Genomic DNA, 112,650 nt, shown 5'->3' on the forward strand with positions numbered 1-112,650 from the left:
AATTTTGCTAATCTTGTGAGAAATGCACAATTTCACTCTTGTTAAGCGTTTCTACATTATTTGTGAGGATTTGAGATGATTATCTCAAAACTGAAGGAAGTTAGTTAATGGATATTTCTGTTTTCTGATTTATGAATCATAATTATGGAAGAATTGAAGATTCCTTGTGAATTATGTGAGGAATGTGTGTTATATTTATGAGTTTCTACAATTAATGAAATGAATTCGAGACGAGTAACTGAAATTGAAAAAGAATTTGGGAAATTTTGTTTTATTGATTTGTGTTATACGGTGAATGATTTTGCTAATCTTGTGAGAAATGCACAATTTCACTCTTGTAAGCGTTTCTACATTATTTGTGAGGATTTGAGTTTAATGGATTTTCTGTTTTCTGATTTATGAATTATGGGAAGAATTGGAGAATTCCTGTGAATTTATGTGAGGAATGTGTGTTTATTTATGAGTTTCTACAATAAATGAAATGAATTCGAGACGAGTAACTGAGAATTGAAAAAGAATTTGGGAAATTTTGTTTTATTTGGGTTAGTGATATTCGGTGAATGATTTGTTAATCTTGTGAGAAATGCACAATTTCACTCTTGTTAAGCGTTTCTACATTATTTGTGAGGATTTGGAGTTAATGGATATTTCTATTTTCTGATTTATGAATTATGGGAAGAATTGAAGAATTCCTGTGAATTATGTGAGGAATGTGTGTTAATTTATGAGTTTCTACAATTAATGAAATGAATTCGAGACGAGTAACTGAGAATTGAAAAAGAATTTGGGAAATTTTGTTTTATTGAGTTTGTGTTATACGGTGAATGAATTTTGCTAATCTTGTGAGAAATGCACAATTTCACTCTTGTTAAGCGTTTCTACATTATTTGTGAGGATTTGAGATGATTATCTCAAACTGAAGGAAGTTAGTAATGGATATTTTCTTTTTTCTGATTTATGAATTATTGGAAGAATTGAAGAATTCCTGTGAATTATGTGAGGAATGTGTGTTATATTTATGAGTTTCTACAATTAATGAAATGAATTCGAGACGAGTAACTGAGAATTGAAAAAGAATTTGGGAAATTTTGTTTTATGAGTGTTGTTATACGGTGAATGATTTCGCTAATCTTGTGAGAAATGCACAATTTCACTCTTGTTAAGCGTTTCTACATTATTTGTGAGGATTTGAGATGATTATCTCAAAACTGAAGAGTTAGTTAATGATATTTCTGTTTTCTGATTTATGAATTATGGGAAGAATTGAAGAATTCCTGTGAATTATGTGAGGAATGTGTGTTATATTTATGAGTTTCTACAATAATGAAATGAATTCGAGACGAGTAACTGAGAATTGAAAAAGAATTGGGAAATTTTGTTTTATTGAGTTTGTGTTATACGGTGAATGATTTTGTTAATCTTGTGAGAAATGCACAATTTCACTCTTGTTAAGCGTTTCTACATTATTTGTGAGGATTTGAGATGATTATCTCAAAACTGAAGGAAGTTAGTTAATGGATATTTCTGTTTTCTGATTTATGAATTATGGGAAGAATTGAAGAATTCCTGTGAATTATGTGAGGAATGTGTGTTATATTTATGAGTTTCTACAATAATGAAATGAATTCGAGACGAGTAACTGAGAATTGAAAAAGAATTTGGGAAATTTTTGTTTTATTTGGGTTAGTGATATTCGGTGAATGGATTTGTTAATCTTGTGAGAAATGCACAATTTCACTCTTGTTAAGCGTTTCTACATTATTTGTGAGGATTTGAGATGATTATCTCAAACTGAAGGAAGTTAGTTATGGATATTTCTGTTTTCTCTGATTTATGAATTATGGGAAGAATTGAAGAATTCCTGTGAATTATGTGAGGAATGTGTGTTATATTTATGAGTTTCTACAATTAATGAAATGAATTCGAGACGAGTAACTGAGAATTGAAAAAGAATTTGGGAAATTTTGTTTTATTTGGGTTAGTGATATTCGGTGAATAATTTTGCTAATCTTGTGAGAAATGCACAATTTCACTCTTGTTAAGCGTTTCTACATTATTTGTGAGGATTTGAGATGATTATCTCAAAACAGAAGGAAGTTAGTTAATGGATATTTCTGTTTTCTGATTTATGAATTATGGGAAGAATTGAAGAATCCTGTGAATTATGTGAGGAATGTGTGTTATATTTATGAGTTTCTACAATTAATGAAATGAATTCGAGACGAGTAACTGAGAATTGAAAAAGAATTTTGGGAAATTTTGTTTTATTGAGTTTGTGTTATACGGTGAATGATTTTGCTAATCTTGTGAGAAATGCACAATTTCACTCTTGTTAAGCGTTTCTACATTATTTGTGAGGATTTGAGATTAATGATATTTTATGTTTTCTGATTTATGAATTATGGGAGAATTGAAGAATTCCTGTGAATTATGTGAGGAATGTGTGTTATATTTATGAGTTTCTACAATAAATGAAATGAATTCGAGACGAGTAACTGAGAATTGAAAAAGAATTTGGAAATTTTGTTTTATTTGGGTTAGTGATATTCGGTGAATGGAATTTGTTAATCTTGTGAGAAATGCACAATTTCACTCTTGTTAAGCGTTTCTACATTATTTGTGAGATTTGAGTTAATGGATTTTCTATTTTCTGATTTATGAATTATGGGAAGAATTGAAGAATCCTGTGAATTATGTGAGGAATGTGTGTTATATTTATGAGTTTCTACAATTAATGAAATGAATTCGAGACGAGTAACTGAGAATTGAAAAAGAATTTGGGAAATTTTGTTTTATTGAGTTTGTGTTATACGGTGAATGATTTTGCTAATCTTGTGAGAAATGCACAATTTCACTCTTGTTAAGCGTTTCTACATTATTTGTGAGGATTTGAGATGATTATCTCAAACTGAAGGAAGTTAGTTAATGGATATTTCTGTTTTCTGATTTATGAATTATGGGAAGAATTGAAGAATTCCTGTGAATTATGTGAGGAATGTGTGTTATATTTATGAGTTTCTACAATTAATGAAATGAATTCGAGACGAGTAACTGAGAATTGAAAAAATTTGGGAAATTTTTGTTTATTTTGGGTTAGTGATATTCGGTGAATGAATTTTGTTAATCTTGTGAGAAATGCACAATTTCACTCTTGTTAAGCGTTTCTACATTTTTGTGAGGATTTGAGATGATTATCTCAAAACAGAAGGAAGTTAGTTAATGGATATTTCTGTTTTCTGATTTATGAATTATGGGAAGAATTGAAGAATCCCTGTGAATTATGTGAGGAATGTGTGTTATATTTTATGAGTTTCTACAATTAATGAAATGAATTCGAGACGAGTAACTGAGAATTGAAAAAGAATTTGGGAAATTTTGTTTTATTGAGTTTGTGTTATACGGTGAATGATTTTGCTAATCTTGTGAGAAATGCACAATTTCACTCTTGTTAAGCGTTTCTACATTATTTGTGAGGATTTGAGATGATTATCTCAAACTGAAGGAAGTTAGTTAATGGATATTTCTGTTTTCTGATTTATGAATTATGAGAAGAATTGAAAAATTCCTGTGAATTATTTGAGGAATGTGTGTTATATTTATGAGTTTCTACAATTAATGAAATGAATTCGAGACGAGTAACTGAGAATTGAAAAAAATTTGGGAAATTTTGTTTTATTTTTGGGTTAGTGATATTCGGTGAATGAATTTGTTAATCTTGTGAGAAATGCACAATTTCACTCTTGTTAAGCGTTTCTACATTATTTGTGAGGATTTGAGATGATTATCTCAAACTGAAGGAAGTTAGTTAATGGATATTTCTGTTTTCTGATTTATGAATTATGTGAAGAATTGAAGAATTCCTGTGAATTATGTGAGGAATGTGTGTTATATTATGAGTTTCTACAATTAATGAAATGAATTCGAGACGAGTAACTGAGAATTGAAAAAGAATTTGGGAATTTTGTTTTATTGAGTTTGTGTTATACGGTGAATGATTTTGCTAATCTTGTGAGAAATGCACAATTTCACTCTTGTTAAGCGTTTCTACATTATTTGTGAGGATTTGAGATGATTATCTCAAAACTGAAGGAAGTTAGTTAATGGATATTTCTGTTTTCTGATTTATGAATTATGGGAAGAATTGAAGAATTCCTGTGAATTATGTGAGGAATGTGTGTTATATTTATGAGTTTCTACAATTAATGAAATGAATTCGAGACGAGTAACTGAGAATTGAAAAAGATTTGGGAAATTTTGTTTTATTTGGTTAGTGATATTCGGTGAATGAATTTGTTAATCTTGTGAGAAATGCACAATTTCACTTTTGTTAAGCGTTTCTACATTATATGTGAGGATTTGAGATGATTATCTCAAAACTGAAGGAAGTTAGTTAATGGATATTTCTGTTTTCTGATTTATGAATTATGGGAAGAATTGAAGAATTCCTGTGAATTATGTGAGGAATGTGTGTTATATTTATGAGTTTCTACAATTAATGAAATGAATTCGAGACGAGTAACTGAGAATTGAAAAAGAATTTGGGAAATTTTGTTTTATTTGGGTTAGTGATATTCGGTGAATGAATTGGTTAATCTTGTGAGAAATGCACAATTTCACTCTTTTGTTAAACGTTTCTACATTATTTGTGAGGATTTGAGTTAATGGATATTTCTGTTCTGATTTATGAATTATGGGAAGAATTGAAGAATTCCTGTGAATTATGTGAGGAATGTGTGTTATATTTATGATTTTCTACAATTAATGAAATGAATTCGAGACGAGTAACTGAGAATTGAAAAAGAATTTGGGAAATTTTGTTTTATTGAGTTTGTGTTATACGGTGAATGATTTGCTTATCTTGTGAGAAATGCACAATTTCACTCTTGTTAAGCGTTTCTACATTATTTGTGAGGATTTGAGATGATTATCTCAAAACTGAAGGAAGTTAGTTAATGGATATTTCTGTTTTCTGATTTATGAATTATGGGAAGAATTGAAGAATTCCTGTGAATTATGTGAGGAATGTGTGTTATATTTATGAGTTTCTACAATTAATGAAATGAATTCGAGACGAGTAACTGAGAATTGAAAAAGAATTTGGGAAATTTTGTTTTATTTGGGTTAGTGATATTCGGTGAATGAATTTTTAATCTTGTGAGAAATGCACAATTTCACTCTTGTTAAAGCGTTTCTACATTATTATGTGAAGATTTGAGATGATTATCTCAAAACTGAAGGAAGTTAATGGATATTTCTGTTTCTGATTTATGAATTATGGGAAGAATTGAAGAATTCCTGTGAATTATGTGAGGAATGTGTGTTATATTTATGAGTTTCTACAATTAATGAAATGAATTCGAGACGAGTAACTGAGAATTGAAAAAGAATTTGGGAAATTTTGTTTTATTTGGGTTAGTGATATTCGGTGAATGATTTGTTAATCTTGTGAGAAATGCACAATTTCACTCTTGTTAAGCGTTTCTACATTATTTGTGAGATTTGAGATGATTATCTCAAAACTGAAGGAAGTTAGTTAATGGATATTTCTGTTTTCTGATTTATGAATTATGGGAAGAATTGAAGAATTCCTGTGAATTATGTGAGGAATGTGTGTTATATTTATGAGTTTCTACAATTAATGAAATGAATTCGAGACGAGTAACTGAGAATTGAAAAAGAATTTGGGAAATTTGTTTTATTTGGGTTAGTGATATTCGGTGAATGAATTTGTTAATCTTGTGAGAAATGCACAATTTCACTCTTGTTAAGCGTTTCTACATTATTTGTGAGGATTTGAGATGATTATCTCAAAACTGAAGGAAGTTAGTTAATGAATATTTCTGTTTTCTGATTTATGAATTATGGAAAGAATTGAAGAATTCCTGTGAATTATGTGAGGAATGTGTGTTATATTTATGAGTTTCTACAATTAATGAAATGAATTCGAGACGAGTAACTGAGAATTGAAAAGAATTTGGGAAATTTTGTTTTATTTGGGTTAGTGATATTCGGTGAATGAATTAGTTAATCTTGTGAGAAATGCACAATTTCACTCTTGTTAAGCGTTTCTATATTATTTGTGAGGATTTGAGATGATTATCTCAAAACTGAAGGAGTTAGTTAATGGATATTTCTGTTTTCTGATTTATGATTATGGAAGAATTGAAGAATTCCTGTGAATTATGTGAGGAATGTGTGTTATATTTATGGGTTTCTACAATTAATGGAATGAATTCGAGACGAGTAACTGAGATTTGAAAAAATTTTGGGAAATTTTGTTTTATTTGGGTTAGTGATATTCGGTGAATGAATTCGTTAATCTTGTGAAATGCACAATTCCACTCTTGTTAAGCGTTTCTACATTATTTGTGAGGATTTGAGATGATTATCTCAAACTGAAGGAAGTTAGTTAATGGATATTTCTGTTTTCTGATTTATGAATTATGGGAAGAATTGAAGAATCCTGTGAATTATGTGAGGAATGTGTGTTATATTTATGAGTTTCTACAATTAATGAAATGAATTCGAGACGAGTAACTGAGAATTGAAAAAGAATTTGGGAAATTTTGTTTTATTGAGTTTGTGTTATACGGTGAATGATTTTGCTAATCTTGTGAGAAATGCACAATTTCACTTTTGTTAAGCGTTTCTACATTATTTGTGAGGATTTGAGTTAATGGATATTTCTGTTTTATAAATTATGGGAAGAATTGAAGAATTCCTGTGAATTATGTGAGGAATGTGTGTTATATTTATGAGTTTCTACAATTAATGAAATGAATTCGAGACGAGTAACTGAGAATTGAAAAAGAATTTGGGAAATTTTGTTTTATTGAGTTTGTGTTATACGGTGAATGATTTGCTAATCTTGTGAGAAATGCACAATTTCACTCTTGTAAGCGTTTCTACATCATTTGTGAGGATTTGAGATGATTATCTCAAAACTGAAGGAAGTTAGTTAATGGATATTTCTGTTTTCTGATTTATGAATTATGGGAAGAATTGAAGAATTCCTGTGAATTATGTGAGGAATGTGTGTTATATTCATGAGTTTCTACAATTAATGAAATGAATTCGAGACGAGTAACTGAGAATTGAAAAAGAATTTGGGAAATTTTGTTTTATTGGGTTAGTGATATTCGGTGAATGAATAGTTAATCTTGTGAGAAATGCACAATTTCACTCTTGTTAAGCGTTTCTACATTATTTGTGAGGAATTGAGATGATTATCTCAAAACTGAAGGAAGTTAGTTAATGGATATTTCTGTTTTCTGATTTATGAATTATGGGAAGAATTGAAGAATTCCTGTGAATTATGTGAGGAATGTGTGTTATATTTATGGTTTCTACAATTAATGAAATGAATTCGAGACGAGTAACAGAGATTTGAAAAAATTTTGGGAAATTTTGTTTTATTTGGGTTAGTGATATTCGGTGAATGAATTCGTTATTCTTGTGAGAAATGCACAATTTCACTCTTGTTGAACGTTTCTACATCATTTGTAACATTTTGTGATGATTATCTCAAAACTGAAGGAAGTTAGTTAATGGATATTTCTGTTTTCTGATTTATGAATTATGGGAAGAATTGAAGAATCCCTGTGAATTATGTGAGGAGTGTGTGTTATATTTATGAGTTTCTACAATTAATGAAATGAATTCGAGACGAGTAACTGAGAATTGAAAAAGAATTTGGGAAATTTTGTTTTATTGAGTTTGTGTTATACGGTGAATGATTTTGCTAATCTTGTGAGAAATGCACAATTTCACTTTGTTAAGCGTTTCTACATTATTTGTGAGGATTTGAGTTAATGGATATTTCTGTTTTATAATTATGGGAAGAATTGAAGAATTCCTGTGAATTATGTGAGGAATGTGTGTTATATTTATGAGTTTCTACAATTAATGAAATGAATTCGAGACGAGTAACTGAGAATTGAAAAAGAATTTGGGAAATTTGTTTTATTGAGTGTGTGTTATACGGTGAATGATTTCGCTAATCTTGTGAGAAATGCACAATTTCACTCTTGTTAAGCGTTTTTACATTATTTGTGAGGATTTGGGATAATTATCTCAAACTGAAGGAAGTTAGTTAATGGATATTTCTGTTTTCTGATTTATGAATTATGTGAAGAATTGAAGAATTCCTGTGAATTATGTGAGGAATGTGTGTTATATTCATGAGTTTCTACAATTAATGAAATGAATTCGAGACGAGTAACTGAGAATTGAAAAAGAATTTGGGAAATTTTGTTTTATTTGGGTTAGTGATATTCGGTGAATGAATTAGTTAATCTTGTGGGAAATGCACAATTTCACTCTTGTTAAGCGTTTCTACATTAGTTTGTGAGGATTTTAGATGATTATCTCAAAACTGAAGGAAGTTAATGGATATTTCTGTTTTCTGATTAATGAATTATGGGAAGAATTGAAGAATCCCTGTGAATTATGTGAGGAATGTGTGTTATATCTATGAGTTTCTACAATTAATGAAATGAATTCGAGACGAGTAACTGGGAATTGAAAAAGAATTTGGGAATTTTGTTTTATTGAGTTTGTGTTATACGGTGAATGATTTGCTAATCTTGTGAGAAATGCACAATTTCACTCTTGTAAGCGTTTCTACATTATTTGTGAGGATTTGAGATAATTATCTCAAAACTGAAGGAAGTTAGTTAATGGATATTTCTGTTTTCTGATTTATGAATTATGGGAAGAATTGAAGAATTCCTGTGAATTATGTGAGGAATGTGTGTTAATTTATGAGTTTCTACAATTAATGAAATAAATTCGAGACGAGTAACTGAGAATTGAAAAAGAATTTGGGAAATTTGGTTTTATTTGGGTTAGTGATATTCGGTGAATGAATTTGTTAATCTTGTGAGAAATGCACAATTTCACTCTTGTTAAGCGTTTCTACATTATTTGTGAGGATTTGAGATGATTATCTCAAAACTGAAGGAAGTTAGTTAATGGATATTTCTGTTTTCTGATTTATGAATTATGGGAAGAATTGAAAAATTCCTGTGAATTATGTGAGGAATATGTGTTATATTTATGAGTTTCTACAATTAATGAAATGAATTCGAGACGAGTAACTGAGAATTGAAAAAGAATTTGGGAAATTTTGTTTTATTTGGGTTAGTGATATTCGGTGAATGAATTTGTTAATCTTGTGAGAAATGCACAATTTCACTCTTGTTAAGCGTTTCTACATTATTTGTGAGGATTTGAGGTTATTATCTCAAAACTGAAGGAAGTTAATGGATATTTCTTAGATTTGTGATACGTGAATATAAGAAGAATTATTGTGAATTATGTGAGAAATATGTGTTAATTTATGAGTTTCTACAATTGTAGAATTGAATTCGTGAGGAGTAACAGAGAATTGGAGAATATTTGGGAAATTTTGTTTTATTTGAGTTTGTGTTATTCGTTGAATGTATTGTTAATCTTGTGAGAAATGCACAATTTTACTCTTGTTAAACGTTTCTACATTATTTGTAACAATTTGAGATGTTTATCTCGAAACTGAAGGAAGTTAATGGATATTTCTTAATTTTGTGATACGTGAATTATAAGAAGAATTATTGTGAATTATCTGAGAAATATGTGTTATAATTATGAGTTTCCACAATTGTTGAAATGAATTCAAGACGAGTAAATGAGAATTGAAAAAAATTTGGGAAATTCTGTTTCATTTGAGTTTGTGTTCTTCGGTGAATGATTTCGTTATTCAATTCATTTTCTGTTGAGAATTGAAAAATATTTGGGAAATTTTGATTTATTGAGTTTGTGTTTATTCGGTGAATGATTTCGTTGAACTTGTGAGAAATGCACAATTCCACTCTTGTTTAACGTTTCTACATCATTTATTACTATTTGAGATAATTATCTCGAAACTGAAGGAAGTTAATGGATTTTCTTACATTTGTGATTCATGAGTTATAAGAAGAATTATTGTGAATTATGTTCACTCTTGTTAAACGTTCCTACATCATTTGTGACAATTTGAGATGATTATCTCAAAACTAAAGGAAGTTTGATTGATATTTTTCAGTTATGTTAAACATGAATTATGAAGAGAATTGAAAAATTCCTGTGGATTATTTGAGGAATGTGTGTTATATTATGAGTTTCTACTATTTTAGAAATGAATTCGAGACTAGTATCAGAGAATTGAAAAAAATTTGCAAAATTTTGTTTTATTGAGTTTGTGTTATTCCGTGAATGATTTCGTTAATCTTGTGAGAAATGCACAATTTCACTCTAGTTGATCGTTTCTACATTATTTGTAACAATTTGGGATGATTATCACAAAACTGAAGGAAGTAATGGATATTTCTTAGATTTGTGATACGTGAATTATAAGAAGAATTATTGTGAATTATGTGAGAAATATGTGTTAATAACAGAGAATTGAAAAATATTTGGGAAATTTTGTTTTATTGAGTTTGTGTTATTCGGTGAATGATTTTGTTAATCTTGTGAGAAATGCACAATTCTGCTCTTACTAAATATTTCTACATCATTTCTAACAATTTGAGATAATTATCTCATGACTGAAAGAAGTTGGTGGATATTTCTTTTCTGATTCATGAATCATGGGAAGAATTGAAGAATTCCTGTGAATTATGTGAAAAATGTGTGTTATATTAATGAGTTTCTACAATTGTTGAAATGAATTCGAGACGAGTAACAGAGAGTTGAAAAAAAATTGGAAAATTTTGTTTTATTTGAAATTGTCTTATTCGGTGAATGATTTCTTTAAACTTGTCAGAAATGCACAATTCCACTCTCGTTGAACGATTCTACATAATTTGTGACATTTTGAGATGATTATCCCTAACTGAAGGAAGTTAATGGATATTTCTTAGATTTGTGATACGTGAATTATAAGATTTATTGTGAATTATCTGAGAAATATGTGTTATAATTATGAGTTTCTACAATTGTTGAAATGAATTCGAGACGAGTAAATGAGAATTGAAAAAAATTTGGGAAATTTTGTTTTATATGAGTTTGTGTTATTCGGAGAATGATTTCGTTAATCTTGTGAGAAATGCACAATTTCACTCTTGTTAAACGTTTTTACATTATTTGTGAGGATTTGACATGATTATCTCAAAACTGAAGGAAGTTGATGGATATTTCTTAGATTTGTGATACGTGAATTATAAGAAGAATTATTGTGAATTATGTGAGAAATATGTGTTAATTTATGAGTTTCTACAATTGTTGAAATGAATTCGTGACGAGTAACAGAGAATTGAAAAATATTTGAGAGATTTTGTTTTATTGAGTTTGTGTTATTCGGTAAATAATTTTGTTAATCTTGTGAGAAATGCACAATTATGCTCTTACTAAATATTTCTACATTATTTCTAACAATTTGAGATGATTATCTCATGACTGAAAGAAGTTGGTGGATATTTCTTTTCTGATTCATGAATCATGGGAAGAATTGAAGAATTCCTGTGAATTATGTGAAAAATGTGTGTTATATTAATGAGTTCCTACAATTGTTGAAATGAATTCGAGACGAGTAACAGAGAATTGAAAGAATTTTGAAAAATTTTGTTTAATTTGAAATTGTCTTATTCGGTGAATGATTTCGTTAAACTTGTCAGAAATGCACAATTTCCCTCTCGTTGAACGATTCTACATAATTTGTAACAATTTGAGATTATTATTTCAAAACTGAAGAAAGTTAATGGATATTTCTTAGATTTGTGATACGTGAATTATAAGAAAAATTATTGTGAATTATGTGAGAAATATGTGTTAAATTCATGAGTTTCTACAATTGTTGAAATGAATTCGTGACGAGTAACAGAGAATTGAAAAATATTTGGGAAAATTTGTTTAATTGAGTTTGTGTTTTCGGGTGAATGATTTTGTTAATCTTGTGAGAAGTGCACAATTTCACTCTTGTTGAACGTTTCTACATCATTTGTAACAATTTGTGATGAGCATCTCAAAACTGAAGGAAGTTGATGGAAATTCTTTAATTTTGAAGCGTGAATTATGGAAATAATTGTGGAGGTCGTGTAAATTATGTGAGAAATGTGTGTTATATATATATGAGTTTCTACAATTGTTGAAATGAATTCGCGACAAGTAACAGAGAATTGAAAAATATTTGGGAAATTTTGTTTTATTTTGTTTGTGTTATTCGGTGAATGATTTTGTTAATCTTGTGAGAAATGCACAATTTCACTCTTGTGAACGTTTCTACATCATTTGTAACAATTTGTGATGAGCCTCTCAAAACTGAAGGAAGTTGGTGGAAATTCTCTAATTTTTGATTCGAAGCGTCAATTACTGGAAGAATTGAGGAAGTCGTGTGAAACATGTGAGGTATGCGTGTTATATTCATGAGTTTCTACAGTTAATGAAATGAATTCGAGACGAGTACCTGAGAATTGAAAAAAGTTTGGGAAATTTTGTTTTATTTGAGTTTGTGTTATTCGGTGAATGTATTGTTAATCTTGTGAGAAGTGCTCAATTTTACCCTTGTTAAACGTTTCTACATCATTTGTAACAATTTGAGATGTTCATCTCAAAACTGAAGGAAGTTGATGGATATTTCTTAGATTTGTGATATGTGAATTATAAGAAGAAATATTGTGATTTTTTTTTCAATTCTCAGTAACTTTAATTAATAATTATATATAAAATTATTACAATATGTTCAAACAACGATAAAAATAAAATAAATTCAACAATAAAAATTAATTGGCGCTCCGAGCGACTCATTGATTCCAGTGGCGCATTTGCTTTTTCAGCTGCAGGAAAACCCGGAAAAACTTGCAGCACCACATCATCTGAAGATCTTGATCTAACAATGTCCTCTCTCTCATAAAACAAAATGTAGGGTGTCTCCAGAGGCTCCAATAAATTCAATGCATCGCCAGAACACTTCGTGACACGACTATCGTCAATCTTAAACTAGTCCGTTTCTTCTTCGACCAAGGAGTAATAATGACCACATTCAACGCCAGAACCACAGTGAACAATGACTGCATGAATATTATAACAGTGGTCTGCTAGGTTGAAATGTTCATCTATTTCGAACCTTCCAAAGAGTTTCTTGCTTCCGTTAGAGGTTGAGTCTTGTTTGAAAATCATCAGTGTTATTATTAGATTGACTGGTGCTTCAGCTATACTTGTTTCCTTATAACAGTCAGTTAATTTGGCGCATGTTTGACAATACAGCTGATCATCACCTGTTAAAAATTCCATTTTCAGATGATTTAACAATAAGCTTTGCACGGACTGGTAATTAGTCGTATTAGGAAAAGCTAGATGAAGTTCCAGAAATTCACATAAGTACTTCAGTACTTCTTGAACATTTACCACAAAGTAAACAAGTGAGGATTTTTCCAGCAAAAGATTTACAAACACAAGACGAGATGGGTTGTACGGAATCATTCAGTCCAGAGCGGCTGGGAGTATTGATTTTGCTATTGTTTTGCTCACGAAGAGTATTCAACAAGAACCCCAAGAATTCGGAACAATCCTCTTGTTGTCCTAACGAGTATCTAGTGGACTTCAAAGACTCCAGGAATTCGGTTGGAGGGAAAGATGATACCTTCTTACGAAACTGCAGCTGCATGAACAGTTGTTTGAGTTTGATGAATAAGCAGGAAACATTCTCGTTCATCAATAAAACTTTGTTCTTGAAATTCTTCGTCATGAACAACACTTGTTTCACAGAATCTCCATAAGAACCATTTCTCAAGCTGCGATCGATCCTTCCAAGTAAAAAAGGGTTTCGTAGAGGGATCGATTCGGCTCTTGCTTCAAGAAGCGCTTCCACTTAAATGGTACCAATTCTACGAGGAGTGCAACTCATTTTTTCGGGCCAAGAATGACCTGAGTCCACTGACCGCACTGAAAAAGAAGAAGGTGGATCAATCACTTGTGAATTAACCTTAATAGGAGACTGATAGATATCCACATATTTTGGCTTGTTTCGAAGAGGTTTCAGTTCCGTACTGAAATTAGTGCAATGCATGATCTCATCAAAATTATGTGAAGGAGGAATAGTTCCAAGTACTGAAGCAACATTGCCACGTTGAATAGCAATACTAATTCTTTCTAACAAAAAAGAGGTAGAACGGTGATCTTTCGTTGCTTGGCCCATTCTCCTTCCGTGTTCATGAACGAATAACAGAGACTCCGGGCCATAAACACCAAAAGTTTCAAACGCTACTGGATGGAACAGATAGTTGTTTCCAAGATTATGGTATTTTTTCCTTTTCAATTTCTCTCCAGATAATGCTGCAGTTCCAGCAGACTTGGAACTTTCGGCTAGATGGGAAGCCGCGACCGTGTCAACGCAAGTAAAGTCCCATACCACAGGTATACCGTATTTCCATGGTATGAAAGACATGCCATCTGGTTGTTTACCATCATCTCGACTGGTACCTGGTTCCAGAATTGCAGGAACATCCGCTGACAACATAGCTCTTTTCAGTATGTCGTTCACTTGGTGATGTCGAGATATACGCCCTGCACTTCTCCTGCAACTCAAACCATGTGTACCTTTCTCATCAACTATACTACCGCAAACACAAGTATGAGAAACACAAATAGATGAACCCATCCTAAGTCCTACTGCTATTCTGAAAGATTCATCGTCTAATAGTGTTCCAAGAGATGCAACAGGTAAAGCATTCAGCCAGGCACCCGATTCCTTGATCATTGCTGCTTTCAGACGAGCCTTATCGTATACACTTGTAGATTTCAGAAGTTTATCAGTTATAATGTTCAGGAGAGGTCGGTCCCATACACTTTGTATTTTCTTTTTATCTGTAGGAGGAGCAATATTAGTTGCAGCATGCCAAAGTGATTCACCTTTAGAATAAAAAACGTCTTTGATATTGATAAATATGGAAGGGAGGATGGAATCGATAAGATCGGAAACACTATTGACTGATGACAGAAACGCTGGTAAAGCTAAGGAAGAAGCCGAACGTAGCCCTAATCCGCCAAGGTTTACAGGAAGAGTTGCTTGGAGCCATGAATCATTATTGAAATGATTGTTTGTAACAAATTCGTCGTGTGGCGGAGTAAATTATCAAATTCGTCAAGTTCTAACTGACTTGACCAAGTGGGGGAACATCTGAGGGCGTACATGAGTTTTGGAATCGCCAAACAATTTTTCAAAAAAAAAAATGCAACGTGTTTTGGAAGTTCATTCAATCTGGTGGTCAGCAATTTGAGTGATTCCCGTTTTTCTCGAAGATGTTCTGAAAGTGAATCTTTAGAGAGAGGAGCACCCAGAAGACTCCATTTAGACTTTTCCAAAATTCTTATGCCAGGAGCCAATTTCAAAATGGATTCGGAAATATTATTCGGAGTTGAAAGATTATCAACTCGCATTTTTCAAAATTTAGTTCAAGTCCAAGATGTTTTGATTAATAATCAATGATTTTTTCCAAATCCTTTGAAACACTATTTTCATCGCCAGCGATTGAGCCATCATCCAAATACCAACAATTAAATTTGGATGATAAGCTTCTAGTAAGTTCGTTGATGGTCAGACAAAAAAGAGCAGGTCCTAAAGGATCACCTTGTTGAACACCTCTCTCAGACAGAATCAGATGTTCACCAAAACTCAAATAGGAGGCTGATTTGTAACACTGACTTAAGAAGGGATATAATCCTGGAAACGAATCTTTAACCTTACGAAGCATGATGTTTCTATCAATCATATTGAAGGCATTTTTGAAGTCTATTTTCAGGAAAATTTTTGAATCAGGATTTGGATGAAGATTAATATATCTACGAGCAGCATGAGCAACATCTTCACATCCACCTGCAGTACCGAAACCAAACTGTAGTGGACGTAACATCGATCCTAGTTCGTCTTTAATCCTCATACAACCAAGTTTAGCTACCAATCGACGATAAAAGGTACCGACGGCAATCGGTCTTTCTCCTCCATCTTTTTTCCGAAGAGCACACAGTGAAGCGCCAAAAAGTATAGGACAAATTTCTGGAGAAACCCTACCAGTAAAAATGAAGTTACATAATTTTGTAACAGAAGAAAGAAGTTTCTGTCCTGAATTTCCAGAGCTGTGACTAGGGCGGAAAGGATCCAAACCACCAGCAGAACCAGAACGAAAAGATTTAATTGCCTCCGATACTTCATGTTCTGAAAATTGGAACACCGGAAACTCTGAAAAATCGTGTGGTAGTTGCGAGTAGTGTAACAACAGGCAATCTAAGTTGTTGCGAATTTTGCTAAGTCCGAAGTTATTGTGAATTAATCGAGATTGACGGTTGAATACGTCATTTGAAGAACAGGACAGTTCAACGAGGCTCAATCGTTTTGACGTGTGATTCTTCAGTAGGTACAGGATGTCTCATTCAAGAAAAAGCATGACAATTTAACAAGGCTCTATCGTTTCAGTATGCGACTCTTCAATGTGTATAGAATGTCCCCAAAATACGTCATTTGAAGAACACGACAGTTTAACGGCGCTCTATCGTTTTGACTTGCGATTCTTCAATATGTACAGGATGTCTCATTCAAGAAAAAACAAGACAGTTTGAGGGGGTCTATCGTTTTAGCATGCGATTCTTCAATGTGTACCAGATGCCCCAAAATGTGTCATTTAAGGAACAGGATAGTTCGACGGGGCTTTTGTTTTACCGTGTGATTCTTCAGTGTGTACAGGGTGTCTCAAATACGTCATTTAAGAAAACATGACAGTTCAACAGGATGTCTCAAAATACGTCATTTGATAATAAACTTCGTTTCTGGCTCAAAATCCAATGGTTTTTCTTATGGAGCTTAAATTTAGTAATTTTCAGACCTCGTAGCGAAACCTTGTGGAATACCCAACTCGAGGTAGATGTGACGTGTGTGAGAGTTATACGATGCAATATATATGAGGAAGAAGTGTATATGAAGTCAGCGTGGAGTAGAGAAAAAACAAAGATTGCAGTCAAAAGGGCACTAAACCACATTTTCGTTAATAATAGTAGCACCGTCATGTACAGCGCGTCAAATGGAAGGAGAAGAAATGCAGAATACATCGACAGAGGAAAAACGAAGATTCAGGAGGAATTAACCAGATAAAGGTAAACATAACAGAAAAATGTATATAGGATGTCGTTTGAGAAAGGAATGTGGTAACGAGGATCTAGGAGGATATAATGCGATGAAACGTTCAGTTTTGTCTCGAAAACGCATTAAAAATTTCGCAAAATTTCGATGTGATAAATGAGACAGTTTTGTCATTTGAATCGCATCGAAAAAAATGCATTTTCAAAACCCTCATATCTTCTAAAAACCCATATGATTTGCATTGTATCGCGTCACGAAAAATAATGCAAAAATGACATGAGAATCGCTTAAAAAAATGTCAAAAACTTAGCGTGATAAAACGTTCTTTCATGCCGCGATTATCGCATGAAATATTTCGCAATATTTCAATGCGTTGAAACAATCAGTTCAGGCACTCTAATCGCTTCGAAAAAACGTTATTTCTGCCACACATTTTTCAAGCAAAAAAATTGTAAACGCATATACACAGTAACTTAATGCTTCAAAATAAGTATCAAACAAATAACGCATGATGGAAAGATACAAAATCGTTTATGATATGAACTAGAACCGAATACGTTCATTTATGCCGCAATTATCGCATGAAAAATTTCACATTTCAATGCGTTCAGGCACTCCAATCGCTTTGAAAAAACGCTATATTTGCTACATATTTTCCGAACAAAAAAAATATATGAACGCGTTTACAGAAAGACTTAGTGCTTCAAAATACGTCTCGAACAAATAACGCATGACAGAAAGATCAAAAATCGTTTATGATATGAACTAGAACCGATTTTTCTGATAGAATAAGTATAGAATGTAACTGAGAACAATGGAATAACGAATGCGCTGGTACGTCAGTCATATAAGAATCAATTGCAATTCCGTCATCGCTAATTGAATTGGTTTTTGTTGATACCAAGGAAACATAATGGAAGATTTTTCACCGCTATGTCTCAATCTAAGCAAAATTTCGAAATTCGAATTTGAAATTGGAAACTTTCGAAGCAGTTGCATAATTTACATATTCAAGACAGAGTGCTCGATCGAAAAGTGCCTCAAACGAGATATCCGCTGCGAAGAATTCGACCTCACAGCGTAGATTATGTCGCTGCCAATGCTGATAATAAATTTTATGCTTTTAACTGAAATAATAAATAACGTTTTGTATGTGAACGTACCAAAGGGCGCAAAATTCATGGCAATATGTGTGAAGCCCAATAATTTCGATCATGGATGCAATAGAACACAATGAAAATTAATAAGTTCAACATTCGTCAATGACGAACAGTGGGCAGTTGTTGCAATCAAAATTTCAAAGAATACTGCCTTCAAATATAAACTGAGGCTGATTTTCCAAGATCTTCGAGAAACAAAAAGTGTGAATATGTTCCAGAACTCGCAAGGATAACGAAAAAGAAGTCACAAATGGAATTTGGCCTTTATAGAATTTTCATTATAGTATCTAGAATATAAGCATGCATTTGAGTAGCACTGTATAATTATGAAATTTAATTAAAAATAGTTGAATATTTACGATGTGTTAACGAGGCTCTAGCGTTTCAACGTGCGATCCCCTTCGTTTACAGTGCTACTTATATGAAGCGTACAATCATTTTGTCATTAATGGTGTATCGATAATCGAGGTGGCTTTGATCATCGGTTCAACTTGAGAAAATACAAGGACAGCCTGTCGTTTATCATTTATGATGTCTTGACGCGTGTTTGAAAGTCACATTAATAAATTTCACAAAAATTGAATGCGTTGAACCGGTTATTTTCATTATTACATTTTGGACGCGAGACAGAAACATAGTAAACCGTTTAAGATAGTCGGTTGATCGTAGGGATTTGTGATTTCATTCCCATGTAAAATATAGTAACCCAGAATCGAATTTTTTTCAAACAATAAGACATTGGTAATGTTTTTGTGTTCTTTGAAATGTTTTTTTTATTCAATCGAAATTTATCAACTGTGGGACATCGTAGTTTACGCATATGCTTCTTTTCATCTTGCAAAGAATTCAAAAATCTCGTTCTCCAGTATATCCATTATGTTTGGATATTTGATAAGCTCAAAATAGCGCCTTTGGTCAGTTAGCAATCTCAGGAGATGCGTAATATCAAAAAATTTCGAATGTGTGTAAACATAACAGAGAAAATATACAGGATGAACAACCGTTTCAACGTGCGATTTCAATCAGGAATGTATACCAGGTGTGTGCTATCCCAATGAGAAACGTATACACGATGCCTCAAAATACATCGTTCACGAAAAACATTAGGGGCGTCATTGGACTGAGGAAACTAACTTTGTTATTTTTTAGAGATACAGAGATGTGTGGGGTACTGTCACCTCACAATTTCACTGGAGAACATGAAAATATATTCAACGAATTTAGAGAAGTCAACATTATTTCGATAATGAATGATTCAATATGAAATGTATTTTATTTGATAATATAATGAACATCAATATTTTCCCATATGTGCCAAATTATCACATTAATCACTCAAAAAATATATAAAAATATAACTCGATGAGAAGTACATTTTTCTACGTAATTAAAAAACAAAAATAATACTTGGCGGAAAAGCAATAAGCCGTTAATGATAATCGGTTGATCGTAGGGAAATTGTGATGTCATTCGACGTCAGCGAGTGATAGAGAGAAACAAACATAGCGGCTTCGTTAATAATTGTTGAATTGTGAGAGATGCTCAATTTATTGGGAAAGAAATCAAAACCAAGATTATGATGTGCCGAGATAGCATCTTCAATAATAATTCATTGGAATTATCATACAGCGCGTACTGAGACGAAGGAATTTTGAAATCATTTCAGCAATATGATGCCACACAAAGTTCGGCAAATTTCTCGCGTTAACGTTATGTGAAAATTTGTTTTCGTTCTGATCGATTTTCATTGATTTTCAGTTTTCTTTTTTATTCTAATGAATTTTTCAACATTATATAATCAAATTTACGTCATGTGAATGATTTGAAATGAAACATGGTCCCTTTTCTGATTGCATAATGATATAATTTTTTGTGTTGTTACATAAGTATTCATTGATTACATTATGTACAATATGCGAAATAGTAATTTATTCATAAATAGATGTATTTTTAATCAGGAGTTCTTCGAGCTGGTGCAAAAGTCCAGGGCTGGAATACCAAACAAATTCCAATTGAATTGTCCAGCTTCAACTATTTTTCGAGTGAACTAAGTCATTGTATTTATAGTAGGAGTATTTTCTTGACAAAAAATATATGAACTGAAGGCTTTTTCAGCATAAAGCACCATTTTGGCAGATGCTTACGGAAAAGACCATTTATATTTTTTTTGTTCCATTTATCCTGAATCGTGAAAGCATTTTCAGCGATTACACATCTAGGTCTTTGAATCAAACTCAGAGTATCTGAATTCAGTGTACCATCCACGGAAATATTATATTTCTCTTGAAAACTATACATAATCGATTCAAAATCTACAAGAGAATTATTGTTATGGATGTGCCCATATCGAAATATATACTACATTGTTTCTTCTTTGGTCACATTTTCACAAGTAGTGAGGTAAGAAAAAATATGAGTACCCACCACAACATTTTGAAAAAATACTGAATTCACACGTCATTCTTCATTTTCATATATATGATCCTTGTGAGTATGTCGGTATTAGGTAGCCGGGCGGTTCAACGTGGGTGCTTTGTTCACTTAGTCAATCGGCCGATGTGTGAGTCGTTGGTTCAAGCCGCAGGCTGAACGCTCGATTTTCACTTGCTATCGTCCAACCCGTGTTAGGAATCACACGTTAAAAGGTAAGTCCTCGTTAATCCCTAGCTCGCACAACTTCTGAGGGGTGTCGTTCGTAGGATGCGATAGCTGGTTAACGGAAAAAAGGAAATTTCAAACATTTTGAAACATGTGTGGGCAAGATGGTAATGACGCCAGCATGGGGTTAAGGAAAAAAAATTACGACCTTAACCGCAACTTAGTTAATAATGATCTGCAAACGGGATAATATTGAAAGAATAATGACTAGTGGTCAAAAAATCATTTACACCAAACTGTACTGTATCATAGGACTAAATCTCCATGGTTTCGAGAATACAATATCCCAACTCTACGACTTTTTCAATCTCCTCAATCACCCAGGTCCCGGTTAATGCCCGTTCATCATCAGAATGTTGACACTTATGAGAGCTGAAGTTTTCACCCTGTTATGTTCGACAAAGAACAATGACAGATATCATCCAAAGTTCTCAGTTTTTCACCTGAAGCAACATTTTGAAGAATTCAGCTGGCTGATTGACAATAGATGTTTTAGGCTGATTCTCACGCTGACCAAACTTACCCGCATCGTTGTAATGTTCCTCAAACACGCTTCTGAATGTTGCTTCTCCCCCCACAGAAGTTGCATTTTTCATTGCTTTACGAATCCTTCTCATACCTTGGTACACTCGTATTACCACCATCTTGGGTGGTAATACCAAGCGATTAGAGTGCCTGAATTGATTGTTTCAACTCATTGAAATATTGCGAAATATTTCATGCGATAATCGCGGCATGAATGAACGTTTTATCACGCTAAGTTTTTGACATTTTTTTTAAGCGATTCTCATGTCATTTTTGCATCATTTTCCGTGACGCGAAACAATACAAATCATATGGGTTTTTAGAAGATATGAGGGTTTTGAAAATGCATTTTTTTCGATGCGATTCAAATGACAAAACTGTCTCATTTATCACATCGAAATTTTGCGAAATTTTCAATGCGTTTTCGAGACAAAACTGAACGTTTCATCGCATTATATCCTCCTAGATCCTCGTTACCACATTCCTTTCTCAAACGACATCCTATATACATTTTTCTGTTATGTTTACCTTTATCTGGTTAATTCCTCCTGAATCTCCGTTTTTCCTCTGGCGATGTATTCTGCATTTCTTCTCCTTTCATTTGACGCGCTGTACATGACGGTGCTACTATTATTATCGAAAATGTGGTTTAGTGCCCTTTTGACTGCAATCTTTGTTTTTTCTCTACTCCACGCTGACTTCATATACACTTCTTCCTCATATAAACATATATATTGCATCGTATAACTCTCACACACGTCACATCTACCTCGAGTTGGGTATTCCACAAGGTTTCGCTACGAGGTCTGAAAATTACTAAATTTAAGCTCCATAAGAAAAACCATTGGATTTTGAGCCAGAAACGAAGTTTTTTTTTAAATGACGTATTTTGAGACATCCTGTTGAACTGTCATGTTTTCTTAAATGACGTATTTGAGACACCCTGTACACACTGAAGAATCACACGGTAAAACAAAAGAGCCCCGTTGAACTATCCTGTTCCTTAAATGACACATTTTGGGGCATCTGGTACACATTGAAGAATCGCATGCTAAAACGATAGACCCCCTCAAACTGTCTTGTTTTTTCTTGAATGAGACATCCTTTACATATTGAAGAATCGCAAGTCAAAACGATAGAGCGCCGTTAAACTATCTTGTTCTTCAAATGACGTATTTTGGGGACATTCTATACACATTGAAGAGTCGCATACTGAAACGATAGAGCCTTGTTAAATTGTCATGCTTTTTCTTGAATGAGACATCCTGTACCTACTGAAGAATCACACGTCAAAACGATTGAGCCTCGTTGAACCGTCATGTTCCTTATGATGTATTTTGAGACACCCTGTACACTTTTAAGAATCACACGTTGAAGCGATAGAGCCCCATTAAACTTTCAATGACGCATTTTGGGACATCCTGTACACATTGACGTCATGTTTTTTTCTTCATTCCGATTTTTCATTCAATATTATTATTATACCATTATTTTTCACGCCAACGTATTTTGAGACACCCTGTACATGTTTTTTTCCCAAACGATGAGAAATTCTGTACACATTGAAGAATCACACGACAAAAAGAAAGAGCCTCGTTAAACTGTCATGTTTTTAATGACGCATTTTGAGACACCCTGTACACATTGACGTCATGTTTTTTTTCTTCAATCCGATTTTTCATTCATTATTATTATTATTATACCATTATTTTTCACGCCAACGTATTTTGAGACACCCTGCACATGCTTTTTTCCCCAAACGATGAAACACCCTGTATGGCAGCCATGTTTTTTTTCTTTAATCCGATTTCCCGTTCATTAATAATATTATACCGTTATTTTCCACGCTGACGTATTCGAGACACCTCGTACATGTTTTTTTCTCAAACGATGAGACATCCTGTACACATTAAAGAATCACACGACAAAACGATAGAGCCTCGTTAAACTGTCATGTTTTTAATTACGCATTTTGAGACACCCTGTACACATTGACGTCATGTTTTTTTTCTTCAATCCGATTTTTCATTCATTATTATTATTATACCATTATTTTTCACGCCAACGTATTTTGAGACACCCTGCACATGTTTTTTTCCCCAAACGATGAAACACCCTGTATGGCAGCCATGTTTTTTTTCTTTATTCCAATTTTTCGTTCATTTTTATTATTATATCATTATTTTCCACGCTGACATATTTGAGTCACCCCGTACATGTTTTTTTCTCAAACGATGAGAAATCCTGTACACATTGTAGAATCACACGACAAAAAGATAGAGCCTCGTTAAACTGTCATGTTCTTCAAATGACGTATTTTGGGGAACATTCTATACACATTGAAGAATCGCATGCTGAAACGATAGAGCCTTGTTAAATCGTCATGCTTTTACTTGAATGAGACATGCGACTATTATTAGCGAAGATAATGCCCTATTGGCATCGTCTTTCTTTTATTTTTCTTTGTCAATAAATTCTGCAATCGTTTTCCTTTCATTTGATGTACTGTACGTTGAAATCCAACTATTATTAGTGAAGATATAACCTAGTGCCCTATTGGCATCGTCTTTCTTTTATTTTTCTTTGTCAATAAATTCTGCAATCGTTTTCCTTTCATTTGATGTACTGTACGTTGAAATCCAACTATTATTAGTGAAGATATAACCTAGTGCCCTATTGGCATCGTCTTTTTTTTATTTTTCTTTGTCAATGAATTCTGCAATCGTTTTCCTTTCATTTGATGTACTATACGTTGAGATCCAACTATTATTAGCGAAGATACAACCTAGTGCCCTATTGGCATCGTCTTTTTTTTATTTTTCTTTGTCAATGAACTGCAATCGTTTTTCTTTCATTTATGTACTGTACGTTGAGATCCAACTATTATTAGCGAAGATACAACCTAGTGCCCTATTGGCATCGTCTTTCTTTCAATCAAAACTATGCTCAGATGTCAACCGTGGGTGTTTGGTGGCGGATACCACAATCTCGATTAATTCACAATAACTTCGGACTTAGCAAAATTCGCAACAACTTAGAATGTCCGTTGTTACACTACTGTTGCGAATCCAGAGAATGTGTGGAGGAATCTGATTGAGGGTGTTTTGATCGGAGAACTGAAAGTGTGGATTCATCGTATTCGGCCAACGTATCACTTGAGCTCAAGATTCTGATAGCTGACCTAATGTCACCATCAGCTATTTTACTCAAAACAAGCTTAGAAAAGTTTTGGTTATATTTCCTTTCATCGATTTGAGATGGAATGACATTGTTCTTGGAAATGAGAAGTTTGATGTTTTTCTTTATGAGAGATGCGAGAGAAGATCTACGGGAGTCCTTGGCATGTGGGATGGAGAACAAAGTATAAGGAAAAGTTAACAAGTTTTCCCAGCTTGTTGGAGAGTTTGTATGTAAGCATTCTTCTATAATTTCGCAAAGGGCAGAGGCAGAGCAATTTCTTGCAGATTTGGGAATCCTTTTTATAATGTGACTGGATCGTTTCAATGAGGACACTTTTTCATGAAACGTAGTATTGAATGACGTATCTTTATTAGAATGAGGCAACAGAACAGAATCGACAGCTTGTGTGAAAGCTGATTAATTCAAAGAGGATTTTGTATTAGAAATTTCGAGACGAGTAAATGAGAATTGAAAATCATTTGGGAAATTTTGTTTCATTTGAGTTTCTACTATTTTAGAAATGAATTCGAGACTAGTAACAGAGAATTGAAAAAAATTTGGAAAATTTTGTTTTATTAATCTTGTGAGAAATGCACAATTTCACTCTTGTTGAATTATCTGAGAAATATGTGTTATAATTATGAGTTTCTACAATTGTTGAAATGAATTCAAGACGAGTAAATGAGAATTGAAAATTATTTGGGAAATTTTGTTTCATTTGAGTTTGTGTTATTCGGTGAATGATTTCGTTAATCTTGTGAGAAATGCACATTTTCACTCTTGTTAAACGTTTCTACATCATTTGTGACAATTTGAGATGATTATCTCAAAACTGAAGGAAGTTTGATATTTTTCAGTTATGATAAACATGAATTTTGAGGAGAATTGAAAAATTCCCGTGGATTATTTGAGAAATTATATTATGATTTTCTACTATTTTAGAAATGAATTTGAGACTAGTAACAGAGAATTGAAAAAAATTTGCAAAATTTTGTTTTATTGATTTTGTGTTATTCGGTGAATGTATTGTTGATCTTGTGAGAAATGCACAATTTTACTCTAGTTGAACGTTTCTTCATTATTTATAACAATATGAGATGATTATCTCAAAACTGAAGGAAATTAATGGATATTCATTAATTTTGAAGCGTGAATTATGGAAAGAATTGAGGAAGTCGTGTGAATTATGTGAGTTATATTTATGAGTTTCTACAATTGTTGAAATGAATTCGTGACGAGTAAATGAGAATTGAAAACAATTTGGGAAATTTCGTTTTATTGAGTTTGTGTTATTCTGTGAATGATTTTGTTAATGCACAATTTCACTCTTGTTGAACGTTTCTACATCATTTGTAACAATTTGTGATGAGCATCTCAAAACTGGAGGAAGTTGGTGGAAATTCCCTAATTTTTGGTTCGAAGCGTGAATTACAGGAAGAATTGAGGAAGTCGTGTGAAACATGTGAGGTATGCGTGTTATATTCATGAATTTCTACAATTAATGAAATGAATTCGAGACGAGTAACTGAGAATTGAAAAAAGTTTGGGAAATTTTGTTTTATTTGAGTTTGTGTTATTCGGTGAATGTATTGTTAATCTTGTGAGAAATGCACAATTTCACTCTTGTTAAACGTTTCTACATTATTTGTAACATTTTGAGATGATTATCTCAAAACTGAAGGAAGTTAATGGATATTTCTTAGATTTGTGATACGTGAATTATAAGAAGAATAATTGTGAATTATGTGAGAAATATGTGTTAATGAGTTTCTACAATTGTTGAAATCAATTCGTGATGAGTAACAGAGAATTGAAAAATATTTGGAAAATTTTGTTTTATTGAGTTTGTGTTTTTCGGTGAATGATTTCGTTAATCTTGTGAGAAATGCACAATTTCACTCTTGTTAAACGTTTCTACATTATGTGTGACAATTTGAGATGATTATCTCAAAACTGAAGGAAGTTAGATTGATATTTTTCAGTTATGTTAAACATGAATTATGAAGAGAATTGAAAAATTCCCGTGGATTATTTGAGAAATGTGTGTTATATTATGAGTTTCTACTATTTTAGAAATGAATTCGAGACTGGTAACAGAGAATTGAAAAAAATTTGGAAAATTTTGTTTTATTGAGTTTGTGTTATTCGGTGAATGTATTGTTAATCTTGTGAGAAATGCACAATTTCACTCTTGTTGAACGTTTCTACATTATTTGTAACAATTTGAGATGTTCATCTCAAAACTGAGGGAAGTTAATGGATATTTCTTAAATTTGTGATACGTGAATTATAAGAAGAATTATTGTGAATTATCTGAGAAATATGTGTTATAATTATGAGTTTCTACAATTGCTGAAATGAATTCGAGACGAATAAATGAAAATTGAAAAAAATTTGGGAAATTTTGTTTCATTTGAGTTTGTGTTATTCGGTGAATGATTTTGTTAATCTTGTGAGGAATGCACAATTTCACTTTCGTTGAACGTTTCTACATCATTTGTAACAATTTGTGATGAGCATCTCAAAACTGAAGGAAGTTGATGGAAATTCTTTAAATTTGAAGCGTGAATTATGAAAAGAATTGAGGAAGTCGTGTGAATTATGTGAGTTATATTTATGAGTTTCTACAATTGTTGAAATGAATTCGTGACGAGTAACAGAGAATTGAAAAATATTTGGGTAATTTTGTTTTATTGAGTTTGTGTTATTCGGTGAATTATTTTGTTAATCTTGTGAGAAATGCACAATTTCTCTCTTGTTGAACGTTTCTACATCATTTGTTACAATTTGTGATGAGCATCTCAAAACTGAAGGAAGTTGGTGGAAATTCCCTAATTTGTGGTTCGAAACGTGAATTACTGGAAGAATTGAGGAAGTCGTGTGAAACATGTGAGGTATGCGTGTTATATTCATGAGTTTCTACAATTAATGAAATGGATTTTGTTGATCTTGTGAGAAATGCACACTCTCACTCTTGTTAAACGTTTCTACATTATTTGTAACAATTTGGGATGATTATCTCAAAACTGAAGGAAGTTGATGGATTTAACTTAGTTTCGTGATACATGAGAAGAATTGAAGAGTTCCTGTGAATTATGTGAGAAATGTGTTGTGTTATATTTATGGGTTTCTACAATTGTTGAAATGAATTCGAGACGCGTAACAGAGAATTGAAAAAAAATTGGGAAATTTTGTTTCATTTGAGTTTGTGTTATTCGTTTTTTTAATCGTGTGAGAAATACACAATTTCACTCTTGTTAAATGTTTCTACATTATTTGTAAAAATTTGTGATGAGTATCTCAAAACTGAAGGAAGTCGGTGGAAATTCCTTAATTTTGGGTTTGAAGCGTGAATTATGGAAAGAATCAAGGAACTCGTGTGAAACATGTGAGGTATGCGTGATATATTTACAATATTCGAAATGAATTCGAGACGATAACAAGAATTGTAAAAATTTGGGAAATTATTTTCATGTGAGTTTGTGTTATTCGGTGAATGATTTTATTAATCTTTTAAGAAATGCAAAATTCCACTCTTGTTGAACGTTTCTACATTATTTATAACTCTCATATATTGGTTTGCTCATTTGTCTTTACATATAAAAACAGTATCCTTTTTTGTACCTTTTCGGTCGACCTGCGATAAGCAGGACACATGGGCAGTTGACAATTGGAGTGCAACATTAAACAGTTTAAATAACGTAGTGGTGTTATAATTTCCACACCTTGGTCTGATCCTGAAAACTTTCAGGATACAACAAGTGGCGACGAGGATATTTCTTCAAAACCTACGAGCCGTGTGGTTCAAATTTTTTTTTTCGATCAAGTTATCGAAATAAGTGACTGTATTTCCAATAAAATGGCATCCAGTTCTGGATTGCTGGGAACATTAAACACCTTCGATCCAAAATCATCGGATTTCTCAGTGTTCAGTGAAAGGTTGGCACAGTTTTTCATAGCAAATGCAGTAGACGATGAAGGACGTAAAAAAGCTATTCTTCTCAATACTTTATCAGAATCGTGTTACATTTTATTGAGAAATTTGTGTGTTCCTGACTTGCCGGAAAAAAAAGGTTATAGTGAGCTACTTAAATTGCTCAAAAATCATTTTTCCACGGTCAATTCCTATTTTGCAGAACGTCTAAAATTTTATTCAGCGCAGCGGAATTTGAACGAAAGTGTTTCCGAATGGGAAGCTAGAGTAAAAAACTTGGCTTCAACTTGTGGTTCTGGTTCCGAATTAAAAGTAGTTATGCGTGACGTGTTGGCATCAACAACGAAAAAATTATGGAAAGATTATTTGAAGAAGATGCGTCGTTAACAACAGTTACATTACAATCTCTGGTAACAATGGGATTATCCAAAGAGTCCGCGCTGAAAGAAAGAGTAGCTCGGGAAAGTTTTGGTGTAAAATCGGAGGTGATGAAAGTGAAAGAAGAATCAGAAGTAAATTTCGGTCATTATAGTTATCATTCCCAAAAACCGGTGAGTGCAAAGTCTCCATCACAACTCAGGGGGCAAGAAAATTCCATTGTCGGAGCGTCCGCAGGCCCATCCAGGGAGTACAGAAACGATCGACAGGGGGTAAGCCACAAAACGAAAACAAGTAAGTGCACAGTTTGTGGCAGGTTAAATCACTCTGCTAAAGTGTGTTCATACAAAGATTGCATATGTCACAGATGTGGGATAAAAGGTCATTTGGCACCACAGTGTCGACGATTTGAGCATAATTTTTTAGTAGATGATTGTATTTCTGATGAACTCAAAAATGACTATGTTTTGTTTACGGGAAAAACAAGAGTATTCAGTTGATAAAAATACTGAGGATAATGATGACTTTTTAAATTTCAAATTTGATCATAATGATACTCTGGGAAATGTCAAGCCTGCTTTCGTAAAATTATTGGTGGAAGATATTCCCATTAATTTTGAAATAGATTCAGGTTTTGCTCATTCAGCTATCTCGGAAAAATTGTTAAAAAAACATTTTACGAATAAAATTCTTCATGACAATGATTTAACACTGAGGGATTATATTGGCTTGAGTTTCAAACCGTTGGGGTTTTTGAAGTTGGACGTACTCTTTGAAAATAGTAAATTTCATATTAAACTGTACGTCATTCGAAATGGGGGACCCCCGTTGCTCGGCAGGAACGAAATGAAAATGTTCAATATAGGAATATGTAAAATTAATTTTAACGAACAGGTAGTTTCAGTTCAAGAAAGTTTTTCTGACAAAATGAGTTTTTTGCTAAACTCATATAAAGAAATTTTTGATAACAATTTGGGAACTTTCAATAAATTTAAAGTATCTTTAAAATTGAAACCGACCGCTAGTCCAAAATTTTTCAAGGCTAGACCGGTCCCTTTCGCAATTAAACCAAAAATTGAAGCGGAATTTAATAGGTTGGTACAAAATGGAGTTTTAATTCCGGTGGAGTTTTCGGAATGGGCAACACCTGTTGTTCCAATATTAAAGCCAAATGGAGGCATTAGACTATGTGGCGATTTTAAAGTCACCCTTAATCCACAACTAGAAAATCAACATTTTCCTCTACCTAGAATTGAATATATTTTCAGCCAAATACAGGGTGGACAAAAATTTTCGAAAATTGACTTATCAGAAGCGTATCAACAGATTGTTTTAACGCCTGAATCACAAAAGTTAGTTACTATTACAACCCATAAAGGTTTATTTTCCTATACTCGCTTACCATATGGAATTACATGTGCTCCTGCTATTTTCCAAAATATAATGGAACAAATGTTTAATAAGCCTGGCATAGTATGCTTTCTTGATGACATTTTAATCACTGGCAAAAATGACCAAGAGCATTTAGAGCGTTTATCATCTGTATTCAGAATTTTACAAAATTCCGGTCTCAAAGTAAAAAAGAAAAATGTTCATTTTTTAAAAATTCTGTCAACTATTTAGGACACGTTATTGATAGGGATGGGTTACACACCTCCAAAGACCGGGTTCGGGCAATAACAGAGGCAGCTGTACCATCCACGGTAACTGAACTGAAATCATTTTTGGGTGCGATTAATTTTTACTGTAAATTCTTACCAAATATCTCGCAAATCTTGGAGTCTCTGTGTAGGTTACTAAAAAAAGATACTAAATGGCTATGGTCTGATGAATGCCAGGTAAGTTTTGAAAAAGCAAAAAAATTGCTACTCTCAAATTCTGTTCTCACGCATTTTGACCCCAACAAAAAAATTCAACTAAGCGTCGATACCTCTCAGTTTGCATTAGGGGCTACCATTTCACATATTTTTGAAAACAATACTGAAAGACCAATAGCTTTCACTTCCAGACTACTAAATTCATCTGAAATTAAATACTCACAAATCGAAAAGGAGGCGGCAGCTATCATCTTTGGAATTAAAAAATTTTATCAATATTTATTTTGCCAAAGATTCATATTAGTAACCGATCATAAGCCATTGTTGGCTATTTTTGGAAATGAACGGGGTTTACCCATGTTTGCTGCAAATCGGCTCCAACGGTGGGCCTACACTTTGTCAGCATTTGATTTCGATATCAAATTTGTAAATTCGGATAAAAATTATTCCGATTTTTTATCTCGCTTACCAATATCAGATTCAAAATCGAATACAATGGATTTCAAATTGAAAACGGAATTTTCGTATATAAATTATGTAGAAGAATCTAATTTACCGATAGATGTTAAACGGATTAGAAAAGAAGTCGCAGTAGACCCCATTCTCAGTAAAATCTTTTTTTATGTGCAATATGGATGGCCTAAGAAATGTCCATCTGATATTTTCAGACCATTTTTCAGACGAAAAAATGAAATCACAATTGAACAAGATTGTCTCATGTGGGGTTATAGAATGATAATACCAAAAAAATTCTGGAATTCTATCTTGGATGAATTGCATATCGCCCACATGGGTATGGTAAAAATGAAACAGTTTGCACGAGCTTATGTATGGTGGCCTTCAATAAATAGTCAAATCGAAAGTATAGCAAGCTCTTGCAGAGTTTGCTGTGCAATTTCTTCGAACTCAACAAGGTCATCTTTGTCAGTCTGGAAATGGCCTAGCTCTCCATGGACTCGATTGCATGCTGATTTCTTTGGACCGTGCTACAATAAATGGTTTTTGGTCATTGAAGATGCCTCATCCAAATGGATAGAATGTTCCGAAATGTCTAATAATACAGCTTCAGTCACAATACAAATTTTCAGAGAGTTATTTTCGGGATTTGGTTTACCTTTAGAGATATGTACGGATAATGCAAAAGCATTTACAGGTGGCGAATTTCAGAATATTTTGAAGCAAAGCGGCATTAAACATCTCACGGGGGCACCGTATTATCCACGTACAAACGGACAGGCCGAAAATGCAGTTAAATTACTGAAAAATACCATTATAAAGAGTAAAATTGAAAATCCATCTTTAGATACACATCTCATAATTCATAGATTTTTATTTCAATACAGAAACACACCACATTCAACTACTGGTGAAAAACCATGTAAATTACTTTTAGGACGAAATTTGAGAACCAAATTTGATCTTTTGTTGCCTTCCACGGAAAGGGTGGTGGAATCCAAGCAAAATTATCAACGAAAATATTACGGAAAAAAAATCAAAAATTTTGCGAAAACGATTGGGTATATGCCAGGGACTACCGTGCAAATGTTGAAAAATGGTGTCCAGGAAAAATTATACAAGATTTGGGCAAAAAAACTTTCTTGATCAAAACCGAAGGTGGATTAATATGGAAAAGGCATATCGACCAAATGAAAAGGGATATGGCTCCTAGAAATTGCTTTCCACAACAATCCGTGTCATCAAATAACGACCTTTCATTTATTCCACGATCGGTTTTGAGTGAAAATCTAGTAAATGATAAGGATCGTGTAGAAGTAGAAACTTTGTTAGATAACAATGGTTCAGTTAGGTGAATATGTAGTTAGTGATAGTGTAAATGTAGATACGGAAGAACAAGACATAACTAGTACTGAGGGTAGATTATTGAGGAGGCGTAGTAAAATCAAGGCGCCTGATCGACTTATTCTGTAGATGTGCTATGTTATCGGTTAGTCAATGTGAAAATGTATATATGTGTTTATATGTATGTATATAAAACTTGGGAATTTCTTTGGGTGAACAGCAGAACGGAAGTGTACTCTTATAACACAAGTTATTCCAATATTTCGATAAAATTTATTATCATCTTCAGGGAAAAGCTACAAATGTTTTATGGTGATAATACAATATGAAAAAGTTTTTTTTTTTAATTTTATTTATTTTTCATATTGTATTATCACCATAAAACATTTGTAGCTTTTCCCTGAAGATGATAATAAATTTTATCGAAATATTAGAATAACTTGTGTTATAAGAGTACACTTCCGTTCTGCTGTTCACCCAAAGAAATTCCCAAGTTTTGTTCTTAACTAGTCAGCAAAGACTGTCCTTCAACTGTATGTATATATATATATATATATATATATATATATATATATATATATATATATATATATATATATATATATATATATATAATTAGATTATTAATTTGTATAATAAGAAATTAAGGAAAGGGATGTCATATATTGGTTTGCTCATTTATCTTTATATATAAAAACAGTTTCTTTTTTGTACCTTTTCGGACACATGGGCAGTTGAAAATTGGAGTGCAACATTAAACAGTTTAAATAACGTAGCGGTGTTATAATTTCCACACCTTGGTCTGATCCTGAAAACTTTCAGGATACAACAATAACAATTTCAGATGTGTATCTCGAAACTGAAGAAAGTTGATGGATATTTCTTAGTGAATTATCAGAAGAATTGAAGAATTCCTCTGAATTATTTGAGAAATGCGTCATATGAGTTTCTGAAATTTTCGAAATGAATTCGAGACGAGTAACAGAGAATTGAAAAAAATTGTTTTATTCGAGTTTGTGTTATTCGGTGAATGATTTTGTTAAACTTGAGAGAAATGTACAATTTCACTCTTTGTTACAGATTATATATTTTTTTTATTTGTTTATCATTCAGTATATATTTTTTTGTTCCATTTAGTTAGCTATGAATGAGATATGTTCATAAAGAAAGTTGTTGTTGATTATCAAAAAAAGGTCAATAGACGTCAAAAAGTATAATTTGGTATTTTCTTGAAAAATAAAGTTTATAAGGTCCTTCGAGCTGAATTAGACATCAAAATATAGTATTTACAGTCCACAAATACGTACTGAAAAGGAAACATGTCTGAATATCGAAGAAGATCTCAGAGAAAAAATGCTGGCAAGACCAATAATTTTGATGATTATGTCCGATGGCCGCTGGCATTAGAGAGTAATATTCAAAGTATTCATGACACTGTTCAGTCAGAATCAAATATCTTCATGTCTTCGCATCAGCAAGGAGACGCAACTCAGGCGCTGGAAATTGTCCAAACAGCTCCCATAGAAGAGCCGACAGGTTCCGGATTTCATGTACAATCTAATAGAACTGGCAGTAGGGATGGAACAGATCCAGGATCAATCAGGTATCCATCAAAAGTATCAGATTCTACTAGAAAATCCACAAGGAAATCAAATTAATCCAAGGTATCTTCAATTTCTAGAAAGGAAGCGTTTGGCGTTGGAGACTGAGGTCGCGAGGACTGAGCTAATGAGGGAAGTGAAAAAACAGGAATTTGAAAATCAAATGAGGATTCTAGATCTTCAGAAAGAGTTAGCTGAAACTAGAATTGAAGAGAAAGAGTTATGCTCTACAGGAGATATCAGTTCAAGAAAATCGCTTGCAGAGAGCACAGATAAAGAAAGCATGTTCAGAGGAGTACAACAATGGGTTGATAAGTGTGAAGTGCATTCTGTTACTTTTTCACCAGAAAAAACGAAAATTCAAAACACAAATATGTCACAGGAAAATGACATTTCAAAATTATATCATGTTGTCGCCGATGCCATTAGAAGTGTTTCGAGGGGAAATTGTTCGAATAATCAGGCAATTGCTAAGGAACTACCTTTTTTTGATGGCAAACCAGAAGACTGGCCGTTATTCATCAGTCAATTTAACAGGAAAACTAATATGTATATTGATACATATTAGTATTAGTATTAGTATAGTGAGTATTGACTCAGAGGTTGAAGTGATGCTAATGTTACAGAGGTGCCTGAAAGGGGGAGCTCTTGAAGCGGTAAGGAGTTTATTATTGCACCCTAAAAATATTATTCATGTTATTGAAACATTAGAAATGCGTTTTGGTCGTCCAGAATACGTCATTGGTTCTTTGATAAACAAAACTCAGAATTTGCACTTTGCTAGAGATGGCGATTTTAATAATATTGTTAAATTTTCATGTCACGTCAATAATCTGTTGGCTACGTTGGAGCAATTTGAGGCAAGTAATCATTTGAATAATCCGTTTCTACTGGAGCAGTTGGTAGGAAAATTACCCAATAGTCTAAAATTACAATGGGGACAGAAGATGGTGCTAAAAGGAGGTAAGGTGATTTTGAAAGATTTTGGAATCTGGGCAAATGAATTATCTTCAGCTGCATGTTATGTAAGTCAAAGAACATTCCCTGCTACCACTCACCATCAGAAAAAATTTAATAATTCAAGATCGGAAAATATCTTGGTTGCTACAAATCAAGCAAACGATCACCCTAAATGTCTTTACTGTAATATAACTGGTCATGAAATTTACAATTGTTCCATATTGAAAAATGATAGCATAGATATTCGTTGGTCAAAATTATACAAAACCAAAATTTGCTTCTGTTGTTTGAAAACTGGTCATTCAAAGAGGTTTTGTAGATCAAAACAACGCTGCGGCTTTGAAGGATGCAAATTACGCCACCATACCCTTCTGCATAAAAGTAAATTTTCTAATGAACTTTCTCATACTGAAAAAATTGATGAAAGTGTTCAAACAGTTTGTCTCACCAAGAATAATTCTAAAGTTCTTCTCAGGATAGCTCCTATCAAAATTTATGGCCCAAAAGGGTATATAAATACTTATGCTCTGTTCGATGAGGGGTCAACCATATCTTTGATAGAAAGTCAGATCGCAGAACAACTAGGATTATCAGGGGAAACCAAACCTTTGTGCATGCAATGGGCTAAGAATATTGTTTCATATGATGAAGGTTCAAAATGTATCAATACGAAAATTTCTGGTGTTCATGAAGGGGCAAGAATCTTCCAAATGAGTAACAAACTTGTCTTTACCTTCTCAAACCATCGTGATGGATAATTTCAAAGATTATGTATATCTTCAGGGACTACCTATTCAAGATATGGTAGATGCAAATCCTACTGTTCTCATAGGTCAGGACAATATCCATTTAACAGTAGCAAGAAAAGTTCATCAGGGTTCTGATATAGTCCAATTGCTACTAAAACTAATTTAGGATGGGTTATCCATGGTAACACTTTAGAATCTGATCAAAATGTTCCTGCGATAACAATGATGAACTGAATCGTCTAGTCAGGGAATCTTTTAGTACCGAATCATTTGGCGTTTCTGTTTATAATAGAATTATTGACAGTGCTCATAGAAAAGCCCTTGATATTTTGGAAAAAACCACAGTTCATTTAGAATATGAAAAACGATATGAGACAGGGTTGATTTGGAAAAATGACAATGTAACTTTACCAGAAAGTGAATCAAATGCTATGAGAAGGTTGTTTTGTATTAAGAAAAAAATGTTGAGGGATAAATCATATTTTGATCAGTACTGCAACAAAATCCGTGACTACTTGAAAAAGGGGTACATTAGAAAATTAGAAACTTCCGAGGCGATTGAACAAAATTCTCGCACATGGTATCTTCCACATTTTGGTGTCGTAAATCCTAATAAGCTCAATAAGTTGAGACTTGTTTTTGACGCTGCCGCTAAGAGTAATGGTACCAGCTTAAATGAAAACCTTCTGCAAGGTCCGGATTATCTGACTTTATTACCAGGTGTTCTGATGCGCTTTCGTCGATTAAAATGGGGTTTCTGTGGGGATATACCGAGATGTTCCATAGAGTAAAAATTCGCAAGGAGGATAGATGTGCACAGCGGTTTCTTTGGCGAAATGGCGAGCAACAAAGGCAAGTAGATGAATACGAGTTACAGGTGATGATGTTCAGTGCTTCTTGTTCTCCATGTTCCGCACAATATGTTAAAAATTTAAATGCCAAGCAATCGAAATATCCTGAATTGATTAAAGATGTGGAGAGAAATTTCTATGTTGATGACTATCTGGATTGTTGTGATACAGAGCAAGAAGCACTCAAAAATCGAAAGAATCATTGAACTTCATAAAAATGGTGGTTTCGATATTGTTAATTGGTCTTCAAATTCACCTTTGGTTATCTCAAAATACGGAAATGAACATTTTAGGAGTATGGTGGGATGTGAAATCTGATTCGTTTACATTTAAAGTCGTTTATCATATGGTTCCCAAAGAAATAACTGAAGGTACGGTGATTCTTACAAAACGCCAAGTTTTGCAGTTGGTTATGTCGATTTTTGATACCTTAGGCTTTCTAACATTCTAGTCTATTAAGGGAAAAATCATTCTACTGGCAATCTGGCGAAGTGGCATCGGATGGGACGATAAGATTCCAAAAACAATCTTCCATAGATGGTTAGAATGGTTGAAACGGTGGGGAGTTCTTTTCACTTGTATGACAATTCGTGCAATTCACTTGGAAATCGCACACTCCTTCACTGCTGATGGTACAATAAAGGCTATAAGGAGGATGATATCACGCCAGGGTCCAATCAGACGCCTTTACTCAGAGAATGACACAAATTTCAAGGGAGTGAATGAAGAACTTTTGAAATTGTACCGTGAACTTAATCACCAGGAGCTAACTCGAAGAATGACAGAGATGGAGATAGAATGGCACTTCATTCCACCTGGTAGACCACATATGGGTGGATGCTGGAAAAGGTTAATAGTCTCGGTCAAGAAAATTTTGGGGGTTACTTTAAAGGAATAGTAGACCATTAACTCATGTTTCAGCCGATCCTTCCGATCCTCAGTGTTTAACGCCAAATCATCTACTGATTAGTTCGCCCTCAGAAAATCCATTTCCAACAAAATTCGAAGAACAAAACCTAAGAAAGCAGTGGAAGAAGTCTCAAAGACTGGCAGAGATATTTTGGTCCAGATGGGTTAAGGAATATTTACCGACTTTATCGAAGCGTGCAAAATGGATCAAGTTTGATGAACCTGTTGCGGTTGGCGATGTGGTCGTTGTTGCAGATGGCCACCTTCCGAGAAATACTTGGCCACTGGGTAGAATCACGGCAGCATTTCCAGGAAAGGACAATATTACGAGAGTAGTCGAGGTGAAAATATCTACAGGGGTCTTCAAACGTTCTGTAACCAAAATCTGTAGGGTGGATGTTGAATTTGGTGAAAATTTTTAAGAACTTTCACGGTGGGGAGAATGTTACAGATTATATATTTTGTTTATTTGTTTATCATTCAGTATGTATTTTTTTGTTCCATTCAGTTAGCTATGAATGAGATATGTTCATGAAGAAAGTTGTTGTTGATTGTCAAAAAAAAGGTTAATAGACGTCAAAAAGTATAATTTGGTATTTTCTTCAAAAATACCAAGGAAATTACACTCTTGTTGAACGTTTCTACATTATTTGTAACAATTTGTGATGAGTATCTCAAAACTGAAGGAAGTTGGTGGAAATTCCAGTTTTGTGTTGCGTGAATTATGACAAGAATTCGGTGAATGATTTTGTTAGTCTTGTGAGAAATGCACAATTTCTTTTGTTGACTCTTGTTAAACGTTTCTACTTCATTTGTAACAATTTGAGATGAGTGTCTGAAAACTGAAGGAAGTTGATGTATATTCCTTACTTTTGTGATACATGAATTATGAGAAGAATTGAAGAATTCCTGTGAATTATGTGAGGAATGCGTGATATATTTATGAGTCTCTACAATTTTCAAAATAAATTCGAGACGAGTATCAGAGAATTGAAAAAATTTTGGGAAACTTTGTAGTATTAGAGTTTGTGTTATTCGTTGAATGATTTTGTTGAACGTTGAACGTTTCTACATCATTTGTAACAATTTGAAATGAGTATCTCAAAACTGAAGAAAGTTTGTGGAAATTTCTTAGTTTTTTGTTGCACGAACTCTTCGTTTCTTCTCATAATTCACGCAACACAAAACTAAGGAATTTCCACAAACTTCCTTCAGTTTTCAGATACTTATCTCAAATTGTTACGAATGATGTAGAAACGTTCAACTAGAGTGAAGTTGTGCATTTCTCACAAGATTATCGAAATCATTCACCGACTAACACAAATTCAAATAAAACAAAATTTCCCAATTTTTTTTCAATTCTCTGTTACTCGTCACGAAATCATTTATGAAAATTCAGAAACTCAAAGTTATCACGCATTTCTCACATAATTCACACGAATTCTTCAATTCTTCTCATAATTCACGCAACACAAAACTAAGGAATTTCCACAAACTTCCTTCAGTTTTGAGATACTCATCTCAAATTGTTACAAATGATGTAGAAACGTTTTACAAGATTGAAATTGTGCATTACTCACAAGATTAACAAAATCATTCACCGAATAACACAAACTCTAATACTACAAAGTTTCCCAAAATATTTTCAATTCTCTGATACTCGTCTCGAATTCATTTCAAAAATTGTAGAAACTCATTAATATATCACGCATTTCTCACATAATTCACACGAATTATTCAATTCTTCTCATAATTCACGCAAGACAAAACTAAGGAATTTCCACAAACTTCTTTCAGTTTTGAAAAACTCATCTCAAATTGTTACAAATGATGTAGAAACGTTCAACTAGAGTGAAATTGTGCATTTCTCATAAGATTAACAAAATCATTCACCGAATAACACAGGTGGTATGCGTGATATATTTATGAGTATCTACAATTTTCGGAATGAATTCGAGACGAGTATCAGAGTATTGAAAAAAAATTGTGAAATTCTGTTTTATTCGAGTTTGTGTTATTCGGTGAATGATTTTGTAAATCTTGTGAGAAATGCAAAATTTCACTCTTGTTGAACGTTTCTACATTATTTGTAACAATTTGAGATGATTATCTCAACACTGAAGGAAGTTGATGGATATTTCTTAGTTTTGTGATATATGAATTATGAGAAGAATTGAAGAAGAATTCGTGTGAATTATGTGAGAAATGCGTGATGTATTTATGAGTTTCTGAAATTTTCGAAATGAATTCGATCGAGTAACAGGGGATTGAAAAAAATTTGGGAAATTTCGTTTTATTTGAGTTTGTGTTATTCAGTGAATGATTTTGTAAATCTTGTGAGAAATGCAAAATATCACTCTTGTTGAACGTTTCTACATTATTTGTAACAATTTGAGATGATTATCTCAACACTGAAGGAAATTGATTGATATTTCTTAGTATTGTTGTTACGTATATATTAAATTTTCACTCAAAAGGAAAGTCCTTAATGCCGCTATGCGGTACTTAGCCTACGCCTGAAATTAAATTATTGTTAGATTCCTCGTATTATGGGATATATTGTTGTCCTGTGATGACACAAGGAATAATACTTGAAAACTCACCTCCGATTATCGAACCCTAATAATTCGAAGACGTTTTCATACACAGTTGGAAAAAAACTGATATAAATATCCTCCGAAGAGATAAGAAAACGGAATTCTCAACCTTCCAAATCAGCACTATTACGAATCCGTTTCTGTGAACATGTGATTTACAACCGCTCATAGCGTTTACGAGAATCCCTAAGTTAAATTCACAGTTCGAGTATCATTGTCGATTTCCAACTGAAAATGATTAAAATACCTTGGTCAAGGACCAACAAAGTTACTAATTTTTCCGTTAGTGGCAGCAGCTATCGGGTGGTTGTTTATGATCTTAATATGAGCTATTAGTACGTGGGCAAGCGACAATAAATAGGTACCTTTTACGGATAACGTAACATTGTGATACATGAATTATGAGAATAATTGAAGAATTCGTGTGAATTATGTAAGAAATGCGTGATATATTAATGAGTTTCTGAAATTTTCGAAATGAATTCGATCGAGTAACAGAGGATTGAAAAAAATTTAGGAAATTTCGTTTTATTTGAGTTTGTGTTATTCGTTGAATGTTTTTGGTAATCTTGTGAGAAATGCAAAATTTCACTCTTGTTGAACGTTTCTAGAGTAACAGAGAATTGAAAAAAAATAGTGAAATTTTGTTTTATTTGAAATATGAATTCGAGACGAGTAACAGAGAATTGAAAAAAAATTGGGAAAATTTATTTTATTTCAGTTTGGGTTATTCGGTGAATGTTTTTGGTAATCTTGTGAGAAATGCACAATTTCACTCTCGTTCAACGCTCATAGCGTTTACGAAAATCCCTAAGTTAAATTCACAGTTCGAGTATCATTGTCGATTTCCAACTGAAAATGATTAAAATACCTTGGTCAAGGACCAACAAAGTTTCTAATTTTTCCGTTAGTGGCAGCAGCTATCGGGTGGTTGTTTATGATCTTAATATGAGCTATTAGTACGTGGGCAAGCGACAATAAATAGGTACCTTTTACGGATAACGTAACACTCCCTTAAGTTCCTCAAAAATATATATATATATTTTTTTTCTGCAGGGATAAGTTTCCTGATCAACCCAACTTGATATCTTTTATATGCCAGGAACCCAAAGATTTGCCTGTTTCGAAGTTGGCGAGTTCATAAACATTCGTCGATAACTTTTTCAACACCCGACATTTAACATATTTTGGAGCTAATTTACCCTGAAAGTAAGCAGATGCATCAAGAGCTGAATATTCTTTTTCCACACTTCCTGGCCCACAGCCAAGGTCAAAGGGCGTCTACGCATATTGTAGCGCTCTGCACTCGCAGAATAGGACTTTTTAAGTTTCGATCGAACCTCTGAACATAATTCCTGGACTTCTCGAACATGGTCTGATAACTTGTCCCTAGAAGCGAAATCTAGAGGCTGGTTATCTTGAAATTCCTGATGTCTTCTAAACATCCTACCTGACAAATAAACTTCTCTGCCAAAATTGAGATAAAAGGCACTATGACCTGTGGTCTCATGAACCGCAGACCTCAAAGCATATCCCAGACTTGGCAATTTTTCATCCCATGTACGATGTGAACCACTGATATAGCTCCTAATCATCGTTTTCAAGACTCGATTGACCCTTTCGGTGGGATTGGCATTAGGGCTATATTGGGCGTTGAATACAATTCTACAATCATAGGATTCACACATCTTCCGAAATTTGTTGAACACATACTGTCGACCATTATCGCTTATCAATCTTTCAGGGACTCCAAATACCATGAATACATTTTCCTCTATGAAGCGGGCACAAGCTTCTCCGGTAGCCGACTTCAAAGGACAAAGCAATGTGAATTTGGTAAATAGGTCTGTAACAACCAAAACGAACCTATTGCGCTTATGTGACAGTGGTAAAGGACCTATCAAATCCGTGGCAACTACTTCCCATGGATGAGATAGTACTCTAGTGGACATAACTCCATAAGGCTTCTTTTGTTCTGGTTTTTGAGCCTTGCATATTTCACAACTCCTCACGTATTTTAAAATATCGCTGCTCATACCGGGCCAATAATAAAGTTTAGAAATACGTTTTCGCGTTTTGAAATAGCCCAAATGTCCTGCTGTCACGTCATCATGATTCTCTAAGAGAACGGATCGACGAAGGTCTTTGGGGTCAACGATTTTCCAGTCCGAATCAGCATCGGGTGATGGATAACCTGTATCGACAAACTTGTAAACCAAATTCTTGTCCACCTTCCATTTCGGAAACTTTTGGGGACTAGTCAAAATATTGGAACGAAGTTTCCGATACCAATCTCCACAATTTACTGGATCGATATCAATCAGAGATATTCCTGGTGTCACCATCCTAGACAGGGCATCCGGTACGAAATGGTATTTTCCACTACGATGGATTATCTTGAAGTCATAACCTTGGAGTTTCAAAGCCCAACGAGCTAACCTTCCAGATGGGTTTTTCAAATTGAATAAAAACTTCAGGGAAGCATGATCAGTTACTACTGTGAATTTCGAACCTTCTATATATGGTCGAAATTTGTCTATACCAAATAAGACGGCTAAACACTCAATCTCTGTCGTTGAATACTTCGTCTCGGGAGCAGTGAGAGTTCGACTGGCATGGGAGATCACCCTTTCTCCATCATCAAAATGTTGGGTCAACACGCATCCCAAACCTGTTTGTGACGCATCGCACTGGATTGTGAATTCACGCGTATAATCTGGTGATGTTAGTATGGGTGCGAATATCAAGAGCTGTTTCATGTCCTGAAAAGCAGCCTCGCAATCATTGGACCAATCGGAATAAAGCGACGGTACCAAGACACCATGCCGATGAATCGTCTGACATCCTTGACGCAACGGGGTGTTGGATAATTCACCATTGACTCGACTTTTGCAGGATCAGTATGAAGTCCATCTTTCGTAACTAGATATCCTAAATATTTCAGTTCGGACTTCAGAAAATCACATTTTTGTTGATTAACGGTGAGTCCCGCGCTTAAAAGCTTTTCAAAAACTCGTGAAAGAGTTTGAAGATGACTTGAAAAATCGGGAGTTGCGATTATAATGTCATCTAAACACACAAAGACAAATTCTTCCAATTCAGGCCCGAAAATAGTATCTATGAGACGCTGCCACGTTGCCGGACTGTTATGGAGTCCAAATGGCATCCTAGTAAATTGATATAAGCCTCGAGTTGGTACCGTGAAAGCGGTTTTGTCTTTACTGGACTCTTCAAGCAAAATTTGATGATAAGCACTTTTGATGTCGATAGACGAAAAATATTTCGCATTATTTAACCTCGCCAAAATGTGATTAACATAAGGGAGGGGGTAAGCATCTCGCCGGGTTACTTCATTGACTTTACGAAAATCAATACAAAATCGGTAACTTCCATCAGGTTTTTTAACCATCACTACTGGGCTAGACCATGCAGATTTGGACGGTTCGATAATACCTAGAGATAACATCTCGTCTATCTCTTTATCTATCACCTTCTGAATATAAGGCGAAACTGGGTAATATCTTTGTTTTATGGGAGGACTGTTCCCTGTATCAATAACATGAGTGATCCCTTTTGCATAACCCAAACCATTTCCCATTTGATCAAAGTAACCTTGAACTAAATCATTGACCATTTTGACTTGATCAGGATTCAAATAATCTGTTGAGGAAAGGCGATCAACAAAATCACACGACTTTCCCAACTCATATGAATTATTTCTAAAAGAAGTGATAATATCCATATCTCTCCAAAAATCTATGCCAAAAATAATTTCATCCTGTAAATCTAACACAACTGAACATTTCATCAACTCAACCCTTGAATCCAATTTTATCGGAATATTAACTATACCTAAGACATCATTTTTCCCCATTTGCCAACGAAACACTATGAATATTTTTCTCTAAAAGTATATTAAATTTAGATAGTTTATACCAACCATCTCTACCAATACAAGTCCGAGATGCTCCGGAATCTAGAAGACCTCTGAAAAGAACACCATAGATCGTGACCTCTAAGCGGGGTCTCGGATCTGAACCAACCGAAGTGAACAAGGCATTCACTTTTTCTCTTCGGTATTCTCCACCGACAAATAATTTCCATGACTCCCAGGAGTCATCAACCGGTTTTGTAGAAATACCTCACTTAGAGACCGTTGACCGGTTTGACGTTGGCCTCTCTTGTCGTTTTTTGGATTACAGGAACAAGTATATTTTGTTACACCTGATTTTCCACAACAGAAACAGAACTTTCTGGTTCTAGGTTCCCTACACCGAGAAAATTTGTGTTGATTAGAATTACAATTCCAACATGATTTATTACAACTCTCAGCCTGATCAACATGTACTTCATGAACCGAAGGTGGGTTTTCAAGTGGACCATTGTATGCTAAGTCGGGTTCCAAAAGACAAACATTACCTTGTGTCTTAGATTTGTATGCAAGTTCACGTGAAATCTCGATTTTTTTACAATTTTTTAAGAGTTCGTCAACACTCCTTATTTCAACCAGAGCTAATTTTTCAATGAAGTACGGTCCAATATTCCGTTGTAAGGTGGCAAGTTTATCGTCTTCACTACAATTAACAGGGAGACGGTTGAACATGTTTATCATACAAGCAAAATATTCACCAACTTTTTCGTTCGGCTTTTGTCGATTTTTTCCCTAACCGATCGAAACCACAAGAGAGCTTTATCACTCAAAATATCTTCCAGAGAATCGACTAAATCCTGGTCTGATACGTGCCGTGATTTTTTATACTCTGAAACGCGTTCTAAAAATGCATTAACACTTATAGTGTTAGGTTTGCCAGAAAAAGATATGTCCCATTTGTAGACAGGAGTGGAATTCGTTTTATAAACCGTATTTACTACCGGTACTGAAGAGGTTGTAGAAACTACTCCATCACCAAGAACAAGCTTGTCTTCCAATTGTTCCTCTAACTTGCATAATCGTTCGAAAATACGAGCTGAAGTTGCATCATTGTCCGGGACATTGATTCTCTTCAGTCTAGCATACAAATGCTTGAGCTTCGACTCTACAAAGCGAGCATCATGGCTATTTGATTTTATGCTGTCTCGAGAATTCAAATAATCAGCTAAGGAACGAATTTTTTCCTCACAAATCTGTAATTCCTCCACAGCATTGAGTTTGCATGAAGGATGACAATCAGCAGAACCAAATTCCTCCCCTTCTACCAACTCTTTTAATTTCATACGCATGGTTTTCACGGTTTTGCTTGTAATTTTCGTGATACCTCTTACATGTAATTCATAGACTAATTCGTCTCTGAGCAATCGTGAGAAATCCATTTTTATATAAGTTTCCCAAAAACAAAATACGAAAATGAATATAAACAAATTCACCCAAATTAGTGTATGCTCCCGTACTATGGAATTATCGTTAATGCATCAAGAATCAAAGCAATCGACACAAATGTAAAAAAACCAATACCATGTCTTGGAGAAAACAGAATAAAAAAATGTATAAAGATAATGACTACCTACTGTTCACAAAGTCAACTGAACCTACAATTTTTTAGGTATAATTTTTTTTGTTTCGTTTGTTTTCTTATCTTTCTTGGCAAGCCAATCTCACGTTAATGACAATATATAAAGAACTTCAATTAACACTACCAAATGAAATGAAATGAAATTTATCTATGCCTGAATAACAAAATGTATTTCCAGACGTCACGTCAGGGCGCCAAAATCCCTTGTTATGTAATATTTTTTTCTTATTACTTATTTATTCAATCATTAGTTCATATGTGGGGTATTTTAGATATAAACCGGATAGGGTTATTTGCTCACAGCTAGCTTTTAGACAGCGAGAGGGGGGGTGAGTTATACAAATGATTTATGTTCCAAGGGCGCCAACAGATTTACTATTAACCCTATATAATGTAATAGCAAGCAGATCCAAATCTATAAATTATCCACGATACAGTAATGCCCCAATAAAACTCAAAATTTGGCAAATGGATATATTGACATATTTTCACACAGGGTTTGGCAATGTGCAAGGAAAACCGTAACTAATAAATAATAGTCAACCACGGAGGGGGTACGAACCCCCTCCGTGGGTTCGTGCACGAGCACGACAGAGAAAACTGGACAGGGTGTTTGGGAAAAAGAAAACTACCCTTCCAATCTCCTGCACAATGAGGGGAAAAACTTATTTTCTAGTTAGAAATTTCTGAAGAAAAATTTGACCGGAAGACATGATATTGGTAATGTGAAATGTGAAGGTATTAATATAAAAAATAATATATATATATATATATATATATATATATATATATATATATATATATATATATATATTAAATTTTCACTCAAAAGGAAAGTCCTTAATGCCGCTATGCGGTACTTAGCCTACGCCTGAAATTAAATTATTGTTAGATTCCTCGTATTATGGGATATATTGTTGTCCTGTGATGACACAAGGAATAATACTTGAAAACTCACCTCCGATTATCGAACCCTAATAATTCGAAGACGTTTTCATATACAGTTGGAAAAAAACTGATATAAATATCCTCCGAAGAGATAAGAAAACGGAATTCTCAACCTTCCAAATCAGCACTATTACGAATCCGTTTCTGTGAACATGTGATTTACAACCGCTCATAGCGTTTACGAGAATCCCTAAGTTAAATTCACAGTTCGAGTATCATTGTCGATTTCCAACTGAAAATGATTAAAATACCTTGGTCAAGGACCAACAAAGTTTCTAATTTTTCCGTTAGTGGCAGCAGCTATCGGGTGGTTGTTTATGATCTTAATATGAGCTATTAGTACGTGGGCAAGCGACAATAAATAGGTACCTTTTACGGATAACGTAACATTGTGATACATGAATTATGAGAATAATTGAAGAATTCGTGTGAATTATGTAAGAAATGCGTGATATATTAATGAGTTTCTGAAATTTTCGAAATGAATTCGATCGAGTAACAGAGGATTGAAAAAAATTTAGGAAATTTCGTTTTATTTGAGTTTGTGTTATTCGTTGAATGTTTTTGGTAATCTTGTGAGAAATGCAAAATTTCACTCTTGTTGAACGTTTCTAGAGTAACAGAGAATTGAAAAAAATTAGTGAAATTTTGTTTTATTTGAAATATGAATTCGAGACGAGTAACAGAGAATTGAAAAAAAATTGGGAAAATTTATTTTATTTCAGTTTGGGTTATTCGGTGAATGTTTTTGGTAATCTTGTGAGAAATGCACAATTTCACTCTCGTTCAACGCTCGTAGCGTTTACGAAAATCCCTAAGTTAAATTCACAGTTCGAGTATCATTGTCGATTTCCAACTGAAAATGATTAAAATACCTTGGTCAAGGACCAACAAACTTTCTAATTTTTCCGTTAGTGGCAGCAGCTATCGGGTGGTTGTTTATGATCTTAATATGAGCTATTAGTACGTGGGCAAGCGACAATAAATAGGTACCTTTTACGGATAACGTAACATTGTGATACATGAATTATGAGAATAATTGAAGAATTCGTGTGAATTATGTAAGAAATGCGTGATATATTAATGAGTTTCTGAAATTTTCGAAATGAATTCGATCGAGTAACAGAGGATTGAAAAAAATTTAGGAAATTTCGTTTTATTTGAGTTTGTGTTATTCGTTGAATGTTTTTGGTAATCTTGTGAGAAATGCAAAATTTCACTCTTGTTGAACGTTTCTAGAGTAACAGAGAATTGAAAAAAATTAGTGAAATTTTGTTTTATTTGAAATATGAATTCGAGACGAGTAACAGAGAATTGAAAAAAAATTGGGAAAATTTATTTTATTTCAGTTTGGGTTATTCGGTGAATGATTTTGGTAATCTTGTGAGAAATGCACAATTTCACTCTCGTTCAACGTTTGTACATTATTTGTAACAATTCGTGATGAGTATCTCAAAACTGAAGGAAGTTGGTGGAAATTCCAGTTTTGTGTTGCGTGAATTATGAGAAACATTCGTGTGAATTATGTGAGAAATGCGTGATATAATAATGAGTAACTAAATGAATTGGAGACGAGTAACACAGAATTGAAAAAAATTTGGGAAACTTTGTACTATTACAGTGTTTGTTATTCGGTGAATGATTTTGTTAGTTTTGTGAGAAATGCACAATTACTTTTGTTAACTCTTGTTAAACGTTTCTACTTTATTTGTAACAATTTGAGATGAGTATCTGAACACTGAAGGAAGTTGATGAATATTTCTTAGATTTGTGATACATGAATTATGAGAAGAATTGAAGATTTCCTGTGAATTATGTGAGAAATGCGTGATATATTTGAGTTTCTCAAATTTTCTAAATGATTTCGAGACAAGTAACAGAGAATTGAAAAAAAATTGGGAACTTTTGTTTTATTTGAATTTGTGTTATTCGGTGAATGATTTTGTTTATCTTGTGAGAAATGCACAATTTCACTCTAGTTGAACGTTTCTACATTATTTGTAACAATTTGAGATCATTATCTCAAAACTGAAGGAAGTTGATGAATATTTCTTAGATTTGTGATACATGAATTATGAGAAGAATTGAAGATTTCCTGTGAATTATGTGAGAAATGCGTGATATATTTGAGTTTCTCAAATTTTCTAAATGATTTCGAGACAAGTAACAGAGAATTGAAAAAAATTTGGGAACTTTTGTTTTATTTGAATTTGTGTTATTCGGTGAATGATTTTGTTTATCTTGTGAGAAATGCACAATTTCACTCTAGTTGAACGTTTCTACATTATTTGTAACAATTTAAGATCATTATCTCAAAACTGAAGAAAGTTGATGAATATTTCTTAGATTTGTGATACATGAATTATGAGAAGAATTGAAGATTTCCTGTGAATTATGTGAGAAATGCGTGATATATTCCTAGTTTCTACAATTATTGAAATGAATTCGAGACGAGTAACAGAGAATTGAAAAAAATTTGGGAAATTTTGTTTTATTTGAATTTGTGTTATTCGGTGAATGATTTTGTTAATCTTGTGAGTAATGCACAATTTCAATGTTGTAAAACGTTTCTACATTATTTGTAAGAAAACTGAAGGAAGTTGGTGGAAATTCCTTAATTTTTGGTTTGAAGCGTGAATTATGGGAAGAATTGAGGAAGTCGTGTGAAACATGCGAGGTATGCGTGATATATTTATGAGTTTCTACAATTTTCGAAATGAATTCGAGACGAGTATCGGAGAATTGAAAAAAATTTGGGAAATTCGGTTTTATTCGAGTTTGTGTTATTTGGTGAATGATTTTGTAAATCTTGTGAGAAAAGCAAAATTTCACTCTTGTTGAACGTTTCTACATTATTTGTAACAATTTGAGATGATTATTTCAAAGCTGAAGCTGAAGAAAATTGGGAAATTTTGTTTCATTTGAGATTATGGTATTCGGTAAATGATTCTGTTAATCATTTACCGACAGGAAGTTGGTGGAAATTCCAGTTTTGTGTTGCGTGAATTATAAGAAGAATTGAAGAATTCGTGTGAATTATGCGAGAAATGCGTGATATATTATGAGTTTCTGAAATTTTTGAAATGATTTCGAAACGAGTAGGACAGAATTGAAAAAAATTTGGGAAATTTTGTAGTATTAGAGTATGTGCTATTCGGTGAACGATTTTGTTAACCTTGTGAGAAATGCTCTCTTTGTATATATATATATATATATATATATATATATATATATATATATATATATATATATATATATATATAAATATATATATATATATATATATATGTATGTATATATATGTATATGTATAGATATAGATATATAAATAAACTGATGACAGAGTGGCCTGTGTATGCCATATCTTTCAAGACAAATAGTTTTGGAGAACTGTGCTATAACATCTGTAACAAGCATGACACACTAGTAATTTACTATAGGTGATTGCAAAAGTCACAAAAAAAATGTATTACAATTATTGCATTTATTTCAATTAAATATGTTCAACACAGAGAAAAATAAATATAAATAAAGATACAAAAAAATAATCATAATATATACAATTAATACAATTAATATATAATTAAAATGTCACTGATGTACAATATTGGTTACCGTTACGAATACTAAAGTTACCTTTGCTGTTCCTTATCACAATATAAAAATGTAATATTTATATCCGAAAAAAATTATATATATTAAAACTAAAAATTTTTGACAAAAAATTGAGGTCTTAAAAACTTTTCAATCACAATGTCGCTCATTCTTACTTTTGTATACAATGCTTGCAAGGCATTATACTTATATACATACGAATTCAATTTGAATGTATTTACAGTAATAAATTTCCACTTCAGACAATTTATATACATTATGTACATATTATAATTAAAACTAAAGTAGTTGAACTCCTACTATTTGCCACTCGCATCTGAAACAAAATAAAAATCATTAAATAATTATCGTAGGTAATCACAATGAACCCTGAAATGTTTTTTTTTATTTTTTGGGTGTATAACCCTCCACAATCTCATGAATAAACAAAGTTGATGGAGTTATATTTATGAATTTTGCCTACAAATTGATCAATTGAAAAAAATGGTATGTATGGAAATTCATAAAAAGAAAACCTTTATTGTCTAAACAGACACTAGGCCCAATTACAGGACACTGTAAGCAATTTTGGAATGAAAGTATTAAATTTATGAAATAAATACATATCCTAATAGTAATACATTCGTGGAATAAAAAAAAAATAGGTGAAAGAATAACGAATTTCAAGTAAGTGTTTGATGATTTACAAAAATAATATACAATTTTGGAATGAGTGTTAAATACATGAGATTTTCATGGAATAATGAGTATTTGTTGATTCACAAACAATGGTTTTTATCTCTTTTCTAAATATATTCAATAGTGTTGAATATATGTCAACTTTCTGACACTTGATTTAATTTATAGCACATTGCAAATAACGGAGATGTGAATAACATATTGATTCTCAATGTTGGTAGGTAAAAACATTGTTCAGGTCTTCCACTGATTGTTGGCACATGGAACTCTAGTTGAGACAGTAGTTTTGGTGAGTTGACAAGACTGTTTACCAGTTTGTATATGAATACACAGTAATAATAACTTTTTATATCTTCATGAGATAGAAAATGAAAACTATTTAACAATATATTACTATCTATTTCCTGTCTGGGGTACTCATTATCTAGTTTGTAGATGACATATTTCACAAACCGTCGTTGGACAGATACAAGCGATTGAATGTGTAGTATATTGTTGTAAATCATGCCTGAAAGAAAATAACGCCGGCCGCCACTGGTAGCCATAAACCAATGGTGACTTAGCTAAGAGCAAGCAAATGTACGATGATTCCCCACCACTCTAGAGCAGCGAGAATAATGCTACCGATTTCGACAGAATTTCGGCAAATTTTCTACCGCATTCGATTACGATATATAAACGCCAGCCACGAGCATATCGAGACAGTCAAGTGGAAGTTACAATGCGATACGCGAAGTGATCTATCAAGGCGATAGACATTCAAATAATAGTTGAATTGTTTGCTGTATTTAAAGTGAAATAAAGTTAAGTTTGATTATTCAGTGTAGTCAATTATTGGTCAACCCACGGGTAAAAAACGTAACAATATATAGGAGACAAGAGAAAACAGCCTTATTCTAGACGGGACATAACAAATGAGTTTTAATAAAACTGTTTTTCAAACCTTTACAACATCTAAATATAAGTTCGACATTATTTTTGCAGCAGTTACATTTTTCTCTATGTGAAATTCTATCTAGAGTTTGGTATCATGAATACTCCCAAGTCTTTGCAGCTGTCTGTTTCTTCAACTAAATAATCATTAATCGAATAATTATGGTCATGAGTGGTACGTTTGCTACAAAATGTGGTATAATTACATTTACTCAAATTGAGTGGAATATTGTCAGGAGGTAACTCTATGACATGAAAAACTTTCAGATCATCAACAGATAATAGAATTTCACTATCTATATTCAATCCTATGTCATTGATGAACAGGGAGAATACAAAGGAAACTTCCCTGTGGAAGCTCCCTGTGGCGCTCCCACATATTTAAATTTTATTTGAATCATTTGAAGTACAGACATTTTATTTTTTTAATCAATTATTCGATTTATAGGCAAAATGTACGAATACGAGCAGTTACTGAATAATTGGACTTTTCGGGGGATATATTAAGCAATAAATTTTCAAGTTGAACTTTTCAATTTGCCCTTTATTACACTTCTACAAATTCAATATTGATTTAGCTTTGTTTTTATTTTCAGATTGCGGAAGGTTATACACCCAAAAAACAGAAAGAAACATTGACTGGTTCCAATAATCTGGAACATGAGAAAATCGTCAATGTGAATACTGTCATTCGTTCAGCACCATGACAGTGCAATTTTTCAGGAACACTGAATATGTTGATAAACGAGACTTGTCTTATTATAGACACTCATAGGATGAATGAATGACATAACAGAGACAAGCCTTTTCAAAAGCGAGTGTTATTTTTTTAGTGAAAATTTTGATATTTTGAAATTTTCTCTCCATGCAAAATTATGAAGTTTTTTGTGGTGAGATCGGGCTATACTTAATCAAAATCTGTGATGAAAGTATTATAACTTCCTTGTGAATTTTTTATTGAACATATCACAAAATTACAACACTTGTTTCACTTTAGGCATGTGATACCAATACATCTGTTCAAGCGTTTCTATACTCTAAGAGAAAAAAGTCTGCAGAAGATTATTGTTTTGGGAATCAAGTGGAAACAGAGTAGATATGAAAGCGACCAAGTGTAATTATATCAATTTCCCTAGCTAGATTGTTAGCAGACAAAGGCAGTGAGAATTCTCTGTGCAACATTGAACTGTAAGCTGCTAATTTATGACTGTCTGGATGGAAAGAATTGTTTGGGATGGTGATGTCTGTATAGCTAGGTTTTCTGAAAACATTGAACTCAAATTTATTCTGATTGTGTGTAATGGCCAATGTTTTCAGAAAATCTAGCTATACAGACATCACCATCCCAAGCGATTCTTTCCATCCAGACAGTCATAAATTAGCAGCCTACAATTCAATGTTGCACAGAGAATTCTCACTGCCTTTGTCTGCTAACAATCTAGCTAGGGAAATTGATATAATTACACAGATAGGTCATAATAATGGTTTCATCGCAGATACTATTCAGAAGTTAGTCAGAAAACAAAGCTGGAAATTCACTTACAGATTAATATACCTTCAGGTCAAACAACCAGAAATCAAGAAATGGGTAACGCTAACATATTTTGGTGAAAGGACAGAGATAATTGCGGGTTTCTCCATAAAAAACAATGTGGAAGTGGCATTCAGACCACATGCCAGGTTATCTGATTTCTTTTTCAATGCCAAAGATAAGGTCGACAAGTTGGAAAAATCTGGAGTTTATAAGCTTAAGTGTTCGGAGTGTAATAGTGTTTATATGGGACAATGTGGCCGAAATTTCCAAAAACGGTATGCTGAACATGAAAGGTCTTTCAGACTAGGAAAAAATTATTCGACGTTTTCAAACCATTCCTTGGCATGCAACTACAAGTTTCCGAATCTAAACGATACCGAAAATCTGCACTATGCAAGGAAGGGTTGCAAACTCAATTATTTAGAATCCTTGGAAATTCACAGGCATAAACATTGCGGGTGCAACCTGTTGAATGATCAACAGCTGATTAACGGAAAAACAGATTTTTTAAACAGATTTAGTTTACTCGCCAGTTTTTAAATTGGCACATCCGCATTGTGAACTGTAAATTTAGGTACTCAATAAAGTCAAGTACCTCTATTTCTGTTAGTACATACAGGGGTGGTATATACTGGCGAATGTATGAATCATTGTTAGTTTATTGTATAAGTTTGAAAATGTCCGTATAGGACGAAACTGCAATAACGTTAGTTACAAATAAAAGTGGTAAAAAACATATAAAGTTTCATTTCTCTTTTCTTTATTATAATTTCCTACCACGTAGTTACGGCAACATTCATCAATTCATGAAGTAGCTGTTTTAATTGTTTGTATAGTATTGTAATTTCGCCATCAATATATATTTATTGACCACAAAATGATCCTCTTGGAAATAGAGTTGATGTGCCTTTGAAACTTGAAGTCACTAACGAGACTATGTTTGCGATACTCTCCGTTGAATATACAGGGTGTAACTGAATAAGTGTAAAACATTTAAGAAGTGATTCCTCATCGAAAAAAAGACAGGATCTTTCATTGGAGCATCCCTTGTTAAGATACAGCCCCTTAAAGGAGGGTACATAAAATTTGTATAACAATTTTTTTCACAAGCACTGAAAAAGTCATTGGAGCATCCCTTGTTAAGATACAGCCCCTTAAAGGGGGTACATAAAATTTGTATAACAATTTTTTTCACAAGCACTTAAAAAGTTACAATATTGAAATTAACCTGACGTTTTGTACTACCAAAAAGACACTTAGCCAGTAATTTATTTGGTTTACCTCATGGTTGTAAGGGGTGGAAAATGCAACCCCTAAAATGTATTTCCAATGTAACTTTTAATCTTATTATTTGTTTACCATTAAAAAAAGTATTTCCGATAGCCTGTTTCATTCTAAACAAAAAATGTCTCCTGGGTTTTTTGCCCAAAATAAACCAGTTCGTAGCAAAAAACTATTTTACGAACAGCTACAGAGATACATCGTCATAAAATGCGAACTAGATTTATTGTTATTTTGTAGTTAGTACCTGCATTAAACGATTAAAGGGTGATAAACAAAACTAATTTATTAATAACAAAACACACAACATATAGAAATCATAGTAAATGTTCAATATGTCTACCTTCAGACATTACGCATGCGTCTTGACGTCGGCGCATTGAGCCACGTATTGGCTCAAATATTCCTGGAGTCTCTCTGATTACCCTGCACGCATCGATGATGCGGTTTCTCAAGTCCTCCACATCGCAAACAGGAGTACGATAAACCAAATGCTGTAAATGGCCCCAAATAGAGAAATCGAGAGGATTGAGATCCTGGGATCGAGCGGGCCAGTTCTGTGGTCCTCCTCGACCTATCCACTCATTTGCATATGTTTCTGTTAAATGCTGACGTGCTACTTGACTAAAATGTGCGGGAGCCCCATCATGCATAAAAAACATATCCCTTCTGACGCCCAAAGGAAATTCCTCCAGCAGTAATGGATGCACTTCTCTTAAAAATTGAACGTATGCCTCACCATTTAATCGAGGAGGTAGAAAATGAGGCCCAATTAAATCATCCCCAATAACTCCGACCCACACGTTAAGAGAAAACTGTTCTTGATGGTTAGTTTCGACAATAGCGTGAGAGTTTTCATCAGCCCATGTGTGGTAATTATGAAAATTAATAATCTTGTCCCGAGAAAAACTACATTCGTCTGTGAATTTTATCGTCTTCAGAAAGTCACAATTTCTTCCAATCATTTCCAGCATCCAATTGCAAAATTCAAGACGGTTCGGAAAGTCTCTCGGTAACAGTGACTGTACTCGTTGCAGATGGTAAGGGTATAAGAGTTGTTCCTTTAAAATTCGAAATACTGTCATATGATCAACATTTAGCTGGAAAGCAATCTTTCTAGTACTGGTAGTAGGTTGTTCTTCAATCAAATTAAGTACTGCTTTCTCAAGCTGTGGTGTTCGTACTTCTCGATGGGGACCAGAATCCTGCATTTTTTTGTCGAATGAACCATATTCTCGTAATCGTTGATGAAGTCGAGCAAATATTCTATGTGAAGTATGCTGCCGTTGAGGATACATTTCAGCATATCTTCTAGAAGCTTCTAACCCATTCCCCTGCGACAGACCGTAAACATAATGCATATCAGCCATTTCCTCATTTGTGTATGCCATTTTAATAACAAGTGAATTATTAAAGTAACAAATTAAGAACAGAACAACACACAATTAGTATTAATTCAATTTCGAAAATTCACAAACTGACAGCGTCATACCAATTAATTGTCACTATCGCTAATAGCGACCTACTAGAGAGATTAGTTTCGTATTTTCACATTTATGACGATGTAGTTGTTCGTAAAATAATTTTTTGCTGCGAACTGGTTTATTTTGGGCAAAAAACCCAAGAGACATTTTTTGTTTAGAATGAAACAGGCTATCGGAAATACATTTTTAAATGGTAAACAAATAATAAGACTAAAAGTTACATTGGAAATACATTTTAGGGGTTGCATTTTCCACCCCTTACAACCATGGGGTAAACCAAATAAATTTATGGCTAAGTGTCTTTTTGGTAGTACAAAACGTCAGGTTAATTTCAATATTGTAACTTTTTAAGTGCTTGTGAAAAAAATTGTTATACAAATTTTATGTACCCCCTTTAAGGGGCTGTATCTTAACATGGGATGCTCCAATGAAATTTCTTTATATGAAAGATACTATCTTTTTGTCGATGAGAAATCACCTCCTTAAATGTTTTACACTTATTTAGTTACACCCTGCATATATACAGGGTGAGTGAACTAGATTCCCTCGGTCCATTGCTATCAGAGGAAACTATTTTTCAAACTGCTCAATTTTTTTGGCAGTCATATTGATAAATACTATCTTTCAAAATTATTTTCTCGCATACTGGGTGATTCAGCCGAGCGTGACCAACCAAAGTAAAATTTTTTCAAATAGAACACCCAGTATATGAATATGTCATTCGATTCCATATTTTTAGCTCTCTAAAGAATTTTTGTTTTCGAATTTCCATTGCGGCATTGCCAAGTTATTCCAGAAAAACTTATTTTGCAGGCAATATTTTTTTTAATTCACCACCTGCATATTTACAGCAATTAAGTTTTTTCTTTTTAGGAATAGTTAGTCAACTATGATAATTTCTGGAATCTCAACTTTCGGAAACAATATATAGGGTGCTTGGTAAAACCGGTCAAGTTTCACATATTTTCAAATAGAAATAATTCAACTGTTTCAAAGGGAACACTCTGTATTTTTTCACTTGTATAAAATGTTTCAACATTCCACTACATTTTTTATCAAAGATATACTATACGAAAAACTGATATTTTACAAATTATACCAAGTTTTAGTAATTGTTGTAACCACCAAAAAAACGTATGTTTTACGTTCACTCACTCAAATTTGTTTTTGAAATATTCAAAAAATCAAATTTTTCTGATTGATTCGGCCGTTACTTGATGAAGATCCATAGTAACTTCAAAAACTACACCTAACGATTTGATCTCCACAAACTTTATTTGAAAATATATCACAACATGTTTCGCCAAGACATTAGCTTTTTCAAGTGATTCATACGTATAAATCTCCACAAACTTTATTTGAAAATATATCACATGTTTCGCTAAGACATTAGCTTTTTCAAGTGATTTATACGTTATAAATCACTTGAAAGTGAAGTGATGTGATATATTTTCAAATAAAGTTTGTGGAGATCAAATCGTGAGGTGTAGTTTTTGAAAATAATCGCTAGTACATTAGCATTTTTCATACCATCTAGTGATATTTATCAGCGGTTTCAACGGTGAAAAATGCGTAAAAAACCTAAAGAACATTTATATTACTTAAAAAAAAAAATCTCGCTATGTGTGTAAATTTCTTTCGAGTGTAGTTTGAATCATTTTCATTATGAAATATGTATTGGAAGATATGGTGCAAATGATCTATGCTTTGGGGGAAAGTGACGGAAAATGCCTTCTTCCATCTAGGATTTATAAAGAGAAGTTCCCCGAAAGAAGACAACCAGATGGAAGGGCATTTCAGGCTCTAAAAACAAGATTTGAAAGAACTGGTAATGTTAATCACTAGAAGTTCGAACGTGTCTGCCCTGTAACAAATTAGGAAAATACCATTCAAATTGCTCTTCACCTTATTTAAAGTCCCCATGTGAGTACCTGAGACCTGACCAGGAAATTAGGGTTTTCTCATTCGTTTTAAAAAAGACTGGCACTATGTGTTGCAGAAAATGGTCGTCATTTTGAACATCTTTTGGATTCCTCTATTCAATAAAAAAGTTATGCGTTATTGGTCATTTTGAAAAAATTTTGAGTAAGTGAACGTAAATAAAGACTTTTTTTGTAGTTAGAACAATTGATAAAACTGGGTATAGTTTGTAAAATATCTGTTTTTTGTATAGTATACCTCTGATAAAAAATGTATTGAAATGTTGAAACATTTCATACAAATGAATGAAACTTGACCGGTTTTACCAAGCACCCTATATATTGTTTTAAAAGTTGAGATTTCCGAAATTATCACAGTGATGTTGACTAACTATTCCACTTAATTGTTGTTAGACATGCGGGTGGTGAATTAAAAAAATATTTGTCTGCAAAATAGGTTTTTCTGGAATAACTTGGCAATGCCCCAATGGAAATTCGAAAACAGAAAGTCCTTAAAGAGCTAAAAAAATATGGAATCAAATGACGTATTCATATACTAGGTGTTCATATACTATGTGTCCCAGTTTGCGAGAAAATAATTTTAAAAGATAGTATTTATCGATATGACTGGGATAAAAATTGAGCAATTCGAAAAATTGTTTTCCCTGATAGCAATGGACCGAGGGAATCTTGTTGACTCACAAACTTTGCCAATGAATATTGTAATTGTATCGGCTCCTGAAGGTAATACAGAGTGCAGGTTCCACATGAGCTATTGAATTCAATGAAAACTTTTTGAGTGCTGATTTACCCCAGAAGTAAGATGCTTGCCATTCTTCAACTCGTTCAAATTACTTCTGAAGATTAACATGGGAGCAGCTGACTTCCCATTAGAAATGATAATTCTGCAGCAATGCAGCATTATAAAATTTATTAGAAACTTCTTCTTGAGAAGACAAAGTTTTTCTAAAACGTTGGAAGCCACTAGGATTCAATAGATGTTCAGAAGAAATAGTAAAGTTGGGTACTTCAAGTTATAAATTATACCACATTTAGTCAATTCACATACTCCTTCAATTAAGATACAGTCTATTTCATCAATAAACAGTTTCTCCATGGAGGTTAAAAATGACTAGCTACTCAAGATCCATGCCCCTCAGTTCTTTAAAAAAAGAACTAGGAATAGTTCTTATGTCCTTGTCTTGAAAGCATTCTTGTTGGATTCATTCATTCACCTAGTACTTATATGAGTAGTTGCCTAATTTCCAGTGCGTTTCATCTGATGCTTTTTGAGCCACCCTGTGAACTGAGAGAAGCAAAAGTCAATAAATATAATTAAACTTTATATCGATGATCTATCAAATGAAGCTGCTGCATACAAACTATTTTGAAAATATACACAATATGTCGAATAAACCACTGAAATGAACTATTGGCCATTCACAAAAGAGAGAGAAAATCAGATAGTTACATAATTTCTTGAATACTATTTTGGGATATCCAGTTATTCTCGAAATTATTTGTGAATTTATGATGAACTTCTAGAAAGACAATACAGAAAAGAATGTCCATAATGCAAAAAAGAACAACACTCTGAAAATAAAAACAAGATTTTATCAAATGGCAAGTACTTACAAATCTGGCCCTCAAATCACTAATACATATTGCATAATGGAAAAAACTTATAATCACTTTGCTAGTCACCAAAAAAATATCAGATCCTTGGAAAAAATCTAAAGAGGAATTATAAAATTCTATTCGAGAATATTTTGCAGATTCATTCCAATGATTTCGTTAAATTATCTATATAGTCTAGAAAATGCAATCAAATACATACATTATTTATACATACTATAGATATGTTAAGTTTTAATTATGCTGAGTAAATACAAGTTGAGGTAGGATCATAATACCCCCAGTTTTAAAGTTCTACATTCACATTATACGAATCGCAATGAAATTCAATCTTTTTTTTTTCTACAGTATGCCTCTGAATCAAGATGACAACTGTTGAAGGTACACAAGTGTAAGAGATACTTTACAATATTTCAAAATTATTCCACATACGATAGCTACGATATTCAAGTATGCCTAATCTCAAATCTATTGAGAACGATTTCCACACCCGAACAAAAATACTCTTAACCTTTCTTACTATTAATTTACTTTGTTGAAATACAACTTTGTTGAGACTGTTTCGACAATGCTTTAAGCATATTGAATGTATATTCAATTCCTGCGTATGCAGGACTTATCAAAAGAAATTATTAGTTCTGAAAAGAAAAGAAAAACTGACAGTTTTCGAGTTTTTTCGATTCGGCAACGTCTGAAATTTTACTATCAGTTGAGCAACTTACAAAATGAAATTTTACTATAGTTTCATTGCTATCGAACGCATTTCATTAGGAATTTTGAAGTTATTATGTTGGATATACAAAATTATCAAAAATGACGTCATTCTCTTCTTAACGTGAATATCCTATACTGTGCTAGGTAGGGAATTTTGTATTTTGTACTCTAAACTTGGATGTTGTTCTTTTTTTCCAAATTTTTCAACATTTTTGCCTCCTTCCAGCTTATTACTATATGATGTCGTTGAGCGATTTTCGGACAATATTTCTCTACCAAAATAAAATTGAACCACAGCGCTGCCGAAACAGCCCTAAAAATCAACCAGGCATTTGGCAATGAGAGTGTTGATGAACGCATTGTTTAACGTTGGTTTGCGAAACTTCGTTCCGAAGATTTTAGCCTCGAAATGGTCGACCTACATTAATCCAGGACGATTTGAGGACCCTGTTTGGAAACTGACCCATCACAAACAATGCGAGGGATGATGGAAGGTCTAAGTATCAGCTCCCATGCGTATTGGAAAGGTCAAAAAACTCGAGAAGTGGGTGCCCCAAAGGTGCCCCACAATAGGAGACGTTCAGGACAGTGGTGACTAATAAGCCACCCGGGCACTTCCCACTGGCGAAAACCCATAAAAAAAAACATGGTTACTATATGATGGCAGCAGCTGGTGTGATCGATCCACTATTATAACTTTCTGCAACCGGGCCAAACCATCACAGCAGAATCGTATTGTGAGGAAATCGACGAAATGTATCGAAAATTGCGTCAGCAGCAGCCGGCACTGGTCAACAGAAGAGGTCCGATCCTGCTCCGCGGCAACGCCCGTCCAAAAATTGAACGAATTAAGCGTCGAAGCTCTGCCTCACCTACCATACACTCCAGAGCTCTCGCCAAACGACTACCATCTTTTCAAGCACTTCGATAACTTTCTCAGCGATAGAACCTTCGCCAATCAGGACAAAGCAAAAAACGGCCTTCATCGACTTTATCGAATTCCGAGCACTCAGTTTTTTGGACGAAATTAATTAACTTGTGTTACTTTGACAAAAGTGCACTGATTGAAATGAAGCTCATTTCATTTAAATTAAATAAGTATTCACTGGGACATTACAATTTAAAATAGACTCATAAAAACGGACAAAACTATTGAAATAACCCAATACTCCTCTGTAGAACCTTACGATTCAAAAACTTTGGTTTTAAACCAACTATCAAATCATTCTTACTTGAAAACAGTTTCCATATAGTGAAACAATATACTGACGCAACTGGGCCATTTATAATAATAATGTAAACACACAGTTTGCTGCCGGAAGTTTTTTTACTGTTTCTAGGTAATTTGGGTCTGCTGAATCCAAAAATGCCACCAGATTTACTCCATCAGATCGTTTTCAGAAAATACGACAAGAGATCACATTTCTAACATATAAGGTAATTTAACGCAGCACTACCTACATATATGTAGTGCTGATGATACCCATCAAATAAACGACACACGAATAAAAAGTAAGATATTCATTGTACAACAATATACTTACAAAAATCATCACACACAAAAAACGTTCAGGTTATTCACACAACAACGCCTGCTTGTAGAAGCCATGGATTTCAGTTGTCAAAAACAAACTCTTGCAAGGAAACTCAAGTTGAGACTTAATTTTACAATGGAATGCAGTCGACTTTATAGGAATTTATTAAGGCCATTTCCGAGAAAATACTATTTACTTATCGGACAATAGGTAAGAAGCAATTAGCGCTAATTTCATGTTATGGGCATTTGCAATAAGTACACTTTAATTAGAAGTCGTTAGTATGCATTTGTCTCAGAATTTGCTAAGTTTGTTTATAAACATATTGCAATTATAGTGGTGGAATATACAGAAATGTAAGAATATTTGAGTATTTGATGAGTATGTTATATCTCGAAAACTAGAGCTGATACAAAGAAAAGGTTTCTATTTTTGGAATCAGCACAGATGAATTAACCAAGGCAGCAAGACAAAAATTTCTTTTTGATGAGCTGTGTAATAATAAGATTGTTATTAAGAATAAACCTTGTGGACAAAGTTTATGAAAAATCAATACAAATGTAAGTATAGAAATATAAAATGTGAATATAAAAACACCTACAAAAAAGTAAAGTTAGAACATACACTATAGTTCAACGCTGAAATTTTGTATCAACATGATTGTGTACAGATTTGTTTAAAAATATTATCAACACTTATACAAAAACATCTTGACCCCATTGTAATAAATAGAATTCCTGACCAAATTTGTTAAAGGAATTGGCAATTTCAAGTTTTTATTATTATTATTTATATTCACAGAATTTGGCAAAACTATGTTTTGTTAACATCATTTCAAAGTGAATGAAATTGTTTTTGTGTATTATAAACATGTTTTGCAAATATTAAAATGTAGTCAATAAATTATTCTACTCTCTACTCTGGCTACAAATATCTCAAACACCATCCAATGTAAAATCGTTATTCTGCGTTTTTATCGGGTTCACGAGTGCAATGTAGTAACTATTTCTATTGTTGTCATACCAAGTTTCCATTAGAAGCTTGAGGTAATGAAGTGGAGTTTTAAAAAAATATTGTGTGAAAACGTTTCATATATCAGAGCACTGGGGCCTTTTGAAATTATTTTTGAAACATGAAAGTTAAGTTTTTGTCACTGAAATGTCATTTATCGCTTTCCTTATTCAGATACTGTCAGAGAAATGTTTTCAAAAACTATAGGAATAGGAAGGATATATACTGAACGATTCAGCAAAACAAATGTATAATACAAATTTTTTTGTATAACGTTACTGCTGATAATAAAAAAATGATAGAGTCCATGGGATTTGAACACACGATCTTTGGATTTCAAGGCATATGTTACAACTACATACGCAAACTCACGTTATTTTAAGGAGGATTATTGGTTAGTCATGAAGGACTTTCTACAGTTGGACTGAATACTACTTCGTCATCGTCAGTAACTTCACAGGGATTTAATATTACCAATAGCACGAATTGCATGTGTGAACTTTTCTAAATGATTTTTTGGTAGGTGTTCTGATTGAAGTGTTTCTATCATAGAGATTTTCAATAACAGTTGTACAAAAAATAATTTTTAAAGAATTTGATTTCTAGGTAGCCGTGGAAATATCAAGCTTATGACAGTTTGGTGACTTTTATAAGTAATTGATAAATGGTTATTGACGGTGTTTCAAAAAATCGCCAAAAATGAATGCAAATATTGATTATTCAAACGAAGTTCTTATGAAATTATTTATTATACACGGACAGTGTGATCAAATCATTGCCAGAACTTGTAGAAAATTCAACCTGAATTAACACCAATGAACGAGAGGAAGTTTGTAAGATTACAAAATAATTTCCTTAACTACGGCTTCATGTTAAAAGCGCCTTCAACATTACCAAAACCTGTTACTTCAAATGAGGACAATACTGTTAACGTTTTGGCATATTTTTATGCATATCCAGAAGCTTCCATTCGCAGTGCAGAAAAAGATTTAGGTCTATCACATGCTATACAGTACAACGAATTTTTGAAAAATCACGGAATGCATCCGTATAAATTTACCAAAGTTCAAGCTCTAAAAGCAGAAGACTTCACAGGTAGAATGCATTTTTGTGAATCCCTTTTGATTTATACACAGGAAGATCGGGAATTTTTGTCAAAAATAATTTGGAGCGACGAATCAAAATTTTCGAGGGATGGTATTTTCAATAGAAGGAATAAACATTTTTGGGCTGATCATAATCCTCATGTTACAAAAGAAATGGGTTTTCAAGAAAAATTTTACCTGAATGTTTTCTGTATTCTGAATATCAATAAAATTAGCTCATTTATTTATGAAGACACACTGAATGCAGAGAGATATCTCCAAATATTAAGGACGACTGTAACCGTTTTTCTTGAAAATTTGCCTTTAGAGGAATATAGGAATTCGTGGTTTCAACTGGACGGAGCGCCAGCTCATTCCACCGGGAAGTTTCCAGGAAACTTGACGAAGTGTTCAGAATGTAATGGACAACATTTTCAGCTTTTATTATGAAAATGTGATATTTTGTTTACAATTTTGTTATTTTGAATCATCCTATTCTGTTATTGTCTGTACTTTCACATGTTTTAGCCCACAAAATCTTACTTTTTACCTAGAAATGACTGATTTTTGGTACAGTTGTTTCCTGTAAACTTTGAGCCATAGTTAAGGAAATTATTTTGTAACCTTACAAACTTACTCTCGTTCATTGGTGGTAATTCAGGATACATTTGGTTGAATTTTTTACACGTTCTGACAATGATTTGATCACTTTGTTCGTGTGTATAATAAATAATTACATAAGAACTTCGTTTGAATAATCGATATTTGCATTCATTTTGGAAGATGATTCGAAACACCATTGATAACTCCTTGTAAATTACTTATAAAAGTAACCAAACTGTTATAAGCTTGATAATTCCACTGCTACATAAATCCAAATTCTAAAAAAAAAAAAATGTTTCTAGAAGAAGCGACTATTGAGAAAACTTGACGATTTAGGTATAGGGATATGATATATCATCTCGGAGCATTTTTCACCATCTTTCAATTTACCGAGTAATATACAGGGGGTTTCATTTGAAAAAATGAACTTTTGACTACTTTTATGCACAATGGAAATAATAGTAATTTTAGTACGCCCTGGATGATATGGAGTCGATTTCTTGATGTTATTTGAATATTTCGAGTTTGTCCAAACTATCATCAAAATATCAACTTTTCATGAATTGAGAGTACTGATGTACTTAATTTCAATTAAGGCTATGTTTTGGAGCATATTTAGCACAATTTATTTTGTATCTCGAAAACAGATAGAGATAGGTATAGGACATTATTAACAAGAAAGTATCAAAATACCAGAGCGATTCCAAAAATGTATTAATATACGGGGTGTTCCATTTAAAAAAATAAAGTTGCTAGGACTTTTTGATGGAAGTGGCAACGCCGCAATGCTGAAAATATTTTAGATCGATAGAACAGGTAAGGAAATGTGAGAGGTGAAATTTTCAGAAAAATCATGCTTTGCGTTTTCCAGAAACGTCTAACCTACCATCGACCATGAGTCACGCTGTATAGTTTTCGTTGAGAATTTCAACAAGAAGTTCAAGGAAAGGCGTCTATCATTTGTAGTTTGAAGGATAGTCAGATAGCGTATGATCACTAAACAGTTTATAAAACCGCAGCATGTGTTTCACTATACAGGACCTGAAATGAGGTGAATCTTCAAATTTACGGGGCTATCTACATTCGACTAGTGATTTTTTATATTGTTGGTACACTCGTCTCGAACATATGTTCACAGTTTCAGCTGTTTAGCATGTTTAGTTTGTTGGTGAGGGGCATAAAAGTTAGATGTGTTTTGCGTGTTCGGCGAATTTCTGCTATCAAAAAAAAGGATACAAGAATTTGCATCAAGTTTTGTGTAGAAAATGTTTACAAGTGGAACAAGCTTTTCACAAAAAGTCGAGAAGGTGTGAACGACGACGTTCGTGGAAGCCTCAGAACTTCAACAACCGATGAAAATGTTGCGAAGGTGACGACAATTGTTATGAAGAATCGTCAAATCACTTTAAGAGAAGTTGCTGAGGATGTCGATATATCGGTTGGCTCATGACTCATGGCTCAGAAATTTTGGACATGAAGTCCAAAAGTGGAGGCAAAGTTCGTTCCAAAATTGCTGAATTTTGTCCAAAAAAAAACGTCGCATGAGCATCGCTCAGGAATTGTTGGATGACGTCAACGGCGATCCAGATTTGCTTAAAAGGATTATAACTGGTGACTAATTATGGGTATTATGGTTATGACATCGACCCAAAGTACAATCGTCCCAATGGAAGAGCCCAGGAGAACCAGCCAAGTTCGATCAAATGTCAATGTTTTGATCAATGTTTTCTTCGATTACCGTGGCATAGTCCATCAGGAGTTCTTACCACATAGTTGTATGGTCAATAAGGAGTATTATCTTGAAGTTATGCGGCGCTTGCTCAATACGAAAAAAGGTCCGGTATTGTGGAACAACAATTCATGGCTTTTGCATCACGATAATGTACCTGCTCACTAGTCATTGATTGTTCATATTTTTTTCACCAAAAACAACGTAATCATGCCTCAGCCACTATATTCATCAGATTTGCCTCCATGGGGCTTTTTCCTATTCTCAAGTTTGAAGAGACCCACGAAAGAAGTCGTTTTGCGACGATCGAGGAGATAAAAACCAAATCGCTGAGAGAGGTCTAGGACATACCAAAAAATGCATATTGGGACTGCTACGGGGGTTGGAAAAAACGCTGGCTCAAGTGTACTACATTTGAGAGGGACTATTTTGAAGGGACAAAATAGAGTTTGATGATTAATATTTTTTGAGAAAAGTGAAAATTTGTTGAAAAGACTTCGTATACTATCTTCTTCAGGTGTATCTGATACAAACTATATTGAATGTATCATATAGTCAAACACGTGTTGCACTTTTATAAATTGTTTACTTATAATCTGAAATAAAAAGTATTACCTAAATAAATTATCATGAATTTTCATCAAGTACTGGTAAAGTCCATTGCAAATAGCCAGATATTTTTGAGAACCTGAGAAAACTCCACACAAGGTATGATTACCTTTTACCTATAGAACCAATCAATCTGGTGATTTCAAGCACCTATATTCATTTTTCTGGTGCATGGTAAAACAAATGTGGTGAGTTTGTTATAAATAGGTCATATGCATGTAATATAAAATAGCTCATTTTAATTTTTTTCTTAATCTATTTTGATACCAGATCAATGTAAATGGGTTCACATGACTATATACTTTATAAATTTTAAATAGTTCATAATTGAAAACGTAAAAATTACGAGACAGATTCAAATTAGGTAAAACGCAACGGGATTGGTAGGATCTTAAGATGATGTCAAAGTCCATGTCAACAACATTTATTTACATGCTGTTCTGTACTATTCTATTATTGTTTGTCCGTCTAATTAGAGTTTTGCAAGCAGTTATTTGGCTGTTATCATTTTATCATTACTGTGAACGTCCCAGAAAATAAATACAATGGCTGAAGCCGGATTTGTCATGGCACAATCTAACAATTTGCCGAGAATAGATGTCTTCATGATGACAAGTTTTTTCGCAAATCATCCCGATTTCACTTCAGCTGAGATTAGAGGCTTCAAAGCTGCAAGGTACCTGAATGATTATTGTGTATAAGTGTCTTTAATTTCAGCTGTTCGTTCAGTTTTCTAGTTATTTGCTTACTAACATTGAAAAAGTGTACATAACCTCAAATAATGTAGTGAAAAATTTGTTTAAGAAAATGTTTACAATCACTTCTTATTCTAACCTGATAATATTTGTGTTTTTAGGTCCGAAAGATATTGTTATGGCGGTTCAGCTATTGGATATGTTCAAGTAAATAGGGAAGCAAACATATGTGTAGTGAAAGCTCGTATTACTCCCGAACATAATGTGAAACAGAAGTGTTACTCTGTAACAGCGGTATGTGATGAAGCTGAACAGAGAATTGTCTCTGCAGAAATGTCCGCCAAATGGTCGACCGTTTTAATTGTCAATATTTGGTATACAATTTTATAAATTTTTTTCTGACTAATTATTCATGTTTTTGGCATCTATCTCATGTTTCCAGTATTTGTATGCATTATATAATCGATTAGAATAATTAGAAAAAAATATGCAATTCCAATTGAAATATTTCCTAGGGGCCGTATGGCGACAGTTCATGCATGGCGGGGTGCACTGTGATTCTATGTTTTTAGATTTAAAACACAAACGAGGTAAATGTTCAAAATAATTATAAGGTGCTACTTACTCTTTCGAGGAAAAAACTGAGGAGTACCCTCACTTGGTGGGTCAAAAAACCCTTTGTTAATCAATCTCTCCGCCCAATCAGGTTGTTCTTCTTCAGTAATATGCCTAGGAGAAAACAAACTAGATCTGGAATTTTCGGGTTTCTGTTGTTGAGGTGTTCTTGAATATTGGTGGTATACAGTTGGTCGACTGAAATTTATAAAATTTATTAGAGACAGGGCCTTGTTGAGAGCTTGAGAGAGTAATAGAATTGTTATACCACGAAACAATCATATTGAAAAGGTACATCATCTATAAATATAAAAAATATACTTCACGAATATAAAAAAAGTCTGTCAGTAAAATATAACAAATATCATGTAATATTGTTGAAAATCATCCCCTGAAAAAAAATAACGCCGGCCGCCGCTGGCCATCATAAATCAATTTTGACGTGGCCAAGGTCGCGCTCAACTCGACTGGTGGTCGATCGTTCTAGGTGTCGCGTCGCTTCGAGAATAGTTATACCGGCCTCCTACTTCCATTGGCATAAAGACTAGTACAGAGAATAGAGGATTTTGTCTTTCATAATTCGGCAGGAGTGATTTTTTTCACAAATAGGTGCAGTATGACGTAATGAACCTAAAAACATAAAATATTTACAAATAATACGAACGGAATTGCCGCCATTTTGCGAAAAACCGTTTGGGTCTGTATCTCCGTAACCGTGCATTTGAGGCCCACAATTATAAGGAATTTTATTATAGACAATTGAATTTCTTATCTTTTTTGTTCAATAATATTTTTTGTATCACTTACCGCTCACGATTATTAAGATTGTTACTGTATGTTTATTGACTTTTTTACCGATATCTCTTCTAATAATTGTTCAAACAATAAATTGCTAATAACTGCTAATTAATGCTCAATATGGTATATGTTATTTGTAATGATCCGTTAGGCGAAAAAGATGTAATATCGGTCAAAAAGAAACGTATCCAAAGTCATATAAAAGCTAGCATGGAAAGAGGAGAGAAGCAACATGAACGAATGTTAATACTTAAATGTAAAATATAACGATTTTTTATACATTTAATTGCCCCTCTCTGTTGTTGTGGCTGGTGGTTAGAGTTTTTGTTAAGTACCTGTCTGTGTGTATGGGTTTCTGTACACTCTGTGGCCTAATGTACCACCTTCACGTCTGCTCACAAGAACATCCAAGAAGGCCTTAGAGTACCTTCGGTTTAGCGATATAATAGAGAATCGTTTAGCGTCTCTTCGCCATCTTGCCATACCACGAACATGTCAACAACATAACACAGTGGTTTCACTGTCGTTTGCTCTAAGGCCCGTTGTTCGAAATTTTCCATGAAAAAGTTTGCCACCGCCGGATTATGTTAAAAATATAATAGAACTGGTTTGGAGATTATAGAGAAACACGACGTGAAACCAATATTTAGGACAAGAAAAACTAGCAGAGAAAGTCTAAGGTCAGGTACGTTTAGCAACACCCGGGGTACCACGCCACGGATTCCTTGTAGATGCGGGTCGGTGTATACTGGAACCACGAAAAGAAGTATTGGTACCAGTCTCTCTGAACACAACATACCTTACCTTGCAGTGAGGCTCGTTATAAAGTTCTCACATTACAATTTTCATTTGTTTCAAATTGTGGAAAATGAAAATCCACAGAAAGGCGAATAAAAAACCCTGATTTCCTGCACAAAAAAGACTTTTGTTCAATATAGAATTCATACGCTACCATTTCTTTGAATCCTTCAATATGTGTAACCCAAAATGAATTAGCTCCGTTTTCCCCGTCAAAATAAGAACTGGAGATTACCATGTCCTTCAACTTTAATGAAAAAGTTATCAAAAATATTCTTGTGAAAGCTATTTTCCGAGTTTTCTGGCCGTGGTCTGCAGGTTTTTATGCCTGACGTTTCGTCGACTACTGCAGTAGAGTATTGTTCTTATGCATCAAGCTCCGCCCCTAAGCATACCCTGAAACTGCTGGATTCCATCCAGAAAAGAGCCAACCTCCTGATTGGAGACGCGAACATCACTTGCAACCTCGATAGTCTGGAACATTGAAGAAAGGTTGGGAATTTGTCTCTCTTCTATAGATACCTTCACAGGGAATGTTCAAGTGACTTGGCTCATTTGATTCTACCAAGAGCGGTACATATCAGAAATACGCGACGGACTGTGGCTGCTCATCGTTTTGAGGTTCAACTGAGTACACCTCGAACTTAACTGTTTGAGAACTCTTTCATTTGGAGAACTGCTTTTATGTGGAATAAACTTCCTGAGAACGTTTTTTCAAATGGATTTAATCTCCAGCGATTGAAATACAATATTAATCGCTATTTTCCCACAGGCACCGCTCTTAGAGCGCCTTGAGGATTTTCCTGTAGGATTCTGTTTTGTCCTTAAAAAAAACAAAGGCGATGTGGTAAGGTCGCATTGCCTGAGTTGGTGCTCGAGTTGTTGTTCTGAACGCTTGATTTCTCTTAATTGTATTGCCTAACCTTGTTTGTGTACGTAGCCAGAATTTATTTATGTTCATTGCCTCTTATTTTCTATTGAAACTATCTCTGTATTTTTGAATTTCTATTGATTCTCTATATACGCTTGGATAGTAATTTTGAATTTTATCGATTAATACTGTACCTTCGAATGAGATAATGTGAATGCCTTCTGATTGTTGCTGTAGCCGAATATGATCTCATGCAAACGTAGTTAGAATAAATCAAAAGCATAAAGGCACAGAATGGTCACATTTTTTCTATTTCAATGGGAATTAATGAGATTCTCCAAGTTGAATTTTTGGGCATTTATCTGCATCAATTCACACAAACATTTTTTTGTGCGCCGGACAAGTTGAGCGAAATCTATGAGGAACAAATTCAATAGAATTGCAGTCTGTGATATGGCAAACAACGCTTCTATCTACGTTATGCCAACTCTTTTGTATTGGTTCAGAAAGTAGTTAACTGAATATACTGTGAAAGAAACGTTATGAAACGTTGTAAAGCGATACAGTGGTAAAATTTTGAGTGATAGCTTACAAATCAAGCGACACACTAGACTTCTTGAAATATATAGCCAATTGGACGTGTGAGAGAATTAACTTCGGCTCTCTTTTATCTCAAAATCAGTACAATCACATATGGAAAATAAAAGTTTGAAGTAAACATGGGAGTAGATTAATAAATATAATTGTGTACTCAATAAAGAAATTGATTGAAGTATTATTCAAATTGAAGAAAAATAATTAAATACTCATAAAATATAAGCTAAAAATTGGTAATCAGTTAAAATTCACCACCGTTATTTTTCATCATTTTTCTTATAGTATTGATGTTTTTTGGAATTACAACCGAGATTCATCAATGACAGACCTAAGATCACTACGAATTCATCAATCATCTCATAAACTACACCTTACGATTTGATCTCCACAAACTTTATTTGAAAAATATATCAAGACATGTTTCACTAACACAGTAGCTTCTTCAACAGTGATTTGAATACTACAAGTTGCTTCTTATATACCACAGGTAAGTACAATAGAGACTACCTCCATCAAATTACCTAAACCTCTACAACTTTTATATACCTGAGGTACCTCTTCAATTATGATTACCTAAGGCATATTACCTCACTTCTACATCAATAATAATAATACTTCCTTTTTTTTATTTAAGAAAATATGTTCAATAATGGTGATCTATTAACTCCAGTTGGTCATTCATTAGAATGTTTGCATTTTCAACTTTATTAATTTCCATTGCTTCCAAATGATTCAGTTTCAAACCTTTATTTTCTATGTGTAAAATTTCGAACTCTCCGTTAAAGATTTGATTTTCTTGTAAAAGATGATTTGAATATGTTGAACTTGTTTTCTTATTTTCATAGCTCATATGATTTTCCTGGATTCGATTCCTAAATGTTCTGCCAGTTTGACCAATATATACCTTTGGACACATTCCACACTTCAATTTATATACTCCTGATTTCTCGAATTTGTCTTTATTGCTTTTAACTAACTTTCCCAACATATTAGGTAGGTACTTGTTCAATATGCAATTTTAATATCTCGTTTTCTCAAAAATGAAGCTTCATTTTTCTAACTTTCCCAAGGTATTACTTGTTCTATATGTTATTTTAATATCTCGTTTCCTCAGAAATAAAGCTTCATTTTTGAGGAAATTCGATATTAAAATTGCATATGGAACAAGTACCTAATACGTTGGGAAAGTTACTTAAAAATATTAAAGACAAACATCCAAATTCGAGAAATCAGGAGTATATAAATTTAAGTGTGGAACGTGTCCTGGCACAACATTTAGGAATCGAATCCAGGAACATCATATGAGCTATGTAAATAAGAAAACAAGTTCAACATATACAAATCATCTTTTAGAAGAAAATCATATCTTTAACGACGAGAAAATAAAGGTTTGAAACTGAATCATTTGAAAGCAATGGAAATCAATAAACTTGAAAAAAACATTCTAATGAATGCCCAACTGGATTAAATAGATCACCAATATTGAACTTGTTTTTTTATTATAAAAAAAAAAACGAGGAAGTATTATAATTGATGTAGAAGTGAGGTAATATTCTTCAGGTAATCATAATTGAAGATGTACCTCAGGTATATAAAAGTTGTAGAGGTTTAGGTAATTTGATGGAGGTAGTCTCAATTGTAGTTAACTGTGGTAAATAAATATTAGTGTAAGAAGCAACTTGTAGTATTCAAATCACTGTTGAAGAAGCTACTGTGTTAGTGAAACATGTCGTGGTATATTTCTCAAATAAAGTTTGTGGAGATCAAATCATAAGGTGTATAGTTTATGAAATTAGTATGGATTTCCATCAAATAACGGCCGAATCAATCAGACAAATCATCAATCTATCAGAATCTTCAGAAGAAAAATTTCACTAATTGTTTTCATTTTACTACACTCTTGCTTTTTTTCAAACACTTATTGTCAACTAACTATACTGTCAATTATTGAGTTGCCATTGATTCTAATAGTATCATAATGGCCATTCGCAAAAAATATAAAAAAGATAACCCCGAAAGACATATCATATGTCAAAAAAAGACAGAAAGATAAATATTTCTAGTAATTTTTTGAGATATTACTACTGAATATGAAGTAAAAATAGAAAATATTCAAAAACTAACCTAGAACTACTCCCCAGGTAACGACTTGGCTGCCTCGAACTATTATGCTTGCTGGACCCTGTAGACTGATAATGACTACCACTACTTCTTCTATGTTCTGACATGTAGGAATCCCTACTTCCATGTGTCTGATAATTGGGATATCGCTTATAACTCTCTCTAATGTCCCTTTCCTGAGATCTTCGGTCGTGAGAAATACCAGACACTCTTTTCGCTTCCTCCCTTATTGGTCTATCTCGATGAGATTTTTCATTAATAAAACTTTTTTCTTTAATTTTATATACCAAATCTGACTCATAATTACGTTCCTTTTCTCTAGTGCTCGCTTTGTTAGAAAAGTGAGGGTTTATACTTTTCTGTTTGAGGAGCCTATCGAAAGGATCTTCTGGAACTTGATCATCTGATTTACACACTTCAGGTTCACTTCTATCCGGTACGCTAGAAGAGCCTCTTCTAAATTCACGACCCTCCCGTTGCCTAGAATCTTTAACTGTACTTTCATTATGGTGCTTTTGCTTCGAGTCATTATCTTTGCTTAATATTCTCTCAATTGAATAATTCATTGAATACTTACTAGCAATACCAGAAAAATGAGGATTGTGTGTAGCTCCATCTGCCTTCAAACGGTTTCTTAACGGATCATCAATTTCTGTATTTATATCTAACGATTTCCTAGAAGAATTTCTGCTATTGATTCGCTTATCGGTGTCCTCTTCAAAGTCTTCTAATACAGACCTTGGTGATTCTACAGCTGAACTTTTAGCCTTTGTGTTAGTGGTAGCTTTCTCATTGAGGCTCGGCTCCATTGCAATTTTTCTTCTTTTAGGCCTAGAATGTGATAAACTTCTTGAAAATTCTTCTGAAGGTACTCTTGATGAGTACAGATTAGTTTGCACTCTTTTTCGAGATTTCACAATGTCAGCAATGTTCGGTAAGACAGCGTCCTGTTCAAGAAAATCTTTGGGACCAGTAGGATGAGAATTTCTGTTTGCATTGCTGTGGTTCGTATTAGAGATTGCATCGTCTTTCGGTTTCACTTTATTTTGTTCATACTTCATTATTGAACTTGAGACAGGTGACTTTGATATTAGAGCGGTATTAGGAGTACTGGACGGTATTTTGGAAGCAATAGCCTGATTCGAAGTGTTAACAGAACAATATTTTAATGGAACACTACTCTTTCTGTGCTTGTCAACAACAGATGATTGAGAAATTGATGATTTTTTCTCCTGCTCCAAATTATTCACTGTCTTCAAAAGTATCTCTGCTTTACCGATGGTCGTCTTAACTTGTAGGATATCAGGTTTTGGAACTGTTCGTGAATTTTGTTCCTTGATGTTCTCCAAACGACAAAGATAATTAGACTGTGCATTCACGTTTTTGCTCATTCCAACGTCTTCATTTGCTGAAATACCTTTAATAACAATTGGCTTTTCTGGAAGAATTCGAGCTGACTTAGAGAATGATAATTCTAACAGATTGTCTGTAGAAACAACTTCTTGTGAATTATTGTTTAGGGATTTTGTTTTAGACTCGTGTTTATCCAGAGAAGTTGACTGAATCACTTTGGAGTTGTTGCTGGAAGGTTGATTTGAACTTTTGATCCATTTGGCTGGTCTAGTTCTACTGTAACTTCTGGTTGGTAGCATATCTGTTTGTACTACTTTCCGGACTTTCTCTGTATTCATCGGAGTGGTTGTCTTTACCTTTTTGAGTTTTTCCGAATCCACTATAGAACTTTTCTTAGAATCCTTCATATTTGAAGTAGTTGCAGAGCAAACTTTTTTAGTCATTGGTGCACATGATATTTGTTTCGAAGCAGAATTGATTCCATCAAATTTAAATGATGATGAACTAGGAAATTGTGTTTCAGAAGTCATCCCTTGGAATGAGTTGAAAGTATCATTGTCAGACATGTTGAATGTAGGTGTCAAACAGTGATTATTGGGTAGAACAATAACTTTTTGAGTACTCTGATCATTTTCCAAAAGATCAGAATGAGGCATATCATATGTTTCAGTTAAACAATGATTATTAGGCAAAACAATAACCTTTTGAGTACTTTGATCGGTCTCACCGATATGATCCCACGAACGACTGCCTCGAGTAGGTTCAGGTGTATAATCAGATTCTATTCTGTCACTGTTTTCTGTAGATATATCACAGTCAATGAGATCAATCAGTTTGTTTATTTCCTTCGGTTGCATTGCTATCTCTACTAAATTTTGAGTGATTGTATCATTCTCCATTCTCAGTTTGTAATCATCATTTTGGTTTGACTCTGAGTCTTTTCCTTCACAGTCCTTTTCTTCAGAATCCTGTTTTGTATTTAATAGTTCTGAAAAATCATAGGGTAATTCAAAATCTGACATTGGATTGTCATTTGTTGAAAATTCTGAAGAAGCATCATTGATAACTTTCGGGAAAATATCTTCTCCAGCAACGCTCATAACAGGGTCAGCTGAAAAAATAAAACTGAGATAGAAAGTTGTACACTACTAATATGTATAAACATATGTTATTGGAAAAAAAAGTATTATTGGCGTAAACTGTGTATTGAATAAGACATTGATATTTCTGGAATACTGTGAATGATGTGCGTGAATCCCAAGTGTTCAGGTCCTGTAAGATTGTTTATCTCAAATAGTTCTAAATAAAAATCCAGGATAGCATATATCTACCTCTTATGTGGTATATGCAAAATACTGAGCCATAAATACAATTAAATAGGATACTTTTTTTTACAATGCACATTTTGACGAATCGTTTAAAAGTTATCATAATAAGAATAACTTGACGCAACGCAGTAAGCCATTGCGCGTCGCGTATACTGTAAGACGACGGGGGACGATGCGCGGTCTAAGCAAAAAAGCGTCATCGCCGAGAACGCGACCCGAACGCTAGCAGACGCGTGAGGGCAGACGTCGTCTATTCAATACTTAGTGCAGATGGAATATTTTTTTAGTTACTGTATTTTTAAAGTGAAAATATGAATAGCTGTTGCCCGCTCTTATATTAATGTACAGCCGAAGCTACTGAACCTAGTATCTTGAAATATTCAGGCAGGTTCTTTGTATAGCATCAAGAAAGCATTAAGAAAGGGAGTTACAAATTTCCACCTCCAAAGGGAAAAAAGGGATTCAAAGATTGCATTGAATTTCGTCAGTTTTGAAGTTGGAGTTCATAAAAAAATATGGCAACTATTTATTCAAAATGCTCTATCACGAAACTTAATGTGACAAACCAAATTCTATGCGGACGAAGCCGCGGACAACAACTAGTACTGTCTATAAAGTGACTATCCGCGCATCGTGACGTCAATCATCGCTATAATGACATCAGGTCAACAGGTCTGTGAAAAACCTTTATATGGATCTTAGCAGTATATGGTTTTCAATAATTAAAACCAGTTTTGCCGTCAGCATGTTGTTTTTTTTTCATTGCAATAATAAGTAAATCCTATTCTATTCTGTTAAAATAGTCATATTATGTTAAAACGATTGCTCATATGCCATTTACGTAAAAATGTTTTGTGCAATGATTCCATGAAACCATCACAGCTCAAAATATTTCACAAATATAAATTTGCTATACTTGCAATTTCGATAGTTGTATGTATGTTTTTTTAATATGTTCATAAAAGTTGTAAATACCACTGAGTGCAGTACATTGTCTTGGAACAGTTTTAAAGTTCGCAGTTATATGGTGGTAGACTAAAAACAATTATATGTTTATCATATTTTTTTCTGTGCTCATTAACTATTGCTAAAAGTTCCACTTTGAGTAATGTTTATTAAAATTGGATACTTTTAGAACGCAGTCAGAATATTAGGTTTCCTTGATGCTGAAATTTTGAAATTTTTCCAATTTTATATAATGATACGGGGCATTGTCTAACACAACACAGTCATCGTAAGGTCTCCATTGAGATCTTCTGATCTCAAATTCATTTTAGTGTAGAGTGAATTGCCGATAAATGTTGGGGAACAATCTAAGTCGCGCAAAGTTTGGCATTACTGGTCTGCTGTGCTTGTGTTGTGCTTGTGTTTTGTCCTTAAAAAAATATAGTTATTAATGAGTTTCGGCAAAATATTTTCAAATATTTACTGAAATATTCATTAAACTCAATAAAATGGATGCAATGATAATGCGCTTCGCACGGAATCTTCTGAGTATGCATCTGCATAAAACAGTAAAGGGCATTTGTAGCAGTTTATGGCAAGGCCGTGTCCAGATTTTTGTTTCGGGGGGTCGCAATAAAAAAGACCTGCTAATTCAAATTCAATTACCATTACATTTGCACGGAAAAAGCTCTCCACTAAAAAAACTGTATTAACATATTCGTTTTTAAAACTAAAAACCTCAAGTTTCCAGTTCAGTGAATTCATAATTATTGAAAATAAAATTTTTATAGTCAAATTCTGTTATAACATCATCAGTTGGGATGATGACATCTCTGTGAATTGCCATTAGGGCCAACCCGGTTAGCCTTCTTGCCCACAAGAATTCCGTAGGTAGGTTTTGAGGCGCCTAAGTGTGGAAAATTACCTTTCCGGGGTGCACGTGGTTACTGGTAGGGTCGACAAGATGTTCAACAACATAAATGTTGGAATACAATTGCCTCTTGCACTTTACTTAGCGCTCATATATGTCGCGTTCAGAGGAATGTTTTCGCTGTGTTTGAGCAATTTTGTATCACCACATTTCATCCTCGTTCGTTTGCAATCGTCACTTCTACCTATTTTACAAATGCTCAAAAGACGAACACTGCGAGTGACTCATCTACATCTGCTAGACCTATTGTCTCTGAGGCAAGCACGTCTTCTTTTTCCGCGAAGTGAGACCTGAAGAAAGCAACTTACTAATTCATCACTTTGATATGGGAAACTATATCAAAATTCAAATTTCTGAGTACTCCGTGGACGCCAGGAAAATATTTCATATTTTCAGTAAGCGTAAGTGGGAAGAAAAAACCTTCGATTTCAAAGACAGTGGCTTGATAGGTACCCGTGGCTCGTTTATACGAAAATTAACGGCGCTTTATGCAAATATTGTATAATTTTCTCACATCACACGGTAGGAAAAGGAGGCAATCAGGCTTCAAAATCTCTTGTGACAGTTCCGTATAAGAAATGGAAACACGCAATCGAAGACTTCGAATCCCATCAATCGAAACAATACCATCACGAAGCTATGGTTAAAGGCTCCACCTTTTTGAAAACTTTGCAATACTTGGATATCAGGAACGTTATTGACTCAGGGAGAAGAAAGCAAGTAGAAGAAAATGGAGAAAAATTATTTTCAATTGTGGAAACTATAAAGTTTTGTGGGCATCAAGAACTGGTTTTGAGAGGAACAAACGATTCTGGCACTGTTTCTGTGACTGATGAGGAGCCAGTCACAAATGACGGCAATTTCAGAGCCATCTTAAGAATGAAGACAGCTCCTAGTTAAGATACTGGGTAGGTCCTCAGTACAGAAAAATAAATTAAAACGTGTCAGTATGATTAAATATTAGTGGACACTAAACATTAGTTTGTGTATATTACTGGAGTTTTTTCCCAACACCAAACCTTTATTTCAACACCTCGGCATGTGTTTAGATTACCAAGTGATCGTCTTCAAGAGAAAGATCAAAGAGTTTGATCTTCCTCTTGTAGATGTTCACTTGGTGATCGAAACACGTGTCGAGGTGTTGAAATAACGGGTGTTGGGAAAAAATCCAGAAATATTCATTACTACACCAAAGGTTCCAAACAGTGTATCACAAATTAATTTGTGCATATAACAATGTCAAGTTCACTTCATATACAAGAAAATAATATCATAATGTATACAAGACTTACCAGTATTATAATAACTATGGTCGCTGTTGTTCTCCTCATAGCTTACTTTGATTTCTGTTATTTTAGTAATTGGTGTGAAGGTCTGCGTAAATTCTGATTGCTTGGATACTGGAATCATATCAGTAATCTCACTTGATGATCCATAAACGCCTGTAATGAAACTATTTGATCTCGAAATTTGTCCCAAACTGTTTTGGTTGAGCTGATAGTTTTGTGTCGTAATTAAATCTAAGGTTTGTGAACTACCAATGGTAATCTTAGTTGGAGAAATATCGTGGTAATTCAGAGACACATCAGACGTGCTTGCAATCTGCTTGTTGGAATTATTGATAGTTGAAGATGAAATAGTAGGTGAAACTCTATGTGATTCCATGTAATGTTCAAGTTTTGACAGACTGTCGTTTTTAGAACAAGAATCCCGAGGAACTGTTACCTGTTGCTCCATACCAAATGCAGAGTTACGCTCAGCAGAAGGTTCTTCTGCAGCCATCTGGGTGAAATCGGTTTTGTCATCAATAATGTTAGCATGTGAAGACATAATGGAAGTGCGAATAAATGAACTAGCGCTATTTTCCAATCTGGAGCAAGTAGCTTTTCCGAAATGTTTTAAATTTTTCAAGTTTTTGAAGATCTCTGCAACATCTTCATCATTTGCAGGTGAGGTGCTCGAAACTTCTATGGAATTGGAATTTTGAGTTTTTATTGTCAAATTCGAGCAGTTGTTTATAGCTAGAGATGATGGCTCACTCGTCTCTTCTACTTTTGGGGATTGTCTGGAGTCCATTATTCCCAAAATTTCTTCGGAAGGAAGAAGTTGGTACTGGTTCACTTCCTGAGTGCAATCAAGAACTTTTTCAATACTTGAGGATTGTTCCAGAGGTTCATCTTGACCAGAATATTTATTCTCATAAGAACCTGTAGAGCTACTGCTCAACAATTCATTACTACCAGATACATTTGTCGTCGAAAAGGAAATGAGAGCAGATTGATCAGAGGAAACCACAACTTCAGAATCAATTTCTGGAATTTCATCACTTTTTAACAATAAAGATGCATTGAAATGTATATTATTATCATTATCTTCTTTTTTTGGAACACAGCTATTATCAGCACTTTGTGTAGGTTCCATTAAAGCAACAGAACTGATTTCCTTCTCTTTCAAGTGACTTACTACAGACTCAATAGATTTTCTCTCTCGTTTCCTTGGAGAACCAGATAAAGGTGAGGATTTAGTAATTGCAATCGAGTTATCTATAAGTATTGACAATTCTCTCATGGTTGTCTTTCTAGAACTGATTTCGTGAGTTGTTTTATCTGGTATTGGTAGATCCTGTAGTTTTCTTTTACGACTCTTGGTGAGATGAGAATTTCTCAATGTTTCTTCAGGTTCAACTATTTTCACTGTTTTTTGTACTTCTGATATTGAACTGTTAGTGAAAGAAGTTATTTCTGACTTTCCGTCCGTTACTTCGATAGATTGAGAAACTCTTTTTTGAACTTCTGAATCTTTCTCACCAGATTCTTTTGAAATACATACTTCATCTCTACTGGAATGACCCTCAGAAATACTTGCGTCACCTTCAGATATAACAACGAACCCTGCTCGTCTTTCCTGATTCAAAAAATGTGTTATTACATCAAGTTTTTGAGAAAAAACTGGCTGCTTTTTCTCATCAGTGCTTTGCAGCAATTCAAGCTTATCAAAAGATGAAGCGTTCTCGCACACTAATATATTGGTATTGTCGAATTGAAAATCATTAGATGTTAGTAAAGTGATGTTCTCGATAGCTGGAATGGAGATTTCATTTTCGTTTGCTGGGGTCAAATGGGTGTTGCTAGTTGTTTCAGTTTTCTCATTTGCAGCTATATTGGCGTTACTGAATTCAAAATCTCCAGGAGTTGAAGTGATTTTATCAACAGTAACATTAAATATTTCATTTCCATTTTCTAATGAAAATTGGATTGAATTTGACGTTTTAGTGTTCTCATCAATACTTGTGCTTTCATTTTCAACTATAGACTGATTTTCTACAACTGCAGCATAGAAATTCATGTCACCCTGGTCATGACTGAAAATTTTTATTTCATGTGAAGTAATATCCTGTGGTTGTTCTAATATACAAATGGCAGACTTTTCAATTTCTTCTGCATGTGGGTCTGGTACAATTTTATGAAAAGACTGATGACTACAAGAATCCTTATCTTCAAGGTCAAAATCATGTTGTGTTTTTTCACAAGTATTCACAGCTTCAAATGGCGAGTTGTGATGGGATTCTTCTGAAGTTTTATTCACATCATCTGATACTGTAGTAGTTATTTCAGTTTCCAAACAAGAATTCAGTTCAATTGTGTTGATATCGACAGGTTTAGTGGTGTCCCCTACAACGTTTGAACAAAATTCTGGATTATTTGTGGAAGCATCATTTTCAAATACTGTCTCATTTTTCTCAGAACAAGTTTCTTCAATATTTTTGAAAACATTTAACACTTCACTCTGCTCTAGACCATCAGTTATCTCATCATGAGAGCATGATATATTCTTATCCTTATTATCATCTAAATATAATTTTTGAGGGCTAATCAATATTACTGAGTCATTTGAAATATCAATCTTTGGATGCAACTCTAACTGCCCTTTAGTCACCTCTGTACTTATAGTTTGTTGAAGTTGAGTTGTTCCTTTGGGGTCTGAATTTGGCTCAGATTCGGTTACTTTCTCAGATTTTTCACAAACTGTTTCAGTGTGTATTTTATTCTTTTGATCTTTTGTAACCTCTTCATTATCAAATTTCGAAATATCTGCTTGAGTACTGGATAGAGATCTTATTTCTATATTTGGATATACTTTACTATCTTTCAAATTATCTTCACTTATTTCTTTTTCTACATTCGCATGTGGATATGATTTAGAAAGAATTTTGTCATGACTTTTTTTCAACTTTTTAGTGGGAGTTTCAGTTTCCTTGACAAAGCTGTTGTCATATAACTTTGAATTAGATCGTTTCAATCTTCCTTTTGGTGATTTACTTTCACAAACTTCAATTTGTTTTTCATCTCGATATTTATTTGTTTCTGAAGAAAATTGGTCACAAACGTTAAGACCAGTAGAAATTGATATTTTTTTATTGGAACTACATTCTGCACTTTTCTTACTACAATTGGCATCAATATTTTGCTGTAATTTTGATCTTGATCGAGATTTTTTTCTGACACTTTCAATTTCAATTCCTTCATCAATTATTTTTTTACTGTTTCCTGAAACATTTAAGGCATCTGTTTCTCGAGTAACTTTTGGAGAGGTTGAGATAGATTTAGTTTGCTGTTTTCCAGTTGAAATCTCATCTTTTTTGTTGACATTCTCCGAATCTTTTGTGGTTTTCACTTGGGGTCGATCTTGTACAACAGGGCATACTTCTTCAATGAGAGAAATATTCTCTTCAGAAGTTGAACACATTCCTGTTTGATTTAGTTCATCTCTGGTCACTTTGCTCTGTACTTTTTCACATTCTATAATCTTGATTTTATGTTTTTTAATTTTCAAAGACTCTAGAGGTATAAGTAAAACTTTTTTTGTTTTGCAGTTAGTTTTACTACTGTTCATTTCAGTCGTCTGATTTACCTCATCTGAACAGTTAGATTCAATTTGTTCACTTGAAGTCACTTCATCAACCCTATCAAAGTCAAGAGAATGTTTCAAAGGAGCATGCTTTGCAACAGTGCCATGTTTATCGGACTTCACAGGTTTATTGATCTTTTGATTCTGGTCTTGCATTGAACTATTTGATTTGATCTCACCTAACTTTTGTTTTTCTAGCCGATTTTTATTTTTTTTTAGTGATCGGCCTTCTTCACTTGATAAAGTAGAGATTTTGTTTACTGATGCGAGATTGTCTCTATCATCTAAAAGTATACTGGTTGAGCGTAGGTTCGTTTCAATGTCAGTTTCAACTATTTTACTTTGATCATTCATGGAAGTTGTGAAACCTGTTTCTTTTGTAGCTGAACTAACTTCTGTCTTATTCTGGCTGCTTATTTTCTCAACGGACTCTGATTCAATTACTTTTTCAAATTGATCGCTTAAATCTGAGATATCTGAAAGGTTTTCAGAAGTGCAAATTGACAGCTGATGTGAATTATCAATATCGGTCTGATCAATATTATATTTGGTTGAAACATCCGAATTCTCTCCCACTGACTTTATACTATCAGTACAAATCCCAACTTTCTTTTCACCCAACGAAATATCAGTAGTCATAAGATTTGATTTACATTTCTCATGATCATCATGAGGCTGTGAAATTTCTTGAGATGTTTCTGTAGTTATTTCTTCTGGACCAATGTCACCAAATATAACCAGTTCACCCTGATCTTTTTTTTGGTCAGCATTAACCTCATCAACAGTGTTTTCATTTTGTTGTTCAATACTAGTAACAATTTCGTCGACTTCAATTTTTCCTTGGAGAGTCAATGATAGGTTCTGTATATTTTCATTTGGGTTATCCTCTTTGCTGCTTTGAACAGATATCTGTTTATTTCCTTCATCAGATGCCATTCCATCTTTAAATGATTGTGAATTAAAAAGGTCAGATTTTTGTGATTTATCGCAATGAGTGGCTATGGGTTCATAAATTGTTTCTCCAAAAGTACTTTCGAATATTTTTTGTGGCAATGGTGAATCATCCAGACTTTCATTTGAGACCGAAATTTCCTTTTGTTTTGCACCTAATACAAATTGCGGTTCTACATCAACCGAATCTCCTTCATATAACTTTTTCTTCAATTTCTCTGTTGTTTGAGAAACTGTGTTTTTACATTTCCATCTTAATTCAGTGTCTTGTTCTTTGAATCGTTCACAAATCGAGGATGATTTCCCTCTTAATTTCGGGGGTGGCATACATGTTTTATCCTCAACCTCTTTGTTACTAGTAGAGAAACTATTTTCCACTGAATTGAATGATCTATTCAAATTATCTCTAGATATTGATTTTCTTCTCAGTTTTGGTGGCAAAATAACTGAATTTTGGTCTTCTGCCTCTGATTTGTCAAGTAATCGATCCTGGAATATACCGGAATTCATTAAGTTGTTACTTTCATCTTCTGTTTGTTTCACATGATCTTTATGTTCATCGTGTATGTTAGGTTTTGTTGTAATTTTATGAATCTTCCTTTTTTTAGAAGTTTTCCTGGGTTTTTTATTAATAATTTCATTACATATAATATTTTCTTTGGACAAATTTGTTTTGCATGAAGCCTCTTGTGTTTCTTTCTTAATTCTGTCAGCCAAAGGGGTTTCATCTAAATCGCCATGTTCATTTGAAGCTGCACTGTTCTTGTTTTCATTATTGAATTTTGGAGTTTCAAATGACTTTGTTAGAAGTACAATATCTTCATTTAACCTGATGTTTACTTCTTTGACATCAGTAATCATTGATAATTTGTTGTTTTCACAAATTTTTTCCTCAGATTCCTTTCTCAATTTTTGTATTATCTCTAAATCTGTTTTGAATTCTTCGTCTTGTATATTTTTCATTATTCCCGTATCTGAAATGTTTGACCTATTTTGATCCTCAAGTGGAATGTTTTCTTCACTTGTGTTAACATCAATTCTTTTGATACTGATGTATGGGTTTAGACTTGGATGATATGCCTTTCTTTCTGCCTTAGTTCTTATTGGTTTATTATTTTCAGATTCTATTTTTGTGGTATTTTCTAGTGTCGTTGAAAATGATCTGAAGATAGAAGGAACTGTTTCAACTTCAACAAAATTGTTTTTATTTTCATTTGTAGTGACTTTCACATTTGGTTCATAGAGAAAATGAAAATCTTCGTCAAGAGTATCATCATCATAAATGTTAACTTTCTTCTCTCCAATCCCTTTAGAGATTTTAGTATCAACTTCATCTCCTTCAACTGTATCTGATAAGGTTTTTGATGTGTTATCATTATGTTCACCTGCTTTGCACTTACTCAACTTATCCAACACAGACTCTGATTTGACATTGGATTTTTTTTTGTTTACCACTGATGATTTGCCAAAGTTTCCATCTTCTTCTATGTTACTCAATTTATTCAAGGGTTTTGATTTTGCGTTTGTCCCTTCATCAATCAACAATTTATTGCTTTCACTGTCATTACTATCTTCACTCGTGAAATTTACATCCACAATTCTATCTGCATATGTTTTTTTCACAGGAGGTATTGAATTTTCTATTGATAAAAAGTCGTGAGGTTTGAAACCGGATTCAACTTTTTCACTAATATTTTTCAAGTGGCTACTCCTTGTAATGCGTATATTCTCATTAACAATAGTTTTTACAGTTTTCTTTGGTGTTAGGTGAGCACGTGCTGCTTTTGGCATATGTCCAACTCTGTCTTTAGATTTGCTGACTTTTGAGTAATTTTTCATCGGTTTTTTTTCATTCTGAATAGTTTTTTCTGAAGATTTACGAAATTCATTTTCAGTTGTCATGGATCTCCCTCTTCTCAAAGGTTGTTTTCGTTCCTCTTTAACTTTTTCTCTGAGGGCATTTGTAGCAACATCAGCTAGTACATCCAAAGAATGAAACGGTTTTGAAGGTGTCTGCTCAACTTCGTTTTGAACAAAAACATCAATTCCATTCATTTTTAGTTTATTAAACATGGTCAATTCAATGTTTTCATCAATTGCTTTAGAGCAAATTGTCAGGTTATCTGAAAAATCAGTTTTTTCAATATTTATAGCTACTCCAGATTTCTGTTGACTAAAAGACAATTGAGGTGTTTCAGAACTTCGTGTAGTTGAGACATTTTTACTAGATGTGTTTTTTCTGATCAGTTCAAGGTTGTCTGAGAAAGGTTTTTCAGTCTTTTGTTCTTGAAAACATTCAGATACTACAGCGCCTACCTCAACTTCATTGACATACTCAGATTCATTATGAAATTCAAGCAAGGGTTCATTCTGTATCTGAATAACATCCGTAGGCGTAGGATGATGAGTTTCCTTCACTTTTTGATCTGACCTTTCATTTTTTTCTGCTATATTATCCATTGTGCACCCAATATTTTTTTGTACATTGTTTTGAATAAGCGATTCTTTTGATTTGCTGATCGGATCAGGATGACAAATATCAAAAATTACATTTTTCCCACGTATGTCCTGCCCGGATTGATTATCTTCTGACCTTATTTCAACTTCCATGGCATAATAAAAGGAAGTATGTGAGTTTTCTTCAACTTCATACCCTAGCTTAAAGAGCTTTGGGTGGTCTATATTATCATTACCTTTGCCCTCATCGTTTCTAAAATGTTCTAAGGAAATAACTTCCTTTGACTTTACATTTTGTAACTGCTTACTGGAGGTGCCCTCATCATTCAAGTCTGTTGAATCTTCTTGTTTATTGTCGAATTTTGACCCACCTTCCTCTTGAAACATTCTTTCATTTGATTCTTCCAATTTCAAATTTACAAGTTTTTCAAACTTATTGTCTCTTTCATGCTCAACCTTTTCTGAACTTCTCATTTTTTTAGTTGGTTCAACAGTGTCATCAGTTCCTACTTCTACTTCACATGCAATTTCTGAGTCTTCATGAAAAACAACAAGTTGATCATCAATAATAGTTTCTTCAACTTCTTCTGTAGCCCGGTCAAATTTTTCAGGTTGAGAGAGTTCATTATTTTCATTTTCAAGACAAAAATTTCCATATTTTTGTTTTTCAATGACCTCATTAGAGTAAACTAATGAATCCACCAGTTTCTGATCTGTATTTTGATTGGAATTTTCATTTGTATTTGATTTTATATGATGATATACTCCTGAAACCAAGCATTCCTTGTTTTTGGTAATACAATGAGCATTTTCCACATTCTCCTTACTTTGAATATCTGTTACAGGATTTTGTCCAGACGTTTCAATGCACTTCAAACCTTCAGATTGTCCCTCATCACTTTGCTTTGAAAGAATAACAGTTTCAAGAACTTTTGTAGCAGCATTTGAATCGTGAAGTACACTAATACTCTCACTTGAATAAGTTTCAGTTTTACATTCAATAACTTCTTGTGAAACATTTACGATTGGCGAACTTATATTTGGTAACTCATGGTCCTGATAGGGCTCTAATGCATTACTCACAGAATATTGTTGATCTTCCGCAATCACAGGTTGACTTTCTCCTGTTGGATGATCAATGCTGTTATGATATAAATGTTCTTTAGATAAACCTTTGAGATAATTCTCCGCAAAGGATTTACTTGTACCGGGATTATATTCTGGACATAGGAAGCTCTCCTTCAGGTTCGTTTTTTCCACTAATTTTTTGTAGGAAGTTTCACTTTCACCATTCATATCGTCTTTTGTAAGAATCTGTACACCCACAAAGTCACTGCTGGATTGCGTCTCAGTATCAGAAACTAATTGTGTAATGTTTTCGTTTGATGGTGTCACTTCACTACATACATGATTCATTTCTTCTGAATGTTGAAAATAATTTTTATCAGCCAAATCGATCTCTTTTGTGTTGCATTTTTCATCAGTTACCCTATTTGTTTCGAAATTCTTATAATCAGACAATGGATCGTTAATTGATGTCTGTTTATCATTTTCTAAATATTTCTCAGTTTCAGGTTGCTCCACACACTCAACATCTTGATTTTTTTCAGGAAGAGCAGATGTTCCTGTCACATTTACCTCAAACTTTTGATCGCTCTCATTTTCTTTTTTATTTTTTTCTGTTCCATAACACAGATCTAAAATACATGGGATATCTTTGGGATGTGCTATCGTTGAAGATCCGAAGCTTTCATTTTCAATCATTATCAAGTTTTTGGAATCAAACGGAGATTCAGAATAATTACTAGAAACCTCTTCACTAATTTTATATGGTGAGCAATCTTCTAGTTTGTCATCTTCTGTAGATAACTTTCTGGAAGTTGATTCTAATTCTGAAAATTCCTCACTTAGGATTTCTTTTTCACATGTATTGGTGAGCTTTCTGGGATTAATTTCAACTAGAACCTCCTTAGAAACAGTATTACAAGCAAGTGACGACTCACAGTGTGAAGATATTTCTTTATAAACTTCATTTGTCATTCGTATTATACCTTCTTTCACTTGAGTGGGTGGACTATCCACCATTTCAACTTCTTGTATTTGAATAATAGTGCTAGAAGACTCATCTTCTGGAAGCATCTTCCCAGAACTCTTTCCAAACAGACTCTCCTTCAAAATATTTTCAGTTATTGATAAAGATTGAAACTCTGATGATTCTTCTTTAAACATTTCCTTTTGATAGCAAGCAATGTCCGTATTCATCACTTCCATTACATTTTCGTTTATTACATTAGATGAACATGCTTTTTTATCTCCTCGTGCAAACTCGTTTGTTGTTTCAAGCAAAGTTTCTTTTGAAATCATTGATGTTAATCCTACAGATACATTCTCTAATAATTCTTCTTCAGACTGTTCACTTTGACAGATATTGCCCTGAGCATCCATCAATTCTGTTACATCATTTTGACAGCAGTCATCGCCCTGTTCATCTGTAACTTCGATTACGTCTACGTTTACTTGAAATGATGGACATGTTATTTTATCTACTTGTGGCACTTCAATTACATCTGTATTTACTTGAATAGATGAACATGATTCTTCATCTGCTGGAGGCAACTTCATACAATTCATTTCAAATGCAGTCTTCTTAGAAATACTTGGAGTTGTTTCTGAAGATTTGAGTTCATCCTCAGACTCTTCATTTTGACAGCTGCCATTGCTTTGTTCATCGGTCACTTCGATTACATCTGCATTTACTTGAATAGATGAAAATGGTTTTTCATCTACGGATATTCCAGAATTCATTTCAAATGCAGTATCTTTCAAAATATTTCTAGTTATTTCTGAAGATTCAAGCTCTGATGATCTTTTAGACTGTTCATTTCGAGAGCAATCATTGCTCTGCCCATCCATCACTTTAATCACATCTGCGTTTACTTGAATAGATGAAGATGATTTTTCATATGCTGATATTCCAGAATTCATTTCAAATGCAGTCTCTTTGGAAATATTTGGAGTTATTTCTAAAGATTCAAGCTCTGGTGATCCTATAGACTGTTCATTTTGAGAGCAGTCATTGCTCTCTTCAATTACATCTGCGTTTACTTGAATAGATGAACATGGTTTTTCAACCACTGGCAACTTTCTAGAATTCCTTTCGGATTCAGTCTCATTGATAGTTGAAATTATTTCTACAGGTCCATGCTCCAATGAGCGTTTTTCACACGCCTTTTTTTCGAAAATATCATTATCCTGCTCTTTAATCACTTCCAATATATCTTCGTTCTCTTGAATAGGTGAAGTTGGGGTCTCATCTGATATCTTTCTACAATTCCTTTCAGCTAGAGTCACCTTGGAAATATTTTGAAACGGTCCCAACGATTTATACTGCAATGATCCTTCTAGAGACATTTCATCATCAGAGTTACTATTTTCCCGCTTTTCCATCATTTCAATTACAGATTCTTTCATTGGAATCGGTAAGCCAGGTTCGTCTTCCAATATCAACTTTCTAGAATCTGTTTCTTCAAACACAGTTTCCTCAGAAATATTTGGAGTCAGTCCTGAAGACCCAAATTCTGATAGTACTTCTTTAGATCTTTCACTATCATAGTTATCAATGCCATCCTCCATGCTTTTCATCATATTTTCGTTTATTTGAACAGATGAACACGAGTCATTTATTTCAAGTTCCTTCGAAATGGTTGAGGTTTTTCCTAAAGATGATTTTCCTTTAGACTTTTCTTTTAGGCAGCTTTTATTATTTGATTCATGAATTGTTATTAGATCTTTGTTCATTTCCTTATTCATGGGTGTTGATAAATTTTGTTGCTTATTACAGTTGACCACAGATGAATTAAATTCAAAATCATCTTCTGCAACATTCTGGTCTTTTCTAGTATGTACATCCAAGATATTGGAAGTTGAGGATATTAACGACAGACTATTAATTTTATGAACCTCAGAAGAGCTGTCATTTTGAATCTTTCCAGTTGGTATTTTCACCATGGAAATTGAATCAATGGCACATGTATTGGATGTGGTATGGTTCACTTCATCTCTCTCATTGTTTATAGTTTCCTCATCCATGATATTGGGAGCTGAGGAAGTATTAAGTTTATAAACTTCACGAAAACTGTCATTCTGAGCCTTTTCAGTTGGAATTTGATCCATGGAAATGATTGAATTTATAGCGCATGTCTCAGATTTGGTGTTGCTTACTTTATCTCTCTCATTGTTTATGGATTCAAGACTTACTTCATATTCGTCATCAGAAATTTCAACAATTTCAGTATCTACAACTGACACTTCAGTCACATTTTTATATATACCAGATCGAAGTTTATCTTCTTTTCCACCGCAACCTACAACTAGAGGCTTGTTTGAGATCAAGTTCGATTTTGTGTGACTCGCATCACTATTTACTTGTTCATCACCTGAAATATATTCTAAAGATAAATCTACTTTTATATCTTCCTCATTCTTAACTTTCTCAATTGGCTTATGGTTTCTTTTATTGAATGATTCTTTATCTTGTTGCCTCCGACTACTTTGGTATTCCAAAGATTTCTTACTGGTTTCGACTTCTTCTTCTAAACAGCATGTTTCTTCGTCACTGTCAAAGTCGCTGTCATCTAGACAAATTGTGAGCACAGGCTTAGTTAACGGACGTGAAGAGGTTTCAGTTAATGTCGAATTTTCTTCTTTTATTACTTCAATTCTTTCACTGGTAGAGACATCAACAATATCATCATCATCATCATCAACAATCTGAAATACAAAACTATCAGAATAAAATAATAGAACAACGACAGGTATATTAAAAGGTAAAATTGGCGTAGAATAAATCCAAAAAAGGCACATTTTTCAATCACCAGAATATTGCGTATTCATCTCCTGAAGAACCAAACTAAACTGAGGACGCCGACGCCACCCAAGTTGACGTCTTCGGGAGATGAATAAAAGTATTGCATTGAATTGGAAAAAGTGCTTGTTTTGGATATGTATATTGATAATTTATTTTAATTTCATTTGAATAATAATGGAAAAAGCTCTGGGAAACTTTGTCAAGAATGGATTTGATTTTTTTTCATATGGAATATCTCTTATTTGAACATTTGTAAGTCGTATGAGATTCTACCTTACACAAGTTAACATTTTAATAGAATAAGGATATTAAATTACAAATAAGAGAGAGAGAGAGCAATGCGTTTATTGTCTTAAGAAAAAGTTCCTGTTGACATAAGTTTTTTAACTATGTTAGATAGCATAAAAGTAGTACCTAAAATCTTATCTATATAAAATAGAATGTCAAACATATTGATACAGAGCAAATAAATTATATACAAATTAAAATTTTCTTTTAAAATATAAGTTGTATTAAAGTGAGATACTATAAGTAAATAGGAAATAAAATAAACAACAAACCTGTACATCATCATTCATATGAAACCCATCGTCAGTACCATAATCACTTGTAATGGTTGTTTTGTAAATATCAGAATAAGCAGAATCAGTTAAATAAGTATCCAAAGGACAAGGGAGATTCTTTCCTTTCAGAGCCTCAATTTTTTCAAATTGTCCAATTTTCTTCAATAATTTACTATAAACAAAAAATATATTAGAAAAACATTAGACATATTGTTCTCTTAATTGAAGATATTTGTAGATTAACTTACACAGTCATGTTTTCCATTAACCTATTGTTCAAACCGTAGTCTCTTTTTATATCGATGAAAATATTTATGATAGCCTTGGCAGATTTATCTAATAATTCCTTCAATGGCACCATTTTACTTTCATAATAGGAATTGAATATATGGATTAAGAGTCGTAATATTCTATCTTGTGCTTCAGTTTCTTGAACAACTGAATAGTCCTGTCTTCTATACACAGCCCTGGATTCTATCAGAACATATTGTATCAATAATTCAACAAACTCGTTGGAAAGAGGGTAGGCAAATGTTACCTGAAAATACATATTGAGAGTGATTGCTAATGTCATTTTTCCCAGAGGAAACTTATCTACATGTGATCGATCAATCAATCAAAGCTGTGTTACCTCCACTGATCAGCATTTAACTTTCAAAATTTCATGACAATAGGGATATTTTTTTAAATTGCTTCGCAGTTTGCCGTAGTCACAGAAACGAATGCTGCAAAACAACCAATTTTTGGCTAGATGATATACAGGTAAGTAATGATTGCACCTTCTACAGTGTATGTTGGTTATTTTTAAGATAATCTAAAGATGATATAGCGTTGACAAATAGCTTTTGCAGTAAATGTAAGCACACTTGGAAAGTACAATGTATTCCCCTCACTAAATATGGTAAATGATACTATTATATACAGTGTGACCCATTTTTAATGGAAACACCCCCCTAAAATTTGAAGTTGTAAATCGATTTTAATAATTTTTTTTAAGTGTCAAGTACTAAAAGGTCTACCTTGGGACAAAATTTGAAATGTTTATTAAAGTTTCAGGGCATACTACGATATTTTTTCTTAGTCGAAAATCGGGATTTTTTATTACCGTTTTTTTTATTGCAGAGTGCCTCTAAATAGGTGTGACCAAAATTTCATGGAAAAATATTCATTATTAACAAAGTTATGACAACTCAAAAATTCGAAAACTCACACAGCTAACAGTCACAATATATCTTTTTTTTATGATTTCAACAATAAAGTGCCACCAGATGAAAAAAAAAACAAATAGCGTAAATATTTTTAATGAAAATAACGGAATTACATTCACACAATTCAACTAACAATGAAGCAAAAAATTTTAATAAACGTAACTAATAACTAATTATTGAAATGTTTCGATTCAGTGCAACAATTAATTCTAACTCATATTCTAGTAGCCTCTACTAATCCACCACGTATTTGGATACAAGTGTCGTAGCGCTTACGAATGTTTCTGATTACGTTCCTTAGTTCTTGAGGGCTAATATCTGCACATACCTGTCGAATTCTTGCACAAAGTTCATTTCTATCTCTTGAGCGGTTTTTGTAAACCTTTTGTGTGAGAACTCCCCAGAGAAAAAAGTCCAAAACTGTGAGATCTGGAGATCTGGGAGGCCATAAACGGACTACCACGGCCTATCCATCGGTTTGGAAAATGTTCGTTAAGCCATTGCCTCACAGCTCTGGCATAATGAACTGAACACCCATCTAACTGGACAATTAAATTTGATCGTTCATTGATTGGCAGCTCGTGAATAGCATCCCAAAACTCTGTGTTTAAAAATTCTAGAAACCTCTGCGCATGTTTTCCTCAAAAAAGAAAGGACCAATAATTCGTTCGTTCAATATCCCACATCAGACGTTGATTTTTTGGGAATACTGGCTTTTACAGTTTATTATTACCCAGTTAGGATTATCCGCTGCCCAATAGCGACAATTCTGTGATGACACTACTCCATTCGTAGTGAAAGTGGCTTCGTCGGTATATAAAATATTTTTTAGGAAATTTCTATTGTTCAAATATTCCCCTTGGGCCCATAAACAATATTCCAGGCGTCTTGCTTCGTCGCCTTCTTGAAGTGTGTGTAAAAATTTTGGCTTGAAAGGTTTAATATTCTTCGCCTTGAGACATCTCCGAATAGTTTCTCGTGGAATATTCAAATCTAAAGTGGCATTCCTTATACTGGCATTAGGATTATTTCCGAAATAATCTAAAATGATTTGATCATTCCTGTCATTCCTGTTTCATCTTTGTACAGGATTACTTTTTAACATCATTTTTGATACTGCACCAGTTTCATTGAATTTTTTATTTTTCACGTATAGTCAGTGGGCATACTTGAAGACTGGCTATAAATCAAATCATCTAAAGGAACAATTCGTTCAGGCCAGTCTCAACACCCTACACATTAGCCAGTCTTCAAGTATGCCCACTGACTATACGTGAAAGATTTTTTTCCTTTTACGAGGAATTGGGCAAATTTGGATATGCAGTTGGTTACCTCGTTCACAGGCAGATGGAGCGACGACAAACCTGTTGTTTGTTGTAGTCTTCAGCTTAGTTTGAGGAATGATACTCTGACGGAATTCGATTTTCAATTATCGGAAATCATCGACTTTATGTTGATGATATACACTACCTTGCACTGACGAGTGGCCAAACAGCCCGAAACCGGTCTGCAAGTGTGTTCCAATAATTGAAAATCTATTGCGGCAGTTGTATTGCCAACAGCATATGCAGGAATAACTTCTGTGAAGAATCCTGCACTGACACCTGTCGGATATAATCCAACGCCCTTCGTGGTATTAGCCAGGGGAGTAGTTGTTTTCTGATAGGTGTCAGTCCATTAACCTACTGTGTAGGGTGTTGAGACTGGCCTGAACGAATTGTTCCTTTAGATGATTTGAATATTTTATTTATTTTATTTACCGTACCGCAGCTAATACGAGGACGATCTGGATGTCTCTCATTAAATACTCTACAAACCTCTCTAGCACTTGTAACGTCATCTCCCGAAAGGCGTACAATTTCAATTTTCTCTCTTACGCTCAATCTTGCAGCCATGACACAAAATAATTCGAAGAACTGTAAGGTGAATATTGTTGACAATAGTACACTTAAATCTTTCACAACTGAGATTTAAATTGAAATATTAGGTCTTCGTTTTAGTTAATTTGCGTGAAAACTTGAATGCAATTCCGTTATTTTCATTAAAAATATTTACGTTATTTGTTTTTTTTTTTCATCTGGAGGCACTTTATTGTTGAAATCATAAAAAAAATATTCTCATGGCTATATCTGTTGATATAGGGTGTTTTTTGTTAGCTGTTAGCTGTGTGAGTTTTCGAATTTTTGAGTTGTCATAACTTTGTTAATAATTAATATTTTTTTATGAAATTTTGGTCACACCTGTTTAGAGGCACTCTGAATCCAGTGGCGTAGTGATTTTTTCAATAAAAAAATCGCTAATAAAAAATCCCGATTTTCGACAAAGAAAAAATATCGTAGTATGCCCTGAAACTTAAATAAACATTTCAAATTTTATCCCAAGGTAGACCTTTTAGTACTTGACATTTCAAAAAAAAATATTAAAATCGGTTTACAACTTCAAATTTTAGGGGGGTGTTTCCATTAAAAATGGGTCACACTGTATGTTAACTATCCAGATTAAAAGTATTTTTCTAGTCTTCAACAGTTAAGTATTTTGACTAATTCTAAACAATATTTTCCTACAGAAAGACAGAAGAATAGTAAAAGAGATTGAATAGAACTGGTCGATACTTGATGAAAATCCATATTAAAACTAAATAATAGAATTGAAAGGGTTATATTTTTAGGAGTGATTAATTTTTTTGGGAAAGAAAGTTTTTGGCTTTCTACTACTCCATCTGATACAAAAAAATGGATGAGAGAATCTTCCAAAGAAAGGAAGGATTATTCAATTTGAAAATAAGTAACTCTATACATGGATGTGTAGATCATGCAAAGAAGTAACTTTCAGACACAAACTGAAAGAAAGTCGTCCTGAAACAGCTACTTTCATATAAACATTGAATTACACGAAAGAAAAAATTCTTTCGAAACAAATACTTCTATATGAACACTGAATTATACAGAAGATACTTTTCTCTATTCAGTTTGTATATAGAGTTACTTATTTTCAAATTGAATAATCCTTCCTTTCTTTGGAAGATTCTCTCATCCATTTTTTTGTATCAGATGGAGTAGTAGAAAGCCAAAAACTTTCTTTCCCAAAAAATAAATAATAGAAGTTATTGTTTTCACTATGAAGGGTTTTAAAAAACCCGTGTTTCACTAATAGCTTTCTCAAGCATAAACTAAAAGTTATTTCTAAATTACAACTATTTGATACTCGAAACTATTACCAACTCGTATGCCTAATTTCTAATGAATTCTACCTGAAAAGGTCAGGTATAAATTCATTAACTATTATCAATACATTTTTCGAAAGTATTTGTGTTCCTTTATGCAGGTTTCTAACGTTCTTCCAGTTTGACATATATAATACATCGAACATGGCCCACATGATAATTTATACACTCCCGATTTTTCTGAAACTGAACTTTTATCTTTGTTATTCTTAATGTGCATGCCTAAGTTGTTGCTGCTTTTGAAAGCAATATTTACACCTTTGCTGTGCAGAAAATCTGAAATATTTGTAGTGGGTTGGCCTAAGTAGGTTAAGGTTCTATAAATTTTGTCCTCTTCTCTTCGAATTGGGTAAACTCCTTTCAAAGCTTGACTGTATAACTTTTTTGATAATAAAGAATGTATTAGACTGCTATCGTAATCATTGTTGACGGCTATTTGTTTTATTATGTTCAGTTCTTTATTGAAATTCGCCTCTGACAAGGGCACATTTATCAGTCTGTGGATCATACTGTTGAAAGCTGCTACTTTGTGCTGATACGGGTGGGTGGACGAATTATGAATGATAATAATGTATGTGCCGGTTTACGATAAATTGAAAAATCATGTTTGTTGTTAACTTTTATTATTGTCAAGTCCAAAAAATGTTTATAAAGTCGTTCTTTTTTCCATCTCCATTGTGAATGTGATAGAAGGGTGGAGAGAATTGATGAAATTCAAATATATAGTCAACTGCCTGTTCGTTCCTGTGAAACATACCAAGATATCATCCACATATCTATACCAATACACGAAACTTCATACCAGTGGGTTACTGTGTATTTTCTCTCCAAATCGTCCATGAAAATCTCTGCCAGAATAGGACTAAGCGGGTTTCTCATTATGAGACCTTTGCAGGAAAAAGTTTCATTGAATTGGAAGTAATTATGTAACCAACACACTGTAAGCAAGTTCAATATTTCCTTTTTCACTACAGGATTGACAGACTTCGTCCAATAGATTATCTACAAGAGTAATTGTTTCATTTGGAGGAATACTGGGGATGAAATCAATTTGGCATTATCCGGGAGTGTAATATCTTGAATTTCCTTGATCAAATGGTATGAATTCCTCAAACTGAATTTATTTGAAATTGGTGTGGTTTTGAATAATTGCAATGAGATTTATGGATATTTTAACTGAAGGAGCTGTGACGAATGAAACTACCGGTCTAATCGGGTAGTTATCTTTGTGTAATTTAATCAACGAAATAAAAATTTAGGTGGTAGTGGGTTCACGACTAACGATCGGAATTTTTCCATTTTTCCGTTTCATCCATGACACAATTTATATTTTTCAAAGTTTCCTTGACTCCTTTCTGATATAAATGGCTGGGGTCGTTTCTGAGACTATCGTACATGTCAGCATTTAGAAAGTCTAATGTCTTCTCTACGCATTCTTCTTTGTTCATGGCTATGAGCCTTCATCAGCTCATGTAAAAACAATTTTATTGTTGTAGATCATGCCCGAAAGAAAGTAACGCCGGCCGCCACTGGTAACCATAAACCGAATGTGACGTAGCTAAGAGCGCTGGAATGTCCAATGTTCCTTGTCGCACAAGAAGCAGCAAAGAACTTCGGCGAAAATTCTTACGATGTTCGATTACGATATTTAAATGCTAGCGGCGGGCATATCGAGGCAGTCAAGTACACTGTCAAGTGGACGTTACAGTGCGGTACGCGAATTGATCTAGTAAGGCGATAGACATTCAAATAATAGTTGAAGTGTTTGTAGTATTTAAAGTGATTATTCAGTAACATTATTTTCGGTCGATTTCTCTTTTATGGAATTAACTAGTTTCAATTCCGGATTGAACCTACCTTTATCCTTTTTTTCAGATTTTAAAATTTCTGCAGCAATATGTTTATTGGCGTAACATGTCCCCATAAACGCGATATCTGTATCAATTCCTAAAACTTCTAAAGTTTCATGTTCTGTGAAACTGGTGTTCGTGAGATTGACAAATTTGTGAAAGAACTTATATTGCGAACATAGTTCATTGTCTTTGGTCTTTTTCTTCGGTGGCTTGTTCCGAAAAATCGGGAGTGTATAAATTATCATGTGGATCATGTCCGATGTGTTACATAGGTCAAACTGGAAGAACGTTGGAACCCCACATAAAGAAACACAAATATAGTTTTCAGAATGGAAAAATAAATTCCACATATGCCACTCATTTAATCACAGAGGGACATGAGTTCAACCATGAATACAAGCCCCTCCATTTTCAGAAGAAAGGTTTGAAACTTAACCTGTTGGAGAGTATGGAAATAAACATATTCAAAAACTCTCATCTTATGACCGATCAAACGGAATTAAATAATTCGTCATTAGTGAATCTGTTCATTTCCAGATAAAAATAGTTGGATATATTTAGGGTATTTTCGAAAAATTCATTGATATAGTTACCTACCTTTTCAGGTAGATTTATTCATTAGAAATTAGACATACGAGTAGGTAATAGGTTACAGTATCAAATGGTTGTAATTTAGAAGTAACTTATAGTTTATGCTTGAGAAAGCTATTGAATAGCGAAACACGTGTAGCGGTTTTTGTAAAACCCTTTATAGTGAAAATCATTCAATAAATTGTATTCTGACCGCAGGTCAGAATAGAAAAAACCCTAGTTTGTTGTAAAAGTCAACCAAAATGGGCTTTATACAGTGATGTTATGTGATCTGTCCTGAACGATGAATAGTACCTGACCTGACTTTATATGTCACCACCAATAAAACCCTCTGGGATATCAGACATCTCCCAAGTACTTGGCTGCATCTATGCAAAGGGCGCCATGTATAAGGACCACCCGTTCGCTCATACTCGTGGGTACTATATGCTACAAAATTTTGAACAGTAGGAATAGTGACCCTTCTCTCTTATAATGAAAGTAGCACTAACCTCCGACACTATGAGGAGAGCTCAGTGGTCCTTGGGGAGATTATGGAGTTCGATATTGCTGCAACTATTATGCAGATAGATTTCTACTTTTTTTAAAACATTATCACCAGCACAATTTTCACGTTATCGAGATTTTAGAGATCTGGTTCTGCAGGGAAAAAGTCATGGGATTGGGAGATGTCCGGGGGAAGTTAAAATTTATAAGAAAATCTAAGAGACCCCAAGAGTAAGTATAATTAACAGAAAAGGGTTATACTGTCATTGAGGTGATTCGGTACAAAGGACATAATGGCGGGGAAATTAAAAACGACTAGTGAGGACAGCTCTGAAAAAATCATAACTGAATCAGCGGACCTATCATATGGTTTGGAACCCTCAACAAACCAGGGATGTAGAATAGTAAGTAAGGACCTGCCGATTAGTCGGATCACAGCTCATAATTAGCTGCAAAGCCACTGCACACCACCTGACCTGAAGCAACCCTAACCAAAGAGGTGAGCATTTCCTACAATTCATTGTTACAAGCATTTTTGAAATGTTGAACATAAGCAACATGTCATGAACACGAAACATAAGCAACTAATATCACATTAGCTAGAGATAGTTAGCAGCAGATCGATGTCAGTGAGATACCATCTTTACATAAAACAAATATTGTACTACAGTTTTGGATATATTTATATATCCAAATATGTTATAAATGAAAATGTTTCCAAATAATTTTTTACACTCTCGAGAGCTCTGAAAACAATAATAAGGGCTGGATGAAGTTGAATAATAGAAGATAAGCTACCATCTTAGATGTTTTAGTCACAAGAGAGGCCCACAAAAGTTTAGAGTTTAGAATTTAATTGTTTTTGCAAAATGTTCCGGTTCTCCCTTTCGGCCATCTACATTGAAATTGCTGTAGGAGCAAGAAATATACATAGTTTCAGAGTTTCTGAAGAGGAAATTACTAGGAAGGAAAATAAAGAGTCTAAAACAAGACAAACATTAACTGCAGTCAATTAGAATCTGTATAAACCACAAATAGATAATTTAATTTCAATACTGAGGAAGAAAAGTTGAGAAGATCTGAAGCTACTCCAAAAAATTCTTAGACCCGAATGTGATTCCAATTCTAGCCGTCAAGTAACTGTCTATGTTCACCATTTAATTGGTCCTATTATATAGACTGTGGACATAGAAAAACAAAAAAATTTTTCTCGAAGTATTATCGACAGAGCATGTGTTGCAACATGAACCAAAACTCTTCACAACTGAATTAGTTTTGATTTGGAAAAAATAGAGAAAATCCATGAGACATTGTAGTGAAGCTACTCCCTTAAATGTTTAAAAAGACTGTTCAACATTCAAATTCACATGCCATATCTGTATAAGTACATTCGCAACAAATATTTGTCAACACTTGTATTTGAAGTATAGAACCATGATCTGAGAAAAACGGTTTTTGGAATAAACTTAAAATGTTTTGTTTATTCTTTCTTAGACATGATCAAAGACGAAAATAAAATAAAAATATTTTTCTAAAGTTGAAAAGCATACACAAGTTCTATCAATTTTTACAAAGATTTAGCAAACCACTAGTCACATTTATTGAAGCGGTTGGTAACTACTTCGTGAGTGTGTAAAAATATGTGCCTAAATAAGTAAATTGAAATTGTGGTATATATAGTTTCATTAGGATTTTGCAGAATGTTACTACAGAACAAATTTTGAAATAGCAATAAAGATAACAATGGATGATTTTGAGTACAGATAGATTCATAATAATAAAATGCTAGTACCCACACAGCATTCGGTGTTATAGACGTTCAGTTTTCGAAGTGAAATCATTAGGTTGTTTCAAAAGTTTTGTCCGTTTTCATGCGTCTACGTTAAACTGTGATATATTATTCAATTCAATGGAAACAAGCGCCATTTGAATCAGTGCACTTTTGCCAATGTGACGCAAGTTAATTAATTTTGTCACCATGAAAAATTTGTGCTCGGGATTCGATGAAGTCGACGTGATAAAGTCGACGAAGGCTGATTCTGCCTGGTCCTGATTGGTGAAGTTCTACCGTTTGAGAAAGTTATCTAAATGCTTGAAAAAATGGTAGTCAGTTGGCGATATGTCTGGGAAGTATAGTGGGTGAAGCAGAACTTCGACGCTCAATTTGTTTAATTTTCGGGCGGTGATTTGTGAAACGTGCGAACAGGCGTTGTCGTGGAGCAGGATCGGACCTCTTCTGTTGACCAGTGCCGGCTGCTGCTGACGCAATTCGGCACATTTCGTTGATTTCCTCACATGAGGACACTGATGTGATGCTTTGACCCAGATGCAGAAAGTTATAGTGAATCACACTTGCCGCTGACCACCATACACTAACCATGGTATTTTTTTTGTGGGTCACCTTTGGAAAGGGCCTGGGTGGTTCATCGGTGTCCTACCATTGTCCTAAATGTCTTCTGTTGTCATTGAGGATCCATTTTTAATAACACATGACGATTAGATCCAAAAAAGGATTGTTTCGGTTACAAAAGAGCAAAAAAGAACAGTCTTGGAAAGGTGAAAATTTCTGTCGATCGGTTATATCATGCAGATCAAGCAATTAGACCTTTCCAATACTTTTAAACCATCAAAAACCGCATGGGAGCTGACGCCCAGTTCTTCCGCCATCCCACGCACCGTTTGTGATGGGTCAGTCTCCACCAGGGTCCTTAAATCCTCGTCCTGGATTACTGCAGGTCGGCCACTTCGGGGGCTCATCTTAGAGGCTAAAATTTTCGGAACGAAATTTCGTAAATCAACGTTAACGTTTTCATTAACACTATCACTGGCAAATGCCTGATTAATTTTCCAGGCTGTTTCGGCAGCGCTTTGTTATAAGAGGCAAAAAAAAATTAAATTTGGAAAAAATTAACACCATTAATGTATACAGTATAACATTTTCTATACTATATACCATGACACTGTAAAATACATATTTATTGAGATATGGAGGTACAAAAACACATGACATTAAAACGGGTAAAACTTTTGAAACAACCTAATATTAGTAAAAATTAAATTGAAATACCTAATCGTAGTTTATGTTAATGATATATAATGTTATCATAATTCTGATTAATTTTATTATTTGTAGGTGGTACACCCATCATGAATGTAAAAATCTAAAACTTGAACTGAAACTCAAAATCAACAAAATCAAGCCAAAACATATACAGAGTGTCTCATTAGTATGGTCTAAACTGAAAGAGGTAATAAAGGATGTCACTACTGATAAAAAAGTTATATAACATGAGGTCCAATTCTCCATAGAACATTTTTATTGAGTTTTTTTCGGAAGTATATGGCAAGATTGTCATACTTTGTCTTACTTTGAAATGTTCAAATGAAGGTAGCTCAAGACAACACTTTCAACACAGACATCTCTTTTGGTAAAAAAGACCAAATTTTGTACTAATCAAATCAAATGTTTACAAATTCCAAGATTCAGTTTTTTTAACATGATGTGATCTTATCCCTACTACAAAAATAGTTGGGAACAGCCGGTTAGCGTGAGTGATGAGTTTTACTAATTTTATCGACCACTATATGGAACAGTGTTACATTTTCTGAGCTCGCAGAAGTTTCGACTTCTGAGGGTTTTCGTTTATAGGGTGTCAAAAGCTGGGCCACAGAAAAAATAATGTATTAACTAAATTGTATGTAGGCTTGCTTGCTGCCTGCCTATTAATGAGTAGTAAAGACTTGGATTCCTGTTTTCAACAACTCAAAAATAAACAGATAGCGGATGCTTGCCTATCAATTTGCTACAAAACTAAAACAATCACGAATAATCAGCTCAGTAGTTCTCTTTATCTTCAAGTTAACATAGTTTTATTGATTTTGGAAAAACATTTATGCAGTACACACCAAGGGAATATGTACAAATGCATTGAATTTATTAGTTAAGCAACGTGAAGGCGCATTAGAGGTATATCATGAGCAGTACCTGTATAGAGACAATTAATAAAAGGCAAAACTGGAACCCCTGGAGTAGAATAAATCCAGAACAAGCACTTTTTCCAATCACCAGAAATGCACTACTCTTCTCGACTACTCTCTTACTTCCTCTCCTCTCTAACTAGATTTTTTCATCTCCCGAAGACGCCAACTTGGTTAGTGAAACCCGCGTCGAGAAGAGTATTGCATTTCTGGTGATTAAGAAAAGTACTTGTTTTGGAGAGACAATAATCAACTCGACTATCAAGTTTTTATTTGCATACACAATGCAATGCCTAACTTGAAAACCTATCTATGGACAACCAAACCAGGAAGGAAGACCCCAAGTTCATAATGACACAACCAAGTAAAGGTTATGCCATCGTCTCAAGAGTAGATTTGTCTCTTCTCGTAACATGAAGCCATAATGTTATGAACAAGATGTAATGTTATTCGAATAGTGCTGATGAGGTGATAAAACAAGTGTCTTGTCATGAAACTTCAAAGTACAGCATTGAGGATAATAGTGTTCTATGTAAGTGACAGTTTATATACTCTTTCATATATCACATTGTGTAGATTCCCTATGAATCATATCTGTTTCAATTCCATAATGAATGGTATTACAAACTGAATTGGAAAAATATATATTCATGTAATTCCATGTTTACACGAAAGTATTTTATTTAAAATCAAAAAAGAGTTTTTCTTTTCATTATGTGAAAGATTTTTTTTCGGAAAGGTCTTTTTTTCAATTTCTATCTGAAAAAAATTCTTTGTATTCTCTACATATCTTTATGAGAAGATTTTATTACAGTTAATTTATTTCTTCCTTGCATTAGAAATTTCTCACATTTTTTGTTCAATAATGGAGAAATAAAAAGACAAAAGTTTTTTTCTAAAAAACTAATCTCTTGTAACAATATTCCCCTTTTGATTCTCAACAAAGGACTTCTAGCAAATTAAAAAATTTCCACACGCAAGCATCTCATTCTATACTAGCATACTCAAAGCTACAGATGCATGAATTCAACGCAATTATTCAACCCTTATCATATCTAACAAGTACAAGCTCTTCTACCATAAGATAATCAGCAAAGAATATTTTGCAAAGGAATGCCAGAGAATCAAAAATGTCCAAATTTTTTCAATTCGATTTATTGGACATATGAATCAAACTAAAAGTGCACAGGATTATTTAACATACACAATATACCCAAAACAAGAACTTTTCCCAACCAGCAGAAATGCAATACTCTTCTAGACGCGCGTTTTACCAACCAAGTAATAGGCTTCTTCCGGAGATGAAAACAGTTTTCTTCTTGATAAAGTAAATAAAAGTGAAATTATCAATAGTAAATTTCACTAGTTCGGACTTCCATTGTCTACTATATAAAATGATTTGAAATCGCTGAAACAACTAAAAAAGAATAATTAAAAATGAATAGCTGAAAATAACAATTATATTAAGCAAAATAAACCTGAAATGAAATAATAGTGAAATAAACTACAAGTAAAAATATATGTTGACCATGACTGGTGAAAGTGGCGATCCCATTGGCAGTCCCTCATCTTGTGTAAATAATTCGTCCTTCAGTTGGAAATAACAGTTTCGTACACAGCATCCTAGTAATTATATATGGAGTGGTTTGAAACTCTGGCCATTGAAGAAGCCCACAAGAAACCCCGAGTCTGGTTGAGATATGTTGACGACACCTTCATAATATGGAACCATGGAAATATTGTACTAGACGCCTTCCTGAAACACATCAACAGCGTGAGACCTTCCATCACTTTCACAATGGAGAAGGGAATCCACAACGAATTGCCATTTTTAGACGTTTTGGTGAAGAGGACCGACACTAAGTGGGAAACATCTGTATACCGAAAACCCACTCATAGGGGACAGTATCTGAACCACGAATCCAACCACCATCAATCGACAAAAAGAGGAATCATCAAAACTCTATTAGACCGTGCTTTTGGGTTCTGTAATACGAAGGATGGTCTCGAGAAGGAACTAGACATCATCAAAAATGATCTTCAACGGAATGGCTACTCCAAAGCGATGGTAGAAAAGACTTTGGCTAAAAGACAGCAGGAGCCTCGCAAGGAAGAGAAGCCGTCACAACCAGTGCTTGCACTTCCCTACATTAGAGGATTATCGAAGAGGATAAGAAGAATTGGTTCCAAGTACAACATCAGAACCTGTTTCAGATCCGGTAACACTATCCGTAGCAGCCTCACGAAAACCAGGCCACCAAACGCGGACTGCGATTCCAAGAATTGCATTTACCGGATACCCTGTGAGTGCAGAAAATCCTATATTGGTGAAACTAAGAGGCCATTGAATGTTCGCATTGCCGAGCACAAGAAGCACACACAGCGAGGGGAAACCAGCAAATCAGGAATAGCAGACCATGTTTGGACCCATCAACACAACATCGAGTAGTCCCAAGCTGAGATCTTGCACAGAGAGGAACATTGGTTTAGGAGAAAATTCAAGGAAGCCGCATACATGTTGTCCAACAACGTATTCAGCCAGGCCAGCGTAGAAATATGCAACATATGGAAACCCATCATCAAGCGAAAAATGGCCAACTCCTGCCAAAACGGTCATCTCCCACGGAACCAGTGAAGCGGAAAATGGAAAGCAGGAATAAGTGAAAGTATTTGAACGACCTATAAATAGTCATCTCTCGGAGGAATCAGTACAGTCATCACCGGAAGACGATTGTAGATACTAACAATCGAAACGTCGTGAACTAACGTGACTTGGAATCTCTACACTTTTTATTTTGATTTTCTTTTTTCGTTCCTTTATTTTAATTTTGTTTTTATTTATTCAATTGTTCTATTTTTACTTGTAGTTTATTTCACTATTATTTCATTTCAGGTTATTTTTGCTTAATATAATTGTTATTTTCAGCTATTAATTTTTAATTATTCTTTTTTAGTTGTTTCAGGGATTTCAAATCATTTTATATAGTAGACAATGGAAGTCCGAACTAGTGAAATTCATCATGAAACATTGTCAATCACCTTCAAACTATCAATAGTAAATTGTTAAAAGAAACTTTCGATGTGTCTGGGCATGTAATATTAAACTTTATGAATACAGGATTGTTTCCAAACCAATACAAAGTTAGTACAGTCACTCCAATTCCAAAAATAAATAATACAAGTGATGCAAGTAATTTTTCGTTAAATCATCAGTCTTCCAACGCTTGAAAAAGTACTAGAACTGGCACTATATCAACAACTAGTTATATACTTTAATGAAAATAATTTATTCATCAAAAATCAGTCTGGTTTTCGCAAGAATCACTCATGCGAAACCGCTTTACAATTAACAGTTACAGAGTGGAAAAAAGTATTGATACAAAAGAATATACTGTTGCTATATTTCTAGATTTCAAACGTGACTTTGAAACAATCAATAGGAAAACTTCAATCAATAAATAAACAATATATCTTTAAAGAGCATCCGAATTATATCTACAAGTAAATAAACTCAAATTGAATATCAATAAATCTAAAGCAATGATTGTTACATCAAATTTGAATCAAAGAAAGATTGATACTAACGATGTTGATATCACCATATCAACATATCAACTCACAATTCTAAATGAAATTAAGTGCCTAGGATTTATTATAGACCATCAATTATATTTGAATAAGCATGCTGAATATACCAATAGAAAGATATATAAGAAAATGTATTTTTTTCTTAAGAATTTCAAAATCTTTAGCAACCTTTGCTAGACTAACATGTTACAACTGCATAATAGGCCACACTTTTACTACTGTGCCACACTGATGAATCTCTTCAACCAAAATCAAATTGGACAGTTGCAGAAACTACAAAATCGAGGTATCAGAATTATTTTGAGATGCAACCAGTATACCCCTATTGAATTTATGTTGAATACTCTACAATGGCAGCCGGTACATAAAAGACTATATTATTTTAGCCTGATTTTCATTTTCAAAATTACGAGTGGGATACAACCAGCCTATCTTAGCAGATATTTAGTTCGAAATAGTTATTCATTCATATAAAACAAGATCATGTAATACATTTTATATATCCCGAACAAACTATAAGAGTGGAATGAATTCATTGTTCTTTAAAGGTCTAGATAGCTTCAATAATTTACCTGATAAAATAAAACATGTAAGTTCCTTAAAAGTATTCAAAAAGTTATTATTAGAATGTATCAAATTATAATACATGACATACTTTAAAATTATATATGTATATAAATGATTTACATATGCAAAACTATATATTGTATGTTAGGATTCCTAAAATCAAGTCTACTACTATATAGTTCCTGAAGACGCCAACTTGGTTGGTAAAACGGGCGTTGAGAAGAGTATTGTATTTCTGATGTTTAAAATATGTTTTTTCTGTTAACGAGCTATCGCACCCCTATGAACAACCACCCTCAGAAGTCGAAATTTGTGCGAGCTAAGGAGTAACGAGGTCTTACCTTTTAACGTGTGATTCCTAATTAGGAAAATGCTGGTTTTGGATTTATTTTACACCAAGGGTTCCAGTTTTACTTTATTAATCACAACTCAAGTATACACTACTGGGCAGTAGAAAAATACACAAACATTGAAAACGATCCCAATTTGAGTAACTTGAACGATTAGATGATCCACAGTTTTCACAATTTTTACAAAACAATCTGCTAGTCAAGCTAGAGAAAGTACCTTTGAACTTGGGGACAAATATTTGGTTTCAGTTAGATGGTGCTCCACCAGTTTGTCCACTAGGACAATTTTTATATTTATAGGAAAAAGTGCAAGTCTTCTTTTTATTTTCTTCATTTTATGACAAATCATCCCTGTCACATTAGCAACATGCACCATGCACCTACCAAACCCACCACTCCACATACCATGGACAAATTTAATACCCCTCAGGGGCTAACCCCTGAGGTTTTATATAAGAACGATTCATTGAACAGTTAATTTCATGCTATGAAATTTTCAAACTTTTCAATATCTTAAGACAACATATATCAACCGGCTAAGATTGAGAAATTAGAATCCAACTTCATCAGAAATTTTAATTTCAATGTTTATACTTCAATTCTATGTTAGCCCCTGTTACAGCTATTATTCAGAACAAATAATATTAATAGAATCAATGTAAAAATTGATGATAAAAATGAATGAAACTGTCACTACCTATAAACTACCATTTGATCTCATAGTACAAAACATATTGTGATGGAGATGTGAGAAGTACTAATATTTGAATATTTACTTGCACAGCAACAACAGTACATAATGAATATCAAGAATTTTAAGGGTCATGGCACAGACATTCCACAAACATCTCAGTAAATAATTTTCCAAATATAAAAAAATGAATGTATTCTAGATTGACCAGAATAAAGACACATTGCTATTATTATTATATTTACCGCAAGAAGTTTATTTAGCATCACAATAAATTAACTTCTCATTAACCTTAATCAATGATAAAATATGAAAGTTATACACATTTCATTAATGAGGCATCTATAGTGAAAAGTGAAAAAAAAAGAAACGGGCAGTTTAGAACACAAGTCAGAAAATTAATCACACTGCATTGCAATAGAAAAAATTGCATTCAGGTTCACCCTGAAGCCATCACTCCTCTCACCACTCAATTGTCATGCCTACAAACCCATAAAAATCCGAAGTTATTTATACACATTGATGAATAAAAAAAGGTCAAAATGCTGAAAAGGGAACACCTAGAATGCCAGTGATGAATCTGAATGCAATTTAGATTCAAGAAATATACCCATAGGAGGAAACACATGTTTTCTACGTTTTTTTTATAAGCAATATAATGAAGCTTCAAATTTTTGAAATAACTCACCCCCATCACTTTCATATTATAGTTATGTACATAAAGGATCTTCTGTCGAACAAAATCTGTAAATGTAGGTTCTAGCTGTTTATACTTGTTACAGCTCTTTATTTGTCTGCAAAGGAAAGTAATTCATGAATCAATTAAAATTATTAGAAAAACAAACAAGTAGAATGTTAATAACACAACATTAGTGTAAGAATGAGAAATGTTGACCAATAGTGAATTCAAAGTTTTCTGCTCTTCTTTCTTCTCTCTTCTCTCTTCTTTCTTGATGATGTCTTCATCTTCAACAATCCTCTTCTTCCTCTTGGCGTTGAAATATTTGAAGTAAAATTCATTGAAATGAAAACTGATTTGAGAAATTTATAAATGGACAAATCTACTTCTATAAAATGTTCTAATAACTACATTCTTGGTATATCTTGATGACTGTACATGGTAAACCAGTTAAATAAAACTTTCAATGAATAGAAATAAAAATATGATAAAAAAAGCATGGACAATGTGTACAATGGAAAGTTATATGCACTGCCATGGAGGTGATCTTGAATTCATCTGCCTTCAATCGAAAAAATTCAGCGGTTAGTAGAAAAATAAACATTATTGTGGAAAACTTCAATGTGACATTTATAAAACCCAAATTAGGGAAAACACATACCTTTTGAGTTCGTGGGCAATCCTCTTCGAGTATTCACCATTAAAATCGCATTCGAAATAAGAATGCAAAAGGTTGTACTTTGATATGGATTTGATAGATGCTGAACTCGGCTTTCTGCAATTGAATCCTGAAAACGACAATCTAATATTTATATTATGGATAAAATTGATTACAATATAAACTCATTTCAGTTGGAATATATTATATACAGGCTGATTCATATTGAGTGCAACTTTTTTATTATTGGATATATGAAATCATTCAAATTGGCAAACCATAAACATTTTTTATTCATCGAGTTGCAAGAAACAAAAAACAATTGAGTTATTTTTGAATGTTTCCAATGAATATATATTTGATAGTAAAAATGGCATTTTAATTGTAAAATTACAATAAAAACTGCAATTAGTAGTCAAGATTGTATACCGAATAAAGTCAAAAGCTCGATCTGGTTTACAGATATTCTAGTTGGGATTCCAAATTCTATTCAAGATAAGTATTTCTGGAATGAGTAGACTAGACAAAAATATGGCCTAGTATATAGACCTTTCACAGTTTGAATTCCAATAATTAGGAGGAGTTACAGTGTAATAATTAAATTTTTCAGTACATTAAGTTGTTAATTTGATGTACTTAGAGTTAGATGCCCATTCCATGGAAGAATGTTATCAAACAATTTTTAGATTTCAATAGGAATAAAAATAATAACATTTATTGCCCAACAGATTGTACAATCCCCTTGGAAATCAATATTAGAATAACAAGAGTTCAAGGTGAAGAAAAAAAGAATGCTACTACGAAAAAAGATAACTATAAGTACAATGGAAAAAAACAAGAAAAATATTACAGATTTTGCATTACGTACTTAGTTTATATCAAGATATACCAGATTAACTCTGCAAATTTTGTTAAAATTATTGCAGATTGTGCTGATTAGTGATTTCATAAGGAGATTGGTTCTTGTGATGCATTGTTTGGAACCTTTGGTGTAGTAATAAATATAACTGGAGGTTAATAACAACATCAAACTGTTATTTTCAACACCTTGACATGTGGTTCAATCATCAAGTGATCATCTTCAGGAGGAAGATTAAACTCTCCCTCTTGAAGAGGAATATTAAACTTTTCCTCTTGAAGATGATCCCTTGGTGATTGAAACATGTGCAGAGGTGTTAATAATAACAGTTTGGCGTTCGGATTAAACTCCTGTAATAAAAATTGATTCTTGGTCGAAATTATAGAAAGTTAAATTGTTTCTGCCCACGAATTGTGTACCCTGAAATTTAGTGGAATTGATATATCAAGACAATCAATAAAATTATGAACCAGTTTATGGACCCATGAAATAGATGCTAAGCTCTCTAAGTTGAATCTGTCTATCATCAACTGGGTAGCTGTTGCCAACTTTAGGAAACAAATATTGATGGAATTTTACTGTATGTTTTTGATCCTAATAATGTGTGAAGGATAGTGAGGTCTCTATATAGTAGAACAATATTCTAACTATGACCTAACATAAGAAAAATTAAAAATCTTCAAGGTAGCAATGTTAGTAAAATTTCTGCAATCGTGCACTATAAAACCATACACCCTAAATGCCTCTGAAATTTCAGAATCAATGTGCCAAAAAACTCGGTTCAGAATCAAAGACAACCCCCAGGATCTTTTATGGAAGTATCTCGTAATAAGGCAGTTCCATTCAGGTATGAAAACTCAGAGATTTTTTTCTTTGTATACGTTACAATTTTACATTTAGAATCACTAAGAGATAAATTATTAGCCAAGCACCAACCATGTACAATTCAAAAAATTCTTCGTTTTACAGGCATAACAAAATAAGTTAAAACCTGAATAACTATATAAAACTGGATATTTCACAAAACATACAGAATTATTTTCATCTGTAATTGATTTAGCTCACTTTTCACATAAATTCTCACTTATCATAGGGAATTCTCTTACGGTAATGGCTTGCGAAACCTACTTTCAGAATCTCTTCATTTGATCAATCAAAAAACTCACCTTCATTCAGGTGACCATTTCTAATCTGCATCAAGAGCTTCTGATCCACAGGATTCCTTGGTCTTCTGTTGAACATTGTTACTAAAAAATTTGTGACTTTTATTTCGGGAGAGAAATGGAAAATCTGTATAGTTTTACACATATTTATACCAAATATCCACCAAAGAAATTAAAGTTATGATAAAAAAAAATACTTTATGTAAACATTCAATAGCCCAAATTCTAATGGGACCATAAGTATTTATAACTCATGCCATGTTGCAAGCAACTGAAAACGTTTCATAATACATACTCACATTTATAGTATTGCTAACTGAACTCAAATTAATATTATTATTATACACGGTTTAAATAAACATTCCTATATTTCCGTTTAAAAACCTTTGACACATTAACAAACATTCTTTGACGAACTCATAGCCATATCACCGTTTTGAGTGTTTTGGTTTATCCTTTCGCCATTGTCTTTCGTCTTTCCTCTGCTTCCTATCTCTCATCTCTGTCACTCTCAAACCATTTCGCTATCGATCTCTCTCACAAGCACCGATCATTTTTAATAAAGCATGTTGCCGATACCACTGACCGTTTTATCTCAGAGCTTGGTGTTCTGTGCCGTTAGTAGATTCATAAATTAGTATCCTATGTTGACTAATTGAGTAAAAATGTGACTTTACCACGAGAATACAAAAATCTAGGACGAGTCGTGTAGGCATATATATATGAAATGTACTGTATTAAATATTGAAATTCGAACAGGTAATTTGTTGATTTTTTCCAATGATTGAGATTTCTGAAGGCCATATGGACCTAGTCTTAAAAAACTAGAGGCTTTTTAACTAGTATTAGTATTATATGTTCGTTATTACATCATTTACGTTGGTGATATTAATTTGTTTTTCATTAATTTTAAATCTAGAATAAATTGGATTG

General features: G+C 33.5%; 3 protein-coding genes across 8 annotated transcripts; 2 read left to right on the forward strand and 1 right to left on the reverse strand.

Annotated features, from left to right (window-relative positions):
* The first annotated feature begins 33,721 nt into the window (after positions 1-33,721).
* Positions 33,722-38,288, forward strand: LOC141482466 (uncharacterized). 2 transcript variants are annotated; one of them, XM_074175793.1, is made up of 2 exons: positions 33,722-34,151; positions 34,217-38,288. In XM_074175793.1, the coding sequence occupies exon 2, from the start codon at positions 34,523-34,525 to the stop codon at positions 35,852-35,854; it is 1,332 nt and encodes a 443-aa protein (XP_074031894.1). In that variant the 5' UTR covers positions 33,722-34,151; positions 34,217-34,522; the 3' UTR covers positions 35,855-38,288. The 2 variants fall into 2 exon arrangements, with proteins under 2 accessions (XP_074031894.1, XP_074031895.1); XM_074175794.1 differs by having other exon boundaries at positions 34,217-38,287.
* An 11,841-nt stretch (positions 38,289-50,129) lies between these two features.
* LOC111509045 (uncharacterized) lies at positions 50,130-112,213 on the reverse strand. 5 transcript variants are annotated; one of them, XR_012465546.1, is made up of 12 exons: positions 112,017-112,213; positions 111,721-111,801; positions 109,699-109,825; positions 109,047-109,152; positions 92,072-92,361; positions 91,821-91,995; positions 90,830-91,163; positions 79,370-90,763; positions 73,524-75,984; positions 68,346-68,533; positions 59,174-59,410; positions 50,130-50,591 (listed from the first exon to the last, which is right to left on the reverse strand). XR_012465546.1 is itself a non-coding variant. In XM_074175795.1 (10 exons), exons 2-10 carry the CDS (start codon positions 111,794-111,796, stop codon positions 50,575-50,577), a joined length of 15,234 nt encoding a protein of 5,077 aa, XP_074031896.1. In that variant the 5' UTR covers positions 111,797-111,801; positions 112,017-112,212; the 3' UTR covers positions 50,130-50,574. The 5 variants fall into 5 exon arrangements, 1 of the variants encoding a protein (XP_074031896.1); XR_012465547.1 differs by having other exon boundaries at positions 73,524-74,013; positions 74,098-75,984; positions 79,370-91,163; XR_012465545.1 differs by having other exon boundaries at positions 79,370-91,163.
* On the forward strand, positions 67,045-68,305 carry LOC141482467 (uncharacterized). Its single transcript, XM_074175796.1, has 2 exons — positions 67,045-67,701; positions 67,882-68,305. Exons 1-2 carry the CDS (start codon positions 67,571-67,573, stop codon positions 68,108-68,110), a joined length of 360 nt encoding a protein of 119 aa, XP_074031897.1. The 5' UTR covers positions 67,045-67,570; the 3' UTR covers positions 68,111-68,305.
* Positions 112,214-112,650: the final 437 nt, after the last annotated feature.

This window comes from Leptinotarsa decemlineata, unplaced genomic scaffold (assembly GCF_025532065.1).
Source record: "Leptinotarsa decemlineata unplaced genomic scaffold, Ldec_3_MD MMD2_tig00001344_RagTag_RagTag, whole genome shotgun sequence".
NCBI classification, from domain to species: Eukaryota; Metazoa; Arthropoda; class Insecta; order Coleoptera; family Chrysomelidae; genus Leptinotarsa; species Leptinotarsa decemlineata.

Excerpts from the sequence above, each read along its gene's own strand:
- LOC141482467 (XM_074175796.1), top strand. The coding sequence starts at position 67,571 with ATGGCTGAAGCCGGATTTGTCATGGCACAATCTAACAATTTGCCGAGA. Across the intron at positions 67,702-67,881 it reads AGAGGCTTCAAAGCTGCAAG|GTCCGAAAGATATTGTTATG; the intron begins GTACCTGAATGA and ends TTGTGTTTTTAG.
- LOC141482466 (XM_074175793.1), top strand. The coding sequence starts at position 34,523 with ATGACATTTCAAAATTATATCATGTTGTCGCCGATGCCATTAGAAGTG.
- LOC111509045 (XM_074175795.1), bottom strand. The coding sequence starts at position 111,796 with ATGTTCAACAGAAGACCAAGGAATCCTGTGGATCAGAAGCTCTTGATG. Across the intron at positions 109,826-111,720 it reads AAATGGTCACCTGAATGAAG|GATTCAATTGCAGAAAGCCG; the intron begins GTGAGTTTTTTG and ends TGTCGTTTTCAG. Across the intron at positions 68,534-73,523 it reads TACCTGGGGAGTAGTTCTAG|TCGACCAACTGTATACCACC; the intron begins GTTAGTTTTTGA and ends TATAAATTTCAG.